At 39.6% G+C, this 144,179-nt stretch overlaps 7 protein-coding genes and 1 long non-coding RNA gene across 13 annotated transcripts; 6 read left to right on the forward strand and 2 right to left on the reverse strand.

Moving 5' to 3' along the window:
* Nucleotides 1–431: 431 nt before the first annotated feature.
* LOC119658323 (sulfotransferase 1C4) lies at nt 432–9,457 on the forward strand. The gene is made up of 5 exons (XM_038065661.1): nt 432–646; nt 7,589–7,823; nt 8,556–8,754; nt 8,814–8,940; nt 9,011–9,457. The coding sequence occupies exons 1-5, from the start codon at nt 550–552 to the stop codon at nt 9,391–9,393; spliced, it is 1,041 nt and encodes a 346-aa protein (XP_037921589.1). The 5' UTR covers nt 432–549; the 3' UTR covers nt 9,394–9,457.
* An 8,525-nt stretch (nt 9,458–17,982) lies between these two features.
* On the forward strand, nt 17,983–32,351 carry LOC119657290 (ADP-ribosylation factor-like protein 6-interacting protein 1). The gene is made up of 3 exons (XM_038064137.1): nt 17,983–18,326; nt 30,558–30,929; nt 31,031–32,351. Exons 1-3 carry the CDS (start codon nt 18,309–18,311, stop codon nt 31,241–31,243), a joined length of 603 nt encoding a protein of 200 aa, XP_037920065.1. The 5' UTR covers nt 17,983–18,308; the 3' UTR covers nt 31,244–32,351.
* Nucleotides 32,352–41,603: 9,252 nt separating this feature from the next.
* On the reverse strand, nt 41,604–64,803 carry LOC119656649 (cell cycle checkpoint protein RAD17). The gene is made up of 7 exons (XM_038063111.1): nt 64,434–64,803; nt 63,745–64,379; nt 57,086–57,214; nt 42,417–42,601; nt 42,200–42,352; nt 41,823–42,132; nt 41,604–41,763 (listed from the first exon to the last, which is right to left on the reverse strand). The coding sequence occupies exons 1-7, from the start codon at nt 64,446–64,448 to the stop codon at nt 41,646–41,648; spliced, it is 1,545 nt and encodes a 514-aa protein (XP_037919039.1). The 5' UTR covers nt 64,449–64,803; the 3' UTR covers nt 41,604–41,645.
* On the forward strand, nt 51,185–53,536 carry LOC119656648 (tubulin glycylase 3B-like). The gene is made up of 2 exons (XM_038063109.1): nt 51,185–52,464; nt 52,542–53,536. Exons 1-2 carry the CDS (start codon nt 51,252–51,254, stop codon nt 53,321–53,323), a joined length of 1,995 nt encoding a protein of 664 aa, XP_037919037.1. The 5' UTR covers nt 51,185–51,251; the 3' UTR covers nt 53,324–53,536.
* Nucleotides 64,804–64,964: 161 nt separating the features above from the next.
* LOC119656650 (sesquipedalian-1) lies at nt 64,965–95,876 on the forward strand. Of its 4 annotated transcripts, none has more exons than XM_038063114.1 (4): nt 64,965–65,481; nt 71,696–71,893; nt 72,085–72,288; nt 72,853–73,916. In XM_038063114.1, the coding sequence occupies exons 1-4, from the start codon at nt 65,280–65,282 to the stop codon at nt 72,903–72,905; spliced, it is 657 nt and encodes a 218-aa protein (XP_037919042.1). In that variant the 5' UTR covers nt 64,965–65,279; the 3' UTR covers nt 72,906–73,916. The 4 variants fall into 4 exon arrangements, with proteins under 4 accessions (XP_037919042.1, XP_037919043.1, XP_037919041.1 ...); XM_038063115.1 differs by lacking the exon at nt 72,853–73,916 and adding an exon at nt 95,492–95,876 and having other exon boundaries at nt 64,966–65,481; XM_038063113.1 differs by lacking the exon at nt 72,853–73,916 and adding an exon at nt 88,138–89,621 and having other exon boundaries at nt 64,969–65,481.
* A 4,268-nt stretch (nt 95,877–100,144) lies between these two features.
* LOC119657793 (BTB/POZ domain-containing protein KCTD5) lies at nt 100,145–113,313 on the reverse strand. Its single transcript, XM_038064877.1, has 4 exons — nt 112,895–113,313; nt 112,650–112,835; nt 101,259–101,324; nt 100,145–101,200 (listed from the first exon to the last, which is right to left on the reverse strand). The coding sequence occupies exons 1-4, from the start codon at nt 113,087–113,089 to the stop codon at nt 101,006–101,008; spliced, it is 642 nt and encodes a 213-aa protein (XP_037920805.1). The 5' UTR covers nt 113,090–113,313; the 3' UTR covers nt 100,145–101,005.
* A 333-nt stretch (nt 113,314–113,646) lies between these two features.
* Nucleotides 113,647–128,675, forward strand: LOC119656942 (glucose-induced degradation protein 4 homolog). 3 transcript variants are annotated; one of them, XM_038063654.1, is made up of 5 exons: nt 113,647–113,700; nt 121,566–121,850; nt 121,912–122,079; nt 127,812–127,925; nt 128,040–128,675. In XM_038063654.1, the coding sequence occupies exons 2-5, from the start codon at nt 121,704–121,706 to the stop codon at nt 128,220–128,222; spliced, it is 612 nt and encodes a 203-aa protein (XP_037919582.1). In that variant the 5' UTR covers nt 113,647–113,700; nt 121,566–121,703; the 3' UTR covers nt 128,223–128,675. The 3 variants fall into 3 exon arrangements, with proteins under 3 accessions (XP_037919582.1, XP_037919580.1, XP_037919581.1); XM_038063652.1 differs by lacking the exon at nt 113,647–113,700 and adding an exon at nt 113,740–114,026; XM_038063653.1 differs by lacking the exon at nt 113,647–113,700 and adding an exon at nt 114,516–114,641.
* An 8,291-nt stretch (nt 128,676–136,966) lies between these two features.
* Nucleotides 136,967–140,517, forward strand: LOC119658455. Its single transcript, XR_005250231.1, has 2 exons — nt 136,967–140,050; nt 140,153–140,517. It is a non-coding gene; the product is annotated as an uncharacterized LOC119658455 (long non-coding RNA).
* Nucleotides 140,518–144,179: the final 3,662 nt, after the last annotated feature.

Genomic DNA, 144,179 nt, shown 5'->3' on the forward strand with positions numbered 1-144,179 from the left:
GTACTTACCGCGATGGAAACCAGTAACAACGCTCTGCGCCGATTTTGGCAATTTTCTTTAATTTAGCAAATCAATACGCTTATATGAGCGGATTAATCGAGGCATACTATCTGCTTCTTCACGTGATCACTTAGACATCACATGCTAACTAGCACCTGAAGACGCACTCCGGAGCCAAGACCCTCATCTGCAGACCTGCCTGGCTCATTGTGGCCAATCCATTGATTGAGCTGTTTGGGTTATCAAACCCACCCGTGGCTTTGTTGACGGTCGGTCGGTCTGTTGGACGCCAAATGCGCACCTAAGCCAAACTTTCACTTACATGGATTTTAACTTTCGTCTTACATGAGACAATCAATCATAACGACGTTCATATGAGCGCTATGCACGCTAAACTCCCGCCTGAAAATCTCAGGTAAGAGGTCGTACTCACCTGAGCCAGCGATTCAAGACGGTTAGTCAATTCGCACCTGGTGGAACGGAAAGTCGGTTAGATAGTTAGTTTTCTCGGTTATTAGTGCTCGGATAAGGTCTCATTTGCTACCTAAAATGGCCTTCAATAATAACAAAGGTGAACTTCCGTTTCCGTATGAAATCAATGATCTCGACCCGGAAATCAACGCTGAACTTCTGGAATATTTTCACGGTACGGTATAAAGTGTGTTTTATTAGAAGAAAAGGGAAATACTCAAGACGAATCCAATTTGTTATGAAATATTTCGAATATTTTTGGAAGAAAGCTTTCGACTTTCCAAATGAGAGAAGTGACGAAATATTAACGCGTGTCGCGTGACGAAATATTAACGCGTGTCCAGACTCTTTGATTTTAGTGAATAGTTGTTTCCGATTGGTTTCTAACCGAGTATCTGTGCCAAATGTGATGCAACCATATTACACAAATGCGGAGTCAGCATTGCAGAAAGCTGCAGAATATCAGAACAACAAGGCCCATCATGTATGGACTGAAGTAGGAAAATTGTAGTGGAAAGCGAAAATACTATGTATAACGTCCACATGCCTCACGAATGATATTTGTTTTTCTGTGCTTGTTTCCTTTTCAACTTCCCAAGGATGAATTCAGTATTATGGAAGCGATCTTTCATGTTGTTACTTCAACGGTCTTTCATCCCCTGTGAGAAATTAAGTGAGCTAAAAAGGATTATCATGAGTTGTAGTTATGACCATTCAAAATTGACTTCCAGCGAATCGAGTAGGCGCTTTTCAGCGTATATCAAATAAAATTTTAAAGACTGCCAACCAATCTTTCAACTTTACGTCTTTGAAGACCTAATATATATAGTATTGAAATGGAGCAAACCATATTGTTTTTTTTTGTTTCCTTTTGTCTTTTAATGGATTACAAGTTTCTCTCACTACCAAGTGAATATCGAAGCACCCCATGGAACGAAATTACTTGCCAGTTTGCGCTTTACTTGAAAGTGTATAATTGGAGCTAGATTTACTACTAACGAAACTCCAAATGTTGCATTATCAAACGAAACATTGTTCGATAAATACGGAGTACGATCTAATTGATTAGTGTATCCCCCTTAATAACCATGCTTCTGCCATAATAACTCATCTTCATCAAAGGCGTAATAACCTCAATGAGAAACTTCCCTAACTGACATCCTGGTTTACACGATCGCTCCATCAGCGGTAGAGATTGCCACGTCTTCAATTTCTACCATAGATATTGCCCCTATAGACTTTCTGGGCTCGATCATTCTCATAGTTATCGATAAAACTAGGTGAGGATTGCACTGGCCCACCATAGATTAAATGGTGACGATTTCGGGTGAAAATGAAGAAGTGTTACCACTTACTCGATTTCCGACCATTGCAAACGTCTAAGAATCATAGAATCAAGTTAAAAATACGATGCATAACGCGACCTATGCAATCCTCGGATTTACCAAGCCTTAGGGATTCATCAATAGAGATACTTGGACGATGACCAAATGAAGGCCCGTGAGAAGAAATGCCTCTTTCCTAAGTTTTTCGGAAAAAAAAACTCTGCCCCATTGGAAAATTTACAAGAATACCAACTCGGAATTGCGTGAGAGATCTGTATCGGCTTGTCAAAAACTGACGCCAATGTATACAGGATATTGAATACTGCTGTTATATTCATGACAAAGACGAGAATTTGCTTAACGATCGATGAGCCAGGGAGGACGGATGATGGTAATATTTAGAGCAGCTTTCAACGGAGGCTTTTTTCAATCTTCCGCTCCCACAAGCGCTACCGACATTTGGACATTTGGACTTGGCACTTCCACCTGTCAGCAGCACTGAAGTTGAGAAAGCAATCAAACAAACTAAATCGGCGACAGCAATAGGACCTAACTACATCGTAGCTGAGCTCTGGAAAGGGAACAGCTGGAACCCAACAATGTGGTTCAGTGAGCTCTTCGATCCTGTTATTGAGGAGGGTAGAACACCATTCAACTTGATTTGAAAGCGAGGCTGATCCAACATGGAAAAAGAAATGTGCTCCAGCAGAATGTTCAAACTATCGCGCGATCCAATTGCTGACATTGGTCTTCTCCGCAGGAACACCTAGTGTTGGAGAAACTTGTGAGCGAGGTTAAATTGTTTTACGGTGATCCGAAAAGTAAAATTCGAAATGTGACAGGTATATCAAAATCATTTCGTGTCTCTATTCGTGCTCATCAAAGAAGGGCCCTTTCAAAGACCCTCTTTATTCTTCCCATGGGCACCGCCACACCAGATATGCAACACGCTACAGACTGCTCTATGCAGATGATATTTTCTTGGGGTCTCATAACAAAGCTGATCTCGAGCAACTCGAACAACTTGTTCAAGTAGAATGATCACGTCAGGCAACATAGTATGAAACTGAATTTGAATAAAACAGCATTTTTGACGATCGACCTCAGAACTGAACGATCTAAATATCGGTGAGCTACGTTATGAAATGGCTTAAAGCATCAATGCTACTTAGATAAAATAGCTTTCCAAATCTGTCATTCTTTGTGGCCGACCCATCAACGAATGTTTCGATTCCAAAATTTACTGTAATGTTGTCCGACCTATGTGGTTTTGAGTGCTGGTGGACTATACATCATAATGAATAGCGTCTCGAGAGGATAGAGACCATTGGACCAGTGGCCCTAATCACATCTGAAATGAGGACATAGGCGATCGACATGGAGTTGCATCGATCGTGGAAAAATTGCGAGAGAAAAAATTCTCGCCAAGATTGGTCTGAATATCGAGGCCTGTGGGTAACTACTAAAAGGCCAACCGAAATAATGATGGTTTGATAAGCTTGATGCTGATATGAGAATCTCTTTCCGACTTCATCCAGACCACGCATATGATGATGCTACTTCTGAGTGGGATAAAGGCTGTTAGTTGAAATAGGCTCTGTTGGCTGCCAACAACCATGCGCGGATTTTGTCGTCGTAGCTGTTGTCAATTGTGATGTTCGACCTTAAATGGGAGAAATTATCAACCGTCTCAAAGTTGTACTATCCTATCTTTATTGTTCTTAGTTGACCAACGCTATTCAATGTTGCTGTTTCTTTCGTTTTTGATGCTAACGCAACCACTATATACTTTATCTTCATTAACGTGTAGCTCAATATCTGACTCGGTCTAAACAAAGGCCGATTGCACATCTCGGGTTGTTCTTCCCATAATCTCAATATCGACCAGCATAGGCCAGTAGATAGGTGGACTTAAAAAGGATAATGCCTCTCGGATTTATATCAGCATCACGGATAACTTTTTTCCAGGACCAGATTGCAAAGGAAGCATAATATGGTATTTATTTCTCTTAAACTATTTTTTATGGTGAAAAGTCTCGGGAGTAATCTTGCTGCTTTTTTCTAGCCTCGCAGATTGATCAAGTTCAGCCCAGTTAGTCTTATCAATTTAGTCGGGAAATTGAATTCTCTCATGGCCGTGTCCGGTTACTATTACAGGCACCTTGAAATCGATGAAGTGATGGTGTATCTGATGCCCATACTTTAACAACTTTTCTATCGACTGCCACAAAAAGAAAATCTGATCTATTGCTTATTTGCCTAAAGTGAAGCCTATTTGGTATGGGCCAGTGGTGTTCTGGGCGTATCGTGCTATCCGGTCTATATCTCTCTTTTTAAGTTTAGAACAGATAATTCCACGTTGCCTATAATTAGGCATTGATTCACTATTCCAAATCTTCAGCATAAGCTGATAAACCGCCTGGTGTAGCTGGTCGTCTCTACATTTAATCAGGCTGGTTGTCTTAAGCCGATGAATTACACGGACCTCTTCTTCCACGTTTGGTTGTGACAGTATTTAGCTGTTGTCTTCAGTTGACACCTCCTTGAACTCATTGATATTCTGATTGAGCACCTCATCAAAATAGTCAACCCATCTCTCCAATATGCCAATACGACCAGACATCAGATTCTCTCTTTGTATCGAGGTGTATATCGCTTCATCCTACTTAATTGTTAGTAAAATCCCCCCTGGTGAAGTTACATCCTGTATTTCTCGAGATCGCAGTCCTGTTGACATGCAATACTCTTCCGTTCCGTTGCTAGCTTACCAACATCATCGAACCAATCGTTCGATTTTTTTGCTGCTATAATAGAACCAAAGATACAAAGATGCTGTTTAACTCCGCACCGTAGGGCGGAACAAAATTCGTTAAACTTATGAGAAAATGTTCCCTGTTGGAGGAAGAGGACGCAATATCTCCGATTAGCTGATTTAAAATAAACATTTTTGCTGCAGCCTTCTAACCATGGTTGGGATCATCTTTTTAGTCAAGATAACTACTTCATTATCCATATATTTAAATGTCATATCAATATACCATGTTTCTTTGCCCCTATTAAACAGTGCGTCTGGCAGAGAGTGTAGAACGACTCGTCTGGTACGTCAGGACTTAGGAAGGTATTGAAAGAAGCGTTCAAGAGACCCGGACCCTAATATAAACAACCCCCGACTTGAACGAGGAACCGTCCCTCAGATACCCGCATTACCCGCGAAAGATGGCTCCTCAGCTCGGCTGTTTCCGCCGTCTACCAATGCATAAAAGTACACCGAGAGATAGCATCTACTTCGAATGCGATATTTTGAATGTCATGCTAAAAATCAAAGTCTCCCTTCCTTCTAGCCAAACCCGACGAGGCCTTCCATAAAGGTCTTTCCCTTAGTCACTTTCATGAACAGAACTGGCGGTTATTGTGGACTAGTGGAGCCCAGATCCCCATCCCATCTACCGTTTATCGATCTAGAGAAGGCTTTCATCAGTTTCGATAGGGAATATATCTGGAGTGCCCTACGTTGAAAAACTAATAGATATTTTCAGAGTGACTCATCTAGATCCGATTCGTCACTTTTCTCGATCATAGACTTGGTCCAAGTGAATCGAGAGACCCTAACCGCATCTAATGTATCGAGCATTTACTGTTTCGATCGGCCTTGCTTAATGAGACATAGGGCTGAAGGGTGTTTTTAGAAAACCAGAAGATGGAACTGATCCAGCCCCTTGAAAAATTGACAACTGCGTTCCAGTCGGTGATATGTGCTATTCTATTGACAGTGGAAAGTCCTGATGAGAGGAGGGTGGAAAGGGGGTGATTCCCCCGGATCCGGAATAGAAATTTTAATGAAAGCCCGCATAATTCTCTCCCCAGACACGTATAATTTTCATCCCGAGCCTCGTTTTCCACATCATTCTCACCCCGGGCTCACATTTTTTCTTTACAACCCTGACAATGGAAGAATGTCTGTGGCAAAACTGATGGATGCAAACCATTCCGAGCCAGCGACATTATTAACACTTAAGGTTGCTATGGAACTATCAAGAGAAGCTGCTTGTTTGAACGTGATCAATTGGAAGAATCTCCCATATTTGAATGATGGAAGACTTCAATGTTATTGGTAACGATAGGAGGCTGAATAGTTGCCTCTACAATAGTCAGACGAGAGCTGGATTTTGGCATCGAAAGAAATAATTTAAACTTCTAAGGGTATGCAAAAATGTTTATGACGGAAGAAAACCCATAGTAGGGCACTACTCATTCAACTACCAACTGGAGCAAATCAAGGTGGCGACCTTCGCTTTCTGTAGGGTCCTCCACTTCATAAGGTGCGCCGTTTTGTTCCCACAAACTCCTAAGACCATGACTGCTATTATAAGAGCAAAGAGGCAGAGTTCAGTCGGCCCAGAACTCCAGAGTCAGCCGGTGCATTCACAAAGGAAAACAGCTCTCTCACTCTGCAACTAGAGATCTCTCCGAGGTCCTCAAAGAATGGTTTACCTAGTGTCCGCAGCCTAACTGTATTTAGAGAATTATTTAAAGAAAGTGCCGGAGGGCTCTACCCGCAGCTTCGGCAATGCGAATTGTAAGGTATGCAGTATCTGACGGCTTGGTCGCCTGTAGGTCAGTACCCCGTGCAGACCGTCGTAATGTTGTATGCATTTGCACGCTTCCGGCACAAAAGCTTTCACGATCGGGTTTTTCTATAGGGGCCAAATCCTTCTTGACTTAGCACAGGTGGTGAACCATCGCCATCTGAAGTCCGCGACGGTCAAGTAGATTACATCCTTGACAGTCGCCAACGGGACACTGACTGTACCATTAGCCCGCACACCCTCCCCCATGTTCCTATCACCGGGGACCAGTGTAGGATGACCTTGAGCATGTCGCCTAAACAGTTCAGTGCGTTTCTGCAATGCCCTAAAAGTCTGGAGAATGCCGCCGCTGAGTACAAGGCTTAATGGCTGTCGGTCAGAATGGGTATGTTACGCTTGGGGATCGGATCATGGCCCAGCTTTCGACAAGCTTCCAGTATCGCCAATACTTCCACTTGGCACACACTTGGAAACTTGGGATCCACTTCGTATACCTGCCTGATTAATTAAGACTAAGGATGAAGATACCTCGAAAGGATATTTTTCAAAAAACAATTTCACACTCTATGTTTTTGTAGTATTCCCCATAAACCGGCCTATCAATTACGAATGAACAGTCTGCAGTTAACCGGCGGTCGGAACATGTGTAGGATCCGCCTTGCCTGTCAGTTCGTGCTGCTCAGGCGACCAGTGATTAACCATTTTTTATAAATGCTCCAAGACAAAAATATCTCAAATTTTCATCTCAACGCCTTTCACCGCCAAAGTTGAACTGATGGTGCCGTCCGGCTTGTCGGCGACTGTATGGACTATGAACTGCTCATGCGTAATTGACAGACCTGCCGGTTTGTTTTCACAAAAACCTATGAAAGGTGCATGCATGAAACTATCTAATAAACCTACCCATAGACAATACAACAGCCTGATAGGACCTGAATACTTGGAGCAACGATTTCCATTTCCGTAACCTAATCTAATTGCAGACGCAAAGGCACGAACGAATATATCAAAAAACAGTAAAAGGTTCTGATCCTTTTTATTGAAACAAGCTACTAATCGAATCAGCGTTTTATAATGACGCAGAACATAATACGATAATTTTTATTCTCCACTTGTTCATTACTAAAATTACGGTAGGATGAAGAGTAAAATTCACACACTCTACTGATATCATAAGATAAACCTTTTTATCCTCATCCATTACAGGTGAACGAACTGGATTCGTGCAAGTTGGCCCACAAAAGTACTTTTTCCCAAGTAAATATAAGGAGGCGGCAGAATATTTCTACAATTTTCAAGCTCGTCCTGACGACATCTGGATTGCAACCTTTCCACGATCAGGAACAACGTGGACGCAAGAGCTGGTATGGTTACTGGCTAATGATTTGGACTATGAAACCGCCCAACGGGAACCATTAACCAAGCGATTTCCATTTTTCGAGTAAGTCCAACATAAATTACAAATATTAACACGATTTCAGTGTGTGGCCCCACATTTTGCATAAAAGATTTTGAAGTTTCGTTCAAATATTTGTAAACTATTAATAGAAATTGAGTTCTTAGAGACTTGGCAGTAAGCGCGCCAGGGCACGTACAAGCCATGCAAATTATTGTCCAACAAATGGACGGTTTTGGGTATGAACACCTTGTAGGTAACATGGCTTTCATAAGCATAACTACTTAACACTTAATAATATTTAAACAAAATAAAAGCGCGTGAGTTGGAATTATCTGAAAAGCTTGCACGCGTTTCGCTCATTTTTCATTCATAAATTCTACCTTTAGCTTATTTTAAAGTCATGGAAATTTGTTGGTTTCGGAAAAAATCAAAAGTTTAATTTTATTATTGATTTTAGATTTCGCCTAGTTTATATTATGTAAGATTATTAAAAAAATCAACATAGGTCGGTTTCGTCCAAAGCAGAAGCAACTCATCGTACGTTTGGAAGCAACGACAGCGCCAGTAGACGGTTCATGCTCAATTTAAGGAAATGGCAAAAATTGAATAGAATCTAATCCAGCCAAGGTGGTACCATATAAGGAAAAAATGCTTTAAAACTAATATAACTTTGTATCAAAAATCTCTTCGCTGTACCAAAATCAATATATCTTTTGTATTACTGGCAGTTACTTGAGTAAAAATTAAGAAACTAGTGCTCCTTTTTCATTCCAGGTTTCACATATTCATGCACGATGACGTGAAACAGGAGCTTCTAGACGACAATGCGGATGATCCGAACAAAATGAACTTTATAGAAATCATCTCACAGCCTGGCTATGAATTTTTCGCACAAATGCAACAGCGCCGATTTATAAAAACCCATTTCCCATTTTCCTTGCTGCCACCTAGTGTAACGGAGCAACAAGCTAAGGTTGAATCCTTCTTTTCATTTACATCCTTCACTGAAAGTTTATCTATAAATATTAATAGGTAATTTATGTAGCCCGCAATCCGAAAGATGTTGCTGTATCATTTTACCATTTAAACCGACTATATAAGACACAAGGGTATATAGGAGACTTCCCTAGATATTGGAGCTATTTTAAAAGAGGATTGAGTATGACGCTTTCTTTATTTACAAGAAGGAAATTACTCAGGATGCGATAAATTTGTTTTTCCCGTTGCAGATCCCTGGATGCCGTACTTCAGTCATCTTAAAGAAGGTTGGTCGCATCGTCATGACCCCAACGTGCTCTTCATGTTCTACGAAGATATGAATAAAAATTTCCCAGAAACGATATGCAAAGTAGCGAAATTCCTTGGGAAAACCTTGACCACCGAACAAATCGATAAACTCGCAACATACTTGAATATTGAGAATTTTAAAAATAATCCAGCTGTGAACGGAAAGGAGCTTAAGGAAGTGAAGGTGCTGAATAGTGGAGAGGCCGGGTTTGTTCGGAATGGAAAGATTGGTAGCTGGCAAAAGGAATTTACGCCGAAGTTAATAGCAGAGGCTGACCAGTGGATGGCTGATAATCTTCAAGATACTGACTTAAGATTTCCATAAATAAGTTTACTGTGTTATGTGTTCAATTTGTTTTTTGTTATGAATAGAATATTTATTGGTTTAAGCATGACCCTTATTAATATCCCCATCCTACTAGGAAGAAAGACAAAACAGGTAGACAAATACTATCATATAGCTGCTTTGATTGCAAGTTTGTGATAGCACATCTAACTGAAGAAACTGTCTCCCAGGCCCCTGCCCTGTAAATTTTTGTAAAAACGACTGGGTAATTTCCTCAAAAAAGAGGGAAACAGCCTCTCTCCAATGGGTGTGTTCCATCATGAAATGGATGCGGTCTCAGGACTCCCTCTTCTTCTTCTGTCTTTGTCCCGTTCAGAAGCGGGGTGGTCACATCGGTTCCGCCATTTTGCTCAATCAAAGGTCTGATCTACATGCAGTCGCTATTGTTTCGGCCAGCCTTTTGGTAGTGATAGCAGACCGCACGAGATCTCGGGCTGCATATCAATGAAGGCAAAACAAAATATATGATGGCAACGTCAGGACCGAAAACCAACCAACCAACAACATCAAATCGCACTGGTCAAACGGGAAGAATAAAGATAGGAGAATATAACTTTGAGAACGTTGATAATTTCTCCTACCTAGGGTCGAAAATCACAACCGATAACAACTACGATGATGAAATCTGCGCACGGTTGTTATCAGCCACCAGAGCCTATTTCAGCTTACAAAAACTGTTCCGCTCGAAACGTCTCACCATAGGGTCAAAGCTCTTACTGTACAAGACAATGATCTTGCCAGCTCTCATGTATTCCTCGGAGACTTGGGTTCTTAGCAAGAAGAATTGCGAACTCTTGGCCGCGTTTGAGAAAAGAATCCTCCAAAGAATTGTTGGTCCCCTACATGAGGATGGACGACTCCGTACATAACGACGAAATCTATGAGCGATACCATGACCGTCAGGTTATTGATAAAATCCGGCTCAATAGGTTACGGTGGGCGGGTCGCTTAATCCGTATGGATGAGGATGATCCAGCTCAAAAAGTTTATAAGGGCAACATCTATGGTAGGAAAAGAAGACGAGGCACACCCTGCCTGAGATGGAGCCATGGCGTAGGTAAGGACGCCAGACAGCTTTTAGGGAAATCGAATTGGTGGACCTCGGCACAAAACCGGGATGTCTGAAGTTCCTTATTAAGGCAGGCCTAGACCGGATACCGGTTGTTGCGTCGTTGATGATGATGATTTTGGTAGTTTTCAATGTTTTTCAATGTTCAGACCAAGTGAATTCTCGTTAGTACGAATTACGTCAATACACCATCGAAGGCGCCTCTCTAGTAATTTTTTCATGTTCGATACAACCCCATATCGAGTGTGGATATCCTGATTTCGTGCGACGCCACTGATCCAACACAAGATCTTCGTCTCCAATATTGTGAGACACCGCTCATTGTCTGTTATAATCGACCAACATTCAGAGTCATAGAAGGCGACAGGGCGGACGACACTGTAGTAAATTATGGATATGAAACGTTCGTTCATATGTCGATCTCAAAGAACACCAGCTGTAGAACGCCACTTCATCTAGTTAGCCCTAAAACGAAAAGCAATTTCATAACGCAGTTCACCATTGGATGATAGCATTGATCTGAGACTGCTCATTTTTGGGCAGGTCACTGCTACTGACAGTGATAGCGCCTTTTTTCATTGGTATTTTAAGGCGACCATTACATTTTTAATCGAATTGGTGGATCTCGGCGCAAAACCGGGAGGTCTGGAGTTCCTTATTAAGGCAGGCCTATGGCCGGATACCGGTCGTTGCGTCGTTGATGATGATGATGGCATTTTTAAAACAAGTTGCTCGAGATCAGCTTTGCTATGGGACACCAGGAAAACATCATCTGCATGAAGCAGTGTAAAGAGCGCTGGACGTTGGATGTCTGCTTTAATAGTGTCCACAGCAAGAGAGTGTTGGTGTGTGGGCGCTTCAAATTTCACTTTTCCGATCGTGTTAGAGCAATTTGCCCGAGTTCCTCGGGTACTAGGTATTGCCACAGAGCACACCAAATGAGTTCGTGCGGCACACGGTAAAACGTCTTCTCTTGATCCAGGAATGCAATTTAAAGAGGCCGATGCTGATGAACCAACTAGCGAATACGGTTGTCTAGAATTCGTTCAAAAATCTTCATGGTATGGGACAACAATCGGATTGGACGGTAATTTGAGCACTCTGCTGGACTATTTTTTTCCATATTGGAACGGTAGCGCTTTCTTGCCAGTCAGATGGTGTTCTAGCTTCATTAATAACCCGATTGGAGAACTTACTGAACCACAATGTTGGGTTCCAGCTCGTTGCTTTCTAGATCTCAGATACGATGTCGTCAGGTCCTGTCGCTTTCCTCCATTTCATACGTTTTATTGTTCCTCGACTTCAGTCACGCTGACAGGTGGGATTTCTGCACGTGCCGGCAGTACTTGTGGAAGTGGAGGAAAAACAAATTCTTCCGTTGAAATCTGCTCGAAATATGCTCGCCATCTATCCGCCACGTTGTTCGATATAGTGTGTACGTTGCTGTTGGCTTTTGACAAATCGATACATATCTCTCTCGCCATCCCGAATGTTCAGTTTCTTGTAATGGACCGCTGGGGTATCAGCGATCGCTTTTCCTACTTGATATTCTTATAAATTTGCCAGTTGGTGTTTTATCATCAAGAAAGTTGTGATCTTCTTCTTCACACCGTCATTAAAAAGCCAAATGCCTCAGTTAATGAACTGCCTACCTAGCTTGGTGACCGTGAGAGTTGAATGGACCGCTTTGTGGATCATGTTTTTAACTTAGTTCCACGATTCTTCCATACTAAAGGTTGGTAATTGCGTAAATGACATCATTCCTTCTTTTTCTTACGAAACTGCCACCATTTAATGCACGGCGGGCTAGTGCATTCCTCAAATTGTATTATTGGAGGCTTGATTCGCCTTGCGTTGTACTGTTCCAACTATAAAATGTAGGAAGATGAAACAATCATTTGATGAACCATTTTTTCACAAGTACATACAAAGTCGTGAGCGTTCATAATATCGATTATATGTTCGTCACCTCACTGCGCGCTCCAAACTCTTTTCCCAATGGCACCTGATTCCGCCTATTCGCCCACACGACCATTAAAATAGCCCGCAATAAATATATAATCATCATCGCGCACTTTACAGGTCTTCATATCGTGATGTGGCCAGGAGGCGGTTACCTTAGTGTTAAAAAACTCGTCCAATCCAAAGTGATTCAAATGCTACCTTCAATTACCATGCCCCGTAAGGAATTAGGTCAGGTGCAAACTTAATTCTCTATACCTTCACTCGTGGTCAAAGGATAGTATACGTCCCAGGGCGAAACGTGGGCTGGTACCCACGATAGAGCATAAAACCTGGGAAATGCCTGCTAAACCAACACCAACAGCCCTACTACCAAACCCTATCTCCCGCTGGGAGCTCTTTCCTAACAAAAAGCTGCAGACGGAGAAGGATGAAGGCGAATCTCCCGCGCCTAAAAACGGAACAAATTGTACCAATTGGTCCTCCAGGTTGGGGGTTGGAGAGGGCTGACAACCCTACACGGAAAACAACTTGTTACGAAGCCACGAAAGGAGCCTCCGACAGAATGGATCTTACAACGACGAACTCGGCAACGACAACGGATTAACGAATTCGCAATTTCTCATGAAACGTGCGCTCCCTGTACAGACCGAAGGCTGCTGAGCAGCTAGCCGATACCCTGTCCCAATATAAGGTTGATGTAACAGCGTTACAAGAGATGCGTAGACCAGAGACCGGTATCCATTACTGCTGTTATCGGCGTTGAAAACATAAGCGAAAGGCTATTCACTCTGCGCTTGCGAGGCAAATTTAGAAATATAAGCCTCATTAACGTTCACGCCCCAACAGAGGAGACTGCAGAGTCGGAGAAGGATACCTTCTACGAGGCAGTAGAACGAACCCTCGAAGCCTGTCCCAGATATGATATCAAAATCATACCAAGTAGGGAAGGGGCCCATATTCAGGCCATACTTTGGCTCCCATAGCTTACATCAAAAGACAAACAATAATGGACTGCAGATGATCCAATTAGCAGTGTCACATGAAATGGTTGTTGGAAGTACCTGGTTTGCGCGGAAAGCGGTCTACAAACATACATGGGCCTCTCCAGACGGGACCACTTTCAACCACATTGACCACGTGTTGATTGAACGCCGCCACCTCTCAGCCTTGATGAATGTCAGAACAAATAGGGTCTAATATAGACTCGGATCACTATCTCGTTGGCATGGTGCTTCGAGCTCGAATAACAACACCACCTACAATCCCCAATCAGGTGAGAGTTAACACTGAAGCCATCCACAACACAGCCCTCCGCGACACCTATAAGAGGGAAATGGATGCCGCAATAATCGCAGTCAACAGAGGACCTGGAGATGAAGCATCAACAAATGATCTTCATAACCACCTGAAGAACGTTATTATTAATGCGCCAGCCGCAAAAGGAGTCGGAACGGTTGGTTTGACGATACTATAAGCTAGCAACGGAACGGAAGAATGCCGCATATAGAGTAATGTTGTATTCTCAAAGAACGCGGGCACGCGCAGAGACTTATCACGAACTCCGTCGAGTGGTGAAGCGACTTCACAGACGGAAGAAGGAAACCTGGTCTGTGAACTCGAAAACTACAGGGAGCAACCGCACCAGGCATGCAAGTTTTACCAACAAGTCAGCAGGATGAAGCATTATACACCTCGATGCTCATCCTGCCAAGACAATGAGGGAAATCTGATTCCCGACAGAATGGGCGTATTGGCGCGATGGGTTGAGCACTTTGTTGAGCTACTGAACAACCAGAACATCGGTGAGTTGCAGGTCACGCCAACTGAAGACGACGGACAAATAATGCCACCACCAAGTATAGTAGAAACAGTCCGTGCAATTCATCGGCTAAAAAATCCTAAGTCGCCAGGAGCCGATGGAATTACAGCCGAATTGGTTAAATATGGAGGCGGCCAGTTACACCAAGTGGTTCATCAACTTGTGCTCAAGGTATGGGACAGCGAATCAATACCTGTCGATTGGAACCGAGGCATTATCTGTCTCATACATAAAAAGGGAGATATCACACAGTGCAGCAATTGTAGAGGTATCACGTTGCTGAGTACCATCTATAAGATATTCTCCTCTATCTTGCTAGGCCGGATAGCCCCATACGCCCAGAACATCATTGGCCCATACCAAAGAGGCTTCACTCCAGGCAAATCAGCAACAGATCAGATTTTCTCTCTGCGGCAAGCGATGGAAAAACTGTTGGAATATGGGCAACAGTTGCACCATCATCATTCATCGACTTTAAAGCAGCCTATGATAGCATAGCCAGGGTAAAACTGTACCCGGCCATGAGAGAATTCGGTATCCGGACGAAGTTAATAAGATTGACTAGGCTGACCCTGACCAATGTGCGAGGGCAGATAAAAGCAGCAGGCTCACCCTCAAGACCATTCGACATCCACAACGGTCTACAACAAGGGGATGCCCTATCATGCGTCCTCTTTAACCTGGCCCTCGAGAAAGTGATTCGTGATGCTGAGGTAAATGCAAGGGGTACGATCCTCTTTAAGTCCACCAAACTACTGGCCTATGCTGACGATATCAACATCACGGGAAGAACTACCCGAGACGTACAAACTGCCTTCATCCAGATCGAGCAAGTGGCGCGAGATCTTGGGCTGCACATCAATGAACCAACCAACCAACAACATCAAACTGCACTGGCCAACAGGAAGAATAAGGATAGGAGAATACAACTTTGAGACCGTTGATAATTTCTCCTATCTAGGGTCGAAAATCACAACCGATAACAGCTACGATAATGAAATCCGCGCACGGTTGTTATCAGCCAACAGAGCCTATTTCAGCTTACAGAAACTGTTCCGCTTGAAACGTCTCAGCATAGGGTGAAAGCTCTTACTGTACAAGACAATGATCTTGCCAGTCCTCATGTATTCCTCGGAGACTTGGGTTCTTCGCAAGAAGAATTGCGAACTCTTGGCCGCGTTCGAGAGAAGAATCCTCCGAAGAATTTTTGGCCCCCTACATGAGGATGGACGATTCCGTAACCGGAAAGTCTATAAAGGCAATATCTATAGTAGAAAAAGAAGACGAGGCAGACCCTGCCTAAGATGGAGCGATGGCGTAGGTCAGGATGCCAGAGAGCTTTTAGGGATATTGATTTGGTGGACCTCGGCGCAAAACCGGGATGTCTGGAGTTCCTTATTAAGGCAGGCCTAGGCCGGATACCGGTCGTTACGCCGTTCATGATGATGATGATGATAACTTCACTCGACCCATTTCTCAATACATGGGCGTGCCACTTGAAGCTCAGGTTAGCATCAATCATTACAGAGGCTTCAGCTCGTTGGTTGTTTATGGGTTTACTGTTGAATATACCGTTCATCGGGAGGCGTTAGTAGCCTTTTTTCGCCCTCTACTAGGTCTATTTATCAAACTTCCATCATTTTTTCGTTTATTTATAATCGTTATTACCGATGAAATTGATCTCCTGACGATTCTACCAACTTCGCGAAAAATTTTCCCTTCACAAACAAGTTCGACAATAATTTTTCGCTTTTTAACTGTTGTTTCTTTCCTCACAATTTATATAAAGAAAAATTTTCAGATAATTTCAATCGATATACACCGTCCGATTACTCAGAAAATCTAGTTAATAATTCATCTACGGGGGATGAAAGACGAATGATAGGGAACATCGTGAAAAAAAAAGTTCAAAACGCCATTAAAAATGACCAGGAAAATGAAAGTTTTGCCAATTCAAGACGTTGTTGGCCAAGAAACACCACAGAAAGCGAATACTCTCTAATTGTTCGACAATCATTGTACGACCCTTTCGCTACTTCCACTTAAATAAGGGCCGCAATGCAAGAATTTATTATTCAAAATTTTTCCTCCAGACAGCGACTTTCGAAGAACAAGCTCACAGGATGTCAAAGGCTGAAAAAACTAAAAGTTACAGATAGTAACCGGAAAAGACGGCTAACCTTCGTCAAGACCCATATTGACTCTACTCTTTCCTTTTGCGATTCGGCGATTTGCAGTGACAAACCAAAGTTTAGCTTATGCTGTCCTGATACCAAAACTTTTGTGCGACGTCCTCCCGATGGCGCTAATGATATGATATGGAGTTGTTTCAGTAAACATAGAGCCGGGCTTATTGTCAAGATCAAGGGGAAACTTAAAGCTCTAGCCTACCGGAATTTACTGTCAAAGCACCTTCTATCATTCTTGGAAACCTCCCGTTGTTAGTTTATTCAAAGGTAACTTTCCTGCAAGACAATGCGTCATATGATAAGCCGAGGTTTATACAACAAGGGTCTAGTTCTACCTTGTTAGGTAAAGCCACACATTACTTTAAGCGTCTTTATTCGGAATACTAGACAGAACTAGACATTGTACTTCAGTGAGTGGTGATGTTAAAATACCAGAACACTTTTCTTCTAATGAAAATTCTTCCTTTTCACTAACTTCAGACATGTTAGCCACTACATGACACTTTGGAGAGCTTAATTAAATTGCAGATTACTTTAAATCCACTGAAGGCAAAAATACACTCATTACATAGAGACGGGACATAATCTTCTTTTTACTTTCTTAAACTGACATTTTTCAACTTATCAATATTCATATATTCACAATTCAAAAAATTAATTAATCATGGCCTGCTCCGCCACGGAGAACACCGATAGTGGCCACTGTCAATCGAATCGAAATTTATTTCGAATGTTGTTAACCCCGCTGCGCCACAAGGGTGCTAGGATTAGGCCATTTCAATCACTGATTGGCTTGCATAAAGCCCAGGTTTAAATCTAGCAGAAAATTTATAGGCAATAATTAAGCAGATAGTTATGACACTGAAATCAACCACAATTCTCGGCCGACATTGAGTAGGGGTGAAAGCAGATCCCGAAGAATATATGCGAAAAACTACATATAACGACGATATTTTGTGGTAATTTCACAAAAAGGATATTAAACCAAATATTAAGTAAGTAAACAACTTACAAATTTGGTTATTCCATAATTTTTTAAAATTTATTAAATATTTTTCTTTTTTTCTTTCAGGTGCTTTGATAGCTTGAAGCAGCTTTTTCTACCTTTTATAAGATATATTTCCAAACGTATATTCCCTGAATTAAAAGCAATTTTATTTTCCAAAATGAAGTTAGTCAATTATGTCAATATTTTTGGGGCACATCCTCTATACAAAGCCGAGAGATTAAAATATTCAAAAACTACAAATAATAAACTGTTAAGACGAAACGAAGATTTAAACGTTAGACTCAGAAAAAAATAGGAAATTATAACATCATCTAACCTAGAGCCAGTTTTTGTCAACAGCAGCAGCATATAAAAGTGACAATCTAAAACGGTTTAATTCGTCAACCAAATAATTTCAAATTTCCCCGCCGTTAAACACATTCCACATTTGACCAAATGAATTTTCTATAATGAATTCCAAACAGGCGAAAATCTTCGCCCAAGCATAGATCCACACAATCGCCTATAAAAGTCCATGGTTTGCGGCGAAAAAGTACACAAACAAAACAACAAACGAAATTTGGTTTGATTTCTACGCGCTGTGCAGTCGAGCGCCCGATTTCAGTAAATTTGTTGCGATTGTGCATGGTAACGTGCGGGAGACGGTGTCAATTGTGTGCGGAATCTATTGAGTGTCGATTACGCGAGATTCGGGAGAAGTAAAGTCACGGTTGAAAGTTCAAGCGTTTGAGATCGGCTCGCGGCAAGGTCGATCTGAAAAGCGGTGAAATCGCGTCTACAGCTGGGATTTTCTCTTGAGTGCAGGTGCATTGCGACAGGAAACACCGCAGGAACAGCAGCAACATGACAAGCGTAGATCAGGTACGGCAAAACGTTTTTTCTTCCTTCATTTTCGGGACGAGCAGGCAGACGTCCTCAGTCAAGTGGTCCAATCGATAAGAGACAGAAAATGCGTATTTGCAATTTGTGTGCATGTTACGGCGCATAAATCCGTGCGAGCAATTATTAGCACGCAAATTGCTACCTGTCGTGACAGGGAGCTGTAAGGATTTCCCCCGGAAGGGAATTCTCGAGCGGCCACACGCCAGCAGAGCTTTTGCTGAGATCACGTTGTCCTGAAAAGGATAGATTCCCTGCCTGTCACCGGTGAACGGTTAACCCACTCGGCCGCCCAGCGCAGAAATATGCCGGCAGCAGGGCTCGGCTCTGATTAATTGCTTGCAGCGCCCAAATATAGAACGGGAGTCGTCTGCGCTTCGCCCTGGGACGGATCCACCGGTCATGAAATTCTTGCAATTGATTGTGAAAAAGAAACACTTAATCCAATTAAGGCGACGATTTATCGCAATATCATTGCATAATGCGTTGGAAGGGGGCAGACGGAGCTGGGGCTCTGGCTCTTAGGTGGCGGCGAGCAGTGACACAGCACGTGAACAAAGTTTAATACTGCATGCACCCGATTATCTGCACGCAGCCTCGAAGTCTTGAACTTGAGATTCCTCCCGGGTTTGTAAATAATGTTATCAGTGGAATGCGCAGGGAAAAAATCGAAACGAACGCGTTGAGGAATGATCTCAGATTTTGGTGAATGTCGAAATGACATGGACAAATCATCTGAAAACACAAGCGGGCGATAATAGAATTATCTGTAGCCTGTGACTTGGGAAATGGGGAATCATGCGGCGTGTGTTCTAGATGTTTGGCTCCTTTTTCTCCCACACGCCCATTCTGTCCTTTGGACGAAACTATCATGGACTTGTATGGTAGTAGAGGAAGCGATACTTTCGTCTGATATTCATTGCAGAACATGCAGTTTCTTTAAACGACGAATCGGATAGCTGAAAACCATGTGCGCCAAGACTGGTGTGGTCATAAGTGCACTTTCTGTTTACGGTTCATTTCACAGAAAGTAAACAACGGGATACCGACTAAACAAAAAACTGAATTCTCCATTTGATGATATTTTATGGCCCTCATTGCACGCATTTATAGCAAATCAATGAGTATCTATGTACACTTAATTGTGCTTGTCCATAAAAATTGAATGCAAGTCCTTGATCTTTTTCTGGAAAATCCTACCACTTCCTGTAGTTAACCTGAAGTTGCTGCCATGCCAAAAGGTCCTGACTTTTGTCAATCCACAATTAAACTCAATAAAAAAAAAACAAATCTGTGAGCGATACCATGACCGTCCGGTTGTTGATAAAATCCGGCTCAATAGGTTACGGTGGGCGGGTCACTTAATCCGTATGGATGAGGATGATCCAGCCCGGAAAGTCTATAAGGGCAATATCTATGGTAGAAAAAGAAGACGAGGCAGACCCTGCCTGAGATCGAGTGATGACGTAGGTCAGGACGCCAGACAGCTTTTAGGGATATCGAATTGGTGGACCTCGGCGCAAAACCGGGATGTCTGGATTTCCTTATTAAGGCAGGCCTAGACCGGATTCCGGTTGTTGCGCCGTTGATGATGATGATGAAAAAGAGAACAAATAGTGACAGCTCATCCTTAACTAAGTGCAACTTCATAAAGGTTACAGTCGATACGTGCGTCCTTGTCATTATTGTTGGTAGCTATGGCTCACTGGTCTGTTCTCAATATCTTGGTCACCAAGTCAAGTTTCTCATATATACCAAAGACCGAGATCAAGAATTCCCTAGATGTACTGTAGTATTCTTTTGGGTCCTTTCACTCGACCCTCTCCGGGTGTAACCACTGGGTTGTACTGATAAATGGCGAAGCACAGGACCACACTTTTAAAGTGGTTCGTTGGGCTTAAGAGTACTTCGTTAGAGATGGGTATACCGAGAAAAACATCGTTATCTACACATTGTTACTGCGCCGTATATAGTTCTGCTCATAAGATGCACTAAGTATACTCTGTAATTCAACAGCCTTATCTCGAAAATCGGCTTGCTGCATCAGTTCTACTGTCAGGTCCTTGGATTTCAAGGATATTGTTAGAAAACAATACACTAATTCTACCCTCGGTCTAGTTTATCTCATTTTCTATTGCTAATTGCTCCGGTAAGTAATCGCGCTTTGCGCTCTGCATTGTGCTGACAATAATTTTCATTTCTTCAATTTTATGGTATTGACATTCCAAATTCAATTGATTGAGTTTTTCTCTTAGCCAACATGATCCGTCTGTTGATATCGCGTATTATCATATTGTCCTTTCTGAGAGTTGCGCCCAAGTGAAAAAACTGATCGAAGTTGTAGCCATTTGGGCTCGCGTTTTGTCTGTCGTATTTCTTCGATTTGTGTCATGATTTTGGTTTTTTTCTTCTTTTTTTGACGTCACCTTGTCTCGTTCGTCAAAATTCTCTGGTTTCTCCTCCACACTCTTTAAATTATATCAGGATATTAAGGGGTTCATCCCATGTGAAGGCCGTTTTTTCGCTTTTTAAGATTTTATTTGCAAAACAAAACCTTATTTAAATCGGTTCATTGTCTGTCTGTCTGTCACACGTACTTTTCTCAGAAACGGCTTTACCGATTGACACAAAATTTGGTGAGAAGCTGGAAACTGTGAGCGCCCAGACATATAGTGAGTGATATCCCTCTATTTTGAGATTAAGGGGATTACATGCAAAAGGGGGGTATGCAATTGCTTTTCACCAAATATAGTCATGTTGGGTATCAAATGAAAGGTCTTGATTAGTGCTATTCGATGCCGGTCTTAGTTTTGATATTTGTTAGAAGAACGGGAGTGGGAGGGGTGGAAAGATGATTTTCTAACGGACCGATTCTTAGAAACTATCCAACCGAAAAATCAGAAAAAAATCATGAAGCTGCCTCTATATGGTGTCCAGGCGCCATATCGATATCTACTCAAAATATATTAATGATAATATATTAACATATTTTTGGGGAAATTGAGTAAAAACCCCCCTTAAATTTGTTCTAGGGTTATAGTAGTATAGAATATAATATGAAGCATATTATCACCAAGTTTGATTAAAATCATACTATTCCTAACAAAGTTACAGTAACTCAAACTTGACTTTACCGTGTAAATTTACTGCAACTAAATATCTATATCACACGAAAGTGAGTAGTGTGACATGCTAAATGCATATACATAACAGGCTACCTACATGTGGGATAGTTCTGCTCTCAAATGTACTAACAGAAGAAGCAAACAAAACCTTTCATATGTGCAGCGCCGAGCTTCCGGTTTCGCGACTTGTTTTAGAACTTTTTTGTGAAGAATTGGATAAAGATAGAAATACGAGTTTTTGACAATATATTTTTAATAATATCTTGAGCATGCGTAATAATTTTTTCAACCCGATGCCATAGTTCATTATTGAAATACAGAGCAACTGATACATCCATCTTCAAAAAAGGTGTTTTTCTGCTGTCACACTAGAGGACGTGATCACTTTAAAGAAAAAATGTAAACTTAACTTAACGTGCTTACCACAGTCTGCGAACTCGGATTATTAAAAAATATTCAGGCTAAATTTAAAGTTAATTTTTTTTTTTTTTTTAATTTTGGTATTTTTTCAAGGTTTCTTTAATGAATAAAAAAAACTACCAAATGAATCGCAATTATCCTAGTTTGCGGACCGTAGAAATATGTTCTGAATAAGTCGTGAAGATTTCAAAAAATTTCGTTGGCTAGATTTTAGGCTATGGTGGCAGAAAATTTTCAACATGCAGTTTCGAGAAAAACGGATTTAAAAATTGGAATACGATTTTTAACATAGAATCTTAACTGACCATTAATATGCTATACCTAGTCCATAAACCTTAGGGTTCTTGAAGAAACACAAGTAAAGCCTTGGCTTCAATTCTTATGATTTTAGTGACGTCATTCGAACGCCATTCGGACCGATAAATACGCGCTTTATTACGGTGATCGACATAAGCCTGATACGTGGCATTTTACTTGTTTAACACTCTTAATTTCTGAACGATTCCAAATATAAAAAAAAAATCGATTTCCCGGATCCTACACATCATAATCACATTTCCACAGATCACAATCTTGTACAGTAACGTACCATTAAGGCCCACTGGGTTCTTTCCTATTTTATAACCAGAGCAATGTGGAATAATGTTGTTTTTAAGGTTTTGTGTTTACACAAAATCGGTTCAACGTCTGTCTGTCTATCACACCCGATTTACTTAGAAAGGGCTGAACAGATTGTCACAAAATTTGGTGAGGAAATGTGTGTGTGTTTCTTTACATGCAGCAAATGGCACCATTTTATGTTGAATTTTAAGGGGGGGAAAGAACATGGTCGTGTAGGGGACCAAATGAAAGGGCTCAATTAGTACTTTCCTAGGGAAGATAGGGCACAAAATGTATGCCCCAAAAAGTGAAACAGGTCTCGTTCTCAGAACCTACCCAATTCAAAAATCTGGAAAAAAATCACAGCAATGCAACTATATGAATTCTAGGCCTCAAAATATATTCCATTCCGATATTTGCACAATTAAAGTTAATAATAGTATATTATCATGTTTTGGAAAATCCCAGGAGTACACAGTTTGACATCAGCATAGACGGTAATATAGGACATAATCCTGCAAAGTTTAAAGGCAATCCGACTATTATTAACAAATTTATAGAAGGTCAAAGTTTCACATTTCAGGTAAATTTAAGGCACCCAAGACATGTATGACGTCATCATCATCTAAAGTGAACTTATATGAACGGCAAGGTCGTGGGAACGTTTTAGTTTTCCTTTTTTGGCTTTTTTTATTTTTTTGCATTTCAGTTTAAATTACTCCAGGTAGGCGTGTGTATGTACATGCTAATATAGCTTGCCGGTAGTAACCAATATAATAGACATGTGTGCTGGTTACCAGCGGTTTTTAATTTATGTACCTAACATATAGGTATGCATAAACATAAAACCATGTAGCTTCTCCTACTACGATATATAAGAAAGGTTAAAAGTCAAAGATACATAACTAGGTAGAAATCGTAAAAGGTAAAAAGATCCACATACAGGTAGAGGTGATGATTTTATGGTTTTTGCGTTAATGACCACCAATTCTCATCCTTTTCGCTCCCTAATCGCCTTTTAAGTGTTGTGTCCCTGCTGGATCCGACCACATTTATATTATATTTTCCTAGAAAAGATTTAGTTCTGTAAAAGTATTTGGACTGGTTGATATGCTAATCCATTTTGTTTCGACTAGAGTGCTTGCTTCTTCGAAGAATATTGAGTGTTGGTTCTTCCATATCTGGTTTTGCTTTTTCTTGATCAGTTTTTCTGTTGTTTCCGCGGTGTAACCGTTCTTGATTGCTGTATCAAATATATACATCCTTTCTTTATGGAAACCTTCCTTATTTAAGGGGTATATGCGGAACCGTTGAATCATTTAATTGTAGGCAGCCATTATTTCTGTTAAGGTATTAGCCGAAGTTGCTGTTATAATTCTTTGAGTTGCCATTGATTTCCTTTATACCTCGAATTCGAGCTTTCCACTATTGTTCGTTATTCATAGATCCAAGAATGGTAGAGATCCGTGTTCTCCCTTTTCCATTGTAAATTGAATCATCGAGTGTATTTTCTTAATTTTTGTTAGCGCGTTGTCGACCTTGTCCTTTTCCACTATGGCAACTATATCATCGACATATCTGAACCAAATTCTCGTAAAATCAGTTATTGAAGAAAAGGGATGCCAAGAAGAGTTTAGATATTTTAGAAAAGTTTTGATCTCAAATACTTCAATCTAACACTTCTTAAAGATGCTCTATAAGATTCCGGCCACGACTTTGAGGAGGCCAGGTTATTTTTGCAGCTTGGTTGTCATTTGGCAAATTCTGAACAAACTTGGACGTGTGCTTACGAACGCTATTCTATGAGAAGATCCAGTATTTTCCCATCATGTCATGAGCATGTAATAACATATGCTTTCCCAAAACGGCAAAACAAAACACAATACATTGGCGATCTCATAAGTCCTTCAACTTGAATCAATGGACCAACACCATCACAAGAAAAGCACCCTATAATGTTATTAGTGCCGAAAATTTCACACAAAATGATATCAGACCCAGATCATTATGCTTCCATCCCCATGCTTCCTTATGGGTCTGTGTATGGTGGGGGAGAAGCTACAGCTTCTGAGCACTCAGGCCGTGTTGGCCCATTGTACTCTTCCTTATGGGTACTGGGGATCGTTGCAGGCTCCGCCTAGATGGCGAACATATTTAATTCCATCAGTACCAAACAGATTAAGCTTGCTTTCGTTGCTCCACAAAACGCGACCCCAATCAGCGACTGATCAATCTTTATGAGTTTCCGCAAATTTTTTATCTTTCATATTTTTCTTCGAAATCCAAGGTTTTTCTAATGGCCGTCATTCCATTAGTCTAGTTTTACTAAAAGCTATTATAATTAGGCCATATTAGTAAAAATTAATTGTTCCATAACCCCAAAAAACGCTGAGCAGCTTTTATCGATATTTGAATATTATAAAATTCGGCAGTTACTTTCGAACATGTGTACTATTTTTCTGCAGATTGTCTCGTACAGCATTAACCAAGGAACTGCGCATTAATTTCGTTAAGTTAGTTAGGGATTCAACTCCTTTTGAACGATCTACCGTACCCCTTTCCTTCCGTTTTTTTATGGACTCTCCATAGCGCAGATTTTGTGACACCGAAAAGCAGTCCGACTTCTCATAGAGTGTTACCATCCGCGATTGCACTTATCACTAGTTCGTTCATCCCATTTGAAAGTATTTTAGTACGAAGCATCCTTTAAAAATTATAATAACCAGCATTGAAAAAAAAAGTTTCCAAAGTTTGGCTGGAACGAGATTCGAGCCCCACGCGTAACGTAGCCGACTGCCAAGCGGCCATCAAGGGCTTGTACTCAGCGATGAAATCTTCCAGGCTGGTGGGCCAGTGCAGAGACGCGCTAAACCGTCTGGGCGGCATGCTGAAGGTCACTCTCTTCTGGGTTCCCGGGCATAGGAACATAGAGGGGAATGAGGCGAGGTTCTGCTCCTGGCAGCCCTTCGGTGAATACAATTTATGTTCCACTGGCGACTGTCGGGGGCCGAGTCTACTCGCACTACCTTACAGCCGCGGGCCTTAAATGACGAAGGCTTACGAGCCGTGCCAAATCAAGGATAATTTCGCCCGCTTATAACATAGCCCGATCACGAGAGCTCCTGTCTCAGACGCATTCACATGCATTCAAGATTACGGCGATCTGCACGGGGCACTGGCCCATAAGGAACCATGCCGCTAGGCTCGGCATACCCTACAATTCGCTTTGCCGAAGCTGCGGAGAAGGAAGGGAAAAACTCTGCGATTGCCCAGCTCTAGCTACACTGGACACTGGATAAAGCATTTTTTTGAGGACCTCAGAGAGATTTCTAGCTGCAGAGTAGGAGAGCTGCTTTCCTTCGTGAATGCTACGGGCTGGCTCTGAAGATCCGAGCCAGCTAGACTCTGCCTCCCTGCTCCCATAACACATGTTAATCTTGACGTTTTGGCAAAATATGACGGAATATATGTATTCTATGTAAGTATTCTTAACTATGTACGAATGGAAAATCGTGCATAGCCACTTTTTCACATAAGATGAATACAACCTTTATAACCGAAGCACTCGGCTTCAGGTATCCCGATTTGTTTTTAATCAGGAGCCTGTCGTAAACACTTTGTTAGCTAGTTTTGTAATTTTATTTGATCTGAATCCATCTCAAGATACTTGGGGCTTCGGAGTAGTATGGCTGCTTTCAAGGCCCTCCTCTCCAGTCGCACAGTATGCACTTGGGAGAAGCTGAGAGTTTTGATTTTAGTGATTTTTATAGTTAGATTAGATATTGTAACGAGGGGTATTTTGACAGCTAGATACCATCCCTTCCCTGATTTTTTTTCAAATTTGGGAATAAAAAATATTTGTGTATTGTTTTGATCGGTTTTTGTCTCCGATGTAAAGTGGTGCACTCGTGTTTTAAACATCTTTACGACACTGTTTTTCCACGAGTGTGAGCAAACGCGGCACCCAACTTGCGCGCAGCTTTCCCACGTCCAAATTTTCAGTTAATATGCAATGTACCGTTTTTTAAATGGCAACTATGTCTGCTAATTAACAACTGCATCATCCAGTACCGGATTGTGCACTTTCTAATACAATATCATTTTTCAAACAACTATTGCCAACTCTATGTCAGGTCCGGTATTTTTGGAACAACCCTTGTAAAAATCGACCAAACGCTGGACGTATTCGGCTGGATTTTATTTCTATTATTCAGGAAAACACTCCATCAAGTAAATTTCGAGTAACCTCGGATAATTGAAAGCCAGGCGTGTCTTTGATGCGGTTTTGGCGGTTTTCGTTTATTTCATGGCAACAGTATAAAAAATTTTATTTTCAAACTCACTCATTAAAATTGTTTAGACAAACATCCATCCACAAATCCGTGCAAATATGTTTGTTTCTGAACTTGACGCCACACGTAGAAGTTTATTTCGATCATAACTTTGATGTGGAGATCACCCTTGATGATGTAGGTTATCCCTCGGATAACCCTCGCAGTGAGGAGAAGTGAAAACTTCTTCGGCCGGCTAATGACCTGGTTTATACTATTTGCCAAACGACTGTGATTATTGGTACCAGGAATTCTGCAATCAATCCAGACCACGATCCCTCTAGTTTTTCGAGCTATTTATGGCTAGTTGAACCTCCTCTCCGACAACTTCTGTCATGTCCGGCATAGTAGTATTGTTAACTTTATTTCAATGTTCCTATATATATAACTATTTTATTTAAGAACTAATTCTTAAACTAGTGCGGAGTTCTTCTCCTTGTTTGTTCTTCTTCTACTTCTGACTTCCGCTGACTTACTTTGGATAACAATTTTTTAGTAGCTATCAAAAACGTTTTTCAAAGCCATGGCCGACTTTTTCTAGGGCGGTAAAAATCGTCTTCGTCATGCAAATCGATCGCTCCGCGGATTGCGGATATCTTCGGCGGCAATCGCCTTAGCATGCTGAGCGGGAAATCCTCAAAGCCCACTCCAGCATTTCTCTGAAAATTGCTTGCTGGACGCCGCTTTGGGATTCGTCGCAATTAACGTGATGGATTGATACCAGATCTTGTCATGACCTGCTAATGAGTTACCTTTTGTTGTTGAGACCCTTTTCTGCTCCTCATTCCACTCCATTTCAACCTGGTTACATTTTGCTCACCAGGCATTGGAAATTGTAAATCGAAGTAAACGGATAGGCAGATTTTTCATTGTCTTTATCGTTGTAATAGTTTCCATCAGGACATCATGGGGCGATCACATCATCCATGCGGCAAAACCGCTACGTGTCCTCGTCTCGCCAGAAATTGTTTTTGAAATATCTGCCACACTTCGAACTTTATTCTTCAGGTGGTAGTAGAGCAATTAAGCCTAGCATAGGAGTTTTTCTGGCACTAGATGTTGAAGCAAAGCGTACCAGATAAATTTGTGTGACACGGTCAAGCACCCTCTCTAGCTCGTGAAATGAAATGCACAGAGGTCTGCGGTGCTCAAGGTGTTTCTCCTTAAGTAGCCATGCAGGGTTCATAGTTTCGAAGTTCTTGACACACTTCAATATCATTGTCCAGGGTGCACCAATTCGAGTCCGCCCTAATAAGGAACTACAAACATCTACTTTTCCCTTTTTCACCAAAGATATTGCCCTTATAGACTTTTCGGGTAGGATCATCTTCGCCCATATAAACTAGGGCCCAACAGACCCAATTGTGCCGGATTTTATCCACAAAGAAACAGTACGGGTATCGCTCATAAATTTCATATTTATGTAGGCTAGGAAAACGTCGATCCTGTAGAAATACAAAAATTCTCATTATGATTAAGGCGGTACCCATCACGCCAATGTCGATAGCATAGACCAGTAGTTGGGTGAAATTGTAGAGGATAGTACCTCCCCCTGGTATTTACAACAGCGACGCGGATTACTTTTGATAGTGCATCCCCTTCTGGTCTAACCATTGTGATTGTGGTGCGTCAAAGGATTTCAGAGTGATCCTGCCCCGCGCATTGCTCAGGGTCAGCCTAGTAAATCGAAATGGTGAATTCTTTCATGGAAAGGTGAATTCTTTCATGACCACGAATTGTTTTACCTTAATTTTGCTTTTGTAGGCGATCTTAACGTCAATGTAAGGATGGTGCAGCCAATGTCCACATCCCAATAGTTTCCCAATCGATTGCCGCAGAAAGAAAATCTGATCTGTTGTTGAGTCTTGTAGAGCGGATCGACTTTAGTATGGGTCAATGGTGTTTTGAACGTATGGGGCCATCCGGCCCAGCAAAATAGCAGAAAATACCTTGTAGATGCATTCAAAAATCTTCATGGGATGAGAGAACAATCGAAACGGACACTGATTTAAGCATTTTGGTGGACTGCCTTTTCTTCTCTGCTTTGTAGCGGTTGTGCTGCCTTGTCAGGTGGTGTTCTATTCTGTTCAGGCGGGTTCCAAACGTCGAAAGTGCTTGCGGAGAGGTGGATGGACAAATCTGGTCGAAGTATTCCCACTACTCATCTGCTGCGGCACAATGGTCAGGAAGCAAAGTACCGTTCTTACCCTTAATATAAGAGAAGTGTTTGACTCCTGTGTGCACTATTGTCGGCTTTTGACAAGTCAATACATATCTCTCTCGCCACCCCAGTTTTTTCTAAAGATCTTTGTACAAGGCTGCTCCGATAATAGCAAGCAAGACAGCAACAATGGGGTACAATGTCGTCAATCTCAACTCTATATAACGTAGGAAGATAAGACAATCATTTAATAAACAATATATTGACAAGTACAAGGTACGGTCACTATCCTCTTTGGGTGTTCCAAATCTTCTACTCTCATGAGGCCGGTTGCCGCCTCGACGACATTATTAAGATTAGCTGCAACGAGTATATAGTCGTATCGAGAAGTTTCCAGAATTCGTATCTCGGGTAGACTGTGGCGTGTAGGAGGTAAAGAAATGAATCGTGTGGTCAGCTTAAATAATATTGAGCGCGCTTTTTTAATAAATAATGACGACATCATGTTGAGTTTGTAGTCTACCAAAGTAGAGAAAATTATATCCATCTTACCGCATTCGTGTTCTATGTCGCAGCTCTTGGCACCACTCTATTGAGTTTCTTGTAGAGCGCAGCCGTAGAGCTCATCCAAGTTCCTCAGTCTCAACTATAAGGTTACCTATATTCAGCACGGAAACCTAAATTCGTGTGGCTCGGACTAATTTGCTTACGTCTTGACACTGAACTCATTTTTGTTTTTGTGAGGATAGTAAGTATATTGCCTCTAGCAGTATATTATGTAAATAACATGGCGGAATTCAGTTTTGCATGTATGGTTGCCATAAAACCCTATATAATGCATGAGGCGTCAGCCGCAGCTACGTATCATCATTGTCGATTTCTGGGAATTATGTTTCAGCTCTTTCCCAACGCTTTTAGAGAAGTCCGCATCCTTCTCCACTGTCGGCCACCCCAAGATAATGGATTCCAATACATGACAGCCTGCAACGGAATTGTAATCAACGTACGCCTGCAAAGTTTTTCGTTTGATATTGTCTCATTTTCAGGTTATGAACAAAGCAACGAAAGTAAACTTTGTATTGTTGATGCATGATGTTCCTAGATATACAAAAAGTTCAACATTCTCGATATTCTACCCATTAATACAAACAGGGAGAATGCGATGACCACCTATCAAACTGAGAAGCTTGGTTTAATTGTTATTTATTTTCAATCCGATTCTGTTGCCTTCTCCAAAACCAGACCGGTTTGACCAAAGTCCATGACTGAATGAGAGAACAATCAGATGCCACCAGCGTAGTTGCGATATTTAAGGAAAGAACATGACCCTTTGAATCCTATATGTTCTTCAGCTTTTGACTTCAAATTCCTTTGAGATTTTACCTCGATACGGCACGGGACATTTCTACGTTTCTAATGCCCCATTAGCTCCACTAACTAGTCGAAATTCGATCATAAAAACCTTGATTTTAAACAATAATTTGAATTAATGATTCAATTTGTGTGTTTCCGAACTTTATTACTTTGTTTTTTAAAACCTTACGAACTCAAATCCATATTACTTTCTATTTCACAGAAAAAAATGTTCAACAAACTCAAGCACGACCTCGAAAGTTGGCGTGAAGTCATTTTGCACACAAATTCCCTACTCAAATGGGATAAGAAATTCTATCCAGGCATCATTTTTGCTGTCATCTCGATTTTCTACTTGCTGCTTTGGTATCTGGATCTTTCCACGCTTACATTGATATCGTTAAGTCTCCTAGTTGTAACAATCATCGATTATGTTTTCCCGCTCGTGTCGCGAATCGTTTTCAAAACAGAAAACTGGACGGGAACACAAGAGAACAAATTCGAGGAAATCTGCCAAGAGCTGTGCGCAACGAAGATAAAATTATGTTCGTTTTATAATTACATATTTACTGCCAAAGAAGAAAAGTCAACAATGGTGAGTATTGGGTTACATGCGAGGCGACATGTGTTCTGTTTGCGCGTACCGCACCACGTACGATCGGGAAATCTCGAATTGATTGTTACTTTCATTTGCAGTTCCTCATCAGTGTGTCATTAATTCTCGTTCTGCTCGCTTGGATCGGATCAGTCATCGACAACTTGTTCTTATGTTTCATAACGACATTATTCGCTGCGTTGTACCCTGGACTGTCGCATCACGGCTTCATCGGCACCGTAAAAGGGAAGTTCGGAGCAGTGCTTTCATCCAAAATCCAACAAATAAAAGAAAAGGCATCAAAAACTGAATAAGTTAAAGTAGAAACAGATTAATGTTGCTCCGACCTCGGGGATTTTATTAGTATAATCTACACTTATATAATTATTATATTCATCAGGAAATATCCATACACATAGAAACACAAGTAAACGCTATCTGCATCACCACTGCAAAGAAAATGTTTCCAATAAGGGAGAATTGTTTTGCCCACAATTAGACGCATAGATTAGAAGTTGTGCGATCAAAACTGTCCAAAAAACTATTCCTGGCACAGATTCAAAAACAGGAATGTATTCATACATACACACTTTTGCACTAAATTGACTTTTAAGTGGTCTTGCGTTGATAGAAATAACCAAAAACTACCGAGACAAATCGGTCATTGGCTGTAGGGAATATCATTTGCTTGCGATTTGATGGAGCCAGTTTGAGAGAGCTTTGCACCATTTTGCTCCTTAGTCATGACTCGATAAATAAAACGATTTGCATTCCGATTAGGAAGCAACAACAGATCGTCGTACCGCTCCAATGAATCAAACCAGCAAATGAGTATAAATCAAAGTAATATCTTGTCATAACTCTATTTCCATTGTTTCCTGCTTATAGTTTTAAGTTTCTTTCGTGTAAATGTACGGTTAGGTGTCATATTTGTTTTACTGTGTTATTTGTCTGTAGCCATACAGTTAAATTATAGCCGAGTATTGTCTTGATGGGAAAAGTCCGGCTTCACATTGAGTTTCGGTCAAATGATTCTTTTTGGAAATTACATTTTAGGGGAATGCTCTTCCACTACTGGGATCATCATTTTAACCATAATTTACGCTTACATTTTCTTCTCATGGCCAAACCATTGAATAGTATTTCCATCTCATCACATTTCGCAAAATATTTTTTAAGGTAGCTTCTTGTAATTCATTCAGCTTTGGTTTATTACATCCTCGAACCAACAAAAGGAACAAAACGAATAAAACTAGCTCTTAATGCGAATTTATAAATGAAATAAATGTGAGGATGAGAAAACATGAAGTGCATGTACATTTGAAGTAGAACCCATAAGAGAACTTTGATCATCACATGTAATTTTTAAGCTTTTTGTGATTACCAAAACTACTGAAATAAAATGAAAAAGTTGAATAAGTATTTGTCTTTTTGCTTGGCCGTAAACTGAATCGTTTTTTAAAGGTTTTGTATGAAACAGAACCTTATTAAGGGATCCCGATGACCTAGAATTTTCAAGAAATCGTTTTGTGTCTGTCACACGCACTTTTCTCCAAAACGGCTAAACCAATCCGAACGAAATTTGGTGGACAGTTGGGAACTCTGAAATCCCACGCATGCAGCGAGTGGTATAAATTTAGGTGGAGTTTAAAGGGAGACTCCCCATACATGCAAAAGGGGGATTCAAAATTTTTTTTCATTGGATATAGTCGTGTAGAGTATCAAATGAAAGGTCTCGATTAGTACAACTGATACTACTTTTGTCGTGAATTGCAAAGTGCGCGAATGAGGAGTCAAAATGAACGCACTTAAAGTGAGGCAGGACTCATTTTCGGAAATGACCCAACCTAAAAATCCGAAAAAATTCAGGGTGGTGCGCTTAGATGAAATCTAGGCTTCAAAATATGTCCCATTAAACTTACTAATAGTATATTACCAACTTTTAGATATTCACTGAAAAACCCCCTTAAATCCATCCTAGAACTTCCAAATTTTGTATCAGCAAAGAGAACATGCCACACATGCCAAATTTTATGGAAATCCGACCATTAACGCCAAAGTTATAGCAATTCAAACTTAGCAATTTCGCGCGAATTAACTGCTTCCAAAACCATGCAAATAAGATGCTGACGTCATAATTAACGAGAATAATTGACACTCGAACGAAATATTAAAATCCCATTCCCCAGCCCTTTTTATATCTGTTGTAGGTTAAATTCTTCGCATTTGCTAATAATATTAAATTCAGAGTGTGATACGTATGAGGTTGACTATTATCAATAGAAGGCTCTCCAGCAAATAATTTATTTAAATCGCTTTCTAAAAACAAGAGGACAATGGAATTTTTAACTATTTGACACGAGCCTGTCATGCAGTCGTCGCTCCTCACATCTTCTTCTCTTTCTTCAACCTTTGTCCCATTCAACGCCTAATCTGGATGTAAAAATTCTTCGGAGGATTCTTCTCCAACGCGGCCAAGAGTTCGAATTTTTTTTTGCGCTAAGAACCCAGGTTTCCGAGGAATACATGAGGACTGGCAAGATCATTGTCTTGTACAGTAAGAGTTGACCCTATGGATACGTTGCCACCATATATTTTGTCTTGCCTTCATTGATGTGCAGTCCAAGATCTCGCGCCACCTGCTCGACCCGGATGAAAGCAGTTTGTACGTATCGGGTGGTTCTTCCCATGATGTCGATATCATCAGAATAGGCCAGTAGTAGGGTGGACTTAAAGAGGATCGTACCTCTTGCATTTGCCTCAGCATCACGGATCACTTTCTCGAGGGCCAGGTTAAAGAGAACGCATGATAGGGCATCCCCTTGTCGTATACCGTTGTTGATGTGGAATGGTCTTGAGAGTGATCCTGCTGCTTTTATCTGGCCTCGCACATTGGTCAGGGTCAGCCTTAAGTCTTATTAATTTCATCGGGATACCGAATTCTCTCATGGCCGTGTACAGTTTTACCCTGGCTATGCTTTCATAGGCGGCTTTAAAGTGGATGAATAGATGGTGCAACTGTTGTACATATTCCAACAGTTTTTCCATCGCAAGTGAATTCTCATTAACGCGAATTTCGTGACCATACCATCGAAAACGCCTCACACGCAGTTTTTTCCACGATCAGTGCAACCCCATATCAATCGCGGATATCCTCATTTCTGACGTGATTGAAACGTGTCACGCCACCAGTGCAATGTAACATCTTCGTCTCCACTACCGCAAGATGCCTTTCATTGTCTTTTATAGTCGGCCAACACTCAGAACTATAGAGCGCGGCAGATGGACGATATTGCGGTCAATTTTAGATTTGAGACATGCGCTGATACGTCGATCACAAAGAGCACCAGTTGTGGAATGCCACTTCATCCAGGTGGCATTAATGCGTGAAGCAATTTCAAAACGCTATTCTCCATTGGCTGATAACATTGATCTGAGATATTTAATTCGTTGAGTTCTGAGCGGGTTGTTGAACCTGACAGCACTGAGTAATTTAAATACCTGGAGTCAATGCTGTCAGCCAATGGAGAACTGCGTTATGCTTCTCATATAGGGAAGCACAAAACCTTTTATACCTGAAACATCAAGCTTCCGGTTTTCTGACTTGTTTTATTTGGTATATATTTCAAAAGTATAGTTTTTTGAGAATACACTGTGAAATTTTTGAAAAGATATTTACAATATTTTTGTTTCTACAGCCGTTTTAGCAGGTAGAGAGCTGTCCGCTCGCTCCGTCAATGGATGCATTGTTCGTAGCGAGGCAACTGTTCTAGTCCTTCTCGGAAATATGTATACCTGTATAGTTCCCCAGTAACAGTAACATTTGTTATGTTGTTTACCTGAGTTGATCAGTACAACTTTTCATGTTCAATAAGGAACATCAAAATAAGCAACAGCAGCATAAAATATGGATAAAAAAGAAGGCAGTACTTTAGGCGACCATTTTCTAAAGCGCGTAAAAGATCTTTCAAAGATAATCGATATACTGTTGGTAATACGACAAATTTTAAAAGCACGTCGACAAATTAAAAGCCACTGAGTAATTAGAAGTAAATGTTAACCTGCTTTCAATTATTGTATTAATGAATTTAGTGTGATATTCTTAACATTGTAATAGTTATTAAAGTGTAAACATTCTGAGGGTGCAGTGACTTTTAAAAAACACCGACATGATTTAAGATTCAAACTTTCTGGGGGCATTCAGAAGGAATTTTATATGGTGCTGTATGTATTTAAAATTTGTTATATCTATACCTAAAACTTTAAACTTATTTATCTCAAAGCCACGTTTTTTGTCATGATGCTATAAAAAAAAAAAAACTATTCAGCCGAATCACTACAAATTTTAACATGTTACCCACAACATGGTATTCCCCAAAGCTCTACACTTGGCCCCCTACTCTTCCTGTTTTTTGTCAATGATCTCGCCTCCATCCTCACCTGTCCGTATTTGCTTTACGCACACGACCTTAAATTGTTTGCCTCTGTTTCGTCTCTGTTGGACTGTGCTCTCTTACAGTTCAACCTTGATAATTTAACCCATTGGTGTTCGGTCAACAAGCTAACACTGAATGTCAACAAATGCCACTGGATACGCTATTCCCTTAAGCCCTCCCCATCATCCTTTTCCTATTCTCTCAGTGGTCAACCCCTTTCACTACTGACCTCTTTCAAAGACCTGGGTGTAATATTCGACGATAAACTTCGTTGCAATTCGCACTTCGTTGACATCATCAATAGAGCTTCCAAGATGTCTGGCTTTATCCTACGTTCCTCCTCCGACTTTACCTTAATCCAGCCCTCCTTAACACTCTTCAATTCCCATGTCAAAAACATCCTTGAATATTGCTGTGTAGTCTGGTCCCTCTTCGGTATCCGTGACGGCCGCGCTCTTGAAGCTGTACAACGCAAATTCACCCGGACCCTCTTTTACAAAAAGAACCTTCCACGGGTTGATTATCCGTCACGACTCCGCACCCTCAATCTCCCCTCCCTACAGCAACGCCGTATGTTCCTTGATATGTGTACTCTTTTCAAACTCTGCAATGGTCTGATGGACTGCTCCGCCAACTTGGATATTACTTTCCGTATCGCCTCGTCTTATAACTTACGTAATGCGGACATTTTTGATGTACCCTTCGCCGAGCTCGAGATTTACTTTCACTCTCCGATCCCGAGGTTTTGCCGGTCCTACAATGCCGTTCAGCTTGGGTCCTTTGACTATATGTCCCTCTCTAGCTTTAAGCGTAAAATATGCCATTTACTTTCTCCTCCCTCTGAGGACAATAAGTAATAAGAAATTTGCTTTCTGACTATTGTCCTCATTAAATAAATAAATAAACATGAATGGTTATCTATGGGACTACCATTTTTTTTATTCCAATAATTTCGTACTTTTTTAATTAAATAATGGGAAAAGAAACGCACCATTTTGCCAATTTTCTTTTTTTAGTCCCGGACATAGCTGCATGGTTAACATTTTTTTTCATTTTTCAGATAAATAGAAGAACCAAAATGGTTAACATTGTCCAGGCCCTATAGGGTTGAAGGGTCAACTTCAACGGCATCTTTGCAATAATTTTTTTTTTCAATTTCAAAACTATTTTTTTTATATTTAAAATTAATTAATAATATGATAATTGAATGTATTCGCTATCCCTTCAATGGCTTATGCATTCGGAATATTAACGTGGACGAAGACTGATCTGGAAAACGTCCAACAGCGGATACTGACAACTATGCCCGAATTCCGAATACATCATTCAAACTGCCGTGGAGCTATGGCTCTCCATAGATGCGAGAGGGGAGAGCGACATTTTTTTCACAAAATATAGCCAGGTGGGGTATCAAACGAAAGGGATTAGTACTTTCAGAAAATGATCTTATTTCTGACATTGGGTGAAACGCAGGGAGTGAGGACTCAAAATGTATGCCCCAGAAAGTGAAATAGGTCTCGTTCTCAGAATCTATCCAACCGAACAATCTGAAAAAAATCGCAGTGATGCACCTATATAAAATCTAGGCCTCAAAATACATCTCATTCCGATATCTGCTCAAATTAAGTTAGTAGCATATTACTACATTTTAAAAATTTACCTAAAAATTCTCCTTAAATTCATTCGAGAAGTATGAAATTTGTCACCAGTGATAATATAAGTCGCAATTCACAAATTTGAATATAATGCAAATATTACTAACAAAGTTATAGACGGCCAAATTGTGTATATAATCCATTATACTTCGACATTATATAAACTAAACTCACATCACACGTCATCTACTAAATTGCGGCCGTACTAATTTAAGTAGAAACTCGCTCCGCTCCGCTTTTCGGTAGACGGCGGGCGCACGACCAATCATCAGCTGAAATCAGTTTAGGTGCAAACCTATCGCTTTCGGACAATAATTCATATCCTTGTCGAGTTTTGAATTAAACAAACTAGAGCAACATACCACCTGTAGTCGGTGTCGGTCACGGTACTCCTCAGGGTGGAGGCGTGAGGCAGCGTTTGCTGAGATCGGCTCCACCCTGCAATCGAAACCGACAAGCTACAAACATTTTTGGCGGGTACTGTTCCATTCAGATGGATGTTACGTTAGTACCAGCGGAACCAACCTTTTTACTTATACCATATATGTACATATATATGTTTTGGTACATGCAGTAAAGTGGAAATATTCAAAATAGGAGCGTAAATATAACATATATGTAAACATCAGCATGCGGTAATAAACAATGTTTGTTTATGATGAGCATAATATTTATGTCTTGAGTATGTACATATATCTGAAAGTTTGGAAATACATACAATAAAATATAAAAGAATATTTTGAATTTGTAGTTATTTGCGAAAAGAAAAAGGTGCATAGAACGTTCCTCACATAAAATTAACACAAAGCCTTTATACCTGAAGCGCCAACTTCCGGTATTCCGACTTATTTTATCCAGGAAAGCATACGACCGTAAACAAACCACAATTCCGCAAAGTTGCTTTGCTGATTCACCCCATATACATACATACGACGAAAATGTCTGTTGGTGAGGATAGCTTTGAAGTTGCAAGTGTGTACTAAGAAAAGGGTGGGGGCGATATGAGTACGGCAAACGACGTCCTGAATGAAATTCAACGCTTGGTTAAAAGAGACTGTTTAGTTATATCGAAATATAAATTACATAAAAGCAGAAATCATCTACAAAGCATTCATTCCGCGTTCGAATATTGGACGTCGTAACACGATATAAAGTTCAATGCTTTAAAAAGAGTTGTAGGAAAAATCACAGAGCAGGAAATGGTAAGGTTGGCCTTCGTACTGTCGTAGATGAATTAAATTTTTTTAATTTTTGATTCGAATCCTTTCTTAGTTAGTTTTACTTTGTCGTCCTCAATTATTTTCTTTGATTTTCTAAAGCGTCATTCTTGTTACCATTACCCAATCACGGTCTTAGGAGTTTGTGGCATCAAAACGGCGCACCAATGCGCTAATTGGGCTCCTCGGAGCGGCCACTGATACCTACCTACCTACCTACCCTACCCAATCCTAACCTTGCACTCTATTATACTTTTCAGCTTTTCTCCGTTGTCTTTCTTCTTTTTCATGACACTCATGTATGATTTGCTATTTTGAACCTTATCATGTTAAAATCAAGATCGTTAAGTCTCTCCTCATTAACTGCACTCAGAAAAACTTTTACCCGGTGTTTCTTCAAAGCGCTTCTTCACCAGGAAGGTATTCTTCTTAGTTAAGATCGGAGCAAACAATTTGTCTTTGCCAACAATCTTTGCGCCTGAATACTCTCCAGCTTCTTTGCCCTTATTTTCGCGACTTAAGGCAGGTAAACTGTCGCCACGAGGACTATGGCTATAAGCTTGCCCGTAAACGATTGCTTTCCACCCATTATACATCTGCTCGACAATAAAGCTCTTCATATTTTTTCTTTCTCTTTACGTGTTATACTGGCTAAAAACTCAACATATGATCTCGTACTTAGTAATATTAAAACATTCGCAGATTGTGCAAAAATTGCAGAGACACAATCAGTATAAACATTACACTTTGAACATTTTAAGGCCGTGAGGAAAAATACAGACGCAACATAACTTCTGCCTCAGTTGCTGCAGAATATTCTAAGTTAATTTATCGGTACTATAATACGTCAATCCCTTTCCTTAAATAAATAGTGATTAAGTCTAAATCTGGAGTTTTTGTTCGTTACTTTACCAAGTTGTTTATTTTTTTTCCAACCGTTCGGACGTCCCTATTTATTCCCTTGCGGTAGGTATAGTGGGGTTATTTCGAACAGAATATAGTTCATCATTACGCACTATCGATTCAGACAAATGAGAAACTAAGATTAACAAAGCTATATTCGCTCCCCAAAATAAGATAAGAAGTGCTCTGGATACCACTCTTCTTCCTCATGCAACACTACAATTGCGCTGCTGTATTTTTCATACCCTAGTATGTATAGAACATTAACAGTGAAATCTGATCAACTAATAATGTATCATGACAAAATTCTTGGAATCGGCAGAAGATAGTTTGAGAGACATCGAAAATAGTACAAAATTAATGGTACATATGTATTCAAATGTGCCAGCATAAAGCATCTCACCATTGAGCAAATAAATTAATAATAATAATAATCGTTGACGCAACAATCCAATTGGATCAGGTCCGTGAAGAATGTTAGAACAGTTCATTCAAGACCGAATTGGTACACTGCAGGATTACAGTACCGTGTAGGGGGCAATGTGGTCAGCATTGCGCTCACCGGAGATTATTACCCTGATTTGACTCTGGTACTCATTCACAGCTAAGTTGCAATCCGACGTCAAATCACAATGCAAATTCCACCGCCACCAGTGAGGTTTGCAACGCGACCTTTCGCACGACAACCTTGTGCTCTAACCACACAGCTATCAGCAAATAAATTACTATTAAAAGAGAGAAAAATTTAGCTAGGGCTCCTCTGACCCATTGGATAATTTAGGCGACTTTTTCTGTTATCAAACTATCCGATTAAAACTTATCGAGGAAGAGCACAACTGGTCCTCAAAATGTTGGTATATGAGAATTAAAAATCTTTTTCGTCGTTATAGAAAAAAAATTAATCTTTTTAAGGTTTTGTATGGGATTATTAAAAACGATTCTGTCTGTCACACTTTTGTCTCAGAAGTGGACTCTCCTATTGATACAAAATTTGGTAGAAAGATCGAAATACCACTCGCATGCAGTGAGTCAGATAATCCCACGTTGAGTTTAAGACGGGTGGTCCGATTCATACAAAATTTTGAAGCAAAATAAGTAAAAGTACCACCAACTAAGTCAGTTGTTGAAATAATCTCAAACAATTTTTTTGAGGAGTTGAGGCACGAGCGGAATGATCATTTCAACCACAATCAGCTTAAAGTTCAAATCACGGAGGTCTTTACTAATCACTAAAAGAGCATCTACCCAAGTTACATCGTCTATTAAAAAAATACCGTATTAAGTTAGCTTTTGACTTGTAAAAATTATAGGCTTAATTATGGAAAATTTAGAGATATTATGAATTAAATGGGAGAAAACGATCTTGATGTGAAGCAAATTGACTTCGATATGGTAGTTTTAAATGCGAACAATAGAAAAATAATTCACCAACACACTAACACAAATTTAAGTAAATTGGCTCCATAACAAGACCAGGTTTTCTCCCATTTAATGCGTAATATTCCTAATTTTACCATGAAAAATGTTAAAGTGGTTTCAGGATATTATTAAATATGTGGTGAAAACATTGTGCACTTTCCACATTCCCAAAAAAAATCTGATAGAAACATAAAAAGGCACAAAATGACCCCTTTTATCTCATTGATATCTTATGTGTTACTCATGTATTCTCCACTTTTTTAGTTAACGTTGAATTCAACGGCCGCATTGTCGTTACCTTCTACAACTATGGACAAAGTGCCTAGTTTGTCTCACAAAAAACTGAAATATCAACCACAAATCACTCCTTCCATTTTTCGATTTTGTTTTTAATGCTAGACCCTTTGGATATATTAAGTTCCAAACTTTCAAAGTCTATCAACTTTACATAAACCATGCATAGATCTATCCATCTATCACGTTTGGTTGAAATTTTTACTTAATAGTGCTGCTTCATGTTAAACCTCAACTAATTCATGTTTTCATAGGAAAATTGTGGCAATGTAGGAACACTGGACAATTATGAGTCGCATGTGGAAACCATTCTTCTTATCTATATGGTGTTTGGGCATAGCGTTAGTGAGAATCTAATTTTAAAACGACTCCTAAGAGGTAAACAAGCACAAACTTCAACACTGAAAGGAAAGTTTCTCTAGATCTCCCTCTTAAATTCTGAATGTTCTAAGTATCCCGTTCGCGGTCCAAACAAAAGGTCATTTATTCAAATATTTTGAAAGAGTAAGTGGTCAAAAAGGTTGCATACATTCTAAGAGTCTATTTGTATCCTCCGAAACCAGAAAGCGAAAAATTCACATGGAATATTTCCGCCACATGAAATTCCCTAAATTATAAAGTCATTGGATGATCGTCTTCATTTTCTTGGCTGCTGTAGCTACCAAGGAACTCTTATTCAGCAAGTTCAACAAAAAATAGTCGAGAACTTCTTTGATTGATGACAATTATTTTATAATATTATAACATTATGTGTACATAATAATTTATAAACTTAAACCATACAAAGGAACACTAGTTCGTCTCCTCCGCCTTGATAATTCGTACATAAGTTCGATAGTCAGACACTAAAACATTTGCCGATAACTCATGTTTGACGCCTACTTTTTTCAATTCTTCCTCCAGTTTCCCCCTGAAATAACAGTAAAAATTTAACTCCTATTGTCAAATTTTTATCATAATTGAAATAACCTTTGATTCTCCACCCTTTTGAGTCCTTTCACTGGCAACCAGCCACTAACAGGTTTTTCATTCGAAACCATTAATCCGCGAATTGCTACATTTAATCCTAAACGTCCTACACTGTCGTCACGATATTCAGCCAACAAAATATCACCCAAACTGAGACTATCAGCGGCACTCAGGGCATTCTCTATAGAACTGAAATGCGCCAAGTAATTCGAGTGTAGAAAATCAACAAACATTTTGGGTTCAGATGAAAATGCATCGGTTAAATCTTCGGGAATGTGGAGGAATTTACGAGGTTTGGAGCCTTCTTCATCTAAAATTACGATCCATTGTAGTCGAAAAATTATTATAAAATCTAATTAATCAAGAAAAATTGTTACATTTTGGATTAAAAACGCGTCCCAGCGCGTGCATCAATGTTATGCTTTCATCTCGACCAATTGATTTCAATGATTTTGCAGAAGATCTCTTACTTGACTGTTTTTGGTTTTTGCTGGATTTGACTAAATTGTTCGTTTCCAGAGACGGGGCACCTGTAAACAATCGTTTGTTAGAAAAGGGAACAACCACCGTAGCTCAAAATAGAAAACAGCCCACCTTTCAATGATGCAAAATGTAAATTTATAATCGCATTTCGGATGTCACCTTGTGACGACAGGTTGATACTTTCAATAACATTGGCGGCTGGAACTCTGTAGAATTGACTGAAACCATCTTGTTGCATCAGATTACATATTCGACTTAATGCTTTTTTCATTAACGTAGCGGACACAGGGTTGAAACTGAAAGTAAAATTAGAACAAATTAGATAAATTAAACTAGAAGAACAGTATCATTTTGTTTTTCGTTTTCGTTTTCAGAATCATTTTTCTTTAGAACAAATCTCGAACAGTAATAATGTAGATTGAGAAAAATGAATGGAAAACAATCTGACAAAAAAATGGAATGAACATTATGCCCACTGTGAGCATCGCTTCACAGTTTTGCCCGTTGATTTTCATCCGCCAGCTTTTCGAGAAGACCTTGCTCAGTTACCTTCTTATGTACCGTGTAGGCTATCAAATCATCAGCGAAGGCAACCAACGACTTTTTTGCAGATTTATTGAACTCAAACAAGTAATTCGCCGGCAAATACTGCAAAAAGTATAGGCGCAGTGACTGTTTCTTCCTACAACCCATTCAGAACATGAAATTCTCTATTAGCAGTGAGATTTCAGTCTGTCTGTGGATTGGAACCCACGATGGAGCATAAAACCTAGGAAACGCCTGTTAACCAACACCAACAGCTCTACTACCAAACCCTATCTCCACCGCCACGTGATCCAGTGATCGCTGGGAGTTCTTTCTTTATGAAAAACTGCAGACGGAGACAAAATGTATCAACTGATCCTCCAAGTTGGGGATTGGGTAGGGCTGACAACCCTACACGGAAAACCGATGTTACGGAACCACGAAAGGAGCCTCGGACAGAATGGATCTTACAACGACGAACCCGGCAACGACAACGGATTAACGATTTGCGCAATTTCTCATGGAACGTGCGCTCCCTCTATAGACCGAAGGCTGCTGAGCAGCTAGCCGATACCCTGGCCCAATATAAGGCTGATGTAACAGCGTTGCAAGGGATGCGATGGATAGGGACCGGTTTCCTGGAGAAGAGCCGCTACACCATATATTATAGCGGCCATCCAGTAAACCATGGCTCGGAGTAGGTTTCTTAGTCAGCCAAAATTGAAACCTGCTGTTATTGGCTTTGAAAATATAAGCGAAAGGCTATGCATTCTGCGTTTGCGAGGCAAGTTAAAAAATATAAACCTCATAAAGTCGGAGAAGGATAACTTCTACGAGGCAGTTGAGCGGACCCTCGAAGCCGGTCCCAAGTATGATATCCAAATCATACTTGGAGATTTCAACAGTCAAGTATGGAAGGAGCCCGTATTCAGGCGATACGTCGGCTCCCATAGCTTTCATATGGATACCAATGATAACGGACTACGCATTATCCAGTTAGCAGTATCGCACGAAATGGTTGTTGTAAGCGGTTCAAAAACATACGTGAGCCTCCCCAGACGGGACCACTTTCAACCAAATTGACCACGTACTGATTAAACACCGCCACCCCTCAGCCTTGATGAATATCAGAACATATAGGGGGGCCAATATAGACTCGGACCACTGTCTCGTTGGCATGGTGCTCCGAGCTCGAATTACGACACCACCTACAATCCCCTCTGCCAATCAGGTGAGAATGAATACTGAAGCCATCCACAACACAGCCCCTCGCGACACCTATATGAGGGAAATGGATGCCGCAATAACCGCAATCAACAGAGATCCTGGAGATGAAGCATCATCAAATGATCTTCACAACCACCTGAAGAACTTTATCATTGATACGGCCATAAAGATGCTTGGCCCCAGCCGCAAAAAAAGTCGGAACGGATGGTTTGACGATGAATGTAAGCTAGCTACGGAACGGAAGAATGCCGCATATCGAGTAATGTTGCATTCTCAAAGAACGCGGGCACGCGCAGAGACTTATAACGAACTCCGCCGAGCGAAGAAGCGACTTCACAGACGGAAAAAGGAAACCTAGGAGAATCAACAAGTCTGTGAACTAGAAAAATACAGGGAGCAACCGCACCAGCGCGCAGGTTTTACAAACAAGTCAGCAGGATGAAGCCTTATACAGCCGATGGAATTACAGCCGAACTGGTTAAATATGGAGGCGACCAGTTACACCAAGTGGTTTCATCAACTTGTGCTCGAGGTATGGGACAGCGAATCAATGCCTGACGATTGGCAACGAGGCATTATATGCCTCATACATAAAAAGGGAGATATCATACAGTATAGCAATTAAAGAGGTATCAGGTTGCTGAGTACCATCTATAAGATATTTTCCGCTATCTTGCTAGGCCAGCTAGTCCCATACGCCCAGAGCATCATTGGCCCATACCAAGAGACTTCACCTGAGGCACATCAGCAAAAGATCAGATTTTTTCTCTGCGACAAGCGATGGAAAAACTGTTGGAATATGGACATCAGTTGCACTATCTATTGCACACGCCCCTAAAGAGAATTCGGTATCCCGTCGAAATTGATAAGACTGACTAGGCTAACCCTGATCAATGTGCGAGGCCAGATAAATGCAGCGCAATCACTCTCAAGACCATTCGACATCAACAACGGTCTACCACAAGGGGATGCCCTATCATGCGTTCTCTTTGACTTGGCCCTCGAGAAAGTGATCGGTAATGCTGAGGTAACTGCAAGAGGTACGATCCTCTTAAATTCCACCCAACTACTGGCCTATGCTGACGATATCGACAACATGGGAAGAACCACCCGAGACGTACAAACTTCCTTCATTCAGATCGAGCAGACGGCGCGAGATTTTGGGCTGCACATCAATGAAGGCAAGACAAAATATATGGTGGCAACGTCAGCACCGAAAACCAACCAACCAACAACATCAAACCGCATTGGTCAAAAGGGAAGAGTAAAGATAGGAGAATACAACTTTGAGACCGTTGATAATTTCTCCTATCTGGGGTCGAAAATAACAACCGATAACAGCTACGGTGATGAAATTGGCGCACGGTTGTTGGCAGCCAACAGAGCCTATTTTCGCTTACAAAAACTGTTCCGCTCGAAATGTCTCACCATAGGGTCAAAGCTCTTACTGTACAAGACTATGATCTCGCCAGTCCTCATGTATTCCTCGGAAACTTGGGTTTTTAGCAAGATGAATTGCGAACATTTGGCCTCGTTCGAGAGAAGAATCCTCCAAAGAATTTTTGGCCCCCTACATGAGGATGGACGAAATCTATGAGCGATACCATGGCCTCCAGGTTGTGGGTAAAATCTGGCTCAATAGGTTACAGTGATGGATGGGTCGCCTAATCCGTATGGATGAGGATGATCCACCCCGGAAAGTCTATAAGGGCAATATCTATAGTAGAAAAAGAAGACGAGGCAGACCCTGCCTAAGATTGAGCGATGGTGTAGATCAGGACGCCAGACAGCTTTTAGGGATATCGAATTGGTGGACCTCGGCGCAAAACCGGGATGTCTGGAGTTCCTTATTAAGGCACGCCTAGACCGGATACCGGTTGTTGCGCCGTTGATGATGATAATGATGACAAAGCATTTGCCGTTCAGTATGCCACACATCATCGCTACGAGATGATTGGGAAACTCGTTATTCATGACCCATCAGGCCATCGAACCAGACAGTATCAAAGGCCTTCTCCATGTCTATAGGCAACCACCTACAAATCGAAATCCAAATTGTGCATTCGACAATAATTTCTTTCTCTTGATATGCCCGTTCAAGGCTTTCAATACCAAAACCTCAAATACATTGCTGATGTTAGGCAGCAAACTGATTGGGCGGTAGCTTTTAGGACTGGATGAATCCTTCCCTCTATTTAAGATTGGGAACACTCGTGCTTTGTTCCACTGTCCTGGAAAGAAGAAATTGTTCAATAAATTATTGAACAGGAAGCAATAATTACGATTGGCAATGTCCGGTAAATGCTTGAGAACTACATTGGCAATGCCATCTAAACCGGATGAGATCTTATTATTTAGCCGTCTAAATATGGAGGTTAATTCCCCACATGAGACAAAGTAATCAACCACATTATCATTTGGTATGAGAGCAGCCTGGAGGGCCTGGAGGACTGTAAACATGAAATCTGAATCGCTTGGTGAAACACCCTTTAACTTCTCCAACCATTGGGAGTTCATTTCATTTATGTAATATTAACGGATAAGATTCCGCACAAACTTAAGAAGTGATTTGCACTCAACCAATATGGGAGGATGATAGTTTCCATATCTCCCATAGATTTTGTTGACGCGAGTGAGCAGAACGATTTTCACTTTTTTTGGACGCTTTATGGCTGCAGTTTCATATCCTTCCATATTATTCCGGGGTTTAATCTTAAGAACGACTTGTTCAATTGTGCTCCAGCGTCAAGTTCTCCAGTTTGAAAAATACTAAAGTATTTCCTCGTGGCTTCAGTTCTTGTCAGCTGTCGCAATTGTACTATCGTTTTCCCCATCAAAAGATAGGCATTACCCTCGATATCCCTGAATAAACCTCCTTTGGAATTTCTTCCAATCTGTTTGAAGTTCGGCTTGTGGACGCCGTTGTCCATCGGCAAAAAGCGAACTGTTCGTCCATTAAACAGAACCTCAATAAGAATAGCGTAATAGTCGCTATCGTAACGAAGAGTCTGTAGTTTCCGTTGAGGATTCATAAGATTAAAGCTCAGGCGCGCGTCAACAATGCACAAATCCAGATAGGAATTTGCTCTAAACCAGGTTGGACTATCTGACCCGTATAATTCCTCTAGGCAGTGAGAACAAAATACAAAAGACTTCAGACATGTGATGAGGAGACACGAACTTGGCGACCGTAACGATAATGTTCCGAGGTTTGTAGATTTTTGTAACTTCTACCACCTCGTCATTGGTGGCACATTGTTCGAACATAAAGCTTCCCATAAGGTCAGTTAGATTTTCACTGACCGACACCGCATCAAATTGACCACATTGCGATTACCATCAGATTTAGTTTTCTTCTGGATATGTGTAACACGAGACACTAACACCAGCCTAGAAAGGGATTACCACCTGATGGTCGCTTGTTTTCATTTGCGTGTTGCATCCGTCTGTTCTCGTAGGATTGAGGAACTGCGACCCGCAAGTTCCACATCGACCGCTTATATGACAGATGGAGAGCTATCTTGCTGGTCGGACAGTAGACACCTTCAATAATTCGCTTGAGAATATTGATGAGCAATGGGCAGCCATTAAAGGTGCTCTTTCTCGGGCGATGCGCAGATCTGGCTGACTTTGGAATTATGGAGGCGGATAGACGAACGGAAGGAATTGAAGCCTCTATTAATTGCCACGAGTGGTGGCAAGCGTGCCGTGCTTTAGCTCCAAACCAGCGGTGACAAAAGGACATTCGTAATTGCGCTGGTCAGAAAAGCAAAAGCTGCCGCAGATGGCAATCATTTCCGAATCGTATACTACATCATGAAAAAACTGGCATGTAGTCGCAAATCTTTCGATGATCTTCTGAGGGACGTTTAAGGTCGACTAATGGACATCAAGCAACTTCCCGAAAGCTTAATTAACAAAGAGCAGACTTGTTGGCACACTGAATCCCCTTAAACTGCCTACAGTAACACCCCGGGAACCATTTTTGAATAGCACATAATGTTCAAAATGTATCTGGAGTTCACTACACAGAAGGGGCACCCGGGAGAAACTAATAACTATTATGAGAGCGGCATATGATCAGAAAATGCCGGGTACTACATTGAAGTAAAATTTTTGAGCAATTTGGAGTACAAAGCGGAATCTGCTAGGGTTGCATTCTGCCGCCGACATTACTTCATTTAATTATCAGTGATGTTCTCTATACTGCCTTATCCAGAGGAGTGGCGGGCTCCCTCTCTGAGCCCTGAATCTTAGAAAAATGGTTCTAGATTTGGAGAATGATACAAGCAGATTTAAACTGATGATATACATCAGTAAGACTGAAGTTTTTAATCTGGCGGGTCAACACACTCTTCTTATTTGATTTACTAGGCGGATCATTGAAGACATCAATTAATTTGGGCGATATTATTACTGCCGACAGGGTGCTGAACCTTCGTTATTTTGTGCAAAATGTGAAAATGCAGTGGATAGTCGACGATTGGGTTATCCTAGAGGAACAGGGCGCAGAGAAAGTTTTCAATAAGAAAGCAGAGACTGAATGGATGTCCTATGCTCCACAAGAGATATAAAAAAAAACGAATAAAGTTCAGCTTCTGATATGTTATTGTACCAAAGTTTAATAATAGTCCTGTGAGTTGGGGGGCTAAGAATCGGTTAAGGCGACTAAAAGGAACAGAAATGTGTGGGCTAGCAAACTGCAAATTTCGAAACTTTGTTGATATCTAAACGTCAACAACGCCTCGGATAGGCACTGACTTCACGGCAACGACCGGTGTCTATAGTTTGATTGATTTGTGAAATGTGCGCACGCTCCTCGACGACGGGGCTCAAGAAGCTCGCTTTCCCCAACTTGAGAGGAAATTCGAGCGATATAAACTGGACATTCCGGATCTAAGCGAAGTAAGATGGTGGCACTTTACTCCTCTCCCTATTGCGGCAATGTGGTTTCGTACTCTGGAAAGCCAAGTGGTAGTAGACGCGAATCCGAAATCGGGTTGCTTCTGATGGCTGCCGCAAGGCACGCTCTCTTGACCTGGGAGTCGGTTTCTGAAAGACTTCTAACTGCAAGATTGCGGTCTAGGTTAACGAGTATCATAATTGTATAATGCTAAGCACCAACGGATACTTGCGATATAGTGGAGAAGGAGAATTTCCACATTTCTACCGCCTCGTCATTGGTGGCACATTGTTACGGCACAGACCATGCCATAAGGTCAGTTGGGTTTTAACTGACCGGCACCATACGAGCAATCAAATCGCAATCAGCAGTAGATTTAAGAGCTGTCTCCTGGATGTGCGTAACAATAGAGGTGCTGACATCGGTTTCAAAAGGTATAACCATCTCATGGCCGCTTACGTTCGCTTGCGCGTTGCGTCCGCTAATTCTTGCAGGGTTGGAGAGCTGCGACATCGGCCACTTGTATGATCCAGCTGTCGCTCGACAGTAAGAGAACTATCTTGCTGATCGGAGGGCAGATATACTCGGTAACCCGTCTGAGAATATCGATGAGCATTGGGTAGCCATGAAAAATGTTCTTTTCTCGGGTGCTACACAGATCGTCGACCAAGTCCCGAAGAGGCGTCATAAGATCCAGCTGACTGCGGAATCGTGGAAATGGACCAATGAACGGAAGCGGTTGAAGTGTATGTCATGACAAGAAAGAATTTGCTATTGCACTGGTCAGGCAAGCGGAAGATGCCGCAGATCGCAATAATTTTAAGAATGTATACAGTATCACGAAAGAACTTGCATGTAGTCGCAAATCTTTCGATGATCCTGTGAAGGACGCAAACGGTCGACTTCTTATCCACTATGATGAATAACTGAAGAGCAGAGGCATTCCGGAGAAACTAATAGAGATGAGGTAACGTCTGATGTGTTTTCTCTGCGTGGATGAAACTATCAGCCACTTTTATCAATTTCTAATCATATGTCTCTGATAATACATCAGAGAGACATATGATGGAGCAAAATGTCACGTGCGGGATCGAGGATTTTGAGGTCCAAAGCGAAGTCCGCCAGGGTTGTATCCTGTCAACGATACTATTTTTTCTTGTTATCGGTGACGTTCTTCATGCTGCATTGTTCAAAGGACGTGGAGCAATTCAATTGATGATGGCATCATTCCTCAAACACTTCGACTACGCTGATGACATCTGTTTGGTCTCTCACTGGGTAATGGACATTGGCCAAATGGCTCTGGATATGAAAAGAAAGGCAAGTCGAGTTGGACTGCAAATAAATACCAACAAAACCAAGGTTCTCAGTCTGACGGGTCATGACCCTCTCCCTATCTGCATTAATGAACAGAGAATCGAAAACATCGGTCAATTTGTATATCTAGGAACCGTGATTTCTGCCGACGGTGCCACCGAACTGGATTAAATGCGCTAGATCCGCTTTCGCTGCCCTGTCTGAAATCTCAACACAAAGTCAAGCTAAGACTATTCTGCGATAGTGTTCTGTCTGTGTTGATATATGAGAGTAACACATGGAAAGTGAACTCCACTGCCATGCAAAAGCTCCAAGCTGTCAAGTGTCATCGGAGTACGCTGGCCTGACACTATCTCAAACGAAGAACTTGGTCAGTACACAGAGATGCATGTGATCGTCACACAAATGCGCTGTTTCTGGCCGATATTGGGGCCGAACAGACAAAAAAAGCTCAATGTGCTAAACGGCGGTGACAAATTCTCAGAACTTTATTTGGAAAATGTATATCTTCATTGAAATGTCCCGCAGTCACAAAGATATCTGCCAGTTCATGGCGGATATCCAAGATTTGCAAAAATTTTTTGCGTCATCTGAAGATCTACATAGTATTGTAAGAAACAGAGAAGAAACGGTTTTTCGCAAGGAAGGGATTATGAATTCCAACAAGATGAAGACGACAAGGAATCATTCATCGCTTACATTTCCAAGGACGGAGTTTCGTGTCCTCAGAAAAATCTTATATCTGTAAGGCAAACAAAAACCTGGAAAACCCTAGACAAGGCAAGCAACACGCTGTTCAGCTCTACTAGTTGAAGTAAGAACAGTAGGCCTTGCTCTGTCACTAAAAGTCGAACGTGATGCACATGGATCTTTTAATCAAAATTGAAAACTATTAATTGATATTTACACTAAATTTCTTGTTAATATTGGGCGAGTCTAAATTCCCAGTTCTTACATGAATCCTAAATCCGAAAATGTCGAATTCAAAAGATTTTGGGCGCACCTTACCGACTAAGAAAAGTCCAACTTCAAATAATGCATATTGGGACAATACGTCTCGTATTATCAATGACAGTTTCAGTTTCATCAGTTACGACCTGAAAACAGATGACAGCTTCAAAAAGGACACCAAAAACAAGAATATAGTTGCCAAGGTTGTAACGCCTTCTTTGCCCCATTCTTCTCCAGCTCCTGGCCAGAAAGCTTGGAGGAATGAAACTTTCGCTTATGAAAGATATAAGTTCTATAAAACAAAAGTCATCGAAGCCTTCCATCAAAAAAAGATCTTTACAATTCGCGGGAATTATCCGCAAGTACGGAGGGCACTGCTACAACGCGGTTGGCTTGAGAAATCGGTAAAAGAGGATAGTCTACAAAATCTTTCGCAGCATCGCTTGCTGAAGTATGCAACCGACGGAAATATGTACGAAAAGGCTGCGGTTTCAAGAATGCTAAGTCAATATCCTGCCTATTTCGTGTGGCAGTTCAAAAACACTCCTGAAACTAACAACTATACCCAGCCGTATCGAAATCGTATAAAGCGAGCAAGGTCCTTAGATTTCTGCACTAAGGAAGGACTTCTATCCTGCATAGAAAACTCCCATTGGAACACAATCGAGGGAATAGCTGAAGTCTTCACGCCGAAAACTCATCGCTTGACAACAAAAACCGATATCCACGAATTCGAACATGACTATCGATTGACCCAGTGCTTAAGCCTACTGACTTTCATCAATGAGCAAAATGATCCTCACGAGCTGTTTTCCAATACTGGGACTGTGTCAGCGAAAGTATCATCCATCCATTTTGCAGTGAAGCAAATAGAAGAGGCCATAGCTTTGAAGCTAAATGAGTATCTTGACAGCAATATTACAGACATGTTGATTCCAACGGATTACGAATGGCGTAGATTTATTGAGGATTCCGACAAAATCATAAAACAGGATATGAAGTTTAGTGCAACAAAAGAAGAAGAAAATCGTGCGCTTTCAGGTGTAGCTAAAACTCTGTTTAGTGCAAAGAAGGTATGGCCGACACTACAAATGGATGGTTACCTCAACATTTGGATTGTCAAGCCATATAACAAATGCCGAGCATTTGGGATTGCGCTAATGACAGATTTTACCAAAATCATTGCTTATGTGAGGAAGAATTGCCAGTTGCGATACATCGTACAGAAGTATATAGGTGAGGAGCAGTAGTTTGTTAAAAATACTCGTCTTCAAATGATTCAATCAGGTACTAACATGATTTTCTTTTTCTAGAACGACCACTTCTAATTTACAAAACGAAGTTCGACATTCGGCAATACTTTCTCATAACTCTAACTGATGCCATTAATATCTGGATGTATCAAGACTGTTATCTGCGATTCAGTTCTCAAGAATTCGCACTCACAGACTTACGGGAAGCTGTTCATTTGACAAACAACGCCGTTCAGTCCAAATATGCAAACGGGAAACGTGACCAACACCTTCCCACCGAAAACATGTGGACTTTAATGGAGTTCGAAAACTACCTAACAAGCATAGACAAAGGATACATTTGGAATGAAAAGATATATCCTAAAATGCAGCAAAACATTATTGCGGTCGTTCTGTCAAGCCTGGAATCCATAGACCTTGCAGCGAACACTTTCGAATTGTATGGATGTGACTTTATGCTGACAACCAATTTTGATCCCGTCCTCATAGAAATCAACGCGACTCCCGATATGAGTCCATCCACTTCTGTTACGGCAAGGATTTGTCCGCGGGCTTTAGAAGATTTAGTTAAAGTTGTCATTGATTTACCTTCAGATCCAACTGCTCCTACTGGTGCTTTTGAACTCATCTATAAGGTGCCTTGGACAAAAGCACCAAGTTACGCCCAGGGGTTGGTTGTGCAAGGTAAATCTGTGAAACTAACAAACCTTCGGAAATCTTTGAGCAGTAAACGTGACTTTAGTCCGATAATTATAAACGATTGCATAAACTTGAAAAACATCACACTGTCTCCACCACGATGCAAAAAGCGTGGCCGGAGACGAAAAGTAGCCAAACAGTAGCGCACGCGAGAATAAACTACGAAACAGCTCCACTTTTTTGGAATTTGTAGCAGATGACCAATTGGGAATATATTTCATGCTTTGGTTTGGATGGATGGAGGATCTCTTGTAAGAAATAGTCTTAGATTCCCCTGAAGATTTTATGTCGACATAATATTTATAATAAATATTCATTTTTATCGGCGCAACCAATTAAACAGAGTTATATTTCGTTTGCAGCACCTCAGTGTTGGCTATTATTCAGCAAATTTTTTTTTCTGTAATTTCTACCCCTAATTTCATTGTGTGAAAAGTCATGTAACATAGATCTAGTCGTAAAACCGAAAGATCTATTGAAGTCCAATCTTCCGCTAGAGGAAGTAAACACTGAAAAATAAAAAACAACAGTTTGAAAAAAGGTCTTCGTTATTAAAGGAGAAACCGTCAAACAAACAAACAACTTTATACAAGGATACAAGGACCTCTTCAATCCCTGTTCTCTGAAAGTAACCCCGTCAACAGCTATTCCATCTTGTTAATAATGTCATTGGATCCATACTTCCTTTTTATGCTGAACTTTAGAATTTTTTCGATATATTCGGGGTTCTCCGTGAGAATTCCCTTTTCAATAACACCGTTCAGTAGTGGAGATGTCGAACTTTTTTATGTTCATTAAACTCACCACAACAGTGAAGATCTCGCCATAATCCATTTCAGGACGTTTGAAAATTGCGACCACCCTAGTCATTGTCAGATTTTTCGGACGCTCCACCATATCCTAAACGTCATACTTTACTGTCGAACAAAATTCGCCGCCATCACCTGTATCCGTTGGTCCCTTTCTGGATCAGAGGCTGCGGATTTAACAGAAATCTCCGCTGTGCATGCAATATGTGGAAAATCTTCGATTGCCTACCAAACTTCCTGGTTTACACTTCGTCGAAACTAATACTTTAGAAATGGAATTGGGTTCAGCATGAGGTCAAAGTATCTTCCGCCAACATAAGCTCCTCTATTCTTCTATTAACATACGACTCAGCGTCTGTTCCGATGATACCCGCCACTTGCTCCGGCTAAAAATATTTATTTGACCTTTTTCTGCCTTTTGAGATCTTTCAAAAATCGTACATCGCAAACGATATTCTCGGTGGATCCACATCGAACCCCAGGGGCTCATGGTTCAAACTCTTCCGGGATGCTGAGGACCGTCAGTTGATGCTAGATACCAAAACTCTTCAGCAACTCGCCAAACTCTATTAATATCGATTCACTGTCTCTCGGTCTGTTACACGCACTTTCCTCCAAAACGGCTTAACGGTTTCAAACTAAATTTGGTGAGCAGATGGAAACTATAGAATCCCACGCATATAGTGAGTGACATAAATTTACATGGTGTCCCCATACGGACAGAAAACATTTTTTTTTTCACCGGATATAATGCTTCCCGAAACTGATATTAGTTTTGACGTGGATTGTAAAGTGCGCGAGTAAGCAGTTAGAATTTGCACACTAAAAGTGAGACAGGACTTATTTTTGGGAACTAACCAACCCAACAATTTGAAAGGGTGATGCGCTTATATGAAATCTACGCCTCAAAATATGTCCCATTCCAATATCTGCTCAAATAAACTTACTAATAGTATATTACTAACTTTTAGGCTATTAAAAAAGTGAAGCGATGGCGGCTTTACGGTTTCTTACCAGGGCAGAGGCAAATCGTCAGACGCTGCCTCACCTCTGCCCTGGGAGCAGCGTGACCGTAGCGGCTCGCAGATGTTGAGTGCTCCTTTATATAATTCGTAGAATACGACATGACTACGAATTATATTGAGCGCAAATCCGCCTTATTGACCAGAGCTTGGCCAGAGCTGAAATTTTCGTTTTAGGAATGATGGGGTCCTAAGTCCGCATCAACTTAATGCTGGACCGGACCAAATGGGAAGCAACTTACTCCCTCTTTCCTGGTCCACGGACCGTTAAGCCGCCATCGCTTCACTTTTTTGAGAAGTTTGGGTGCAAGCCCTAAGCGAGGGGTCCGTGGACCAGGAAAGAGGGAGTAAGTTGCTTCCCATTTGGTCCGGTCCAGCATTAAGTTGATGCGGACTTAGGACCCCATCATTCCTAAAACGAAAATTCCGGCTATTAGTTTCAAAGTTATACCAGTTCAAACTTTTCAATTTGTGCAAATTTATCGCATCATAAGCTATGCAAATAAGATACTGACGTCATAATTAATAAAAATAATTGACATTCGAGTGAAAGATTAAAAAAGTTATAAAATCCTTCAGTTTGCCGAATACTTCGTCCTTCTGTCGTAGCAACAAACTTCATTGCAACGGGTGGAATCATCAGTAAATGTTACACCAGTCACATTCGCATGGATAAGTTTACCTGGAGCAAAGCACCCCGGGGCAGCATTTTCTGTTCCATCCGCAGACGGATCGTTCACAAAAAGGAGGCCGTCAATCCGATCCGCACTTAAAACCACACTGTTATTATATTATTAGTGAAGACACTTTGCGCCCATTTACGAATTTTGCCCATATTTTTGTATTTAACAACATAATATTATTTAAATATCTACTTCTAGACGATTTGATGATTTTTCCAAACATTTCGGGTCTTATCTCAGCCATAACTTGACGAATATTGCTCTTCAGGTGCTCTGAAGTTCGAGGATTGTCCGTAAAAATACGACCCTTAGCGAAGCCCCAAAGAAAGAGATCTCAAAGGGTCAAATCGCATGATCTCGATGGCCAATTGATATTAATAATAATAATCGTTGGCGCTACAATCCATGTTGGATCAGGGCCTTGAAGTGTGTTAGAGCACTTCATTCAAGACCGTTACGACATTATAGGACCATCAAACCCAAAAGTAGCTTAAATAAAGTATTCCGTCGACATGCACTTCTATGCTAAAAAGATTCAGAAAAAAGAACTTAACCTAAAAACTTGCACCATACATAGCCGGAATTATGTAGAAAATAATATTTTAGTAAATATTTTTCATAAAAAACACTCACGAACTGTCTCGAAAAAATATTTTATTATCTAAAACCCTATGAACTACGGACAGAAGCCGAACAGATAAAGTTTTATTAAAACATTTGAAGGGAAAACACTCCAGAGATATTTTATTATTTAAAACGTTTTAAATTCTGAATATTTCCATTGGCTATTAGATCCCGACTATTTTTGTTAGAAAACTAATGACCCTTTTTTTAAATACAATTTCACATACTAGATTTCTAAACTTCGGCTAGGAGTATCTCCTGAAAAGTATCACGAAAGAACTTGCAGATGGTTGCAAATCTTTCGATGGTCGGCTAAAATACTTTTAGTTAATAGGTGAAGTTGGCACTTCACTATGATTTTCAACCGTATAAAATCCAGTGAAGCTGTGCCTACAACGAATGAAATGAAAAGCTACCGTAATATGTGGATCTGGACTACTGCTTCAAATCAAACCCTAATATTTCAAGTGAAGTAAAGCCGTCTAGCTTGATGATCTTATCATGGAACTATTCATGATAGACCCTGCAGTTTCCTACAGAATTGCGACTTCCACTTATTGGCGAATCCTGAGACTTTTCCCAGGGAATGGAAGGGCATGGTATGACCGTTAAGACACCGGAGAAGTGCACGCATCTTCAGTGCGACAACTGGACGGGTGTTGGCGCGCTTCCTACTCTTACAAATATAATAGATAAAATAACCAGCTCTTTTTCCTGTTTGCCTGTTTTCAAAATGATATTTTAAATAATGAAAAACTGTTACATACCTTATATTTGGAATTTGATATTGGCCACGAATATTATCTGGAAACAAATTATATGCTAAATTCAATTGTTTACTTTTCGAGTCGGTGACGATGAATATAAGCGGCGATTTTCCAAAGTCTCGATAGTTTCTGAAAAAAAATAAGAATACAATTTAACAAATCAACGAAAAAGATACTCATCAATCGAATTTCCAGCTGATGGGCACCAAAATGAACTTATAAAGAGAAGTAAATCAGGTTGACCAAATTAAGCTTTTATTTTAGGTCACTTTAAATCTCACTATGCTAAAATTTGATATCTATTAACATAATGTTCAGGGGCATCTTAGACCTTATAGAGTCCCGTGGATACCTTCTAGAAAACTAGAAGGAGAACATCATAATATATTTTTATTGGGGGTTTTATTGGATATTTATAATAGTTAGATAAAAGAGAGTTGCGTTTCATTTCGAACGGAAAAGTTTTGTAAACTGAAATAGGCTTTGTTGGCTGCCAACAACTGTGACATTGATTCACTGCCCCATATCTTGAGCATAAGTTAATTAAACGCTTGGTATAATTGGTCGTCTACATATACATATACAGTTCGGCTCTAATTACATCGGCTCCTAGCGACTTATGACTCTTAGACCGAGTCAACGAACGAGACTTGACGATGGCAGAATTTCTCCATCGTTTTTAGTTGACAAAACCTTCAACTTGCCGATATTCTGATTATTGAGTAGTTCATGAAAATACTCAACCCATCGCTCAAATATGCCCACACGGTGGAAAATCTTTCTTTCGACAGGATGAGGATTGGGTTGTTTATGGCACCATTCCGTTGATTAGTTGGTAAAACTTACGCGCCTGGTGCGATTGCGCGTGCCCACGTTCCTGTGCTAGCTTAAATTCACCGTAAAACCGATCGTTCTGATTTTTTTGCGACTGGTAAAGGAATCGCATGTTGGAGCTGAAAACTTTCGGTGAGAGAAAAGCTGGAGTAAAAGATTTACTTGTGGAGAATGTTGCAGTACATGTTCAAGAGCGAATGAGATCTTTATCCAGTGTAATAATCTAGACAAGGTCACACTTGCGCTGCCTTCATAGAGCAGTTCAAACCGTAGAGCCTACATGAGGCACGTATTGTGAGTCTGAAGGCGGCATTTAATGGGACACAGGAATGATGACACGAACCCCAGCAGAAAAGACCCACATATTTCTGAACATAGGAAGGCCGCACTGTATGAATGGTCTGCCTTCCCGGAGAGGAACAGATGCTCATATATGGTTACTTTTCTAGGGTATGTAGAAGCGCCTTGATCCCTTTGCCGAGTGATTTCAATGAGAAAATCAATGTCTCTATCAGGCATTTTGATCAAAAAAATTGGCTACAGCGGTGCCGGTAGCCAAAAATGAAGAAGGCGCCATGCTTACATGAAAGCGCGGGAAAGTGTCAAGTTAACTATAGTACGTTCCATAACTATAAGACCACCTTTAATTTAGCTGGGTTAACCTTTCACTGTAATTTAAGCTGAATGCAATTTTTTGTTCTTGAAGAAGACCTTATAAATCCCGTGAAAACACTACTACATAAAATGTTCTTGATAAAATAACTCGAAAGTGATAAATATCGAAAATTGAACTGTTTAATAAATATAGCACCATTTTTAAAAACAAAATTAAGATAACTTTTGAGTGTATCACACGTTAAGGGAAAAAAAGAAATATATTAATGAAATTGCGCAAAGATATTCGGAATTAATTCTTATCCTCACGCTTACTCGACTTCTTTGAATGTTCACTTCCAGTTTGGCGCACTGGGCTTTTTTGAGCGCCGGTGTACATATTTTTCAATAGTAACAGACATTGAACTGCGTTTAATTGCTGTAGAAAACAACCTTTTCCACTATATTGGAAGTCTCCGTTGGTGCTTAGCATTGTACAATTGTGATGCTGGTGAACCTGGACAGGAATGATGCCTGATGCAGTCTTTTAGAAATCCATCCATCCATCAGAAGCAACCCGAAAACGGTTTCGCGTCTGCTACCACTTGACTTTTCAGAGTACAAAAGCACTTGTCATAAGTGCCGCAAGAAGAAGAGGAGTACTCTCCAGAATCCTACCATCTTAAGCGTAAGCCCCAGAATGTTTCGCTTACTTCGTTGGAATTGAATGAAGTTGAAGAAAGCAAGCATTCTGAGGACCCTCGCTACTTTGTGCGTACATTCCAGAAACCATAGTTCGTTTTCGATAGCCAAAGGGCTCCAGCGTGAGGTCAATCCCTATCCGAGGCATTGTTGGCGTTTCGGTATTTCACCTCAAGAAGTGTAGCGGTTTCCGTGAAAAGTGCATGCGGCAGACAGATAATAATAATAATGGAAGCATTGCTTCCCTTGCTTAAATATACAAAATATCGTAAAGAAAAATAACAGAAGATACTACTCTAAGAAAATGTCAAGCTTCTGCTTCTTAACAGCAGTAAGACGGAACTATAGCACAATAGAAACAGAAAATGCTCTTTGGGATAAACATACATTCCTTGAGATATTTTAAAACATTTTTAAAAATCCATTGAAAAATTCATTTCATTGTCGAGTGTTCATCGCGAATTCATGGATTGTGTGAAGCCAATGCGATGAACTGCATTCTTGTGAAGGTTTTTTTTTATTTGCCTCCGCAGCAGCAGAATTGATTGCTGGATGAAGCGTGTGGTGTGTTGGTGCGATCGAATGAACAAAACTTCCAATTTGATTCCGATCGTAATGAACAGCTAATGCATAAGTTTCTAATTTTATCTGGGGTGGCATTTGATTTGTAGTTTATTGAATAGTGAAGTTTTTTGCACGTTGTAAATTTGCAAGTGGTTGTATGTAATTTAAAGTTAAAAGTGGCGTTGAATAGTAATTTTAAGTAATTTTTGAATTGAAAGTGTCTTTATTGAATCAATGGAAAGTGAAGGTATCTAAATGTAATATTGCAGTGTCTTTAGCGATTAAATCATTTGAATGATACACGTCCAGGTAGCACTGATGAAGGGAACAAATAGTTCGCGAAGCACCGGTATATACAAATAAAATAAACAATATCAGCGAAAAAACAAAAACCGTCTAATTATTTCAAACAAATTCTTTTGTGGGCTATGTCTGCTATTTTCTGATTTAAACAATTTTCATAAAGCCATTGAAAGGCACGGGAAAAATCATCTGAACATTTGAGACCGGTATTAGCTTTATCTAAATTAGTAACGGTCCAAAAATCGAAGAATTGATTGATATTCATTACAAATCGTCAACTATAAAGCATTATTATATAGCAAGTATCTATTTCATGTATGTTATTGCATGCTATCTGGTTGGCTTATAAATAATTTTAATAGAAACCAGTTACCATGCTAAAACTTTATTATAGTTGCGGTACTGTAACAAGAGGCCAAAACGGTATACGGCCTCGTTCGTAGTACCTCGGTGGAGTTCAAAGCAACTAACGAGAAAAAAAGATTACCTTAAAAGATATTTTTCCTTTTTATTGTCTAAAAGTATTTAGTAATATGTACAGATCGAAAAGAGCAGATACCGTTCCTAGACTTAAAAATAATCCGGGAAAAAGGGGATTTTGAATTCGACATCTACAGGAAATTATATTATTTATGGAGATATCACGTTGCTGAGTACCATCTATAAGATATTTTCCGTTATCTTGCTAGGCCGGATAGTCCCATACGCTCAGAACATAATTGGCCCATACCAAAGAGTCTTCACTCCAGGCAAATCAGCAACAGATAAAATTTTCTCTCGGCGGCAAGCGATGGAAAAACTGTTGGAATATGGAGATCAGTTGCACTATCTTTTCATCGACTTTAAAGCTGCCTATGATAGCATAGCCAGGGTAAAACTGTACACGGCCATGAGAGAATTTGGTATCCCGACGAAATTCATAAGACTGACTAGGTTGACCGTGACCAATGTGCGAGGCCAGATAAAAGCAACAGGATCACTCTCAAGACCATTCGACATCAACAACGGTCTGCGACAAGGAGATGCCCTATCATGCGTCCTCTTTAACCTGGCTCTCAACAAAGTGATCCGTGATACTGAGGTAAATGCAAGTGGTACGATCCTTTTTAAGTCCACCCAACTACTGGCCTATGCTGGCGATATCGACATCATGGGAAGAAAGACCCAAGACGTTCAGGCTATTCCAGCTTACAAAAACTATTCCGCTCGAATCGTCTCACGATAGGGTCAAAGCTCTTATTGTGCAAGACTATGATCTTGCCAGTCCTCATGTATTCCTCGGAAACTTGGGTTCATAGCAAGAAAAATTTCGAACTCTTGGCCGTGTTCGAGAGAAGAATTCTCCGAAGAATTTTTGGCCTCCTACATGAAGATGGACGATTCTGTAGTCTACATAACGATGAAATCTATGAGCGATACCATGACCGTCAGATTGTGGATAAAATCCGACTCAATAGGTTACGATAGGCGGGTCACTTAATCAGTATAGATGAGGATGATCTAGCCCGGAAAATCTATAAGGGCAATATCTATGGTAGAAAAAGAAGATGAGGCAGACCCTGCCTGAGATGGAGCGATGGCGTAGGTGGCCAGACAGCTTTTAGCGATAATGAATTGGTGGACCTCGGCGCAAAATTGGGATGTGTGGAGTTCCTTATTAAGGCAGGCCTAGACTAAATACCGGTTGTTGCCCCGTTGATGATAATATAACTTTATAGTTCACACAACACCGCACAATGAGGAGAAAATAAATAGAACTACATCCTGGAAACAGCCAAGAAAAACGGATACAACAGGCCTCAAGACAACTTTCAACACTCCTCCAGGAGGTGAATAAGGAACCTAGGCAATGGATAACATTAACCTATTCGGGTCGGACGCAGAACCTCAAAAGGCAGCTACATAAACGTGGATTCCGGATCACCTCGTCTAGCAGACGATACCTACTTAGGACCCGGTTACATTCAGTCAAGGACAAAAAAAGTGTGCGGAAAAAATCGGCATTTATGAGACTTCCTGCCCAGGCTGCGACAAGATTTACGTAGGGCAAACAAAACGGTTAGTCCACACCAGGGCATTAGAACATATAAAGGAGGCCGAAGCCGCTAAAATGAAGACTAACCCACAAAGATTCCGCGGTTGTCAGACATATAATAGAGCAGGGACACCATTTGCCGTTTGACAACGCCAATATTTCGAAAGGAGTGAAGCTAAACACATCTAGAAAAATCCCCCCAAAAAAAGGCTAAACACGGACATGGGCAACAATCTTTCCACCTTGGTGGAACTTTTAGGAAGGACTAGGAGAAGAATAGCGAACTTCTAAATTCAAACCATAACGAGAGAGGTTTTGACTACTCAAAATGATTTTAAAAGCTCAACTCTATAAATTAAAGAAATATTGCTTCCCTTCGTTCTCAACCCACGCCACTGAAAAACAGCAATCGGAAAAGCACGAGATGAAAAACAGAAAGTTAAAGTCTAAATTCAAACTTATAGCGGATAAATCAAAACGTGTTTCGGTTCCAATAAGGACGGTAAGATGAGGTTAGATATTGTCTTCTATTTGTAGTTTGTAGACGGTAAGATGTTTTTGTCAAAACTGCGTTTAATTTGTGCAAATTGTTCACCTTACCCGCAAAAAAAGTTATTTTTAACAATAGCTTTTCATCGTTATATTTGTAACCCATCATGTAGGGCATCGGCGTAACATTTACTACAGAATAGGCCAATAAAATATTTCTGTGGCGAATGTGGGTACACGCCGTGAGGATAACGAGGATATCGACAATTTGGCGGACCTTCGCGGCATTGTTGCTTCATCTCATTACTGTCTCTGGAGGAAGATATCAGGCGCAAATTGACGCAGCATAGCTTGCGAGGTCACTCATGGAGAAACATCATGAAAAGCATTGCCTTTTCTATACTACCTTCCTGGACCTAGCGACCGCGTTTGACCGTGTGCCACGCAAACTCTTCTGACGTGCACTGCGACAACACCTGCTGTTAAATTTTTCTACCGCAATCTATAGTGAAATGATCGCCCCATGCAGTACGGTCTCCAACTGAATCTGACTAAACCTGAGTTTTTGACGACCGACCCTAATGAAATAGGTACTATCACTGTGATTCAAAGCACGCAAATGATGTTCCATAATTGGCATTGTTTGCGATCTACGGATCAACGAACATTTCAAATCTAGTATCTAAAAAATACGATCCTTTATGATATTGAGCAACTACCAAAGGCCAGAACGCCGTTTCGCGGCAACGGAGACGAAGATGTTGCCTGGATCAATGGCGTAACACGCCAATAGTGCGCCTAAAATGTGGGCATTCGCAATCGATATGGGGCTCCACCCATCCCGGATAAATTGCGAGAGGTATCTCTGGTAATGTGATTCGTGCTAACAAGAATTAAGATTAGTCTGACCATCGAAATCGTTGGAAACAGCCTAAAGGTCGACGAAACAACGATGGCTTGATATGTTAGGTAATGATTTGAGACTCTCAACTCCACACACACCAAGCCTATAACCAGACGAATTCGATTTGACAAAACTGACGAATGGGACAAAGACTAAAAGAAGATGATATGCAACTCATTAAGAAAGTCAATTATATTATAGAAACCCAAAGCCAAAGAACAATAAACTACTTACTGCAATATATCTTCAAATCCTCCCGAATCGCGTACAAACACATTGGGGAAATCTTCCACTAGAATCAACCTCCTCTGCACGGAATCAAACAGGGAAGAATATCTCGACGATTTGAAGAGAAACTGCTTGAAGATATCCACCTGGGACTCCCTGTACATGTTGTCTTCATTATATGCAAGCGACGGAGCACTTCTCACCAAATCAACATCGACTGGCGTTATCCACTCAACCAATTCGTACTTCATCTCCTTCGCTACAACTCTTACGGTGGCCGTTTTTCCAGATCCAGCCGGACCGGTGATAAGTAGCATCTGTCCTGGATACTTCTTTTTCGTAGCTTCATAATGTCGCAGCCAGTCTTGAATTTCTGCAATTTTTTTAGGATGAACCGCCAAATCGGTAACAGTGCGAGGTTCAAAGCGTTCTATCCAATTTGATGAGGTTGGATTGATCGATTTTAGTGTATGAGGTTTTACTTTTGATTCATTGGGTCTTCTTGTCGAAGGTGTAGTGATTGAACAGTCATCACCGTCGTCTTGAGTAAGGTCAATAGTATCGTTTTGCCGCGGTTTCTTTGAGGGTGTTGGAGCTTCGTTTAGGGAATCGTCCGCGAATACAGATTTGAACCATTTTCTCTAAAATATATTTTGAAGAGTATCCCTTGCGGTTAAATAAAGCAATTAAATTACCGTTTTCTGAGACATATTTCACTTTGTCGGATTGCGAGTTAAATTGATTTTCGCGGCATTGTTGACGTTTGAGGTTGAAATGTTGACTGTTTGCGCTGGTTTTGTTATTGTGCCAAACTTTATTGAGGTTAATTTCTGTTTCTCATAAAACGTCTATAGATCTTTTTATTTTATGTTGAGCACTGAGGAAATTGGCCCGGAAAACGAAATATCAAGATGACTGTTATTTAGAAATCTTCGATTTGAATGTTATTGAACCCAATATTCTCTTTATATAATACCAGTTACTTTCAACCTTCACAACATATTTCCTAATTAGAAATTGCTTTTTCCCTCTTCTGTAAAATTCAGCCCAGTCTACCCATCGTAAGCGCAGTTTAGAGGTTGTTTCCTGAGATGTGATCCTGAATTTCAAAATCAAATCAAATTAGTACAAACCGAACGCAGCAAATTGGACACTGACAACTATGGTCAAAAATTGACAGCTCAAATTGACTGATATTTCTACCCCGACCACCTGTCAAATGACTAAACATCGCCCAGCGAGCGGAAGTCGATCACCAAGTTTTTGTTCGAGATATGCATTTATTATTTTAAGTTTCATCCCTTTGACATCGAATTCTGTTCAAAATATTCCTAAGCTCGTCTGCAACCTAGTTTTAGAAATACTTCCCACCTGTGAAATAGCCAAATGTTAGAAATTCCAATTCTAAACCATCGGATCCATTCTGTGAAGTTGATTCAGTGCTGAGTGTTAACAATAAAAAACATTTTATATTAATTGCAATTGAATTATAAGTGGTAGCTGTTCTAGCTCTACTCAGAGGAAAGAGGCTTCCGTGCACAATGAAAATCAACGAAAAGAATTTATGTGCGTTCGCAACAACGCCACCCTATGACCTCGAGGGTGTGCTTAGTAAACGTGGTGAAGTGAACAAGGCTTGGCAAAAAAGATATTTTGTGCTGAAAGGGAATCTACTGTTTTACTTCGAGAAGAAAGGCGATCGGGAACCAACTGGGCTAATAATTGTCGAAGGATGCACGATAGGTAAGTAAAGCATCTCCTCTTTTTGCTCACCGGAATCGCATTGTCTTTTTATCCGAGCGAGAATCCAAGTTAATCGAGAGATACACAATTAAGTTGCGTAATAAGCTTCCGTTTTTATGTTTGAATTTGCGTTGTTTTGTTTACTTAGATATTACGTGAAACAACGCGGATTTCTCGTTAAGATTTGAGAAAGTTTTTTAACCTGAGAAAGTGCCACCGGCAGAAGTGACGAGTGAATGCGAGGCGAGAATTATGAACACTTTCGAATAATTAATTTCTCTTAATGGGTTTCTGCTTTGTGGCTGCTGCTTTTGTAGTAAATATAGATGTTGTCGAAAGCTGATGTAGGTTTGCCATGATATCAAACCAAACGCAATCAGATACGGGGTTTTATGGCGGCAGAATAAGAAAGAGATAACTTGCGCATAGAAGAAATGAATGCTAATGGGAACAAATCATTTTATTATGACTTGCCCCCATCGTGATTGAAATGCCGGTACAAGTTCCAAATGGATGTTTCCATATTCCATAGGCTCATCTAGTAAAGTTCTTTATTCTTTCATATCGCGGTATTTTACAGATTATCTTATTGTCTGTTCGACTTATCACCCTAACTGTGAGTTCTTCCTTTTTACTGGCTTGTTGCTGCGTTCCAGCTTAATTGCATGATAAGTTGAATCGCTGCAACGATGAAACTCTTTTTTTCCGAGGCAATTATTTCAATTCGTGGTCTATTACATACTCCCAGCGGCAAGCGATAAAATCGGCTTTTAGTGAAATTCAGATGACTTGAATTCGAAAAATTCAAGCGTGGTTTTTAAGTTGTGTTCGTTTGTTTTTCCCAGATAATTGCCCAAGAAAGGGAACATATAAAAATCCGAAGCGGCAAGGTCAAGGGAGTGCCATCTTATTGCCGAATTTTTTTGAATAAATGTATCAGCGTGAGGTCTAACGTTGTAATGATGAAATATAACGTTACCCCTGTCCACCAGAGGTGGACATTTCACCTTGAATACTGCGTTATCTCCAGCTGGGTACTGTATACTTCCGTCCTTAAGGTATAATCTCTCTTTATATCCCATCAAACACACAATAAAACCTTACGAGGATGAAATTCTGCACATAATGTCGATGGCGGCGTTTCGTTCTTCTTGCAAACAATATTGCGGCGTTTAACATTTTTTCTTATCTCCAGTGACCAATTAGGGAAGAAAATCTTCAATATTTGGCTCGTTCCTGAGGGATGAGGTAGGAAAACCAGGAATCGAGTTTCGCAACATAAGCCAGGGATCGAATTCTTCTTTCTATAATATAATGGTACCATGTGCTTCCGACGCGATGGAGGAAGATGGTTCAAAGATCAGCTGGGTTCTGATAGGGCAAATGAGCTTGAAAGCGACAAATCAAACGTATATCGTTGGGCATCTCCTATAATTCAGCAACATTTGATTTATCCTCTTCCCATGCCTGAACCCGTCTGCTCTTTGAATCGCCTTCCTCCATCCCGAAAACGTCGAAGCCCAATATACTACCTATATGGACGGCCATATTCCATCGCTTGTTCTAGAGAGAAAATCAAATCTGTTGGTGGGTCGGGACACCTCTGTAATTGCTGCACTGCTTCCTTTTTATGCAAGGGACAGATAACGCCTCGTTGTTAGTCATCAGGCATTGATTCGCTGTCCGAAATCTTGAGCATAGGTTGATAAACCTCTTCCTCCATATTTAATTAGTTCGGCTGTAATTCCGGCAATTACTGGCATGATTTATAGACCAGTAGCTTACTCCAAACTACAATTTTATTTTATTGTGTATATATATATTTCGGGAGCAACTTACTCCTTTCATCAGTACAAAGCTACTGAAAACAATTGCCAATTACCGGAATCTGTGTTTAATAATCGCGTCGCGTCTTCAAAATTTCTAGATTTTTCCAGGGGTCCAAGGTTGTCGTTCGGTTTGTATGCCGCAAGAGTTCAAGATTTTCGCGTTGAATGGTATGGCCTTTCTCGACTATGTGCGCTGCCACTGATGATCTTATGCACGACTTTTGTTTCCGAACACTACTTCCTGCTTCCTTGATGTGTTCATTAAGTCTAGTCTGTCCTATGTATATTTTACTACAGTCGCTGCATGTTATTCGGTAAATCCCGCTTTTTTCTCTCCGTTGCCAAAGGATCCTTGACGCTTCCCAGTAAATTCCACAAGGTGGACGATCGACTCGAACCTGCGACTTCCAGTTGGTACTTTTTTACCCAATTCTTGATGTTGTTAAATAGGTAGGAATATGGGATACTTATTCGTCTGGTGGTTACTTCCTTCTGCTGCGGAAATAGTGTTGTATAGGGATGCCTATTGTGCCACTGCCACCAGTGAGATTTAAACCGCGACCTTCCGTACGACAGCCTTGTGCTCTAACCACTCAGCTATCCGAACACACAATTATAGGCAGCCATTTTTGGGAAAATGTGTAGTGTGAAGTTGCTGGTATCGTTCTCTGCGTTGCTGTAGGTTTACGGTATATATCGAACTTAAGCTTCCTGTTAAACTTGACGATATTTAGAATCCAGGAAGGGTAGAACCCCATCCTTTTGTACCTCTAGTGTAAACTTGATTTTATGATGAATCTTGTTTATAGAGGAGATGACCATTTCTATATCTTTTCTAACAATCGCAAATACATCGTCTACATACCTAAACCATACTTTAGGGATTATTCCCCTCGATTCAATTTCTTCTTCGATTGATGACATGAACTTTTCAGTGAGTAAAGACGAGAGGAGGTTCCCCATCGCTACTCCCGAAGTAGTTTTATAGAATCTGTCCTGAAATGTAAAATAGCTTTCGTTCATACAGAGCCTGGCAAGGTTTGCATAGATACGAACTTTTCTTCTCCATTTCGGGCCAGATCGAAACTGGCTCAGCCATCTTTCGAGTTCGAAAATTGACTCTTTCACTGGCGTGTTGGGAAACAATGCCTTCACATCGGACAACACTATCACCTCGTCATCATCCATCCTCTCAATGCGTAGCAGCTTCTGTATTAATTCATGGGAGTTAGCAACTGAGTACTTACTATTCATCGTCCCAAGGGTCTGGCACTCATTAATCAACCACTTGGCTATGTTTTATGTCCGGGAGTTCGAGTCCGCATCTCATCCCCTTCCTTGTGGATTTTCGGTTGACATCTGATTCTTGGAAGCGCAGGATTAGGCATTCGGAGTCACCCAATATTCGTGAATACCTCACTAGCTTCCTTCAACGCTCGATCGACCCTTTTGATAGATTCGGGCAGCGGGTTGTTCCTCAATTCGAAGAAGTTTCCACTCTCCAATTTTCGAAAAACAGCCTGGTCATATTTAGCTTTTTCCATAACGACGACGTTGTTTCTCTTGTCCGCCTTGAGAAAGTATAGCGGTTTATCACGAAGTTCACGTTTTTTAACGGCGCGTTATTCCGAATGATTTTACTTAGACCCGAACGAATTTCATCCTTGGTTTCGTTATCCAAGAATTTTATACCCGCCTCGATATTAACCACGGTTTCGTCGACAACCTTGGTTGGTGGTACCGCGACCGCAAGACCATTATTTAAAAATTTAATTTCGTTATCAGTCAGTTCAATATTCGTTTTGTTTATTACCTAGTTATCAATATGCGCGACGTTATTACTACTTACCTGCGGAATCCATATGTTTTTTAGGGTGGCAAACTTTTTATTTAGAACGCGGCGTCTCTTTATAATTTCACACTCAAAAGCCCGGTGTAGTTTCGCGGTTAGTTGCTCAATTGGCAGACCCGATTCTGCAGCTTCTTGTGCCATCTTGAGGTGTGTGCTGTATGCCCGTAATGCGATGCTATTCTGTTTAGTATACAGAGAATAAAGAGTTATCGTGACGTGTTGCAGCTCTAACTTCAGGACTAATTTCTTATTATCGCGACCCGATTTCAGCTTAATGCGATGGGAGTTCGATATTACGCGGGATTTGATGCATTTCTTGAAAATTCGGATATTCTCGTTGTTCCTCGCAATTATTTTCTTCAGCCTCAACAATTTGTTGAATTCAGACTTCTGGCATGATGCACGGACTGTTTCTTTTCGGCTTGCTGATAGCAGCATTTGTCTGTCTTCAGTAGTCGGAACTTTCAATTCGCGGAAATTCTGTTTGTTGACCAGTTCATCAAAATACTCAACCCATCGCAGTAATTTGTTCATACAATCGGAAATTGTTTAGATAGGATCAATATCCTGCTGACTTGTAAGTGAAATTTCAGCGCCTGGTGCGGTTAATAATAATAATCGTTGGCGCAACAACAAATATTGGATCAAGGCCTTGAAGTGTGTTAGAGCACTTCATTCAAGACCGTAACGGTACATCACAGTACACTGTGGGAGGCAATGTGGTCAGCATTACGCTCACCCGCGATTATTACCCTGATTTGACTCAGGTACTAATTCATAGCTGAGTCGACTGATGTCCGACATCTAGTCACGATAACAAATTCCTCTGCCCCCAGCGAGATTTGAACCGCGACCTTCCGCTACGACAGCCCAGCGCTCTAACCACTTGAGCATCCGGACGGTGCGGTTGCTCCCTACAATTTGTCATTGGTGTTTTTAAGTAAGCTATGGAAGCCATTTTTCTCCGACTGTAGTCTCCTCTGTAGGGGCGTGAACATTAATGAGGCTTAGGTTTCAAATTTTGCCTCGCAGACACAGATTGAAAACCCGAAAACCGGTCCTGGTCCAGCGCATCTCTTGTAACGCTGTGTCATTAGCCATATTTTGGGACAGGGTATCAGTTAACCGATTAGCAGCTCCTGTAAAGGGAACGCATGTTCCATGAGAAAATGCACAAATCGTTTGTCTGTTTTCGTTGCCTTGTCCGCCGTTGTTGTATTATTTATTATACTTACATACCCCGATGTTTCGGGAACCACTTGTTCTTTTCATCAGTACTACAAGTCTGCCCGTAACTGGTTTTATTAAGAACTTATATACTATCTTAAATCCATATTACTATTCTAATTAATCCTAATTACATTACTTTTTAAAACTTATTTCTCTATCCTGAAAGAAGAAGAGTTTTTGATTAATTTTTTAAATAACGGGGAACAACAATTACCTATCTACCCCAATTACCCATTTCATTCCATGGGCCGCGAATCAATAAGAATGCATATATCGTAAAGTGCAGTAATCATAAAAGTACCACAGTACTGATTACCATCTGTAAGAAGATATTCTTCGTTGTCTTGCTTAGTATCCCACCAATATGGGCCCCATATGCCCGGAACATTATTGGTTTATACCAAGCAGAGGCAACATTGTATGCACGATTGTACCATTTGTACGTAGTCTAAAATTTAACTGTGTCCTATTTTTCAAGAAATATTTATGCAGCTAGTTCGTTCTGGAGAGTGTCGACGATAGTCCACTTGGATGAGTATCTACTATACAATGGGAGTAGAGCATTATTTAGCAAGTATGCTGGAATTCATAGTTAAACAGACGCAAAAAAAAGAAAAAGTAGCTACTTCATATATGCGCTTTTGATACAGTGTGTCAGACCGTTTATTTTAATGTGATATTGGCGTTCTGCTATGTCGCAATATGAACATGAAAAAGACAATGTTGACCTTCTTTCAAATTCAAGCAAACTTTTCATACATTCTATTTTTGTTTGCAGTGATGCAAAACTGTGTAAAAGTAGATTTCATAACTTTATTGGTATACTTACAGAGCAGATATCGGGATGGGATGTATTAAGAGGCTTCAATTTTATATTGACACATCGTCGTGAAAATCTTTAGATTTTTTTGAGTATCCCTCACTGACTTATTATCAATCGATAAGAAAGCTTTTAGGGAAAATACTAATCGACACTTTTCATTTGATACCCCCTTCCACCGTAGGCGAGAAAGGCAGTCATGCACACACGTATTAAATTTTTATAAGATGACAATGCTCGAGGAATAACAAAATTGCTTTGTTGCGGGAAATAACAAAACTGCAAATAATATGTAATAAAATGCGCTGTTTCGCAACTGCTGTCCAAGGCCATTATTCATAGGAGCATTGATAAAGAAAACTTTTAGCACCAGGGATTCTAGGCACCATTCGCGCGCTTTTACTCTTATTCACCATATAAACAATAAATTTAATTTCTATTCAATAGTTTTTAATCATCAATGTGTTTCCTCTGCCTTTTTAGAATTATGCGAAGAAGAAACCGAACCTTATTGCTTCCAAATTATCTTCAACGGCAATCGGACCTACACATTGAGCGCTGAAAGCCAGGATATAATGGAAACATGGATGAAAGCTCTCACATGTGCCAGTTATGAATATAAGAAACTCATGGTAGCTGAATTACAACGACAGTTAGAAGAAATAGAAGGTATTCGAAAAAGTAAGTATCTTTCACCAGTATGGTTTTTCTAAAACGGTATTGTATAGAAAGTTTCTGTAATTGTAAGATGTATAGCTACTCTGAATAGAAACTTTTGATATGCCAGAAAAATCCTTTACAAGTATTGCTAGAGGTCATTTTCTTTTGTTTGCTTATCCCATCTCTCCACCCACTAACATCGCACCATCTAGAATATAATCAAGAAACGATACAACGTGCTGCTCCGAAACCTCCACCGCGTCGACAAAATCCTTTTAATCGGCCTGCACCACCACCACCTGTCTTAAATAGTAATGCGCCTAATCCATCAGTAGCCAATAATAACATAGAAGCTACATCCACCGCGGGTGTATCCACGATCTCAACAACGGGGACAGCGATGACGACGACGGCAGGTAATTAGCAAAGTAAATGTCCCTGTTTTACTTATCGTTCATTACCGTTATGTTTAGTTGTGGTTTTTCGTATTTTGGTTCTTTGTCTATTTTTCTTTGCTTCTTGCTGAGATCTATCAGTTTTGCTTTGTATGTACTTCGAAGTTTCTTGTTTAAGTTTTCTAAATGATATGCTGAAACTTGTGAGATTGCATCTATTTTCATATGATTTCTGTACATTAACAACATTTACGCAGGATTCAAAATAACAAAAATTCAGCCTGAACTGTCCTTATATACCATAATTTTCGACATTTCATTCAACACAAATTTGATCGAATAGGACTCGTTTTATTTGTGATAGTTCAATATGATGATTTCGTCAATTCTTTTCATTTTTTATTTCTTTCAATCTATAATGTTTACATCTCTGTACGCTATCCAAGTTTATCTATTTCATCTAATCATTCATGAACTTGTGTCAGATTTTTCAATATTACATCACATCTATTAATGAAAATCAACGCTCGTTGATTGTTTTCTAAATATCAAGAATGGTTCATTTACCTTTCCTACTTCTATTAGGCAAACATCACAATTTTCTCAATTCTCCTGAGAAGAAATGCGGTTATGTTTAACGAGTTCCTTAAATTGGTTTTAAGTATCGGCAAATACTTCTTTCGTAATAGCAATTTCTTACCTGTTAGCATGGCACACTGAATCACGTAGTCTGGAAAGTTGGAACTCACTTAGGGTAGAGAAATATAATGATTTGAAGAACACAGCTTTAGCAGGTGTTAGGAGTCGAATATTTCAAATTTTCTAAATTAAATGCATTTAGCCTGTAAAATGCACCAGACACGATATCTCTGGGCATTTGAGATTCAAAGACAAAATTTATTTGTTTCTACGAGGACAAGACAAGCACCAAGGAAAATTACCCACCTGAAATATACATATGTAATTCGTGAGGCCACTTAACGTGGGAAACTAAGATTTATTTTCATTATCCGCTTCGCATAATTTAAACTTGAGGTCCAACGGCCGTGTATTTCCAAACCCGTTTTTAGTTCTAACCACTTGTTTCAATTTATTTAGTGTGACCCAATAAGTATTAGTTGGCGGAATGGTATTCCCCATGATGTCCTTCTAGTAGGCAAAGGATGCCGGCGTTAGGTTTTAATTCCATCAATGCAATTTACAAATACAATTTATAACATAAAATTATGTATATGGATGAAACAAATTCGGCAATGGCTAGTCAATATAAATTGATCTAATATTTAGAGTCTTACGAAAGTTAATTTGCTATAAAATCGACCCTGGTCAAAGATAAGGGCGTAAGTTTTTGAGAAAAATATTAATTTTAACCCAAAGAGAAGATTTTAATATCATTCAACACATCAACTCGCTAGTGCATAAGAGGATTGTTAGGTAACTAGAAAAAAATTGATTGATTGTATAAATACATGGGACTAATTATTTATATACATAAAATAGAATTTGATTTCATTAAAGATTATATTTAACCTACTAGATTCTACCTTAAATGGGCAGTAAAGGTCGCCATTCAAAAGGAATGACCACTGCTTGCAATTATTAAGTTTGTAATTCCCAAAACAACCTTTCGTTTTGTCTAGATCTTGTTGGTTTGAAGACGAAGGCCTACATTCATGTAAGCTGACAGACCAAGACGAAAGTTGGCAAATATTGACTGTACAAATTCGTCAGCATCGACATATAACTGAAATTTCCCGTCGACTTGCACTTGTTTGTCTTGTGCTAGCCGGACTTCCAGATGTGGAGTGGTCCGTTGGCGTAAAGTGTGGTTTGCATCAAAACGGAAACTGCGTCCCTTGGTAAAAGAAATCGAGGGAATAATCTGCATGGTGGGCTTTTAAATTTAAAACTAAAAAAATAACGACTCGATCGCGCGTGGAGCTTCAGGACTCAATTTAACGCCCAAGGAGAGATAAAGGATCCACGGCGAATCACATCTCGTTCGAAAACATCAATTCAGCTTCAGATGAAATTGAGGCATAGCTTTTTGAGGCCCCATCTTATCTTAGCATTTCGAGACCTTTATTATATAGAAATATCCCTTGATAAATTACTCTAGCTGCTTTTCTATATGGTGGGACTGAAGAAGGGAAAACTGAGAATTATCCTCAAAATGTATATTTTAACTCATTAAATTTCATATTTTCAAATTTTCTTTCAAAAATTTCGAACACATTGGAGTTGAAATCATTTTCTCCCGTTTTTATTAAAGATGGAATGGAAAACGCAGTATTTATGGTTGTTATCAGTATACAATAGCATATTCATCGTGAACCGCTATCATTTCCATTATATAAATGTTTTTTGAAGCGTAAATAATTATTCATAAAGGGTTTTGCAAGGATCTCTGTTTCGCTACCATAATTTTTATTTGTGAACTGCCCAATCAATTGGAGAAAAGAAAAGGAATTTTGCATATGATTGTCACTAATGACGAAAAGTGTATCCACTATGACAATCCCTTCCCACATCAAAATCAATGGTAAAGAAGGGTATCCGTGGATCTAAGCCCTTTCTTTTTATTTGGTGGGATCATGAGTGTAACTTATTAAGAACTCCGAAGGAAATTATCATGCCGCAATTGACTTCACATGATACGCTGGAGTCAGCACTAAACACCTCAGGATGATCGACTGTTAAAACCACACAGATCACGACTGGCAGTCAACTCCCAATCAGTGTTCAACGCGACTCCAGACAAGTCTCGGCCATGGCGACAGCGAAACTCACCCCAGCTATCGAATAACTCACGCCAAATCCAAAAAAAACCTCAGCTAATCCTCTCTTCGCAATGGAATTTTGCCCAACTGGAAGCACAGGTCTCGAGCCTTGGGGAAAATAGCACTGTTCTTATTATATGGTGGATGAAATACCGGAAAACTTTGGAAAATTTCTAATGTCAGTAACTTTTACAAAATATCTTAAGGTAAATAAGTGCATGAAAACAAACAAAAGATTAGTTAAATAAACTCTAAAACGCTTAAATTAAAAGAATGTGTCAACCAACGCAGCAAACCTTCTGCTCAAGTCGTAGATCGCTAAAGGAACACAGTAATACATATTAAACAACAGGGCAGACTGGCATCATTTACTATATATTTATTATAACAGGGAGTACGAGTTTTTTTTGGGGGTAGGGTAGGTGAATGCATTTGGACTCCCGATTCGGTACGTCGTCGGACTACCAACTAAACACCTCCCCATCGTCAGAGAGCTAGCCTGGAACCGTTTGTCACATTACTTCGGGCCAGCCCCGAACTCTCCCGCCTTGCGGAGCCTTCAAATCAGGGAATTCCTTTCACCAACGGGAGGGGAGAGGAGGAAGGGAACTGTCAGTTCAAGGAGCCCCCTGCCATCCGGCTCCTCCACCGGTCGAGTTCTATCTTCTTAGCAACGAGAAGGGCCCGAACGTAATGGGCAACACGGTTCCACCTGTCAGCAGTCCTCAGCATCTCTTCCACAATGTTGTCTGGAGAGAGATCCCCTGTGTTTAAATAGAGCTGCTGACGAACCCCATCCCACCTCCCACAAGAAAAAAAAGTGTGGTGGGCATCGTCCACAACTCCATTGCAAAACACAATCCGGAGAACGCGCCTTTCCAATCTTGTGCAGGTAAGATTGAAAACTTCCATGCCCACTTAGTCTCACCATGCTTCCGATTCAGCCACGCACCTAAGTTGCCGATGAGCCGCGCAGTCCATCTGCCTCTAGTTTCATTTTGCCAAGAGAGCTGCCACTCGTCTAGAGTGTGTTGCCGTTCTTCGCGAACAACCACCTCCCTTGCGCTTGTATATGGCCTGACGCTCCCTAGCAAGAAGGGCAACGGGGATAACTCCCGCGATTACCATCACGGCCGGTTCAGAGACTGTGCGGTACGCAAACGCCACCCCGTCTCTGTACTTGCGCGAGGCGTCTACGATATACCCCCTTGTTAAGAGCGCCAGCCCATACCTCTGCGCCGTAGAGCAGGACAGACTGCATTGAGCTCATCAGGAGACGTCGCCTACTAGACGTAGGACCCCCAATGTTTGCCATTAGCCTACTTAACGTCGAAACTCCAGCCGCAGCCTTGTTCGCTGCTGCTTGGATTTGCTCAGAAAAACTCATCTTTGAGTCAAGAGTCAACCCGGGGTACTTTATCGCTGATTTTGACTCGATGATCGACTCGCCGAACGATATGGGACGCAGGGTCGAAATTCTCCTTTTAGTCAGGATGACTACTTCGGTTTTTTCCAGTGCGAGGTTGAAACCATGAGTAGTCATCCATCCGCTTACCCGTCGCATCAATATGCCGAGTCTGCTTTGCACCTGTTCGACAGTGCGTCCAGCAACAAGCGCTGCGACATCATCTGCTTAGCCGACCAGGCGCGACTCTTCTGGCATGTCGAGTTTAAGCAGACTGTCATAGGTAGCGTTCCAGAGGTCCGGCCCTAGGATGGATCCCTGTGCTACCCCCGATGTGACCTCCATCCACCTTTGACCCTCTAGTATTTCATAGAACAGGGAGCGGTTCCACAGATAGTCCCTCAAAATCCGTAAGAGATAGTTCGGCACGTTGAAGGTATTGTCTAATGTGCCTAGAATGTCTTTCCATGTCTTCCATCTTAGCGTTACGAGGAGTACCACCCGTCGAGTTCGGCGGCTATGTGCCTCTGTTCGTCGAACGGCGTCCACGACCTGCATGATAGCATCAATTGTCGATCTCCCTGCCCTAAAAGGGAGTACGAGTTTGACGCTCAGCGGGTACACGTTAACTTGTGAACAATGAAATTGAAAGTATTTTGTATGCTAGTTTGTGTAGTTTATTGTTGCAGTGAAACCAAGCACCTTGGTGGACAGTTTGACTAAACGGGCATGGGAGGAATCTCCTCCGGGCACGTTGCTAACAGAAGCTATGAAGATGAAGTGGCCCCGTGGTGCACCGTTATCGTCAACATCAGCACATCCATTGAATAGATTTCAACTATTAGCTAACATCGAGCAGAACATTAGTGATGAGAAAGTCGAAGAGGTAAACGTCAACAAAATTCCACCTTTCGTTTTCCCAAATTTGGATCGCGATATGATCAATGCCATTATGAGTGCATCACGGTCTTCAGCGTTAAACATATGCAAACGGGGAGAAAGCTCTTCGTAAACTCTACTGAAAGTTACGAAAAATTGTTTAGTCATCTCACTGCCAAGAAAGTGCATTTTTTCACTTATAGTAGGCCCAATACGCGCCCCAATAAATTTATGTTAACAGGGCTGTATGATATGGAGTATCTAATCACTGGCAGGATGAACCAAACCTGGAACGCATTGAAAGCAACATATAAAACAAGAATAAGAAAAACCAGAATTCACCAAAACAGGTCCAAATAAAGTAGACAAGAGCCCGAATATACTTGATAACTTCGACTCGCAATTTCCCCCTCTAGGTAAGAGGGCGATAACTAACATTGCTAATAGTTGGACGAGGTATAGTAAGCCTACGAGATTGGATCCTGCGAAAAATCAGCATGAAATTACGCCTAGCCTGGGCAACAAACAACTTTTCTCTCCAACTCAACTTATTGCTTAGGCTACTGAACTTATAGTGAAGCTTAGGAATTGCAGTAAAATTCGGATTTGTCTAGTATTGGTCAAAATAACGTAATTGTATGGAATGCTCAAAGCATTCGGAATAAGGAAATTGAAAACATTTCTTTCTTGTCTGATAACAAAATCGAAATATATATATATATTGTAAGTGACATTTGGCTGAAAGGGTCTGATAAGTTATCTCATCCGCTATATGTGATACATAGGAACGATAGAAAGCATTCCATTGGACGGGGGGTTTCTATAATTGTAAGCAAACGAATCCAGCATACAATACCAACTTGTTTTAATACAAAAGTTATTGAATCTGGAGGAATTAGGTTAGGCAGTATGAATTTATCGGTTGTTGGTTGCTATTTTCCTGGAACGAGGCTGAATGCAGGCAAATTAAACTAGTTTAGAGTCGATTTGAAACTTTTAACTAGTAGTCGTTATAATTACGTAGTCTGTGGAGACTTTAACGTCAGACATAGATAGATTTCCAGTTTAGATTTACAAACTATCTTTCAACTACTCACCAAATCTATGAGTAACTAGGTTTATACAAAATCACTTTACCAGGAAGCAATCCACGGGCATGGACGTCCTAGACTTTGCAGAAGCCTTCGACTCGTTATGCACCATGGTTTATTATATAAACTTGCGCAATATTCCTTTCCTACGTATCTAATCAAAATTTTTGCGTCTTTCCTTAGCGACAATAGTCATTTCTAGGCAGTTATAACATGCCCGCTGGCGCTCCTCAGGGCTCATGTATAAGTGCGGTTCTATTTAATATTTACAATTCGTATATTCCTCCATTGCAGCCTAGCAATGCTGATGACACGACAGTTCTCTCGAGCTCCGCCGATCCGAAGTTAGTCATTAACAATCTACAATTGCAACTGGAAACAGTCCGAGATTCCTTTCACAAATAACTAATTAGAATTAACGCGTCAAAAACGAAGATTATACCTAATCCGCATATAAATATTTTGGGTGGACGGCCGACTGGTGTAAATCAATGAAATACTTGGGTGTGCACCTGGGCTAGAAATTCATTTACCAGGATAACGCCAACCAAAGCTGTTGCAAAATCCCCCAATCAATCCACACGTTACTCCGATTATTTAATTGGAGATCGAAATTCTCCGCCCAAAATAATTTAATCATATTCAAAATAGTTATGCAGCCAATAATTACATATCGAGCTCCTGTCTGGTCTCAGTGCGCGCCCGTATACTTAACAAGACTTCAGATCCTTAAAAACAAATGCTCGAAAATCACATGAATAAGTCATTTTATTTTTCAACACGCCGTCCCCACTCTCTAGCGAATGTGAAATTAGTTAAACTATTGGTTTTACAAGCCTCGCACAATTTCGTAACAGCTACAGCTAATTCATAATCCTACCTTAGTCGACATCTAAGTTTAGTTAAGTTAGATAGGTTAGGATTTAAAAATCATAGGTTTTTGAAACTTTTTCCTAGAATTAGTTAATGCCAGTACTCGCCTTTGCATAAATTGTATTGAAGTAGATCTATTCCTGAATGAAGAACTATAGCTGTGAAGACACTGTCTGAACTATAAATTAATGGAACAACTGTCAAAGTATGCTGGATCAGGGCCTTGAAGTGTTTTAGAGGACTTCATTCAAGGCCGTCACGGCACACGACAGTACACTGTGGGAGGCAACATGGTCAGCATTGCGCTCGCACGAGATTATTACCCTGATTTGACTCAGGTACTCATTCAAAGCTGACTCGACTGGTATCTGACATCCAGTCACGATAACAAATCTTTCTACCCTCGGTGAGGTTTGAACCGCGACCTTTAGCTACGACGGCCCAACGCTCTAATCACATAAAAAAATAAGTAAATTATAATTAGAAGCACTAATTCTATGCGAAGCTTTAAAACTGCCAAGGTTATCCCAACCCTTACTCTGAAAAACTAAAATAAAACTGGCTCGTTTTGTCTGTCTACGTTGATACCATATGAATTAAAGTCCAATTAGGAAAGATTTCAAAGCGGGGAGTTTAGTCAAATGTAAGATTGACCGGCAGATTTATAATATTAACAATGAACCTGATCCCAACAACATATAAAATAAATTGAATAAATTTGTTGAACCAGAAGGCAGCTTCACAGAAATATCAAATGTATAATTATGCTACCCACTCCATAAAGACTATAATATGTGCATTTTCCAACAAAACAAATGGTCACTCCGTGAAAAAAAGGAAACTCCCAAAGAAGAAGAAACTTGAGGAAGATAACCACGGGAAGAAATGACTGGCTTAATAAGAAGAAGAAAGAACAGTCAGCGGAATGGAACATTTCGCTTTCTTATAGGGGACGTTCGGCACGCACAATCACGAAGTAACATCAAGGAAACTCAAACCGAAAAATTAAAAGCTGACTGAAAAATCATTAAATTAAAGGTGTTTAAAAAGAGGCACTAACGGTTTTGTCCAGGGTAGAGGCAACTCATCAGACGCTGTCTTACCTCTACCCTGGGAGCAGCGTGACCGAAAGTGGCAAAAGGTGGAAAATGCTCCTTTATATAATCTCAAAAAACACGACAAGCGATCCAAGTTTAAACCGTCAATAGTTTGAGCATAAGCTAGGCTAAAGTTAGATTATTATTTGAAATATTCATATTCCAAACAATAAAGGTGTTTGTCAATTACCGTCTAAAAGTGTTTGCAAGATAATGTAACTAGAGCAAACTACACATTAGAAGGAAAGCATTGGATTGGCCAAACTCCGTAAAGGCCAGAAGCACTATATCAAAGTAGGTTCTAAGCTGGCCACTACAGGTTAAAAGAACTCCACCAGAGAAAAAAAGGCGCTAAGTAGCTTTAAAATAGATGGTTAAAGTGGCGGTTCATAAATATTGGTTTATATTGGGTTAGGGTAGACTGCTTCCCTTTCTTTGATCGAAATATGTCATTATGGTAAAATCTCGATGATTTCTGACCACAAAGTTACTTTCCATAGTCACTTTGAAGAAACAGGAGTAAGTGATAAGTATGATCGTGAAATGCCTAGACTATACGATAGATAGACCGAAACTTCACAGCCAAAGTTCTCCAGATTTAGATGAGTGATCAAAGAAGTGTGTGGTCTTGCATTGGCTGCTAGTAGATGACTTCTGAATGTTTTTACTTGTTAGTTGCTGAATGTAGAGGTAAAAGTCAATTGTTTGGCAAAGTCGAAGCAGTTCATACTTCTACAGCAGGGCATTAGCCTTTTATTTGCTAATCCTAGTTTTCCCATCTTTTCTGGAGCTTTAAATAACTTTTTCCACAACCGTTTTCATCGAATGTTGTCGTACATGATTCATTTCCCCAAACGCAACAGCAATTAGTTTCAGCAATTGCCTGTTTTTGAATCATACCATATCAGCACTCTTCGCAAAATAGTTTTGTGACGGACTTCTTGCATATGGTTTTTATTTTGGTTTTTGCAGAATTTTGTAGTTTTTCTCTGTAATTGGTCGATTAGTAAGTCTTATCTCACTCATCGAAATTCCCAGGCTGAAATGTTTAAAATCATTGTCGTGTTATCTATACCAGTACAAAATCTTTTTTATAAGCCTTAGGATTTTTTTTCACTGGTAATTTAATTTTCACGAAGTAAAACACACCTATTTACCAATCATATTAAATTTTATATATTTTTATATAACTTTCCAACAATCTTTCATTAAAATATTACATCGATTAACAACATGTCCTTATTAATCAAGATTTACAACCCTGGGAGACCATTAAAAGAGTACGCCCCCTGCTCGGTGGTAACGGTCATCAGAAGGATTCCAACAGAAACGTACTGTTCTTACGTGTGGAGCACGCTTTTTATACAATAGTTCTCGTCTGATGAATTCAATAGTGCTCTAGCCAAGCACAAAGTGGAGTAAACATCATGGACGCACAAAATAACATATACATACATACAAAGGGTCAACCCCTTCTGGTAACGCTTAACAGATCTGGCTCAAATTAAAGCCTCCAGAGAAGTTATCTAAAGTCTACCAACCCCGAAGAAAAAAAAGATTCAAGATTCAATATCTACTCCACCATTTAGAAAAACCGTCGCCCCGACAAGGAAAATCATCAAGTATAGGACCAATAACCCCTACACTTTCCCCCTTCTTTGCTGTTACTCTTACCGAAAGTGGTATAACCACCGTTTTCAGGAAATTTCCCCACATTTTCGACAAAATGAAGGTGGACAAAGTCTCACGTTTACAACAACTTCAATTAAAGTCAGTCAATCTAACCATGCTAAAACGTGCGGGCTGAAAACTGATGGCTACTTGAGTATAGCCACATAAGCCTCGATGTTCCAAGACTCGCAGTTTTTTCATAAAGTGAATATTTTAACATCCCATTAAGATTGAACAACATTTCAGTACTGTCAGCAAAACGAATCACAAAATAGCGCAAGTAAAGAGCGTGAGCAAAAATTGCATTCATAATAGACTCAATCCGTGCCGGTAAAACAGTCATAAGTAAACGAATGAAGTGTGTTCGCCCATGATTCTTAATCTGGTTTCACTCAGGTACTCATTCACAGCTGAGCCGACTGGGATCCGACATCCAGTCACGATACAAATCATTCTACCAACAATGAGATTTGGAGCACAATCTTCTGCAGTGACAGTCTAGCGTCCTAACCACCGGACAGTCATCCGGACAAAAGTAAAGTTACTTAGTTGCCCTTACACAAGATGAAATGTATCGTGTAGTTAATCTATGGAGTCCTGAATACAGTGGGAGTTTCTATAATGATAAAGCATATGAGGCTATTAAGGTCTTTCCCCAGATACATCTGACGCCCGGACGTTACACCGAAACCAAGTCCATGAGGTAACATAAGGGACTCTTCGCCCCTACTTCGTGAGAGTGTATCAAGATATTCCTGGCAACCCCTGGTTCCTAGCCCCCTGTTCAGCGCATCTACAGTAAAAAAACCCTAAACAGGCTAATCATGAATTTTTCAAATTCCAAGTCCTATTTGACAAAAGTTGGAGCAGGTATTCCTGTAATCCGTTGTTCAATTAAGAATCACAGAAGCGTGTCTACCTCCTCGTTTTAAGCTTGAAACCTTCCGGAACTACTGGTCACTTCTCTTTAAAATTGGACTTGATGTAGAGCAATCGCCATATGATGATTTTAAAGTTAAGTATTATCATATGCTTTTCAAAAAGTGTCTGCTTCACCAAGAATATTTGAACTATAATAGACTGCCAGACCGAAATTCCCCTTGATATTTCTCTATAATCTTATAATAATACTGAATTGTTGGTGGTTCCTCCTGTGTGCCCCCGAAACGAATAGAAATGTGAAAGTTATTGACGATGAATATAAATACAGTTCCTTTACATCGATTATGTTTCATTAATTATCATGGATCGTCGTTACATATACTCGCTGGCAGTTTGTACCCCTTTCGAAACTCTTTCAGGGAGGAATACGCGGCTCGTAAATCATTACGTGTCATGCTTTTCGTTGTTCTTCAGAATGATATTATATGGGGATATTCTGCTGTATTGGCCGTTGTATTGATATCTGAAATCAACTACGATACAAATCCCTCTCCCACCATTGAAATCTAAATTGCGACCTTTCATTGCGACAATTTATAACTATAATCCCCAAGCCATCCGAACATCGGAATAATCGTAAAAAAATAGAAACTGTCCTCATCTGTTTGGTATTAATTGTTATGTTCCAGCAGTCTAGGAATTTTTTCCTGTTGATGCCCTATCACCTTGTCTGTGATGTCCTTTTTGGATGTGACCAACAATTTCATCCTTGCCAGAAATAAAGCCATTTTTGATTGCGGCAGGTTGTTTGTTGTGTCGTTTCTATTGCAAGGAGATTTTCCTAGTGCTGTACGTCAGGGGGATCACGGAAATGACCCACTCGAACAATTGCGTGCAGTCGCAGTAGTAATATTCAAACAGAGATAAGCCATAATTTGATTATAATCCATTTAGAGGCCGATATCGGCACCCCTTTTTTACGTACATTCAAGACAACTTATAAATCTACTGCTGATCGGAATGTGGTCTACTTGATTAGATGTTTGTTCCAGTCAGTGAATCCAACCGACCTTATGGAAGGTCCTGTGCTCGAACAGTGTGCCAATGGCAAGGCGATGAAAGTTATAAAAACATACAAAGTTTACATCATTGATTTTGTGGTTACCAAGACCATTACTCCTTATCACATGCCCGAGCGAAGTGTTATTAGACCCCACCTTAGCTTTCAAATCACCCATCACGATATCACTTTTAAGAAGTATCTTCATTCAGTTGCTCGTAGAAAGCCTCCTTCTCCTGTATATCGGAAACTTCCGTTGGGCTATAGAATTGCACGATTCTGATATTCCTTAACCTGCACTAGCATCTCACAATCAACATCCCGTCAAAAACCGGCTCCCAGGAATCCGGCTTGCTGTAGTCGTTAGTCCGCGAAATTCGCGTCTGCTACCACTAGGTTTTGCAGAGACTGTTGTACTCTGGAGAAACTAGATGTGAATTTACTCGCGGACTTTTACTGGCAATGCCGCAAGTAGAAGAGGAGTGCTCCGTCTCTTTCATCACACTTAGGCCCAGAATTTTCAGCTTATGACGCCGGTTTGTTCGGTCAAATTAGAGAAACCGAGCACTCTGGGGGCCCTAAATACCGTTATCGAAGAGCGTGCGCTCATTTCACAAATCAAACAATCCGTTTTCAATGCATCATGGTCGTAGCCGTAAAGTCAGCCACTTTCTGAGACGCTGTCGACATTTCGATAGTAAGAAAGTTTCAACATTTGCTAATTGTTAGCCTGGCCTTTCTGTGCCTTCTAATCGCCTTTTACAGCAAGCAGGAAACAACCGAGCTCCCAGACCTCAATGAAGGCAACTCGAATTCTTCCACTTTTTAAAGCTTTGCCACTTGCAACCAGTGTGTGTCCACATATCATTCATTTCGCCCTCGAGTTGCCTCGATCCTTGGATTACCATTCGTTGGCAAACGGGTGGATGTTTTGAGACTCATTTACCGATTCCATGCTTATATGTATAATGATGAGAATCAATCCTCCTTTTTTTATAGGGCAAAATCTGCCTGATCAGTGCCTAATGATACGGTGATAATTGTCGACATTTTTAAATACATAATAATAAAAATATTATACTCTACGAAGCACACACACTGGAGAGTTCTTGGTCAGACTGTGGGCTGACTCTACTTAACTTGAAGGATCGATCTCTCAATCCTCTGAGTGAGTGAAAACCACGAGCGGATCAATGAAAGCAATATACGCCAAACACGTGAATCGCCTTTGGCACTTATTTGTCGATTTTCATTCGTCGGATATTAGGACTGGCATTCTCTAATTGATCGCTCCGCGTATATTATTGATGTTGCTATCCTCCATAATAACAACATTGAACGGAAATACGTGGACAAGAAGGTAAACTATGAGCCACTCGCTCGGGAAATCAAAGAACTTTGGGATCTCGATAGGGTGGTTGTAATGCAAATAATATTGTAAGCTGCAGGTTCGTACCACAATCTCTAACGGCTTTCCTGGATATTCTGGGACTTTCACATAGTCTGGTGCAAACCATGCAAAAGTGCACCATTCGGCATACACGCTCAATGTTGCGGAGAGACCTTGACGGATTTTCCTAAAAACCTACCACCAGCCATCACCATCAGAGCCCCTGTATCTTTTACGTAGGTAGGATCAAGCGTATATGCTTGGCATGCTATTAATTTTATCTTAAATGGAAATTATTTAAGATCCAGGTTTAGCAGTTTTTGTAAAATTTGTCACGATAAATATAAGCCTTACTCGCTTTACTTGTCTTTAGTCCTTGATGTTCTTTTGGAAGGCCCTTACCACGTGATTTAAATTTTGAACCTGTTTCTCCAAAGCGTTAAGCGCGCTTCTGCTTCACGGTCTTGCCATTATCCTTATTCCGAGGCAAAAAGGTGCCTAACTATAATGTAGGAATGACCACTTTCAAAAAATATATGGGCGCAAAATGCGCGACTTTTCCCGGCGAAATGATTTGTGATTAGGGTTGTTTTTTGTTACCAAAGGTAACAAACTTAGTACCTTTGAAGTTTATCCGCCAAGTTATACAAAATTTAAAATAAACCGCTAAATTGGAGGGAAGGAAGTATATCTGAAGGCAGTGCAGGCAATGTATATGCAATAATCAAGTATAGTGCCGGGAATTAATTCGCGTGAAGCTCTATGGTGGCCTGAAAATTGCACAGATTGGTATTGTTTGATCAAATCATGACAAAAGAACAATACATTGACGCGTGACGCATTAACTTATAATAAATCATTGCAAACTTGTTCGTACAACAATTGTTTACTTTCAAACAGGACAATGTAAATAGACACACTTGCCACTTAGCACGAGGAATAGGGTATAGTCTTCCATGTCGATTCGACATGCTTACTCCATTGATAAATCTTGGTTGGAAATCTGTCTGAAATAGGATCGTTGGACGGCATTGTAGGAAGCTGGAGTGGGATTTCCTCCTGACCTGATTCAAAACTTTGCCGATTCAATGCATTGTTGTCATGCAAAATATTAAGACTATATGATATTAAATTAGATTTAGCAGTCCCTCCATTCCTAAAACGGAGGAAAACTTTGGTAGTTTTAATCGAATTTAATTCAAACTCTCAGCTACCTCCTTCATTCTACTAACTTATATCTTGCACAGCTCAGTCTTATGAATACATACGCACGTTCTCTTTAGTAAATTTTTCCGCTACCTTTAGTCAATTATGGAACGATGGAAGAATGGAACCATTGTTATCGTTAAACCTAATTAATAAGAACACCTCAGCTTCGTGTGTGATCTAGGTGTAACTAACATAATACAATCTCGTAACTATAATTTAGATAAGAATGAATACAAATAATGCATTTCCCTTCTACAGAGGTGTTTTCCCGCTCGTCAATGAGAATGTAAAATAATCTCGCCTCTAGGCTATTAAGAAGTTATAAAAAGCACTTTTTGCTTTTTGTTACCAATTCCCTGTTTACTGATAATGCTACCTACTCTCTTTCGCATCATAGTAGCAATTTAACTGTTGATTTTGGTACACAATCTAGTGAAATGTTGAATTATGAGAAGCTACCGAAATTCTCACAGAGAAGATAATAAAAAATTTCAAATACAGTTGAATAAAATTCTGAAAGAGAAAGGCAAATCTTTGTAAATATCTTAACGCTTACCAAGAGAAATTATTTCACAGTTGTTACACTGGGTTTTCAAATTCATTTCAAACCGTTTTCAAATTTTTCTGATATAGCTTCTGACTCCAACGAAACGAATATTCTTTCAACCTGTATTCGAAAAAGTGAAATTCAACGAAATTATGATGCCTCAGAACATCTTGTCTGACATCATTCTTCGCGAAACATGTTTTCTCACATTGTCTATATCGAAACATTGTTCACGGGGTGAAACGTTGAGTAGTCTTAAAGTTGAATCAAATGTTTGGTGTATTTCCAAATTGTGTACCTTCATAAAACTATTTAAAACTTACACAGAATGGCCATTGAAACTTTTCAAAATGATAATATAATATACTATACACTATCAACATTTATTCACGAGCCGTTCTTATGAGATCCTTTGCTAGGAATATTTAATTTGTAAACAGTGACAATTCCGAATAATTTACGGTTTGAATGATACTCCTCAAGCGGTAGAACAAAGGGAAATATAAACATTGATATCGTTTTCAAGGGAATGTAATCAATATGGAATAGAATCCAACTAGCACAGCAGTTAATTCATGTGATAACGTAAATAGCGTCGTATAATGGGTCATCGCCAGCCAGCCAGTTACTCAAATTTCAAAAACATTCGCTCCACTCTTCGATTGAAGTAAAATGTGTCGCTTAGTCTCTTGCACTTGAACGAATGCTTTTAAATTTAGAATCTAAAAAAAGAAGTAAAATGCTAGCGAGTTTCAGCACACTTTCTCTAATTCTCTTCATTCTAATATTGGTTATCGTGATTTTACTTATTCTTATTTGTTTGATAAATAATAAACGCTTATCATGTAATCTTGGCGTATGCGGTTGCTGCTTACATTTAATATATTGTCACGATCCATCCTACCATACAGTTGATAACAACGAAAGCTGTCGACAAACACTTCTTGATGCGGAACTTAATGACTTTGTGAATATTCATAATCTAGAATCGCAATCATCAGCACCATCTTCATATCAACGATATCAGCAACAAACCAATAATGACCCCAAAAGTGATATTTCAAATTTCTCGTTTCGAACGGTCCATGAGGAATTCAGGAAACAATTTTTGGCAGACGAAAGGGAACGTCGACGAAGAAAAGAAGTAGCTGAGGCACCTCTTATTGATATTTAGTTAAGTGAAGTGAGATATTGTGTTTATACTTTTCGTGTAATTTAGATTTTGTTCCTTATGTTATCATTTATTCATTGTTTCGTAAGAGATATCAGCCCCTACATATAACTGTAGCCTATATTTAATCATCGCTAAAGTTTAAATGAAAAGTATTACATTAAAGGTGTGATAAAATACAAAACTGTGCATAGTTGCATTATTTTATATTTAAAATTGAGTGTCAGTACATACAACACAAATCTGCATATAATCATACAAGACTTGACATATTTTGAGTGCTTTTTCGTTAGTTTGAAACATTTTAAATTAGAAAATTCAACCAATGTGCTTGGCTTGTAATTGTATGCACAGTTTAGTATTTATGTATAATTAAATACGGGTCTCGATCAAATTATGCACATTTACACATTAAGATTGCATCAGTTAACATTATTACAAATGTTTATTCTTTTAGACAATATTTATAAAATTCCGTAACGCTGCTGTTTCATAGAATTCATTTTTAAAAATGAAATAAAATTAATTAATATTTAATAGTGTTCAAGTTTTCCGTTTTACGAGTAAAAATATATAAGTGACATGATTTTCATCTAGTGAACATTTATTTCTAACTAATTTTTTCGAAATGATATAATGAGATCGGTCGGAAACTATAAAGTATCTATCTAAAGTAATATATCCGTAAATTAACTGATTTGACATAATTGTTTGGTGCTTGGCTTAATTTAGCAGGTTCCCAAAAGTGAAAAGTGAAATTGACCACCTTTGCCTCACTTTGTGTTCATATAAATCCTGATCAAAATAAAACAGTAAATGTCTTAAAGAACTTAAGACACACCTGTCGCATTGGAATGCAAAATCAGTGCATGGATAAGGCTCCTGCTAGTGAATCTTTACTTCTCTATTGAAAATGATGGATAAGATGCACAGTTTCCCCTAGCCAGGTTCTTCAAAAGTTGCAATATATGAAGCTATGACTAATGTTCAATCAAACGAACTAACGATTTCTGCATTGGTTTAATATATAACTTGTAAGTCCGATGGAATAAGTATCAAATAATTTTATAATAACATTAATAAGGTCGACTTGGCTCCAACAAAGACCACACAGAGGCTTATTTTTTCTAAAGCCCAAGGCTTTCTTGTCTTAGATTTCGTTGCGTCGAATGATTATATACATCAATGCATGAAAACACAGGCTCAATATATTGTCCTGCCTTTGCTAATAAAAGCCATGCACTGGAATTTAATTAATCTAACGTTTATCAAATGACAAGTTCACAGGTCGTCCTATATTTTCAATACAAAACGTGCGGCTCATAACCCCAATTAGCTCTGAAAATCTTCTTTGTATCCGTCAAACGGTATATTTCAGCAGGAAATTAAACTGTCAGCCTTTAAAAGCTTAGAGCAAATTGATGAATTTCGGTAGACTATCTCTAAATTCTGGTGAGTTCAAAATATTCAATTAATTTTGTTTATTTTTGATGAACCATTTCATCATTTCAAAAACGATTACGAAAAGAAATGATTAGTCCTATTTAATCTTTTGAAATATCAAGTTTATCTTTGTGTATATTGTTTGCTGTTGAAGAAAAATGTCATAAAAATACAAATATAAATTATATTCTGCTGATAGTTAATTTTGAAATTATTTCAATCGAATATACTCTAGACTATTAATTATGTAAAATAAATTAAATTTATTACAAATTAAAATAAATATTTTTTATTTGACTACAATACTATCATGTTTTCGATGTTTAATCCACTTTTGCTTTATTTTTGAAGATGTAGATTCATTTTTTTAGGTTTTGTGTGAAACAAAACCTTATTAAAGTCGATTCAATGTCTGTCTGTCCGTCTGTCACACGAGAATTTACTCCGAAATTGATGGAGCTATCATCACGAAATTTGGTGAGAATATGTAGTCTTTGAACCGCTACACGTGCAGCGATGGGCATCATTTTGTGTTATGTTTAAGGGGGCTCCCCATGTGTGTGAAAGAGGGAAGTAATTTTATTTTCACAGAATATGGTCATGTTTTTCCATTCAGACCTAGACCTCTCTTCAAACTGGTGTTCTCCGGTCACCTTCACTTCCCTGTCGCCTGCGAATCCCATAGCTTTTAGGGCAGCCCTCGCTCTCGTGTGAACGGGCGTGTTGTCTTGCAGAAACAACACTCCCCGTACCTTGCCTCGTCTTTTCTGACTGCTTCACGTGCCTGACCCAGTAAATTAGCGTAGCACTCCCGCGACCGTTCATTGTAGTCCTTCGCTGTCCCAGAAAATGGTAGTCATAATCTTCGACGCCGACTTTTCCACTTTGAATTTCCTTAATGGCCTTTCTCCCTTTTTTATCCACTGCATCGACTCTTGTTTGGACTCCGGATCATATTGAAGAATCCAAGTTTCATCAACAGTCACAACACGGTTGCATATTTCATCCAAATTACTCTGACACAACTTCGAAAAATCTTTACAACTCTCCAATCGCCGTTGCTTGTCGAGCGGTGTAAGCGGTACCCAATATGTACTAATTTTTCTTACGCGCAAATTCTCATACAAAATCTCTGCAACTCATTCTTTGCTAATCTGCAGTTTCTCCACTATCTGCCACAATTTAGTGCTTCGATCGGCCAATAGTACTTTTTCGACTTTTTGAGCATTTTCTTCAGTCACTATTGTGAATAGGTGACCCGGGCGTAGGTCGTCTTCACAGGACTCTCTTCTTTGTTAAAATTGCCGAGCCCATTTTTAAGGTTTTGTGTAAAACAAAACCTTATTAGTGAACTCTTATTTAGGGTGAACATAATATCTTTACGGACGCATATGTACGTATATTTTGTAGTTTGAAAAAAATATGACGGAATATTTTGGGTTTTTAGCCATATATGGATGGAAAAATGTGCGCAGAAAGTTTCTCGCATAAGATGAACACAAAACCTTTATACCCAAAGCGCCCAGCTTCTGGCTTTTCGACTTGTTGTATTCGGGGCTTATGTGTCCACTTGAAATTATTATTCAAAAGTTATTTTTCGAATCAAATTTTACCCAAAATTCCAAAAGTCACAAACGCAATCAACTACTTAACTGATTTCAGCATATGGAATCCCATGATTCAGTTACATTTATGAGTCAGTTAAAGCAAACTGTTTTTAAGCCAAGACATTAGCAGCTACCTGAGAAGAAAGATTTTAATTTATTTGCCAAGTTAAGATAAGATTTAGGTTTGCTTGTGGTGTTAGAGGTTATACTCATAGTACTTTTTCGTACATTTTTATGCTTCGTTAAATGAAAAATCGCAAAGTCAATAAGAGGGGGAAGCGAAGTAAGGGAGTAAAGGATATTTCCGTAATCATTTATTTAATGATGCTTGAAAATTAAAAATGGTATGATTAGATTATTTACTTCATTTCTGATTTTTTGTTTTTAATTGCGAGAATGAGCAATTTCGAAGCCCACCGCTTTCATGATTTTCCTAGTAAACGAATGCCATGGATTTATTCTCTGCCAACAAACTTGGCTACCGTCATGCTCGTCATTCGTTCAATATGATCAGCTCATTGAAGTTTTTGTAATGGTTCAAGGATAACGATGGAGTCATATTCAACATTTGGTACAATGAATTGTTATATGGAATTCAGTTGTCCTTCTTTTATGACTCTAAATGTTTTACACAGCACTTGTAGAACGAATCTGTGTATTGTAATTTCCGAGCGGCTTTTGTCATTTCATGTTACATGCCCGTCCAGTCGATTCCAAAATTAAAGTATGTATTTAACATGCTTCACTTTTGGACTGGGTGATGCAAATAAAAGAACTTGTTCACTTGCCTGAGCATTTTGATTTTTAACTAAACTTCCTTTGCTAATTTTACCAGACCCTAGAATATCTCTATCTAGCGTCTTAAAGATTGGACCATAATATCTATGTAGTTTTTGTATGCTGCCAGCTTCCTCGATTCTACTATTAATGCTGAATAATAAGAGATTTTTTCTAAATTCATCAATGCTGTGTCTTCAACACGATTATAATATCTATTTAACCCTGAATATTTGGTCAGTGTTAGGAATTCTGATCAAAATCTTGGCGTGCACCGCTATGGCAGTAGTCCTGTCAAATCTACTCTCCGAAAAAATATAGACCCTCCCCCCCCATCCGATCTCCGCTCAAATAAAGCTAATTATTATATATCACTATATTTTCCAAGTTTATGGTGAAGCCCTCTCAAATTCACCTTAGGATAACAAAATTTTACAAAAAACAAAAACCACAATACAAGACAATTCTGGGAATTTTGATAGAAATCCTACTATTTTCATCAAGTTATAGTAGGTCGAAATTGGCCCTTTCAAATAAATTGATTACACCTCAAGTCATATAGAGAACGTAGTTTTGCATAAAAATGATACGAATACACCATATTGCGAACAAAAGCTTTAAGAAATACATAACACTTTCTATACGTGAAGAGCCGAATTATTTATTTCCGGCTTGTTTTATACCGTTTCTCGCACGGTTGAAAAGCTGCATCTCACCAAGTTCAACATCGATCGGTTATGTGATTCAGCTGTGACTCGACAATGGGAGGCAGATACCCTGAGTAACTCGCCAGAGAATATTGGTGAGCATTAGGCCGCTGTGAAAAATGCTCACAAAATTTCACAGCGAAGAATGCCAACTTATAGCTGAAAATTACAGCAAAATCATGATAAAGACTATGTCCTACGATAAACATCTTTGGGATCCGAGGGGTAAAAAAGGGGTGGTCAGGGGGTAGCAGTCAGTCAGTCAGCATCTCAATAAAAAATGCCCGTCTAGGACTCGGAAAACTCGTCCATCCAGGCCAGCAGTTTAATGTCATTATTGAACTAAACGGGCGACAAAGCGTTCAGAAGAGATAAAAACTGAAAGCACCAAGTCGCTTGGGTAATGCTGGCGGTGTGGGGACGGGCTTATCGTGTTGGAATAAGGAATATGGTTTTCGCGGGATGGTTCGTTTTGTCGTTACTTTTCCTGAACGTAAACTCCACATCCACTGTTTAGTTCCGATCGAGCAGTTCGTAGTATTAAAAAACCTAATTAGAGCATTTGAATAAATCTACACAACCTAAATAAAAAACCCAAAAAACCCGTTGCCGTTTTTCCTTTACTAAAAAAGTGGTTTAAAATTATATTTCACATGTACCTCCTTTTCTACAATACCTCCAATTCCTTGTCTTGCCGCTAGAACGGATATTAAATTATCCGACCTCTCTTGATCAATTTCGAAAATCAGGATTATCCATTGCCTTGATCTCTTGAGAAGTGCATCCCTCGGAGTTCTGTAAAGTTCTGTCGGCCACGTCTAACTAAACTCACCACGCCTTCCGTGAAAATGGTAAAGTTTAGCATCGGGTAAATCATGTGGTTGAAAGATATTTTGTGTTGTTAAGTATGGTTCGAAATGCTGGGGATAACTCGTTTGATATCTGTCGCTTTCCTGTATATCTACAGGTTTAATTTCTTTTGCTTTCTCTTCAACAATCAGATCCAAGAAGGGTAATTGACCTTCCTTTTCTGTCTTCAGGGTGAACTCGGTACTGTGATGCAGTATATTGCGAAAGTCGAGCGTATTTTCAATTTTGTTTTTCCTGATGATAACGTAGATGTCGTCCACATACCTCTCCCAAAACTTTGCAATTAGACCGGCCGAAGCTAGATCCATTTTCAGATTGGCCATGAAGATCTCGCTGATGAACGGGGAGCGAGGGTTTCCCATCGGGGCTCCTTTTAACTGTTTATGATACTCCGACCTTAAAAGAGAGTAGTTTTCACCTCTCCATTGTGGATCTTCTTGTTGCTTATGTAGCCAATCCTACGCTAAAGCGATCGCTTGTTTGACCAGGATACTCAGAAAAAAAGCCGAAAGACAAAAAGACTTTATCTTCCTCGATTTCCCAAATCCCATAGAAAATGGAGGAAATTATATTACTTTTTGTCCATGAGTTGTTGTTTTCACTTAACACGAGTGGTACTCATGTCTACAATTTTGAATCTCTCCCATAGAGTTAAATTAGTCCATCCTATCTGCTGTACCATTTCATGATTATTATTCAATAGCTCTTCATCAAATGAAAATCAAACTCAACGGGGCGTGCGAATCTAGCAGCGTCCTTCAAATAAAAATCCCCACCCCGATTATAGGCATTATGGTGTCGAAAATGCTCATTTTTGTGGATTTGACCTCCATTTTAATGATCTGTAAATCACGAAAAAGTATTTTCGAATTACAACTGAGTGATCTTGTGGAGGGACAAATTCTCTTCAGAGCAACACACAAAAAAATATGCCAAGCATTTTATTTTTAACTCGTCAATTCAATTTGAAACAGTCGGAATACAGGAAGCTGGCGCTTCTCGCACAACTCAATATTTGCTTTTATGACACTACGTCTGTCAACGTGAATTTTCCAAGTTGGACCATATCCATGGGATCTGAATTAGGCATGATGAGATACCCTTGCACGTGTTTGATTTCAAATTTGTTCGCCATCCACGTGACGGCGTGAGACCACTTGGGGAGAAAACTTTTTCCATTCCTCATACTGGTTTTGGGACTCAAATGAAGAGGAGTCAAATCATATGAATTCGATGGGTGCTGGATGATATTCGTAGCGAGCCGCAAAAATGTTCTTGAAGTGCTTTGATCGACCGAATAAAGTGGTCTGTAAGTGATTGTTAACATAGATAACAAAAGGTATTCCATCAAAACCTTAAAACTTGAAGCTACTAGAATCAAATTCAAAGTTCATAATTGTTAGGAATTAAGATACGACTAATAACTAATCTAGTTATAAGTATAGACATCTCTAGTTACACTCTAGAGTAATACATTTACTACCATTTCAGATAATACCTAATTTCAATAGACAAAGTAAAACCAAACAAATATCACTTTATGCTGAAATTTTTAATTTAAAGGAATCATCCGTTGCTTTTAGTTTAATAATAATATGTTAACCGCATGTTATTTATTTCCTTTGTTTTCGATTTAACAGGTCATGTCTAATTTATCAATTTTCGGTTAATCAATGATTAGATTGTTAATTTTGTACTTCTTCTTAGATACACAGTAAATTTGCCAAATCACAATTAAAAATATTTGCTTTGCTACTCCCAATAGAGGCGGTTAAATCGGAACCTTTGGAATCACATTTTTGATTTACTCGCCAACTAGGACCTCTGAGTATTACAAACCGCAAGGACTAAAGTTGTGAAAAGTGCCATTATGTTGGTAGCTTGTTTGTTATCGCTTTTTCGTTTCTGTTAATTCAACGTAAATGCTGCATCAGCATAAACGGCAAGTTGTTCATAATATACGCCTTCGAAGTTTCAACTTGGAAGGCAAGGATATGTTTTTATACAATGCATTGCACAAATCTAGGAACCATTGAACTCAAAGGACAATAGTTAAACACGTGTTAGAATCGTAAGCTTATTGATTATTAATTGTGGCATTTATTTTATCTGGCTCTGTAAAAGATATAAGAATGAATATGTAAATGAGGCCTAAATAAAAAGTTCAAAATGATGGCAGGAATTTTCTCAAATTTTGGCTGAGGACGTTTTATTTGAAAAGGTAAGTTCATTGAATAAAATATGAGCCTTAATTAGAATCTCCGTAGCAGTAATGCGTAACCATCAGAAACTCACTCTAATTTAATTGTTTTTTCATCAAATCTATTGAAAAAACTTGGTTTCCAAAAAGGAGGCTTTATGAAAATAGATTTTCATATATAAGAAAGGACTTTTCTACTTTGCACATCAGACTGTAACAGTAACCTCTACTACTCATTCTGTGGATATGGCGTTTTATCTTTACGAATCCATTTTAATGATTAGAAAAAAAATGAAAAACGGAAACTAGACCGTTGGACTGTGGAGACAGGTATCTTCAAATATTTAGAAATTTCATAAAACGTCGCTCGTTCATCTCATGCTTTAAAGGCTGTTGAATTGTTCAAATTTCTTTGCCGATTGAAACTATTTCTAATATCAGAGGGATTGCATATTATACACGAAAATGCGGAGTAAAAGGACAGCTACTGTCTTTAGAAATTACTAGTAAGTAAAGTACTAAGTAAAGAGATAAAGATAACAGACACGTTTTCTGATTTGGACTACAAGGCCTGGATCGCATTAAGGAACACTACAATCGTGCAGCGCTATGCACTAACCGAAATTTCCGATTTATGAGCAAGAGCATGTAGTACAAGAAAGTTTTCCTGTAGGTAATAATGTGCTCGCGTTAGGGTAGGTGACGATGAAAGGTCTGTAGATTTCTGCAACTTGGTCGAACACAGTTTCTGCCATAATATCAGTGGCGCTTCGGCTAATCGGTAATAAACATCTAATCAGATCTAATAGATTTAACAGTTGTCTTGAAATGTGTGTCATAAAAAGAAAACTGATGTCATGCTCGGAAAAGATCATCTAATAGTCGCTTGCTTTGTTTGTACGCCCTGGTTGTGTCTACTCGCAGAGGAATCTTGGGTACACTATCTCCTTAACCGCTTGCGTTAATTACCTGGACTATGCTAGATGCACAGTTGCCTATCTTGGTATTCAATAGCCTGGCATCAGCCTGTTAAATATTTCCAGGCTTTTTACGGTGTCGAGTTTTTGGACTTTGTAAGTCTTTTGGATGTTTTCTACGTTCTCCTAGAAAATTTTATGGCCGCTTTCTATTATGGGTTTTGCTACTGAAGATTTGCTGATGCTGGTGGATTCCGGGCATGTTATTTTATAGATCGCGCCCTCTTCTGCCTTAGTTTTCGAGTCGTTTTCGCTCCTAAGTCGAGTTTTAAGTTGCGCATTTCTGCTTGTTGGAACTATATCTATTTTAAATGTTTTAAGCGCATTCCTGATGCTAGGCCACAAAGACGTGTAATTATTGTTGGATCTACCGGTTAACCTGTCTTTTTTGCACAGTAATGATGTAATTTGTTTCTTATCATTATCATTTCTTCGTTACTATTGCGTCGCTAATATGGGCCATTTCAACAATCTTCCTGTCGTTCAGCAGTCGGAAACGTTTCTTGCTATGCAGACGGCAGAAACTTTGGATAACCGGCTGAGAATATGATGAACACGGGTAAGTTAGTGTGCAACTCCGCTATACAACTTTTCAATGACTATATCGTCATTCCGGGCGAACTTAATTGTTATGTGGGGAAAAAAGGAAGGAGGTAGACGGCAACAAGTGCCATGAAGGAAAAGGGGTTGAAGCTCGCGGTGAGGGTGGCGAGCGTATAGAAGTGATTTGGTGGACACTCTCGATCTTGTACTTGTGAATAATTGGTTTATCAAACATTTATCCCATCTTCCGTCATTTTATAGTGGAAACAGTAAAACTCAAATCAACTATATTCTCATAAGACGCCGACATTTTATTACCTTCACTGACTGGAAAGCCTTAGCCTTGAAGTCGAGGAAGAAATGAAACGATTGAAACCGGCGACCCCAACAGCACCTGATGACATTGCATCTGACTTTGAAAAGCGAAGAGGTGGGACCCAACACTGTGGCTCAATGGGTTCTAGGAAAGTAGAACAGAAAAACACCACCATTCCAATATGGAAAAAGGAAGGTGGTCCAGCAGAGCTTTCAAATTACGGTCCGATCCGGTTACTTTTCCATACCATTAAGATTTTTGAATGCATTCTTCACAAGTGTATTTGCAAAATCGTTAAAATAACCGCGAATCAACTCGGATTTATCAAGAACTGCAGAACTACTGAGGCAATACACGATGGGGATCGCCGTATGCGTTGGGTTAAATTGCTCTACTACGATCCGAAAAATAAAATTCGAAGTGTGACGGATATGATTGTTGATTGTTCTTGTTATGGACACTGTCATGCGGGACATCCAACCTCTTGCGTCCTATACATTGCTTCATGCAGATATGATGTTTTCCTAGCGTCCATAGCAAAGCTGATCTGGAGCAATCTATTCAAAAATGAAATGATGATCGTCTCATGCAACACGGTGTCGACCGACCCCAATGAAACAAACATTATCACCGTCAGTGGTAGTGAGCTGCCCAGCACTGAGCAATTTATTTTTCGGGTCAATGCATTAGCGCAACCTCCTACAGTATACTGTAACGTGCCCGTGACGGTCTTGAGTGCAGTGCTGTAACACTATTCAAGCAAAGCTCCAATTTTGTTCACATCAGACAGTAAACACCCGACACTTAGGAAGGGAACAAGTTGTTCCCGATATATATTAAAATAAAAACCACTGCTTGCGACGGAGATGGTGTTGCGTCTCAATCCATTAATTTTTTCGCTAAAAACACCTTGAATACACACTGACTATATAAAAAGTACTTATCATCTTCCAGTTTTGTGTTTTTTTCCAAGTAAATATAAATCCTATATTTAACGAACAAAAACACCATTTTCCCTATTGTTTTACACAAAGTGAGCTCAATGAGGGACGACTCTTCACCTCTTGACAGGACTATATATGCATAACAATCTCAACTGTACATTGTGAATAAAAATAGGTCATAAAAAAATTTCAGAAAAAATAGTGTTTTCTTGTTCAATAGTAAAAACCAATACCTTAAGATATCATCTGCCCAACGGGTAATGTAAACAGTCGGTGTTGAAATTAGGTGGGTCGAAGTTCTCCAACACAGCGCACTGCAACAAGCAACGAATGCAACACGCAAGCTGAGGCACGCATCCTTCAGGCGATGATCCCTTTCAAGACCAAAGTTATCGTCAACCCCGTTACGCTCATCCAAAAAGTCAACTAAATCGACTACTAATCGATCTGTTTGCTCGTACGCTGAGGTTCAATTGAAATCCAACTGACCCCGTCAATTACGATGCTTTCGAAGCTGTAAGTCTACAAAGCCTCTCGCCGTTATCGTTACGTCACCAAGACGGTGTTTCTCCATTACATGTCCAAGCAAGGAGTTGCCAGAGCCTACGTTGGCAATCAGATCATCCATCACTACCGCAATGTTGTGGAGAACTTCTCGTGGACTACATTCAGTTGCTTATAGAAAGCCTCATCCTCGTCTGTTGGTACACAGCGCTATATTATTGAAATGTTCCTCATTTTGGGCCGGAATCTCAGTTAGTATCCTGCTCTAAATCGACTCCTAGATAGCTAATTCGCGCCTTGTTGTTGCCATAAGCATTGGCTCCACCTAGGGTCCACGTTTCCTTCCCTCAGGCTTTCAGCACCGTCCCGGAGAAGGGTTGAGAATGCTTTCCACAGTCCTAGCATTTAACCTCGCTTAACGCGAAAAGTGTTAATTTGTAGCATTCTTGCTCAAGTTAAGAAAAACGAGCATTCTGGGGGTGCTAGATACTATTATCGGAACAGCGTATGCATTATCTAAAACCCTATCTTGTCCGATAACCAAAGGTCATAACTGATAAATCCATTCCTATTTGAGGCGTGGATAACGTTTCCGTAGCAAGAAAAAAATCGAAATTTGAAAGTTGCTAAGCCACAATCTCATCCTCCCTCTTTTCTGAAAGTGACTTGGAACCGTTTTTGGCGTATTCGAAAGGTTTAGGTTTAAAATAAAATAACATACAACATCAAATCCTGATCTCCCGGATTAATAGACATCCCTCCATATATCAAACATGTCAAGATAGCTTGGAAGTCAAAACAAAATAAGATTTTAGCGAAGACGAAGAGCAATTAAAGAAATTGAAACCCAATCTTTAACGATTAGATTTGTGTGAAATATGATTCCAGAAACCAAGCGATAACAGGAAGAAATGATGAAATCAAACAACACATATTGCATCGAAGTATTTTTTCAATAATATTTCAATAAAACTTGAAATAAATCACAATATAATTGAAATATCATTCTTAAATTCGAAACAAATTCAGTTAACACCATTGGTTATTATAATAATCATTACTTTTGCTCTTGGTTAAATAAATTCAAAATCTAACTTCTCTTTTATATATTTTTCATTTTTTCGTCCTAACGCAATAACTGATTATTAGGTATATTTTACATTGTAACTGTTCACTTTATCAATCTTTTGTTTGTTGTATAATACAGTTTTTATTTGTATTTGTTAATCGTTTTATTATACTTTTTGTTTTTTTTTCTCTCTAAAATTAACTTCTTACTTTTTATTATTATTTATATCTATCTCTATCAAAAAACTGATTGTGTTAGGAAAACGAAATATCTCTTTTTGTTGCTTGATGCGCGACGTTAGTATTTTATTCACTCCGTGATGAGTTTTGGTGTACGAAACATACAAAATAAATTATTTTTTGCAGTGATATTTCAGTTTACTGTATACCGTTGTATGTGTTGGTAATATACACGAAAAAATGTTATTAAAATCATATTGCATTCTCCAATTCGTTTTGTATGTGTAGAAAATAAATAAATGTGAAGGGAAGGAGTCTTCTTGTAAATGTCATCGTGTTTGGAAAAGAGAATACTTTTTATACAAAATGAAAAAATGCGTTTGTTTTTCGCCTCAGAAAAAATATATCTTTAGAAATTCGCTATACACCGGACTTAAACAATATTTATATTATATCGTCTTTGAAAATTTCACCCTTCAATGTGTATTTTAGCGTATTCTCCTACTCCTCTCGCAACATAGTAGCTGCGTTAGAGCCTCGATCGTGTCTACATTCTTGAACCTTTCTGCTGTAAAACTTTAGCTCGATCGTTTGACTCCTGTTCTCGACCAACTTGCGGACTATGACATTCTTTCGAAACAACACATAAGAATTCCGCGTTTTCCTCAGAACCATAATTGTATTGAGTTCCGATATTGATGAGTTGCTCAAATCGCCAACCATCTGACATTGTTGAGACCATCTGAGAAGGAAATTTTAGTAGTTACAGTTCACAATTGGCGTTAGAAAGATGTACTTACCTGAGTTAGTTCGTTTTCTTGACATTGCAGTACTCTGTACACTCGCTTCTTGTCTAACGTCGGTCTCTGGAAGAAAAAAATCATCAATATTAATACAAGTGAGCAATAATTCTATGCAACTATAATTATTTCCTAACGTAATTTTGTGCATAGTGAAAGAACGATTTTTCAGTTTTCAGAACAGGCAATTGATTTCTTTCTGAAGATATATCCCGGAATAGCAAACCCTACATGTCATCTAAGGCGTTATTAATATTTTTGCAAACTCTTGTAAATGAACTGTAGACCGGAATTATACTTCCTTCTTTTCTAACTTCATATATACGGTTATCCACTTTTAACAAAACGGCATGGACCGGAATTAGGAATTCAGATGACAAGAGAGTGTTAATATTGATTTTTCATGACCACTTCCTTTTAACGATAGAATCGATAAGTTTTTCTCTAGAGAAAATATTACATTTTTTGAGCCAAATACCCACGTTTTTGCAGATAGCCTCTGTTCTAAACGAAGCCTTTTACCATAGTAGGGGTACTCCAAGCTAAACGGTAATCAAACTCCAACCAAAGGTGAGAGTGAGACCACAAATGGAAGCTAAAAAACTAAAAAAAAATGAAGATTACACTACAGGATCATGACACAGATAAGAAAATTAGGTTAAGGGCAGGACGGAGAAAAACTTGCAGCAGAAAGGGTAATAGAGCATTCACGAACTACATGTAGTGCAGGAGGAGAAAACAGTTCCAATCATGGTTCCACCGTCACGAAAGACGAAGTGGAGTTATAAAATAAGTGAAAACAAGAGGAAGCTTGTCCAGCGACCGTTTCCGTACAACAGCCTGGCGCTCTAACCACAGAGCTGGCTAATAATGCCGAAGGTCTAGATACACTAATCCAAGAACCTTGGTTAGTTGGACTCAGGAACGTAGGAGGTCAATATGTGTATGTAGATGTATATTTATTAAATCTAAAATTCACGCAAACTAGGATAAGAGGGCACAAAACACAATTATATTAAACTTATCTATTTGCATATGTATGAGGCGCACTAATCTACTACTATGATCAAAAACTAAGGTGAAATCGTCATTTAAAACTCCCGGATATTCGGAAGGCAAGTAATTTTTTTTTGTTGGTAGGAAAAAGGTGGAGGGTGGTTGGTAGGACTGTCTATAACCTTTGCCAGGCGTCTGTTTGTCAAAAGGTTTAATTATCTCCGAGTTACACTTTTTTTTGTAAACAACCAAAAGTGAATTTTTCGATCTTTACAATGCGTGATTTTGTTGAACAAGGAACTTTTATCAAATTTTGTTTGCGGTACGAATATTCTTGTGCGGACACGTTGGAAATATTGCGGAAGGCCTTTGGTGACCAAACTGTGGCACAAAAAATATTTATAAGTGGTACAACGAGTTCAAAGCTTGCCGAGAACGCATTGAAGACGAACCGCACCCTGGACGACCAGAAAGACCAAAAAATCAAAGGTTTGGTGCTTGAAAATCGTCGATTGACATTTAGAGACCCCGTTGATAATATTGGACTATCATTTCGCTCAGCCCAAACCATTGTGAAGGACGTTTTGTGTCTCAAACACGTCAAGTCTCGACTGGTGCCAAAATCGCTCAATTTTTTTTTAATTTTTTGCATTATTCTTCTCGACTTTTTTGCCAAAAACTCGACTCATATCATTCCGCAACTACCGTATTCGCCTGATTTGGCTCCGTGCGACTTCTGGCTATTCAGCAAACTGAAAAGGCCAATGCGGGGACGCCGTTTTGACACGATTGAGGAGATAAAACCCGAATCGAAGGTCTTGAAGGCTATAACGAAAAAACACTATTTCCACTGTTTCCAGGACTGGAAAAAGCGTTGGCAAAAGTGCGTTTTACCGTACGGGGATTACTTTGAAGGAGATGAAACTGATTTGGAAGAATAGATAAAGAATTTACATTTTATAAACAAATTCACCTTAGTTTTTGATCAGAGTAGTATATAAATGAATGAAATTTTCCATCATTAAAGTGAAAAGACAGTGACTTAGACAAAGGATAGGATTTATCGTGACTTCGGTCTTGTGACTTTATCATTTGTCGAAATCGTCAGGGTGTACGATTAGAACTCGAAAAAACAAAAGTGTCAGTAACGCAATAGTACCTTAAAAAAAAGCCGAGCAACCAAAAACAGAAAAAGTATTAATAAAGTGATTTGTGAAGCAAGTCGAATCATTATCATCATCATCAACGGCGCAACAACCGGTATCCGGTCTAGGCCTGCCTTAATAAGGAACTCCAGACATCCCGGTTTTGCGCCGAGGTCCACCAATTCGATATCCCTAAAAGCTGTCTGGCGTCCTGACCTACGCCATCGCTCCATCTTAGGCAGGGTCTGCCTCGTCTTCTTTTTCTACCATAGATATTGCCCTTATAAACTTTCCGGGCGGGATCATCCTCATCCATACGGATTAAGTGACCCGCCCACCGTAACCTATTGAGCCGGATTTTATCCACAACCGAACGGTCATGGTATCGCTCATAGATTTCGTCATTGTATAGGCTACGGAATCGTCCACCCTCATGTAGGGGGCCAAAATTCTTCGGAGGATTCTTCTCTCGAACGCGACCAAGAGTTCGCAAATTTTCTTGCTAAGAACCCAAGTTTCCGAGGAATACATAAGGACTGGCAAGATCATAGTCTTGTACATTAAGAGCTTTGACCCTATGGTGAGACGTTTCGAGCGGAACAGTCTTTGTAAGCTGAAATAGGCTCTGTTGGCTGACAACAATCGTGCGCGGATTTCATCATCGTAGTTGTTATCGGTTGTGATTTTTGACCCTAGATAGGAGAAATTGTCAACGGTCTCAAAGTTGTATTCTCCTATCCTTATTCTTGTTCGTGTTTGACCAGTGCGGTTTGATGTTGTTGGTTGATTCGTCTTCGGTGCTGACGTTGCCACCATATATTTTGTCTTGCCTTCATTGATGTGCAGCCCAAGATCTCGCGCCGCCTGCTCGATCTGGATGAAGGCAGTTTGTACATCTCGGGTCGTTCTTCCCATGATGTCGATATCGTCAGCAAGTCGAATGAAGGTCCTTAATTGCACATATGATAATTTGATTTTGAAAGTAATGCAGGAAAAAATGGGAGCTACACAGCTTTTCGCTTTTTTTTTTTTTCAACTTGGCACGGCCGAACAAATTTCATCTACAATTTTTAATTTACGGTGAACAAAGCATTTTCTTTTCGATTATACATAGCACGAGAACTTCGTAGGATGTATAGTGCTATCAAGGATACAATGCAATCTCAAAGTTTCGAAAGTTCACTAGATTTATAAAGAATTTATCATCGAGTCAAGGATTAGTAGAAAAAAATCCTGATGCGCTTATGAAAATGCTACTAAAAAATCGGACCAACAGACTTTTTCCTATTGGAGATTAAATGGTGTACTATGTACCTATGCGCATATATTTGCACACAAAATGTCAAGTTTTCTGTTCAGTTATTTTGTTTTATTTATTCGATAATTACGTATCCAAATTGGATTCGGTATTCTTGTAGTTAGTGCAAGAATGTACTTTTTTGATGAAAAATAGGAAAACGCTTCTATTCTGAATTGACTATCGAAAAAAAAAATTGAGATGATAAAAGCATCTGAAGAGAAAGAAAGCTAATTATGGATATTCCAATAATACAAATACAAAAGATGTAAACAAGTCACGTTGACGAAATTCTACACTCACTTCGGAATGCAAGAATGCAGTAAAAAATTCATTTCCACGAGTAAATGCTAGACATAGCGTCAACACTTTAAAATAATAAAAACGGTGAGATCTCCGTAGCACCTCTCAGTTTCACTTTATCTCGTCATGTAAATCGTTCTGTAGATACGTTTTATCCGAAAAGTTAATAAAGTTTCGTTCATCATTAAGACACATAGTTGTTTTATTCCCAAATATCACTAGCTAGCTGAAGAATTTCGTATAAGCAAAAGTCCATAGGATCTTGGTATCCGGTGAAGAAATACAAAAGACTGGAAAATTTTGAAAATTTGAAACAATCGGGGTAGACAGGTCTACCTATATCTCGAGTAGGCATGCAACACAAAGCACTACAAATTACCGAGAAACTGGATATCACCGATATCACCGCGTCGAATGGACACCTTAAGTGTTGCAAGGGACGTTACAACATCGTTTTTAAAACAATTAACATCAGAGCGAAAGATGTCCCTTCAGATTTAATTTACAATTTTAAAGGAAACCTTTGAAAAATATGTGATGGATATGGATTGAAGGACATTTACCATCTTGATGAGACTGGCTTTTTTTATAAAGCGCTGTCAGAGAAGGTATTACATTTGATGAATGAAAAGTATAATACATTGATAGGGAAATTGGCGAAAGAGAGAGAGTCGTTATGAGGGATAACCTGGCGAAGTAACAGAACAGCCAATTCTTTAAAGAGTAGATGGTACAATTTGACACAGCCAAAACGAAAATTTATCCTTTTTCTTGATAACACGCCTTGTCACGTCAATATTCATTTACCAAGCGTCGCATTTTTCCCACCAAAAAACACTTGTTCGCTGCAGCCAATTGATTAAGGGGGGGGGGTAAGGTCAAATCGTACAAAAAAAGCCATGTTTTTGTGATTTTTTTTCTAACGACACAGTTAAAATTTATTTACTCAACCAATGGTACATTAAAGTATGACATTCGAAGAATGTTTCATCAAATTTTTACAAAGAAATATTAAAAAATACGGCAATGGCAGCAATTGTTCGGACGTGTCTCGAAAAAAAGTTGAATTGCGGTGCCCCTCATAACTTGGTGCTGGATCATTTGAAATCAAAAAATCAAAGTTCATTCGTTAGATAATAGTTTTCCCCAGGTAACGCTGTCGAGTTTTTTTTTTTCTCAATTTTTTTTAATTTTTTCGAACACTTTAAAGTGAAAAACACAATTTTGTGGAAAAAAATCGGCTAATTTGTTATTGCAAAATCAAAATTATGAATAAAAAAAAAAAAAACTCGACAGCGTTACCTCGTAAATGATGTACAGAAATAGTGTTTAAAATTTCAAAAGGATCGGTGCAGTAGTTTTGGAGTTATGAGGGGCACCGACTTTGAAAACGTGAGTTGTGGGAAAAACGCTTTAAAGTTTTAATCACAAAAAAATCTAGTTAAAACGTTTATAAGCGAATTTTATCGACATACCTCACACTGAGTCATCAATGCCAGGTCCATAGAGCATGTTGCTATCATCGATGATGTCTAATGCATCTTTTTGCTCCTGCCTACGAAGAATCCAGCCTTTTTTGGTTTGTCGTTCAGCTTCAGCTCGGGGCGTTGGGGTTGGTTCGGGTATAGGTACAAAAATCCGGCAGGTATAAAAATACTCATAACTTCGTCAATTTTGCTCCAATTGACTTGAAAATTTAACACAATATTCTTCAGATATTACGGATTGAATTTCGAAAATAAAAAAAAAATGAAAAAAAAAAAAAATTAAATACCCTACCCCCCCCTTAACAGATCATAAGAAGCCTTAACTTTAGATTGGATTGTTAACAAGTAATCAAAGTCCCACCTGCTAGTCGAACCAATTTTGTTTGGTCCCGTCAGTGGTCCAATTAGACAGATTTGACTGTTTTTTTTAAAGAAATCAACTAAACTACATTTTACACAATCAAATTTCACAATGAATTTCTAAAATGATTTAAATTTCTTTTATTAATTTATTTGTTCTTAAAATTCTTTTTTAAATCCAGGTCTTGGCGGATAAGATAAACACTACAATCGTGCAATTAGATGAGTTACAAATAATTGCAGTTTTACATTTACTGAGATCGGTCTGAATGCACAGTCTGGCTAAATGCAAAGGATTTCACCGCCAAAGACGGAAATCTCATCCGAGCTATAGTATTTACTCTCAGCCGGAAAGTTGATTCCCCGCTGGTGACTTCACTGTGAATTCACTATTGCGAATTTGTCCAAATTCTTATCGCCAAAGACGACTGGAAGGGATAGAAACATGTGAACTAACAATCTGCAAATACCAAATTTCCTTTAAGCGTTGGAAACTTTTCCATGCCTCAAAGCTACGAACTTTTCCTTTCGGCAAGCATTTGAGATCGGATGGTGCGAACGCTGCTTGGCAACGGAATCGAAAGCTCTCCATAATACTTCCTTGTTGTAACTTTAGCGATGCACTCTAGACACTTTAGACATTTCGTGGCTAGGCGAGCTAATACGGTGGGAGCATTCCAATCTCTCTTGCGAAACTGTATTATTGTACTCTAGTAAGCCTTCAGGGGCCTGCAAGGGCAGTGATGTTCTAGCAAAATTAAAAACAATTTAACAGCAAAGGAGACTTCCAATACAGAGGAGAAGGTGGCCTTCTATGAGCAATGTAGTCAATGAGAGGCTTTCTAAAGATGACATTACGTTGACATTCGTGGTAGATGAGTGCCAAGATAGGCCCTAATAACACCTTGCTTGGACATTTGATGGAACAACATGGTATTGGAGATCGAAATGAAGATGACCACGGCCTTATAATTACCAGCACATTATTTTAGAACAGAGCCTGCCACTTGTCGTTTTCAACTGAATGTCAAATTGCGAAAAGCAGTAGATTTAGGAGTTGCCTTCTAGATTTGCGAAACAAGAAACGTGTTGACATTGATCTCGAGCGAGATCATCACTTGATGATTCCTTGCCTTCTCTTGTTTATTGTGTTCAATCTACTCGTAGATGCTTCAACCTATGGAGCTCAATACTATCCGCTTTCGTAATTTCGTTCGCATAGGGAAAGCTATCTTCCTGTCGACAGACATCTTGAACAGCTTATCAAAGAATATTAATGAGCATTGGACCGCTATCAAATGTGCACTTTCCTCTAGCACAAGCTGTCGGTCATGTCCCGAAGGGAACTGACTGAATGCGGAATCTTGTAAGCAGATCCATGAACATGGAAAAGTGAATGTCAATATTGTATTGCATTGTCATAGATGAAATGGTTAGTCACCGTATCATGCAGATACAGACTGCTCTTCCTAACAACAGTGAAATCATTTCTGCCATCAATGCGTCTTGTCTGCTTCCTGCGGAACTATTCAATATAGCCTCTGTACAGTTGTAAATCTTGAATCTGAGATCTTTCCTCGTTAAGATATTTAAGGGTTGGAGTGGTACAACTGCAGGAGGGTTGGCGGACTTCCTGCCTTTGTCAAGATAACTAAAATTATTCTGGAACGCATCAAAGAACAACTCGTAAGACAGAGAACAGGCTGGTTACCACTTTGGACCCTTCTACACCAACCACATCAACACCTGGCGTATCGTTGGGGAGCAATAATCTTACTTGCTTTTCATTTATTTCGAAGAAACTTTCAACAGCAGGAACTAGGGGTGTATCCTAGGGGTTGTATAGAGTGTATAGAGAAGGAAATACGACTCTTTTTGGAGTCGACCCATTTCGACTCACTCACTTAGCTGAGTCGACCCAAAAGAGTCAGCATCACATTTAAATTAATTTCAGAATAACCAGTTTGTCTAATATATTGTAATTTCTGTTTCCTAGTATTTGATATTCAGAAATTAGAAATAGAAGTCTTGAACAACAAAAGATTTATTCTTTGATTAAATATACAAAAGTCTGGGTCTACTGATGTTATATACAAGTTAACATATCCCTACCCTTGCTCCAATAATCACACTCCCCAAGTCAGCATTAACCTGCAGTTCACACCATACCTCAATTCGAAGAGCCACCCGATCCAATTCCATATTCCAAAAACTAGAGATCTTTTCCAGCGATCGGATAACATCTAGGGCGTCAAATTTACCCAAAACACATTTATTTGAGGAACGAACTATTTAAATGCACACCCGCAATTCCCCTGCGATGTAGATAATATTTTAATTAACAAGCGGAATTGTAATTAGTTGCGTTCAAACCGTGAATACAACATGATTCAATTTTGAAATTCAAGTTGTTTCATTCGAGAATCCATAAATTATATTACATTGCTCCTGTTTCCGGACTCAGAGGTCGGAAGTAATTTAATAATAATAATTACTTCGCCATTTCCGGTTATGAAAGGAAGAGGGGAAGATAGCTTCAGTCTGAATGGCTGTAGGCCACCGCAGTATCTCAGAGGTAGGTGAGGAAAGTGCAGGAACTGCAGAGTACTCACTGAGTAAGCTGTTACCACGCCTGCCCGTTAGGTATAAAATGCAAATCCACTAAATGACGAGATGGAAAACCTAAGGTCCGATAAGGATAACTGGCGGGAGTCGTCTGACGGTGAGCTGGTCGGGCTCCCGTAATATTCAACCCGATGTCGAAACCGCTAATCTTGGGGCGGTTCGACACCTAGGCGCCACGATGACCAGCTGTAATTGTTTCGACACAATCTGTGACGACTACTTATACAACATGTAGGTAGACGGCAAAAAATAGACTAAGAAAATGAATCTCTATACTCTATACTACGGCAGCGGCAGCTACTAGACATTACTGCGCTCTATTGCAGAGATTCGTCGAGAGTTTCCCGCACGTGGCTGTGCAGCGGGTTGCAGACCAGTACCGCTTCTTTATTCGTAACGACACAATCCCGGCCATCATCACGCAGCGTGTTCGACTTGAGGTTATCGAGGAAACTGGTGACCCAGAGTCGGCAATGCCAGCAGACGAGTGAAGAAAAACGTGCAGAAGGTTTACCGAAACTATTCCCAGTGAGACATCCGTAGTTGAAATTCTAGACACACTAAAGCCGAAACTATTTGTCGTATGCAGTCGGTTGCGACGGTATGACGAAAATCACTCAGACGTGTGCAGAATGCAACGTATGCGAAGAACCAGCGGATTTTTTTCAGATCTCTCAAAATATCACAACAGAGCCTCCAGACAATACAGTTTAAGGTAACGGAAGCAAAGGAGCATCGGGGTGCAATTTGGGGATTACCCACCCAGCATGCTGAATGGATTGCCTTAGAAGACGCCAGCCATGCCGCAGGTATGAATTTTGCGGATGTTACCGAAAAGTGGGTACGACGAGCCATAAAAAGCTCAAAGAAGTGGAGGGGCCCTCGTTTGTATCGGGTGCAGAATTTCTTGTATAAAAAGTTTGCCAGTATACATAGTCGGTTGGTATACAGCATAAACCCGGTCATTAGTCGGGCTGAGGAATTTCCACCTTTCCTCACTGCAGTAGTTACCTATTGTGTCCCTAAAAAGGACACGATGCAGAACCACGCAGAAACAAGGCCGATCACTTTTTTATCAAACATCTACAAATTAATAATCGAAGTTATTAGTGGAAGGATCATTGGGCACCTCGAAACCAAGAACATTCTGTCCGAGCAGCAGGAGAGCTGCCGAGTTGTGTTGAGGGGTTGCTAAACGCAACTTATTACCGACTCGGTAGTTTTAGGACAGGCAATTAGAGGACAAAGAAATTTCTTTAGTTGGAATATCGATTACGCCAAGGCTTTTGATAGCGCACATCTGGTTAATTAATGTTCTACATCTGTATCGCATTGATCCGAAACTAATAAAGTTTTTGGCGACAGTCGTGGAAGGGTGGCATACCACCTTGACAGTGTGTCAATCTGAGGGTATCTACACTTCAGAGCCCATCCGTATACGAAGAGTTATTTTCCAGGGGGATTCATTCATTGAGTCCTCTTTGCTTCCGTATGGCACTCAACCCCCTATGATGCTAGGGAGCATGGTTTCGCAATCAAACATGGCCTACAAGCTAAGAGCGAGCTGACACACTCGAGGTACTTAGATGACATTAAGTTGTATGCTACTGATGAACCACTTAGGGAGTCTGTTACGAATAGTAAAAATGTTTAGTCGTGATAATCGAATGGAATTTGGTTTAGACAGATATCGAATCCAAGCCATCCGCAAGGGTCACCACGAGTGCACGCAGGGCATATCATTGGTGACATCCTCATCCAAACTATGACCGGAATGACCTAGGAATTCTGCAAGGAACCCATGCTCGAGTTGATGATCTGAAGAATGCTGGCTTATGCATTCAGAATATTGCCATGGACGAAGACCGATCTGGAAAACATCTAGCGCCGGATACATACTACTATGTCCAAACTCCGGACGCATCATTCAAACTCTGGCGTTGAGCGGATGAACCTGCCATCGGCAATGCACCGCAACACGTGACTTTCTTTTGGCAGTCATTTGTCTATTTCCATTTACCGAACAGATGAAAACCCCTTTGCTCAGGCGGAGGATTTATGTTTGCCATTCAGAGCGGCCACCCGAGCTTATAAAAAGAGATGAATGAAAGAGCGAATGGAGAACGATCAGTGAAGAATGTGTGGTTCGGCGGTAGAGACGTTAGACCATCTCATTTCTGGCTGCACTATTATGTGTGGGAACATGCAGAATTTTCACCCCGGGGCATGTTTTCTCGCAAAATTGTTCACCCCAGGCCCGAATTTCTCTTTATGACCCTGATGACGGGACCTCTAAAAAAGCAGGATATCCATGTTTACTAAATCCAAAATTCAAGCAATGCCGCTAAATCACTTTATCTCCAAGAATACAGTGATGTTAGCGTTAACATCAACTATATCGTCATTGCGGGTGACTGAAATATTACGCCAGCGAAAGCATTCCTGAAGCAGTCTACTCTCGGGGACGCGGAGTGATTCATAAAATCGAAATAATTCAAGCAAATCAAAACAAGCCAATGCAACAAATGCTGCCGTTGCATAAAATCGAAATTGGAACACTGGTCTGATAACCGTATCACTCATTGTTCTCTACGTAAGCACCTAAAGAACGGTGTCTGGGCAGGAGACCCATTATGCAACTTTGAGCTGAAGAGGACGATGTGCCCTCTCAAACTAAGTCCCTAACGAATAAGACGAGACTATTCACTTAAACGGATTCTTGTAGAAAATTCAGTGGCTCAAAAATTCATCCATAAGTGACAACGTTGATACCGCAGACCGCGGAACAAACTCCGAGTTCGAGAGAAGCAAATTTAGAAGAGTTTTCACAATACTGACATCGCAACCAGTAACCAGTGCCTACTTCATCATGTTAAGCGACAATTTTGGAATCGTACGTAAAAGCAGACCAGACCGACACCTAACTAAGGTATCGGAGAAACGCCCGACAATGGAAACAGCAGTCCAAAACTGCTTTGCCCAAGATATCATTCAGATAATGGTATTTATGGGGTTGAATCATGTCCCCCGCCTATCAGGTGCACATAACCTCTCTGCTTTATTGCCATATCACTTGTTCACGCTTGAGTGCGATCCCACTGGATGGCACAGTGAAATTTTCACGCACTGCTCCCAACCCACGGCTTTGACATAGTAGAAATGGGAAATTCAAACTCACCTGATCCCTCTGCATAATGCATTCCTTAAGTAAACTAATTAGCTGCGTAACGTTATAAAACTCTGCCTCCTCCAGAACGCCTTCCTCCGATAGGCCGTCGAGGACCAGTTTGCCGTGTCGCAGGTAGTTTAGTACCGGTGCAAAGTAGCGCGGGTCTCTATCGATTAAATACGCTCCAGTTTCGTCCTGCAAGGCAACACAACCTAATTAGATTCATTTTTCCTATAAAGTTGCCGGATACTAACCCGATCTGATATCAAATCACTGTCCTCCTGGATCAAGCGCGACAGGAACGAGTTGGGATCCCGCGAAAGCGTTGTTTTGGTTGTGAGAAAGCATTTACCGCCGACATTCAGCTTGACCCACTGATTGCTCCCGTCCTTTGCCAATAAATTTGGACTTTTCTTTCCGTTCAGATTCACTGTAGCCATCTCGGACATGCCAGTGCGCGTGAAATAATTCAACAAATTCGTCGCGAATTCTTTTACGTGAGCCCGGCGAAGGGAAGCTCCGGCAGCGCAAATTCTGAATTGTGTTCCAAGTTGCACAAAGAGACGTAGTCGCGACCAGTATCGAGGGTAGCCAAAGGTAAGAACACCACGTACAAAACGAAACGACCACTGACAAGACGAATGAGAGTGCAAGACGCGGAGGAGAAGAAGTGGAGGAATGGCGGCGAACAGGAAAGTCCAATACGGAGAGTGGCATGCAGTACTGCAGCTGACTCCAATTGGCCTAAGCAAAGGCACAAACCTACACTTACTTTCGGAGGATTAACTGAAATTCAATTCAAAATAAGGCCAATTTTTACAAAACAATTGTTGTACTGTTTTCATTGAATTTCTTAAATGTACGACCACCCAGCTTAGTGGAATTTTAATTATTCCATCTCATTGCCAGTACCCCCGCACTCTGGTACTTCATTTTCGACAGACCCACACGTGAACGCACCCTTTTAGCATAAAGTTTTGCCAAGCACTCTCTCTTTATTTCTGCTCCTCTCTGTTCGCCCAGCTGTCAAACTCGACTCACAAGTCTATTTTGTGCAAAGGTTAGTGAGAGGTTTGATGGCTTTTGTTGCTCCTAATTTTATATTTTTAACGTTATAAACATAATAATATTGCACCTGAAAATAGTTGTACACGTTACTTAAGATCTGTTGAAGCAACTGAGGATATTTGCCAGTCGCGTGATAAGCGAGTTTTTTCAATTTTCGAACAAGTGATTTCGTGCAAGCACCCCACATATCGCCAAACAGCTAATTGTTGGGAGTGCAATTCTGTCTGTTTCCAAATTGGGATACAAATCCGAAGCCATCCCGTTGTATTGGGTGAAGTGTAACCATTGGGAGTTGATGATTTTAGTGAGTTTTACGACGTAAGTTGCAATCATTGTATAATTATTGGATGCTTCGCGTTGACTGAACACCGTTGTTGAGGGCGATGTCGAGGAGGTGCTGCGTGACTCCTGAGCGTGTGGCTTTGGCCTGTGATGTCAGACAATGACGACGACGGCATTCGCGAGAGCGTCGCGTAATTTTCCTATTGCGAGCGATGATTTGCCCCGTGTTTATGCTGAATCGCAATCATGATTGATATACATGGCAGGCAACTCGCTACCTGGCCAAAACTGCAATCTTGTGACCGCCCGAAAATGCTTTGTTCGGCTGCCAATGCCCCGCTGCTCCGTTCGTGAGAACCCCGCAATTAGCGGCAGCATCACATCATCCGCAACAACAAGAAATTTAAAATGCTCGCGGAACAAAAAACCAATCTGAAATGTAAATGTGGCTGCCGCTGAGGAAATGTTAATCGTGAGAGCGATAAAGTCGGTTTGGGACCTGTCTCGGGCAAGACTTAACATAAACAAGAAAATTCGTTGGGTTTCTGTTTCTCATGCTGACTCGGTGTTAAAACGTGGGTGAAAGCGAAAGTAGGTTTTGTGTTATTTACTGCATTGTTGTCGTCGCCTTATGGCCCGTGTGATCTCTGGGTAAGCTGGCTCGATTAGATCGTGATAACGAACCGATTTTGCCTCGCGAAATAGATCAAGCAGTTGCTTAGTAACTGCTTCAGTGGATAAATGGACTGGCTCGTGAGACCGTGACCCAAACAGCGCTCGCTCGAGCGCTTCGGCTGCGCTTCATTTATGCACCACCGCCAGTTGATTCGCAATCAATCGAATGCAGGAAATGACTATTTTAGAATGAAAAACATGTCCATGGCTATTTTCGTTCGCTTTTGGACGCTTCCCACCTAGTTGTGATCTTTATACGTTTAATTGGACTTTTGCGCGGTATTTTATAATGACGCGAATGGTTTTTGTCTCCTGCCTTGAGAATGTGTTGAAATTTTGGTTTTTATCGTGCATAATTTGAATTTGGTTGCTTGGGTTTGTTGTTTTGAATTGGGTAACCAGTGCAGGTTGGCGTCATGTGGTTCCTTCGTGTCCAAGTTTTTACCATTTTTGGAAATTGTTATCTGAAAAATATTAGTCGGACTGAAGTAAGCGAGAAGGTCTTCTCTAAGGTATTTCAAATACTGGTCGTCCTTGGATTCTTTTGCAGATCAAGAGCCGTCTTTCGATCGAAGTTTAACATTCTTCACGGTCCACTGAATGTGGGGTAGAGTACCAAAGCTTGTATCTGGCATAATTTGGGAATTGTAGACTGTTTGGCAAAGATCTCTGTCTGCTTGCACTGAGCGCAAGAATGTTGCGGATTATATATTCAGGAATGAAATTCGACTTTCACAAATGCTTATTCAATATTTAAAATTTAGCTCCTTATAATTTATTGGGTGGAAACCGAATGAGAAAAGTTGATATAGAAATTATTGAAATCCCGACTAAGTAGTTTTCATTGGACCTAATATAAGCCTAGGACCAATTGAAACGTGCTAACGTCCTTTGCTTACCTTATACATATGGTTGCCGTTCACATTTTATGCGGCATAGCGCATCAAACACATCTACACCCCATCGCGCACGGTTACCTGAAATGCCCTTCAGCTCCCCCAACGACAACCCGAGACGCTCGCACCCGTCTACTGTCTTGCACCAAGTGCCCTTGGGGCGACCCATTCGTCAACCATCTTGGGAACGTGGATTCCTCTGCATGACATAGCCCGCAATGCAATTGTCTGCCACTTCCGTCTTCCTATCACATCCCACAGAACAATCTTAACTTGGTCGTAGTGCACAGATTCCAGATTTTAGACAGGGAGGCAAAAGTGGATCTGGTGCTATTAATGCGTCGAGCAACATTCAGCTCGGTGCCACCGTCGGCAGAAACCACGTTTCCTAGATATGCAAACTGATCGACACTTTCAATACTCTGCCCATTAATGCAGATAGAGAGACCGCGATGATCAGACTGAGAAGCTTAGTTTTGTTAGTGTTTATCTTCAGTCCAACTATACTCGCTTTGCTTCCCAAATTCAGAGCCAATTGGACGAGGTCCATGACCCTGTGAGAGAGCAGACAGATGTCAACATAGTCGAAGTGTTTGAAGAAAGATAGCATACTCCATCCGTCTGGCAGAAGGTTCGGAAATGCTAGTTCTAGTGGAAATGTTTCAAGGAAATGCGGAAATGGTTCAAGGAGCAATACCAAACAGCTGATAAAGTTGTTTGTGAGTGGTTCAATTTAGTGAGAGATATTATCAATATTGAAGAAAAAGGTCCAAGAATTCCCAAGAAGCATGAATTGTCCTACTCCTATTTCTCGATTTTAAAAGGAGGTAAATGTGTTGGTAGAAAACTAGGAAGAAAGGCTGGAGTCAAATGAATTGAGGTCTTCAATAATAGGAAGAAGCAAAAAATGTCATTGCCTTCAAAGAATAAATTGCCGACCAGTCAATTATATGGCAAGCAAGCGGTCATATATGCCAGGGATTATTTTTACAAGCTGGTTGATCGGTGAGGAGAATAATATTATGGATAAAGTTTTAATCAACGGACATGGTCATCCAGAACTAAAATGAATTACCAGAAACGTAGTGTAAATAAATTTCTGAAATTCTTGAAACTCAAGATGTCACACCAATTATAATTACAAATTATTATTTGCGAAGGTTCCGAGAAGCTGCCTGCAGAAAACAACGAAAATATATCAGGAGTGATTTGGCAGTTCTCAAAGAGCGCTGGGAATTTTAACGTTAAATAATGCCTCAATATTCTTAAAAATGGTAATAGAATGTAAGTGCTTCCTAAGAAATACATTTGGCTATGGACGGAGAGCGCATCCACTTCGCTTCCAAGGAAACAATTATTCAAAAAGCGGGGGCACCGCCATGCATCTCGAGAAGCACTTTAGATATGGTTAGGAAGCGCTTCTATTTTGTGTCCAAATTTTCCTATTGGGTTGAGTATTCACCACTACAACGCTAAATCAACATCTATCCTTTTAATAACATTTTGGAACACATTTCAGCGTAATCGTTGCTTTTATCATGGATATTATTTTTCACATTGCCCCACAAGAAGTTTAACATGATCCATCACATGATCTTGATAGACAGTCGTCCCCTAGAAGCTCTAGGTCGTCGAGCTTCTACTCTCCTCTGTATCTTCCGAAGTATCTTTGCTTGGTTTCTCCTGTGTCTCCAACGATCGGTAAAATACTCCGCTTGTGAGAAATTTGCCTTTGTCATCCTCCTCGCGTTTAAAAACTCTCCATCATCATGTTTTCAGAGATGAGGGGGTGCAGAAACTTGCCTGCGGCTTTGGAATGATAGACCGTCACCGTGTGTACCCTTGGTATACCATCCCCTGCACATGTCGACAAATCAACAAAGTTCAATTTTCGTGGAACCAACTGTGAAATTCTTAATTTATCATTAGCTTCAATCAACTGAGATCGCGTTTTATTTAAATTAAGGTGTGATTAAACTTTAAGTAGGTACCTACAGTGTCTAAGAGTTTCCCTCTCTCCTCTGCATCTTTGGCAATCCGAATTGTAGGGTATGTCGAGTCTGACGGCTTGTTCCCCTATAGGTCAGTGCCCCAGATAGACTGCCGTAATCTTGTATGCAGTTGCATGTTTCTGGCGCAAGAACTCTCGCTTTAGATTAAATAACTAAATAAATAAAAGACTGGCAGAAGTATTGTAGACATTCTGATTGGCCATAATTCACTAGCTGCACATATGTTCAGAATAGGAATTCTACACGATGATGGATATCCATCCTATAATAAGTAAGCGGAATCCACGAAACACTTCCTGTATCAGTGCCGCGGCTATGGAACACCAACGCAAATCCTGCGACAAGTTTTCGGCAGCGCGTATCATTTACCGAGTCAACTGAATAACTTTCCGAGCATCTTCCCGACTTGTACAAGTGTAGAGAATCGATAAGCAGACGACAGTTCATGGTTTCCATTAATTTAATGTGGGCTTTGCCACCTACCAAGTAAAGGAAAATATATTTCAAACGGACAGACAATCGTTGAATATGCTAAGCAGTTAGTCCGGCTGATGATGGAACGCCAGTTTGTGTACCTCTACCGTGAGATCCTGGCTCCGTTTTCCGTTTTATTTTTAAACAGGCAACTTCTTCTTTCCTTTCACAATGCTAACATAAACCTAAACGGGATGCGTTGGGAATAATGTCCGTACAATGCGGTCCATTTGTTGTACAAAAAGGGAGCTTTCCGCCGCCAGTAATGAGCTTTGCCTTTATTTAAAGGGATGCGGAGTCTCCTTTTAGCTAATCCCAATGGTTCGTCAGTCTGATAAGTTTGATTTTGTTCGAATTTATCTTCAGTCCGACTTTGTTGAGCTTTTTAAAGAAAGATGTCATGGTCCATTGAAGCCCTGCACATTTTACAGTTTGTAGAACGCCATATATGAGAATGAGTTATATCGACAGAATATAACGCTTTCGGACTCCGCTTTGGGCCGGCAGACATTCAAACAGCTAGGCTATCACATCGTTTTGGCTTGTAGCAAAGATAAAAGGATAGTTTTGATGGCTGCCCAGTGCTAATTAATATTGTCCAGCGACTTTTTCGAGTTCTCTGTTGTCCTATCAAAAAAATAATTCTCCCCTACCGAAAAACAGCTGGATCTCGAAAGTGGACGGTTTTTAGTTTAGGGGGTCAAAGCTATCCACTCCGGCATACATTTAAAGACAAACAACCATTCACTGGTGATCCCGATTGAGACCGATGTCAGAGCCTCCCTTGTAATTCCTTAATTAACTGTTGGTCGCAATATTGTCATCTTTACTAGTATTACGATGCCGGTCAGTTAAAATCCAAGTAACCTGATGACGGGCTCTGTATTCAAACTATGTGCCACCAATGACGAGGCGATGGAATTCGCCGAAGACCACATAGCTCTTACTATTGTCATTACGCCTCCTAGAGTTGTGCTATACCATTATATATCCAAGCAAGATGTTATCCGAGCTCACCTTAGCATTCAGAACACACATCACCTCATAGAAAGCCTCATTCTACTCTGGATCAGAAATTTCCCCTGGTGCGTTCCGCTGTACTATTGGGTGTTCCTCATTCTGCACCGGAATCTCACAGTCAATATTCTGTCTGATCCAGATTCGCTGGTCATGGGAGACCGTAGTCACGCTTATTTCTGCCAGGCTTGCTAGACCAGAAAGAGGGAGAAACTACTTTTCAGGATCTCATCATCTAACCTCACTTATCAAAAATTCCATGAATGTCCTGTACTGCTCAAATTATGACGAAAGATAAAGCAGGCGAATATTCTGGAGACCCCCGATGCTTTCGTCGATATGCGTTCGCAAATTTGAGAATCCAATCATAAACCGTTGACGAAAGCAAAAGATCGTAGCCGAAAAAGGGAAGGTAAAAACGCAACAAGAAATGTCTTCCCATAAAAAAGCGACACACTGCCAATCAAATCCAAGTCACCCATAAGTGGATAGCAACTGGCGCGTACGAAACCGCTAGTTTAGGTAAACACTTTTTTAATTTGTCCGAAAGACCAAAAAACTCCAAAATGGAAAATGTTAAAACTGATTAATTGTTAATTGTGGGCACATTTTTCTGAAGTATTAAATACCATTTGTGTGTTTATATAAAAGATGGAATTACGTTCTTCTTAATAATTCGCAATGTTAAACTAATGCGGTCAACGGTCAACGTCTAGTTATTTTAGGCGACTATAATACGCGATTACTAATGTAGGTGTATTTGCATATCTGATTCGTAACAGACTTTTATCTAAAGTATTAATAATAATAATCGTTGACGCAACAATCCATGTTGGATCAGGGCCTTGAATTGTGTTAGAGCACTTCATTCAAGACCGTTACGGTACACTATGCATGTTTGACACTGCTGGGAAAGTGCTCGAAAAGCTCGAAATCACGATACAAATTCCACTGCCACCAGTGAGATTTGAACCGTGCGAAAGTATTAAAGGGGGCTTATATCGATCTAGTGCGTGCAAAAACTCTTTCTGATTGGTCGAATTCGATTGACTACGAAATAATAAGGTAGAGACAATTAATTCAAACATTATTTCAAGGCATGAAACAACCGAAATTGAACTTCTTTCCCAATAATTTATGCATGAGAATACATGTTGTAGATTGATATCTGCCAACTATTTCTGAATAAAAGATTTATCTACACTGGACTGATAATTAAAATTGCCCATTTGATAGAATTCTGTCTTCATTAACTACTAGTGAAGCTTGATAAAAATACGCTACATTGATTAATCACATCTATATTTAAGAAAACATTTCTGAGTTAAGTGCTCTTCCTCTATCTCGCAAACAGGACCTGCATTAGATCGGTTCGTCCGGCAAGTATCTTGCTAAATGTTTATTAAGTACAATTATCATTGATCGTTCAAAAACAATATACGACATGAATTTTCCCACTTCCAAAAGTTTATATACGTTCGACATGATGACCACGATGAAGTATACGAATGATGGGGTTTCTCCTTTCACTCGCATGTACAGTGCAATCGCCTTATAAATGCAGAACAAACAAATTGCCGTTAATAGTAAACTTTGAACAATCGAAAATATCAACAATCCACGAAAGACATGCTTCAAATCTATCCCCATTTTCTTCATGAGCTCTTTCATTCCAAATGATATCAATTTATGTTTCTTCCTAAGGCGAAAGGCAATGACCACAAAAATTGCCACTGAAATTAAAGTATCCAAAATTTTTATCATTAGTTCCCCCATGACACCTAGAAAACGTTCAGATATTAACGATTCTGTGTATAATGTGGTGTCGTAAAAAATCAGAAAATAATTTGCTGCCGAATAAAGAGTTATGTTTAAGAAGGTCATCATCAAAGCAGGATAGGAGACAATATCGTGAGCCGGATCGTCTTTTGAGTAGAATGCTCGATACGGATAAATTCCAGCCAGTTGAACAACTCTTACGACGAGGTAGAAGGACTCAAGGAGCGATTCTGGATTCGCAAGTCGGTGTAAATAAATTTTAATGGACTGGATGCTGTTTTTCATAAAAGTGGTTAACGCCATCACTACGATCCAAGAGGACACTACACACTAAACTGACAATGATCACTTTTCCTAGTGAAATATGTTGCGTGCCATTAAATCAATAGGTTTCGAATTGTGATACTTTGGAGTTATTAAACTAATTGATTGGTCTTTGTTCGCTGCAATGTAACGGCGACTTCATAATAAAACCAAAGATAAACATCTTTTTTATAATGCATCCAACTTCAATTAATCATTGTTAGAGTATATCCGTACATTGTTTTAATAACAAAAGCCGGGTAAAACTAGAGCAATTCTCCTCGCAATATTTTTGAATTGAATTAAATTGGCTGGCATGGCTGATCGAATATCCTCGCATCAGTAGTTAGCCAGTTATTCATACGTACAATGATGTATTCCCTGAGACCCTAATTTATGTAATCCATTTATCATTTCAGCACCACCTCAAGTTCACCTTGTCAGTGCGCTGTTGTGCCAATCTCTCTGCACTACCCAATTTTCGCTGCTTGTAATAAGAGCCTTCTTGCACGGAGAGCAGAAATATCATCAAAATAAAGGGGAATATAGCTGCACAGATGCCTGTCAGAGATGAGATAGTGCCGCCGCCTCCGGCAAATTCAAAACAGATTGGTGTCACAAAAACCCTACTGTACAATGGATCCAAATTTCAAGGCTATCAAAAATCAAAAGGCAACTCCTATGACGTAGAGGTTGTATTACAGGTGAGTCTTAGAAAGAGTCGAAATGAGAAATGGGCTGTTTACTAATCTTTTTTGTGTTTAGCATGTCGATGAAGAGAATTCTTTTCTGTGCGGATATCTTAAAATAACAGGACTCACATTCGAATTTCCAACCTTGACAACTTTCTTCGATGGGGAAATTATTTCGAAAAGATATCCGTTTTTAACACGCAAATGGGAAGCAGATGAAGATGTAGACAGAGGACATTGGGTAAGTTTCCTTTTGGAATTTGTATTTTTGAATTTAAACATAAATGTGAAACTCGTCATGTCTTCTATTAAATCTTTCATTTACGTTAGTGTGATTATCAAAACACACGTAGATAGCAGGAATCTCTTTCCGAACGATACATGAACATTTTCAAAGTTGACTTCATTGAACACAACACAACTAATGCTAGGAAGTCAATGTCTGCTCATAAAAAGTTAAACATAATAACAGCAATTTCCTTTAATCCTCCACAAGTACAAAATTATGCCATTGTTTATTTTGAGAATATACTTTCGACCGTTGGCTCTGCATATTGCCACAAGAGAATCTCACAATTATGCATATCGATATGCATACCATCGAAGACACTTCTCTGGTACTTTTTCCACGATTGGTGCAACGGATCACAAAAAGAGCCTGTTGTGGAATGCACTTAATCCCGGTTGCACTGATGCGAAAAATAATTTCGAAATGCAATTTACCATTGGCTGATCTGAGATATATCGCTCAATTCTGCACAGGTTCGGTCGTCAAAAAATTCAGACTCAGACCCTATTACATAAGGTGATCATTCAACTTTTGGACAAGTTGCTCGAGATACGAGACGCTAAGAAACCATCATCTGCATATAACTGTGTATAGGGCGCTGGATGTTGGATATTTCGTGCGATAGTGTTAGGTTGTCCGGAATGTCCCTCCTGCGTAGAGCACGCCAGATACACTCCCTGTTTACACTATCGGAAGCTTTCTCGAAATTGATGAAAAGCAAGTGAAGCGATGATATAAACTCCATTGATTTGATCTATACAGGAGGAGCCGGAGCGGAAACCAGTCGGCTCTCTGTCGATCAAGCCTTGGAGATGTTATTACAACGGCAGAGAGCGCGCAGATACCCGCTCAAAACTTCCACTCAACGCAAAGTAGGCCTTTATTCATTTTATGGTTAGATTTGATGAGTTCATGTGTGTGTTATCTTTTACGCTTCACTGCTCTTGTGTATTTTTTTGTAAATATATAGAGTTTCAATTGCTTCAATGTCTTCCACTCTGTGAGAAAGGTTTCGGATTCGCAATATTTCCTCAAAACTGGTAGTAGCTGCTTTGCGGTAACTGCAGGTGCAGCGATAAATTGCTTTCCGGGGAGACTATCAAGAACAACGGCTTCACTCCATTTAAGTGCATTAATGGTCAAAATATAGTAATATAGTATAGTAGTGTCCGGATAGCTGAGTGGTTAGAGCGCAAGGCTGTCGTACGGAAGGTCGCGGTTCAAATCTCGCTGGTGGCAGTGGGATTTGTATCGTGATTTGACGTCGGACACCAGTCGACTCAGCTGTGAATGAGTACCTGAGTCAAATCAGGGTAATAATCTCGGGCGAGAGCAATGCTGACCACATTGCCTCCTAGTGTACCGTTACTGTCTTGAATGAAGTGCTCTAACACACTTCAAGGCCCTGATCCAACATGGATTGTTGCGCCAACGATTATTATTATTATTAATGGTCAAAATGATTTCGTTTCTGCTTGGAGGAACAGTCCATATCCACAAGTTATGGTGACTAGCCATTTCATCCACAAGAGAAGGAACCTCACCGGATGACGTACCGTTAAGAGCCATGCTGAAGTGTTTTTCTACCTCTTCAGTTGCTCGTCATCGTGGATAAGAAGTCGACCGTTGATGGCTTGTTAGCTCTTTCGTGAAGCGGTATGCACTTCTGATATCATTGTGTTTTACGATATCTTCCGCTTCCCTGACCAGCGCATTATGTTGTTGGCTGCCATTTTTTTCTCTAAGTTAACCATAAATGTGTCATCAGTAGTTTTAGTTCATTTATTGTGAATTTATTAAATACATAGTTTGCAAAAGAAATCAGCAAGTTAAAAACCTTCAACAGGATAGTTTTGAGAGTATTTATCCAGACTTTCCAGATGAGAATGGTTACACGCACTGTTTCAGAGCCTTTGCTAACATCTTTCATCAGATCAAACTCGATCGAACATCCACCATCATCATCATCAACGACGCAACAACCGGTATCTGGTCTAGGACTATCTTAATAAGGAACCCCAGACATCGCGGTTTTGCCGAGGTCCACCAATTCGATATCCTTAAAAACTGTCTGGCGTCCTGGCCTACACCATCATTCCATCTCAGGCAGGATCTGCCTCGTCTTCTTGTTCTACCATAGATATTGCCCTTATAAACTTTTCGGGCTAGATCATTTTCATCTATACGGATTAAGTCACCCGCCCGCCGCAACCTAGTGAGCCGGATTTTATCCACAGCCTGGTGGTCAGGGCATCGCTCATAAATTTCGTCATTAATTCTTCGGAGGATTCTTCTCTCGAACGCGAGCGCAATTTTTTTTGCTAAGAACTTAAGTCTCTGAGAAATACATGAGGACTAGCAAGATCATTGTCTTGTACAGTAAGAACTTTGGCCCTATGGTGAGACGTTTCGAGCGGAGCAATTTTTATAAGCTGAAATATGCTCTGTTGGCTGCCAACAACCTTGCGCGGATTTCATCGTCGTAGCTGTTATCGGTTGTGGTTTTCGACCCTAAATAGGAGAAATTATCAACCATTCCTAAAACGAATATCCCTATACCTTTTCGGGCTGGATCAGCCTCATCCATACGGATTAAGTGACCCGCCCACCGCAGCTTGTTGAGCCGGACCAGACGGGCGTAATATCAGTCATAAATTTCGTCGTTATATAGGCTACGGAAACATCCATCCTCATGTAGGGGGGCCAAAAATACTTCGGAAGATTCTTCCCTCGAAAGCGGCCAAGAGTTCGCGCGCTAAGAATGCAGGTTTCCGAGGAATACATAAGGACTGGCGAGATCATAGTCTTGTACAGTAAGAGCTTTGACCCTATGGTGAGACGTTTCGAGCGGAACAGTCTTTGTAAGCTGAAATAGGCTCTGTTGGCTGACAACAACCGTGCGCAGATTTCATCATCGTAGTTGTTATCGGTTGGGATTTTCGACCCTAGATAGGAGAAATTATCAACGGTCTCAAAGTTGTATTCTCCTATCTTTATCCTCCCCGTTTGACCAGTGCGGTCTGATGTTGCTGGTTGGTTGGTTTTTGGTACTGACGTTGCCACCATATATTTTGTCTTGCCTTCATTGATGTGCAGCCCAAGATCTTGCGGCGCCTACTCGATCTGAATGAAGGCAGCTTGTACGTATCGGGTCATTCTTCCCATGATGTCGATATCGTCAGCATAGGCCAGTAGCTGGGTGGACTTAAAGAGGATCGTAGCTCTTGCATTTTCCTCAGCATCTCGGATCACTTTCTCGAGGGTCAGGTTAAAGAGGACGCATGATAGGGCATCCCCTTATCGTAGACTGTTGTTGATGTCGAATGGTCTTGAGAGTGATCCTGCTGCTTTTATCTGGCCCCGCACACTGGTCAGGGTCAGCCTAGTCAGTCTTATTAATTTCGTCGGGATATCGAATTCTGTCATGGCCGTGTACAGTTTTACCCTGGCTATGCTGTCATAGGCGTCTTTAAAGTCGATGAAAAGATGGTGCAACTGATGCTCATATTCCAACAGTTTTTCCATCGCTCGCCGCAGAGAGAAAAATCTGATCTGTTGCTGATTTGCCTGGACTGATGCCTCTTTCGTATCGGCCAGTGGTGTTCTGGGCGTATGGGGCTATTTGTAATGAAGGAAATGATAAAATTGACAAATTTAAAGCTGAAATGCTTTCGGATATTTGGGAGTCATAAATTGGAAGCTTTAACGACGTCAATAATGCAAGGATATCCTTTCAACAAGCGGGGTTGGCTTTAAATATAATTATAGTCAGCGAGAGTTTGGAGATTCAATACAGTTTTGAATAACATGTCATGTAGCCATGCTGTTGATCTTTAAACTTTTCGCAATTATATGATTCAGACTGTGGAATTATAATGGATATAGGGGTACTACATGCCCTCAACAATTCACAAAATATTGATTCATGGAGCCAATATAATAAAGAATCTGTATTCCCTATAGGAATAGCGTCCGAAGAAGTTTTGGGATCAAGAAACAAAAACCTTAAAGAGCATCATACCCGAAAAAATTCACGTGAAAAGACGATGAAAGAATTGTTTCATATGCTTATTTTAAAATCGGATCCTTTAGTGTTTTTTCTTTCAAGAAAATCAACATTTCGTAGGCAGAACTTTCATACATTGTGTGCAGAAATTACGAACTTGCTAGCTGACCCATGGATATCAAAAATGGAGAGCCTACAGTAAAATGATACTGATGGCACCCTATATAGCTAGTTGTAAATACCTTTCCGCATTTCCTTTTGTTTTTTTGGCACGTGCTTACGTTTTTTTTAATCCCTGTCTTTTAAAATAAAAGTGTTAAATACCCGCTAATTCGTACTTTTTTCGTGTTAGATTTTATAAATAGAGAATAGTCACACCCACTCTTTCAGTGTGCAAAATTTCGGACCTTCACTTACAACAGTGGCAAGTTAAGACTTCCTTCGCGCTAAATTTAACGTTCATTTGAACCACTGTGCGGCCTCGCGAGATCGATCTACGTGATCGACAAAGTCACCTAAGCACACAAACAATCATATTATATATACCTTGAGTAGTTTCACCAGAGTTCATCTGAACTTAAATAATCATTGGAAGGATGAATTGTTAAGCGCTTGCTTGAAATATATTTTGATTCATCATCATCATCATCATCATCAACGGCGCAACAACCGGTATCCGGTCTAGGCCTGCTTTAATAAGGAACTCCAGACATCCCGGTTTCGCGCCGAGGCCCACCAATTCGATATCCCTAAAAGCTGTCTGGCGTCCTGACCTACGCCATTGCTCCATCTTAGGCAGGGTCTGCCTCGTCTTCTTTTTCTACCATAGATATTGCCCTTATAGACTTTCCGGGTGGGATCATCCTCATCCATACGGATTAAGTGACCCGCCCACCGTAACCTATCGAGCCGGATTTTATCCACAACCGGACGGTCATGGTATCGCTCATAGATTTCGTCATTGTGTAGGCTACGGAATCGTCCATCCTCATGTAGGGGGCCAAAAATTCTTCGGAGGATTCTTCTCTCGAACGCGGCCAAGAGTTCGCAATTTTTCTTGCTAAGAACCCAAGTTTCCTAGGAATACATGAAGACTGGCAAGATCATAGTCTTGTACAGTAAGAGCTTTGACCCTATGATGAGACGTTTCGAGCGGAACAGTTTTTGTAAGCTGAAATAGGCTCTGTTGGCTGACAACAACCGTGCGCGGATTTCAACATCGTAGCTGTTATCGGTTGTGATTTTCGACCCTAGATAGGAGAAATTGTCAACGGTCTCAAAATTGTAGTCTCCAATCTTTATTCTTCCCGTTTAACCAGTGCGATTTGATGTTGCTGGTTGGTTGGTTTTCGGTGCTGACGTTGCCACCATATATTTTGTTTTGCCTTCATTGATGTGCAGCCCAAGATCTCGCGCCGCCTGCTCGTTCTGGATGAAGGCAGTTTGTACGTCTCGGGTGGTTCTTCCCATGATGTCGATATCGTCAGCATGGGCCAGCAGTTAGGTGGACTTAAAGAGGATCGTACCTCTTGAATTTACATCCCCTTGTCGTAGACCGTTTTGATTGGACGTATTTTGATTGGAGTGCATAAATCATTGTTCATTTGCAAGCCCAATAAATGTTTAGTTGATTTTATCCGATCGTCATAGTTAACATCATTGAATTGTACAATTACAGGGAAAATTTGAAGCCTTCTCTTCATATGTTAGCACCTTCAATTCAGACAATTTCGATTACGACAGTTTAGCGAAAAGCGACTATGTCTTCATGCGGTGGAAAGAACATTTTCTTGTAAGTATTTTTCACGAGAAAGTCCAAGTTACCACTTTTTTGTTGCAAGAACATTTCTTTTTTTCAAATGATGTCCTGCAATTGATTTGGTTGTTGTATTTTATATATTCTCAGGTGCCTGACCATACTATAAAAGATATAAATGGAGCATCATTTGCCGGCTTCTACTACATTTGTTTTACAAAGTCAAAAGGAAAAATGGAAGGCTACTACTACCATAGAACATCCGAACTATTTCAATCAATTGAACTGAAGCATGTACCCGAAAGTTGTATTCAAATTTATGAATTTAGATAAATATTAAATAGCTTTATATATGTATAGAAATTATACTTTTTACTATTTCATTTTCACGCATGTAAGGTGTTTAGTATTTTCATGTACGAATTTCTAATTTAAAGATTTTTGAATGACACTTTGATAAGCGAAAAGAACTAAAACAATGAATCAAAAGTTACAAAATCTAGAATACCATATACAAGAAGAAGGTAAAAAAATTGCAACAAAGGCAACACAATAACCAGCAAATTAAGGAAAAAGCAAATTATTCTAAGTAAAAAGAGGAAATACTGTAGTCTACTTAATATCTGAAGCGAGATGCTTCCAAAAAAAAGCAATTTGTAAGATTATGATTGACAATTTAATTTGTTGGCAAAAAGCATACTCCAGACTTTTAAATTATTACTAAGCTTTTGTATATTTATTTTGTTTTTTTTTCTTCTGGTCAATAGAACAAGTATCAACATAAACTACGAGGAAAAGTAATTTTTTCTTGATGAATCTCAAATTTCTCATGCTTAAGGATGTATCTTTGCAAAGGAAAACTGAGGTTTGACAAATGAAAATTAATAGGGTCATAATGCATCCGAGGGCATTTGGTTTCAGATTTAGCTCTTTATGTCAACTTTGCTACTTAAAAACATGGGGATAACAGTACTGATAATTAGAGTCCCAATGCAAATCAAGGCTATCTGCGCACGTTTTGCACCGAAAAATATAGAATATGCTCTCAAAGTATTGATTTCAAACTTGTCTTGTCGCCCCAAACCAACTGTTGCCCAAAAGGACTGTGAATTTGCGGCACTTTAATTTGAGAAAGTAAGAAAAGCAATACCAACGGGAAAAGTGCTAACATACTGTGTAAATATTGCAGGTTGCATTGTATTTGGTCAATGTTATTAGAAAATGGAGAAAAATCTTCAGATTGCATGAAAATCCTGTTTAATTAGCGATAGATGGTGTGCGAACTTTAAATATATTTATGCAGCTTGTTTGAAATAATGTTGTTTAAAAATGTGCGAGGTTTCGTTCAAAACGCTTCCATGCCATTCCAAATTCGGCGTTTCGTGAGTTTGATCGAGGTTTATATCACATATAAATGCATAATAATGAAAGATAGTGAACATATGGCATAAATCAATAAATTTTTCAAGGTCCAAGAGACTCCCCGGAGAAATGTTTAGGCCGATCAAGGAGCAGCTAGTATCCGTCGTTTGCCAAACTGGAGAATAGGAACTTTTTCCGAAATTTTCTTTTTGATTTCTGATGAAAAACAATAAATAACCTTCTCACTATGAAATGCACTTTTTAAATGAAATTTATGAAAATCAAATAGTTTTTTCTACGAATGGGTCTCACTTATAAAAAGTTAAAACATCTCATTTTCATGTTTCCTGGTCTATATTATAAGCAATAGGCATAGAATAGATAGAGCCTCCTAAAATTGAAATGACCAAACTATGGGCATTTCGTAGTTAAAATGGATACGTATATGAAGCGATTCGGGCAAAGTTGGAATGATTGGGAGAATCGTGAACGAAGCTATACTATACTATTTTTCTACTTGAAAAGAGGTAATTGATAAGAAATAAAATTATTTAAAAACTTAAATCATGTCTGCTCACAATGTATATTTTTGAATTGTTTCTACTATCAAACCGAGATCTGGTTTAACTCGCTTTTTCGACTGGATAGATAGCATCATTTTTTTTAAACACTGCATGCTTTTAAGATGCTGTTTCCCATCCTATTTTCCCGGTTATAAAATCAACTAAAAGTGTTTCTATCGTAAATTCTTCGTGGATGGAGATATTTTTTCAATAGTGCAGCTATGAAATAATAATAGTAGAATACAAACAAATACATTTTTATTAAGGGACAATTTTCAGAAGTATTCTTATAAAATTGCAAGACGTGTTTTGTATACACAAAAGATAAAGGTTTGTACAATTAAGTAATAATCATTGAACTTTCAATGAATCATACCGTGATGTAACTAACAATTCATAATCAATAAATTATGTTTTTGTATTTGTTAAAACTTCCAACCTTACATTCTAATTAATAGTTGTCGCAGTTAAAAGAAAACGTAGAAAGATTGAAGTAAATTTCTTAACATCATGTTTGGCCCCTTTGGTCATTATTATTTAAGATTCCTGAATGCAAAGTTGTTTTCATTGCAACATTTCCGCATCTTTTCGCTTCATCTAATTTTAATGTTCTTTATCCGACTGAATAAGCAATCGATGGGCTACTTATCAGTCATTAGTAAGTTCATTCTCATTTCGATGTAACTAGGTCCCATTTCTTCCATTTTCTGGAAAACGGCAAGTTTATTTACTTGGAAAGGGATAGCAATAAATCTTGAATTGAAAGATGAGTAAAATGTGAAACGTTGAACTAATTCAGCCAAATATTAATAGATTCACGAAACGTTTACTTGACAATTTCGTATGAGCAATCAACCAATGATAGGACATCGCCTTATTTCGCTATCTCTCCTCAAATTTTATGTTTTTTCGCAACACATCTTAGATCATAATCACATGAATAACTTTAAAGTTAATTCAGACAAAAAAGGCACAATTTTGATTTGATTTTTTTTATGCCACTGTTGAAATTTGTTAATATTATGATTATGACATTCGAAGAATTTGTGCAAAGTGTTCTTGAAGAAATATGAAAAAATAGCAGCAGTCATTCGGAAGCGCCTTCAGAAAAAGTAGAATTGTGATGCCCCTCATAACTCTGCGTTGGATCATCTGAAATTTCAGTTTTTCACATGTTTGAAACATGTTAAAGCGAAAAAGGTGATATTAGCGGAAAACGGTTAATTCATTATTACAAAATAAAAAATATTAACAAATTTGAAGGAAAATTCCCTAATGTTATTTCGTAAAGTATATACAGAAATAGTGTTCAAAATTTCAAAAGGATCGATTCAGTAATTTTGAAGTTATACGAGGCTCCGACTTTGAAAACGGGAATTGTGGGAAAAGCGTTTTGAAGTTTTGAACACTAAAGAATTTGGAAGAAAAAATTCATAAGCGGGGCAGAGGTGGGTTAGCATCTGATGACTTGCCTCAGCACTGGACGTAACCGTCAGTTAACCTTTTTAAAAAAAACTTGGGTGTTTAGCGGTCCGTGGACCACAAGAGAGGAAGTATTATTATTCTGTTAAGGGAAAGTCGCCGCGTCCTTAAAGAACTATTGTGCCCCAGAGAGGAAGTAAGTTGCTTCCCAAGTGGCCCGGTTCGTCATTTATTGGATGCGGACAAAAGATTCCCTGCATCGTGAACAAAAAAGTTCATAAGCGAGTTGTATCGGCTTAGCCATCATCGATGCTAAGTCCATGAAGAATGTGAAAAGACCCTTTTTGCTCCTTAGGCTGTTTTTCATTTCCTGGCTCAACTCGGCTTATCGCGGACATTAATGGGCGCTTGGTCCACTACTGATTCTCATGCCTTGCATAAAGGTTAGTAAAGCAAACTTTTATTGAAGATACAGGCTGTCACATAAGTTGCAATTTCAACGATGACAGAGATTCCACTGCTTTGAAGAACCCAAATAAGTTGGTTCGAACCCTCATTACTGTTCTGCCTAAAATATCCGAAACATCATTCCAAAAGGCATGTTTGCTCAGATCTTCCTAGATAGGCTTGGAACCATCCAAAATATCCTTGGGAAGCGCACTATATTTGTGTTTGAACGAATACAATGCTTTAGCAGCTGCAGCCTTTTGCCATTCGAACCACGAGTCTGCACTGAGTGTATCTTCCTTAGTTTTACTCCAATTCATCTCAAATTTTTTCACAATATTCTGAAAAGGTTCTTCATTCAGAAGCTAGAAATAAAACTGGAAAAATGTTTGACCGTTGCAGTGATTCAGAGCGATAACTGGGGAGCATTGTTATTTTGTGCTTCACCTAAAAAAGTGGGAATTTAATAAATTGTAAAGTGAAATATTTTTACTCATAATGATTGTTGAACCTTTTTACATGGGATTGTGAGCTGCAACTGCGTTTTGATAATAGTTCGAAAGTCTTGTTTGTTCCCTTTTGTTTTCCCTTTCTCGATATAGTTCTCTATAAGGATTTGTTGCTCCTTCCAAATTTCTACAAAATTGTTGCCTCCTTTCCATATCTGGATTCATATCTAAAGCTCCTTGACGTATTTCACAGGCAGGAACTGAGATTTGATCAAGTGCAATTGATCATCATCAATTTCGGCTCCTCCTATGGGTTTATTGTCTTCTAGTTACATTAAAATATCTTTTGGCGGCAACTCTTTTTCGTTTGGTTCAATAAAGTTGACAACATTCACAAACCGCATATCTTCGAGCACTTCTTCTAGGATTCGACGTCCAATTGCAACAATTTGCGATTCTTCAGGGATCTCTATACTTTGATTCTACACAGCATTGAAGGATGAACTTTTAATTTCGTTCGAAGCCATATTTATGTTTTTGACATTGTATTTCTTCCAATATTCTCGGATTGGTCAACTGCCTTCGCCATCAGCCGTATCCAATAATTACGAGAAAGATCGTCTTAATATATTAATGCTTAAAAGCAGATATGATTCCCTGGTGAATTGCCAAAAGCCACGTAGTATTAAGTGGAGAAAAAGCAACCGATACAAATCAGACAAATGCAGAGGATAGCTTGGTGCATTATCCAAAACAAGCAAAGCTTATGTATGTTACCTTCATTGCAACTTCAGGGCAAAAGCATTGCAAGAACCAGTTTTCGAATATTCCTTTTCTATTGGATCTCCAGGGAAAGAGTTTCTATTGACGCCTTTGAAAGCTCGCGAATTTTCTGCTGAAATCACCTTAAACATTGCTACACAATAAAAGGGTTATCCGATCCTTCGAAACCTTAAAATCAGTAGCAATTTTTTTCTTGCTTCGATATAAATGTTCTTTCTGGCATTCGCTTTCGGTATGAGGCAGTTTCTTCTGTACTAAAGATTTGATGATAGCCTCCTTTCATAATAACCTCTGTCAATGTGTTTGGATAGTGAGGAGCAGCTTCAACGTCAGCAATGGCTGATCCATCCTTAATTTAAAATTATGTAACTTTTGTCTTGTTTTAAAATTCTCGAACCAGTTTTTGTTGGCAAGGAAAAGTACTTCATTCGACGGTTGATCATCTTATATAATCCTTGGCGCAACAATCCAATTAGATCAGGGCCTTGAGTTGTCTTAGAGCACTTCATTCAAGACCATAACGGAACACTATAGGATTATAGTGCCCTACAGTAGACAATGTGGTCAACACTGCGCTCGCCCGAAATTATTACCTTAATTTGACTCAGATACTCATTCACAGCTGAGTCGACTGGTAACCGAAGTCAAATCACGATACAAATCCCACTGCCACCAGAGATTTGAACCGCGACGTTCCGTACGATGTGCTCCAACCACTCAGCTATCCGGTTCTAGTTTCTATCACACTTTATTAGCTTCAAAAATTATATCTGCATGGAGCCCGAAAAAAAAGGTTTTTCAAGATTTTTCTGTGAGCATATTTTTAAATTATGGTCCACAAGTTATTATTGACAAGTTTTTTATAAAATGGCGGCTTTTAGAAGTCCTCCGCCGCGAGCGGTAGAACTCGCTTTGATCACCATCTAAGTGTAGCCAGTAAAGTACACACGATTATAATTTTAGAATTTTTTTCCGCAAAAAGGCGAGTCTAAGAAAAAAACTTGGCTTTTTCAAGGAAAAAAATTGACTCGAAAAAATGATACTCATCAAATTGCTAAAATCATGTGTACTTCACTAGATAATCAATTGAAAAAGTTACAATTAAATTTTCACGTCGATCGTATGAAAACTCTTCCGAGTTCTATTGCTCGGCGGTTTCGAGAACGTGGTTTCTAGAAAAACGTGTTTGAAATTTAAAAATGCTATAAGTTTCCGAAATCACAATAATATGGTTCTTACAATTTTTTTAACGTGACTCTGCTCGTCCAGCAGCATGTATCAAACAATTGCCCTTTCACAACCATATTTTGCTCTTACAGCTCTTCTCTGGCTGCTGTGGTGCTGCCCAGGATCCTCACAGAAGTTATTATTTCTACAAAATACTAATTTTGGAATAGTTTTGTTTGAAAATTCCGTAATTGTCGAATATGAATGAAAAAAAGTAAAGTTTTCCGTCAAGAATTGAATAACGCTGCATTTTTTAATGATGCGTTCTAACGAATATGTGCATTATTTAACTACAAAACAGAAGAAAATAATATTTCTCGTTAAGCCATAATATATTGCTTTCTCAAATTTATTTTCACATTAAGAGATCAGATAAGAAAACTATTGCAGTATATGGGTCAGTGTATGTCTCCAATGAAAAAAAAAGCCAGTAACTCTTCTACTGCAATGAATTTGTAGTATGTATACATGTATTTCGGAAACGACTTACTTCCCTCCATAACAATGGGGAAAGAAGTAAGTGTGAGCTACTGTTTTGTCAATAAAACGCAGCCAGAAGAAATCGAGAAACCAATGTCAGTGTCAATGTATTTCACAAATTCTGTTGATATTTATAATTCTTGCTCATATGCTGCTAAGGATTGAGAAGAAAATTGAAACAAATTTATTTAAAGAAAGAAATTACGAATTGATTTAAAGAGATAATAAGAATAATACCTGAGAAGATATAATATTTGATAGTTCTTGATCGACATGTCTGACTTATATGCCTTTTACGTTAATCCGCCAACCATTATATTAACTCAAATCTTGGCACCTCACACACGCAGTCGGGGTGTATACTAAATGGACTTATCAATACCCTAAAAAAAGTAGCTCAACGATTGCGTGTTGTAACCAAAATTTCATTTAAATTTTGTCCTTTCAATACAAACATTTTCACGCCAAAATCAAGTCCTTCTAGACACTACTCAAGACTTAAAATAACCAAAGCGTTTTTCAACACACAACACTACGGCAATGGTAATTTATGCCTACATGTTCCAAACGTGCATGAAACATTCAATGCTTTAGCAAAACGTTAGCTTCGCGATTATCATTAAAAATCATGATCTTTTAATAAAACCTAAATTAGAGCGTTTGAGAAAGCCACAAAATTAAGATAAACATATAAACAAGTCGGCAAATCGGAAGCCAGACGCTTCAGGTATGAAAGATTTTGTGTATTTTTTTTTTATAAAGAGTTTTGAGTGCGCATTTGTCCCATTAGTACGAAGCACGTAATATATGCATATATTATGTGAAAATATTCACTTTCAAGTGATATTGACATTCAAAGTCTTGAATTTGTAAAGAAGCGACAACCTTGATCTGTTATAACTTTGTTGATAATAGTGTAATTTTCACCAATTTGGTAGGACCATGCTCTATGCTGTAGCCTACATTCCTGCAAAATTTCGTGATTCTAGGATGAACTTAAGTTAAATTATAGTAATGTAACATTATTAACTTTATTTGAACAGATATCGGTATGGAGGGTATTTCGGAGCCTAGGCACTATATAGTAGCAGCCTCTTGTTTTTGGGTTGGATAGTTTTTCAGAATGAGTCCGAAATGATCATTTTCAACACCCCGCACTACCCACCTTTCCATGAAATATCAGACCGGCTTCGGAAAGTACTAATCGAAGCCTTTCATTTGATACTCCACATGACTATATTTTGTTTTACACAAAACCTTATAAAACGTTGCCATTTTTACTTCATAATATGCATATTTTGGCGTCTACTTGTAGCCTTCAGTTTGTGAAAACGGCACCGTTTTTTTTTTTTTTTTTTGAATTTTTTATTTTAGCTTAATCTCCTTCCAATCGTCCAACCTAGATAAACTATCTTTTAAATATACATTGACTGCGTTTTACTGGAATAGCAGACTTCATTTTCTTATGGTCATATGCTCTTATATCAGTGTTGTTATGACTTATTTGTATTTGTTATTATGGTTTTTCATTTGCCTTCTTATGTGATATCTACGAGGAAAAAAATGTGCTCTGGAAATTTACCGTTATCTTTTTTCGCCAATATCTTCTTAATTTACTTCAAAGCCGAGCACATGTTTTGTTTCATTAGAATAGCACATTTGAGTTAAAGCTTGATATGCGCGGTGCATGTGATAAGAATTTGATAATTTCTAATTGTTTTCAGTATTTAAAGTACATTTTGGTGATTTGAAATAATAGGTCTTGGCAAAGCTTCAACCTTTCTGTGATTTAAATATCGAAAATATTTGGAAGATACAGAAAAGTTACTTATAATTTCATTTAAAAAAATCCAAATTATGAAAAAAATATGAAAAGTCGAATGAGTCATATATTTTCTATTGTTGAACAGTGGTCTATTCTGTGGGAAGCTTTGAATTCACACGACTCTGTTCACGAGATTTGGCCAAAAGTTGTTGGCAGTTCGAGCCAAACAACTGTATGGCATGCAATTTCTAGAACTCAATATCGCAAGCTTCTGAAATTAGAAAGAAAAACACCGCTAAACCCTGCTTGTTAGCAATGTTATAGACCAGAGAATCACACCGCGTAGTTTTCTCAGACGATCAAAAAAATCAGTTTGAAGGACCCGACGGCTATAACTGTTATTTTCATGATCCAAGGGAGAAGATTCATCAGTTGTATTCTTTGCATAGTCAAATCGGCGGTTTTATGGTTTGGGGAGCCATATCCTACTATGGCACTTTGTAACTCCAATTCTTGAAGACAACTATGAATGTTATGGATTGTATCAAGGCCTTAACATCATTACACCATTACCGCGGAGTCATCAACACAACAATGCGCCAATACATATTCCACCGGTTGTAAAGTCGTTTATTGAATCCAAAAATGTTACTCTTTTGAACTGGCGACCATACTCGCCGGACCTAAACATTAGTAAAAATGTTTGGAAATGGCTGGCCAGAAAGTTTGTTTAGTCTTGTAAACAGCTGTCAATAAAAACAAAATTAATTAAAGCCACTCAGCGATCGTGCGCTACTATTTTTCTTGATTACATTGGAAGTTTGGATAACTCGCGGCGTAAACAGGGGAACTGAACGCATTACTAAAATGGCTGATTTCAATTCAAATTCATTTAAAATTTCATTTTAAACAATAATAAGTTTTTCGAATACATTATCATTCTGTTAAGGGAAGTTGCACTGTGTCTTTAAAAAACTATTGTGCGCCTTTTACTGGTTATAGTGTACAAGCCTACATCAAGCAAGCCAATAACCGTCAGAAATTTGGATTAATTCCCTAATTCTAAGTATTTCAACTTGGCATCTGGTGTTACGTATTCTCCCTCGCGTACTTCGAGTCACTTTGCACAACTGCCGGACTATAATCCGGAGATCCTTTTTGGTGAGATTTAAACAGTCCTTTGTGTGGGTTGGGTTTGCGAATCTCCTGAAATTGTTTTGCTTTGCTTCCCCGATCGCATTGTCAGACAATACCATTGCATTTTGCTTGGTTGAAGAGCCTTCTAATATATGTCAGGCTGCATGGGTTCTTATTCTATGAGGGTATATAACTTCTGAAGTGACCATCTTAATCGAATAATTGGGCTTATATCCCACTTAAATACATTCATTCATCATTATTTCCAGTTCTAATTTACTTCTTATGTCCCTACTCACCTCTAGATGAGTTATGTTGCTGCTCATGTATCTTAGGTAGGAATCTTAATCTATTTTCCTGGGATCCACTATTGCCTTTCCTATTTCAGAAATGCCCACAAAGCCAAATGAAATTATTTTTTAAACCAACATAGAAAGCTCATCAAAAATCCTAACTAGTCCATTCATAAAAATTTTAGCTAGAATTATATCTAGCAGCTCATGTTACTCCGGTGGAACGTGACAGCCCGGCAGATAACTCCCTGAAATGACTATTTTAAGCTGACAGCCCAACATTGGGCCGCAGATCTCCAGTGAAAAACTCTAAAAGACGTAAATACTTTAAATTGCATTTCAGGATAGTTAAAGTTATTGGTTTTTCACAAAACGTATACTAAATGGCCTACAATATTTCTTCTTGCAGACAATGGATCTGTACCCGTTCGTGATCCAACACTATTAAAATTAAATGAAATAATCGTTAAAATTAAAGACACGACTTCCATCGTTAGTAAAATTTTCTACTAAGGCATATATAAATGTTCCAGGAACAATTTGTTCCCTTCGAAAGTGCAACGCGTCTGTTAAAAATTATCAGAAATAAAACTGACTTACTTTACTTATTTATATACTTTATTTTGTAAAAATGTATCTTTATCTAACTCGCTACTTAATTGCGTGAATCTAAAACACTTGCTACTTGCTTTAACACCTGCATTTTGTGGATATTTATTCGGTGACCGTCTTCCATCATGTGTTTGGTCACCTTGGTTCTAAATAGACTTTCTATTATTTTTCCTTGCTATTTTCGCTACCCTTAAGTGTCCCGTGAACCGTACAGTAACCAACCTCTTTGTGAGCTTTTGGATACTTGGGGCAAATAATCTTATAGATTCACACATTTTTGTTAGGTTTTTTGGTTTGCTTAGTATGATAGGTTTCGGTAGATCTAGCATATTGTGAATTGCTGTGAGTACAGTGTAATCAGATTGTTCATTTTTTGCTATTTTTTTCCTCGTCATGGATTCGATCGTACCACTGTCACCCGGTTTTTGGTACTGTATCTATAATACAGTCATTCTCTGTTCTGTTAAATTTTCTGATGATAGGGGGATGGTCAATAGTCGATGGGCCAATATATGGTATGCTGACCTTTTTTCTTGGTCGTTTTCGGGGTTATACTTTGTGTGTTGGTTGCCAGTAAATCTCTAAAGAAATGTCCATTATAATGTCCCATTAGAACGCGTATTCATTATATCTAGAAATTATAATTCACCGTTTTCTCAACTTCTTTGTGAGTTTTACCTTTGGATGCATTGCGTTAGTTGTGTTTTAAATGTTACTCAAATTAACTTGCGGGGCAATTCACGTTTCACATTTCTGATAGGATTTTCTTCTGTTCCATTGATAACATGAATCTCTCCCGTGAGCCGATTCTCCATAGCTACCCCATAAAGTAGTTTTAAAATACCTGAAATAGCTTTTGTTCATGCATAGGGCTACCAATCCCATTTATTGTCTTCTCTTCTTTCTCCAGTTTATCGAAGCAAGAAACGCAGTAGCCATTCTTCAAATTTTGCTAGGGCTTCTTTAAACGTGTGTTCAGAAACAAGACCCTCATTTAATACCTACTGCAGTCTTTCAATGATCTATAGGAAATTTTCAACCATGGACTTCCTATCATACATTCCAAAATCAGTCACTTCACGATATCATATTTAAACAAATGAGAGTTCGAATTAATTTCCCTCGTTTCATAACCTTCCTTGTGGGTAACGAAGGGCATTCGCATGCGTTAATAGAAAATGTTGTGTCGAAAACAGCATACATAATTTAAATTCTTTATTATTCCAAGATCACTCCTAGCAGTCGTCCTCGCAAGTATGATGGCCGCCAAACGCCTCTCCTGGAGCCTCCGCATTTTAACTTTAGGAGGCGTCGTCATATTTGTGAAAGTTTATTCTATACACGAAAAAATGTTTGTTCATTGTATAGTATATCAGAACTTTGATCTGATATGAACAAAAGACCAAGCAAAAACATGAGAGTATGGGCATTTCCGAAATCCACATTGGAACTAGTACCTTTGCCATAGATGTGAGCCGTTAGTCAATTCTCTGCCAAGGTACTGAGGAGTAACTATTAAAAGTTACGGTGAACAATCGGCATTTACGTTCTATTTCAACTTTCTACGTTCTCATAACGTAGAAGCAATTTCAATTTCAAAAAGACTCTTTCAGAAGAAAAGGTAAAATAAGATGAAACTTTGTTGCATTACCATTACTATACTATAAATTCTAAACAATATCATCACAAATAAAACACTCTTTTTTGTTATATTGAAACATAGTCATCATATAAGAAAACGGGAGAGGTGATGGCAAATCCCTGATAATAATCGTTAGCATCGAACAACCTTGAAAGAAAGGCAACCGTAGAATGATAGTATTTAAAATTATAAATCCACTTTAACACACAGATCTGTAATGAAAGCAGCAACTGACATCATAACATCATAGAAATTTACTAATCTCAGAGAAATGATAACAACAAATTACATGAAAACCACAAAGTAAAACACTAAATGCATACTATAAAATAGTGATGTAAGCCTTTATCGACATGTAAGTGATAAAATAATTAGATCTTAGGAAGTTGTGTGAGCTATTTACAAGGTATATATATGGTAATAAAAGTTAATAAAGAAACAACAAACAATTCGTTTTGATAAAGTATTAAATTTAGTGTCATAGCAAACTCATAAGGTGCAACTAAATCGGCATTGCTGCGGCTACCCTCATGAGGTATGGTAGACATGCCTGGCGAGAGGGAAAGGAAAAGAGGATGATTTCCTCCGGGAATTTCTCGGGGGCCCAAAATAGAGATTTTAATGGAACAATGGGATAATATGAGAGTAAGCATTATTTTCGTCCCGGCAACCCCTAAGTGCCGAAGAAGACTTCAAGCTTTCCAATGGTATCGTAAGTCACTTTCATGACCTAATGTTTATGGCTTTTGTCTCTTTTTCCATATTCTGCTCCGTTTCACCAAAACTTTCAATTCGATTTAAAAAAGATTACATTTTCTATTGAGCTCCATGGCCTCCAGACAAGACAGCATGGGGTATCTTGTCGATCACAAGAACAAATATTATCCATGGCCGAATAATATACATTTTCCAGAATCTGTTTTGGACTTAAGATTCCATTCCATCCAATATATAATATGTAGTTCTGATAATGCTTGTTATTTTTTTCAGAATACTCTAGGTCATGAGTCACACTAAATTGTTCGTGTGGTTGCCATTTTGCGTTAGTGAACGTGTGATGTCTTAAGCATTCGTGAATCAACAAATTTTTCATATTTATATTCCCACACATATCACTTCAATGCTCAAACTGGGATCACTTTTCGAGCAAAGTTCTGACCTTTTTATCATCATCATCAACGGCGCAACAACCGGTATCCGGTCTAGGCCTGTCTTAATAAGGAACTCCAGATATCCCGGTTTTGCGCCGAGGTCCACCAATTCCTAAAAGCTGCCTGGCGTCCTGATCTACGCCATCACTTCATCTCAGGCAGGCTCTGCCTCGTCTTCTTTTTCTACCATAGATATTGCCCTTATAGACTTTCCGGGCTGGATCATTCTCATCCATACGAATTAAGTGACCCGCCCACCGTAACCTATTGAGCCGGATTTTATCCACAACCTGACGGTCACGGTATCGCTCATAGATTTCGTCGTTATGAAGGCTACGGAATCGTCCATCCTCTGTAGGGGGCCAAAAATTCTTCGGAGGATTCTTCTCTCGAACGCGGCCAAGATTTCGCAGTTCTTCTTGCTAAGAACCCAAGTCTCCGAGGAATACATGAGGACTGGCAAGATCATTGTCTTGTACACTAAGAGCTTTAGCCCTATGGTGAGACGTTTCGAGCGGAACAGTTTTTGTAAGCTGAAATAGGCTCTGTTGGCTGACAACAACTGTACGCGGATTTCATCATCGTAGCTGTTATCGGTTGTGATTTTCGACCTTTTCATAACCCGCTGAATGTTCCAGAAGGTCACCTATGATAGCATAGTCAATATAAGACTTTACACTAACATAAGAGAATTCGGTATTGACTACGCTGGGCCTGACCAATGAGCAACGCCTGATATAAAGAGCAGGATCACTTTCGTGAACTGACGGTGGCAACAATAGTGTAAGATATTCTTTTTAACCTCACGCTAGACAAAGTGGTCAACCACGTTGAATTGAGTGCCACTATTCTCTTCAAATCCATCCAACTGCTGGTCTTTACTGATCACATTGACACAATGGGAGGAACAATTAGAGACGTACAAACTTAATGAAGTAGACAAAAAAGGTAAAGACTTTTACTCAATCATATAGGAAGCAAAATTCTAACCGAAGAGTGGGGGCAGGTTCCGCAGTTTTTCCAGGAGCGTATTTAGAGACGACGCGTTCTTGGTAATACGGCTTTCCTTAGGTAGCCATGCACGTAGTCGGCGGTCACGGAGACTTCCGATGCAGAGGGGGAAGAGAATTTGTATGAATAACGCGGTCTATGAAAGACTTCATAAATAAGATATTGCGATCCTGATGAGTAATTCGAATACCACTGTGCCGGAGCCTGCAATTTGTATGACGAATGCACACAAGTGTAAATGCTCTCGAAAGAGTCGGACATGACTTTCAAGTATATTTTTTTTACAGGAAGGAAAAAGAGACTACTAAATGATGCCCGTTGTAAAAATCGTTCTTTTTCACTAGCCTAAAGTGCTTCGTCTTTCATTCACTTTGTGTGTAAAATTAGAATAAAATAAAGTTACACAATGGTTGGTTCTGATAACGAATATGCAATGGAGAAACACGGTGGGACCCTAAAGAAAGTACTGACAGGTTTGGGGTTTTTTGCAGCTTCGATTGCCTTATCATTAGTCGCACACTCTTCGAAAGCAGAACCTGCCATAAAGTCAATTGGGTTTTAACTAATCGGCAGCTTACGTCTAATCAGATTAACCACATCACTGTCAGCGGTAGATGACCTCAAATATGATCATCATTGTGGTTGCTTGCCAGTGCTTGCCTAATCAGCTATCAAAAGTACTCTTTACTTTGGCTTAATTCACGATGCCGGCCATGTCTTAAAAGGACGCCAATAAATCTGGCCGACTGCGAAAACATAGAAGCAGATTGACGAACGTAAGGAACTGAACCGGAACAAATCTCAAAAGGGATCCTACCATTCTGCTAGTCAGGGAGGTAGAAGTTGCCGGGAATATCAATCATTTCCACATCATACACCTCATCACGAAAGAACTTGCAGCTGGTTGCAAGTCTTTCGATGGTCCGGTGAAGAATGCTAAGCTTCTCATCCACTATTATGAGCAGCTAAAGAGGTGGAAGGAGCATTTTACAACGATCCTCCAAAGTATAATATCTAGTGAAGCTCCACCTTTATGGATAAAATGACAAGTCACCGTAATATGCGGATACAATCAGCTCTTCTAAATGTAATAAAAGTAAAATCATTTTCGCCATCAATGCACTCAAGTGAAGTAAAGCCGTTGGGTTTCCTTGCGAAACTGTTTCTTATAACCCCTGCAACTTCCGTAGAGTTGTTATTTCTGCTTACCAGAAGAAAAGAAAGAAAAGATGATCGTTAAGATTCCAAAAAGGGCACCCGTACTTGCGTACGGTCAAAGGGTAGTATAGGCTCTAGGCCGAAAACATGGATTTATACCTATGATGAACCATAAAATCTAGGAACTGCTGAACCAACAAATCTACTGCCAAACTATAACGCCACCTCCACGTGGTGACCGCTAGGAGTTCTTTCTTAACGAAAAGCTGCAGATGGAGAAGGACGAAGATGAGTCTCCCGCAGCTAAAAACGGGACTAATTGTACCAACTGGTCTTCCAGGTTGAAGATTGGTTAGGGCTGATAACCGTACGAAGCCACAAACGAGCCTCGGACTGGATGGATTTCACAACGACGAACTTGGCAACGAAGACGGAATTACAATTTGCGTATTTTTTCATAGAACATTCGCTTTCTGTGCAGAAAAGGAGCTGCCGAACAGCTAGCTGATACCCTGTCCCAATATAAGGCTAATGTCACAGCTTTATAAAAGATGCGCTGGATAGTGTCCGGTTTCCTGGAGAAGAGCCATCACATCATATATTATAGTGGCCATCCAGTAAACCATGTGTTCAATGTATGTTTTTTACTCAGGCAAAAAATGAAACCTGTTGTTATCGGCTTTCGAACCATAAGTGACCAGCTATGCACTCTGCACTTAGGTAAATTTTGAAATATAAGCATCATTAACGTTCATGTCCCTACAGGGGACTGCAGATTCGGGGAAGGA

This window comes from Hermetia illucens, chromosome 5 (assembly GCF_905115235.1).
Source record: "Hermetia illucens chromosome 5, iHerIll2.2.curated.20191125, whole genome shotgun sequence".
Classification (NCBI taxonomy): Eukaryota; Metazoa; Arthropoda; class Insecta; order Diptera; family Stratiomyidae; genus Hermetia; species Hermetia illucens.

Bases quoted from the DNA above. Each gene is read 5' to 3' on its own strand.
- LOC119658323 (XM_038065661.1), top strand. From the start codon at position 550: ATGGCCTTCAATAATAACAAAGGTGAACTTCCGTTTCCGTATGAAATC. The intron at 647-7,588 runs GTACGGTATAAA...CATCCATTACAG, and splicing joins ACTTCTGGAATATTTTCACG to GTGAACGAACTGGATTCGTG. The intron at 8,941-9,010 runs GTATGACGCTTT...TTCCCGTTGCAG, and splicing joins CTATTTTAAAAGAGGATTGA to ATCCCTGGATGCCGTACTTC.
- LOC119657290 (XM_038064137.1), top strand. The intron at 30,930-31,030 runs GTGAGTATTGGG...TTTCATTTGCAG, and splicing joins AAGAAGAAAAGTCAACAATG to TTCCTCATCAGTGTGTCATT.
- LOC119656648 (XM_038063109.1), top strand. From the start codon at position 51,252: ATGTCGAATTCAAAAGATTTTGGGCGCACCTTACCGACTAAGAAAAGT. The intron at 52,465-52,541 runs GTGAGGAGCAGT...TTCTTTTTCTAG, and splicing joins CATCGTACAGAAGTATATAG to AACGACCACTTCTAATTTAC.
- LOC119656649 (XM_038063111.1), bottom strand. The intron at 57,215-63,744 runs GTAAGTAGTTTA...ATTTTTTTTCAG, and splicing joins GGATTTGAAGATATATTGCA to AAACTATCGAGACTTTGGAA. The intron at 42,133-42,199 runs GTAACAATTTTT...TCGTAATTTTAG, and splicing joins ACGCGTTTTTAATCCAAAAT to ATGAAGAAGGCTCCAAACCT.
- LOC119656650 (XM_038063112.1), top strand. From the start codon at position 65,280: ATGAAAATCAACGAAAAGAATTTATGTGCGTTCGCAACAACGCCACCC. The intron at 71,894-72,084 runs GTAAGTATCTTT...CGCACCATCTAG, and splicing joins AATAGAAGGTATTCGAAAAA to AATATAATCAAGAAACGATA. The intron at 72,289-88,062 runs GTAATTAGCAAA...CCTACCATACAG, and splicing joins AGCGATGACGACGACGGCAG to TTGATAACAACGAAAGCTGT.
- LOC119657793 (XM_038064877.1), bottom strand. From the start codon at position 113,089: ATGTCCGAGATGGCTACAGTGAATCTGAACGGAAAGAAAAGTCCAAAT. The intron at 101,325-112,649 runs GTGAGTTTGAAT...TTTTTCTTCCAG, and splicing joins GCATTATGCAGAGGGATCAG to AGACCGACGTTAGACAAGAA. The intron at 101,201-101,258 runs GTAAGTACATCT...TTTCCTTCTCAG, and splicing joins AAGAAAACGAACTAACTCAG to ATGGTCTCAACAATGTCAGA.
- LOC119656942 (XM_038063654.1), top strand. From the start codon at position 121,704: ATGCCTGTCAGAGATGAGATAGTGCCGCCGCCTCCGGCAAATTCAAAA. The intron at 122,080-127,811 runs GTAAGTTTCCTT...GTACAATTACAG, and splicing joins ATGTAGACAGAGGACATTGG to GGAAAATTTGAAGCCTTCTC. The intron at 127,926-128,039 runs GTAAGTATTTTT...ATATATTCTCAG, and splicing joins GGTGGAAAGAACATTTTCTT to GTGCCTGACCATACTATAAA.